Below are 144,179 nucleotides of genomic sequence, written 5' to 3'. Positions count from 1 at the left end.
AAGTAGAGTTTGTTTACACATTTTGTTCTCTCATGGTTCAAGAGATTCCTTCTTCATGAAACACTCTAGAAGGAAACATTAGGAAAAAAAGTATTCAATGGAATTCTTTCAGACTAAAGCTGCACATTACTTACAATTATCTTCTATTTGATAGCTGTATCGTTAATTTGAGTTTGTTCAGCCATTTATTCACTCATGTCTCCTGTGTTCATGGGCGTTCAGTTAATGGCTCCTGTTAACAATGACAGCACAATATATTATGTTTGTATGTGGTTAGAATTAGACATTGTAGAAAAAAAATCTATGATTATTTAGGAACTGCAAACCTCAGTTGGAAGAAAATTCTCCCATCAGATTGGCCTGTAAGCAAGCCTCTAGTGTTGTTTTAGAAACATTGGAATGGCACTGATGGAGGAGGGTTATCTGTCTATTGTGTTATTTTCATTGGTCAATAAAGAGACTGCCTTGGCCCTTTGATAGGACAGAAAATTAGGTAGGCGGAGTAAACAGAATAGAATGCTGGGAAGAGAAGGAAGCAGATGCCATGGAGCCAGCCACCAGGTCAGACATGCTGAATCTTTCCCAGTAAGCCACACCTCGTGGTGTGATACAGATTATTAGAAATGGGTTAATCAAGATGTGAGAGTTAGCCAGTAACTAACTCTGTAGAGGTAATGGGCCAGGCAGTATTTAAATGAATACAACTTATGTGTTATTATTTCTGGGGCTAAGCTAGCCATGCGGGAGCTGGGCAGGATGAAAAGCAGGCCTGCCCGCAGCCCCTCACTACATGGCACAATTTCTTTTATAACATTGAGGAAGGAAGTGGAAAATATTTCATTTGAAACAGGAACAGGGAATGTGTTGCAGAAGCAGAAATTTTATGTAGATTTAGACAGAATAAAACTTATTCAAGCTAATCTATGAATCAGTCCTCCTACTTCCCTCTGCACTCTGCTACTCACTTCTGATGTCCTTTTCTGGCCACTCCTACTCTCATGTCTTTTCTTCTGTTTGTTCCTCTCCTCCTTGCCTGCCTTCTTACTAAACTTCAGCTTCCTCATTTCCTCTCTCTTCTTCCCTCACACTCTCTTGCAAATCCTTTCTTCCATCACTTTCTTTAGTTCCCAGGGTTCTTACTACATTATGCAAGCTGTTTCTGCTTTATGTGCATAATTGTAATGGCTACATTGTATTGAAAAGACAGCACACAAATCTATCACATTCCCCCAGCAGTCTCTTGCTACCTTTCTTGGGCTTCAGAACATACATAGCATGTATATTTTGAGGTGAGTATTCATCAGTTAATTATTTTCCGTATTATGGCAGTCATGGGTCCATGCTTTACATGTCACACACTTCAGAAAAGCTTCACTGACCACGGCTGAGAGAATCACTAACATATTAGTACTAGTATAGAGACAGTGTTAGTATATGAAAGCCAACGGCAGATTTCCTCATAGTACTGTTGACCTTTGAACATAACTGTGTTACAATTTTTAAAACTATTGAAATATGCTTTAATTTTAAAGCATGATTAGCTCAGTAAAATGTATTGAGGATCTCATGTGGGTGTGGCATGTACAATTTTTCTCCTCTACATGCTGGACCATTAAACTGGCTTGGTTTTGTACATATCTTGTACAGAAACACATAGCAGTTTATGTGTGTAATGACCATGCAATGTCTATAGGTAACCATATTACAGAATCCTCCCCTATGAAAGTACCATAAGTACTTTCATTCTTTCAACCCACTCTTCATTGATGTTCCTTGTGCCTCGTGGGCAGAATATACAGGGGTAGAGACGTGGGGTATGCGGGAGTATTCATATAGAAATTCTGTCTGTGGACAAACACTTACACAGTTGTCTATCCTCAGCAGTGAACAGTCATGGACTCTCTGCATTCAGTGATGGCTGCTGGGAGATGGGATTCATTTTATTTGCATGTGTAGGTGTTGATTGGTTGCCTTTGCCCATTCGGAGACTGTACACCTACAGGCATATGGGCAATACTATTTGGATTTCTTGAGTTATAAACAAACAGAACATGAATTTGGGAGGAAAATATGTTGCAAGGGCCAAGGAGAGGAAATTGTAAGGAAAAACTAGAGTGAGAATATGATGAAGATACATTGCTGATGTATATGAGTTCTCAAAACATATGAAAAATGTTTTTGAAATAGTATAGTATATTTAAAGTTCATTACTGTAGAACATAAAAGGTCTCCTACTCCCATGTTCTGATGAGCATCTGTTTCACTAGCAGTGTTGTCTTCATACCCTCACAAATTGATGTACTTTAAATCTGTACTGTCTCCATGAATGCTGGAGACATTCCTATCTTATGTCTTTTTTGTTCTCAAAAGAACCTGACAGTGCAACTGTTTTTGTTGAATACCCCCACACACATACTTCTCTTGGAATCTTCATTCCTATGAAGGTCCAGTTCTGGGAGAAGGATTCTCAATGCCTCTTGAGCCTTAAGGACAATTTCTTTAATCGCTTCCTAGAACTCTCATAGAAACACAGACTCTTAGGAATGTTCCTCTCACTTTCCTTCCTTTCACTCTGGCTGTCAATCTTTATTTGGAAACTCAGAGCCTCCCAAACTTCTTCCTCTCCTTTCTGTGGTTTTCTCAAATAAAGCCAGCAAGACTTTCTCTCTCTCTCTCTCTCTCTCTCTCTCTCTCTCTCTCTCTCTCTCTCTCTCTCTGTCTCTCTCTGTCTCCTTATTGCATTCCTTCTTCTCATGTATTTTTTTTGTTTTCAAGCGATACATATTTAAACTAAATCCTTTTTTTGCTTTTTAGAAGAATCATCTCCCCTTCAGCAAAAACATGAATAATGAGTATCCTAGTTTTTTTTTTAAATTAATGATCAGATTAAATAACTGAGCCTGTAATTCTTATATAGAGACCACACAGCCCATCTTTATGGGAACAGATATGAAGTGTAGGTGTGTAAAATACAAAACATATAGGAAAGAATGAACATATATTAAAAGGAAAATGTATTTGTGCCGCTGAATTCAGTGGTCTGTACTGAAAAAGCATACAAATAAATCTATAAAAGGAAAGATGAAAAGAGAAATGATTCACACACATTGCAGCTCCTAGCATCACAGAAGATCCTGCAAACTCCAATCAACAGAGTGATCCACCAGCTGTCTTAGAATGGGAGGTGAGGCACAAAGATGCCTTACCTGGTGAGTAGTACAAATACCGGAGGCTCAGCTGCTGTCACCAGCTGCATTGTTCTCCTGGTCTCCATGCTGGAGCCTTCTCAGGATCAATGACTTTCCACACAAGTTATGACAAGTTAGACAGTATGTTCAGTGTTTGTTTCGATGTGTTCACATTGTGTGAGGACTATGCTGATTTTAAAGCTTTCCTAGATTGATGGATCACTGACCATATCCAGTCTCTTTGTTTAACCTGAATTCTATACTGATTCAACCATAACACCCAAATGAAACTCTGTATTGAATATAGGGAACCTATTCATTAGATCCAAAATTGTTTCACATCGGATCCTGGTACCTAGTGTAGAGTCAGTTCTTCCCTCCATGATGGTCTCCATCACATTTGGTTCAGAGTATATCTGTATATAATACACACATCACAGTTGAAAATACTGTTTTATATTTGACCAATTCAAATATGTTTACACACCACACTTGAAGAGATATTTTTCTGGGTGATTTACAGAGGCTGTTCAGACAGATGGAGTCCAGCCCTTCATGTCCCTCTGCTTGGTTCAGGGTGACTTTGACCTGCTTTCTCACTGCTCCCTTCTGTTCATAAGGACGTCCTGCAGGGAGGCTTGTGTCTAGGTTCATGCTTATTCTCCTTAATGTACTTTTTGACAAAGCAATATTTGGTTTATCATAGACTTTCAGACTATCTATTATGAGATAGAGTGTTCTTGTAATTGTCCCCAGAGATGTTCAATAGGTCCTTGACAGAATTTGTGTATTTTATTGATACACCAGTCTTATATATATATATATATATATATATATATATATATATATATATATATATATATATATGAGATCCACTCTGGTCCCTTCCCTGGAGCATGGCAGGACCAGTGCACATAGTAATCACTGAAGGTAAATCAACATGACACACAGTGGGTTACACAGTTGCCCCAGGCTGAAAGAAGCATTCTCTAGTCTCCAATAACTGCACCTTGTACAGGAAACTTGCAAACACCGAAGGAATTTGTTATACATGTCTACCTTCCCTCTTACTCATATACACGTACAAACTCAGCATTTCTTCTTTGCCTTAAATCGCCTTGTAAAAGAGTAACAAGAAAAACCCAGCTCATTCTCAGCTTTATGGTGTATGGTCTGTGTTGAGTGTTTATCATTGAATGGATAGACCTGGAAATCCTAGACTGGGATCCTCTTCCAGAGCTGCAGTGTGAGGTGTGGGCTGGTTTCCCTGAGCAGAATGAGATCCTTTTGCATTTTCCTGTTATTTATGTTCTTTTGACCTAGGCTCAAAAAGTGAGGCTATGTTCAGGGAAGAACTGACATTCTTGGTGGTCACAGTAGCAATGACAGAATTCATATATACCTACCCTGTATCCACTTGTGAGTGAGTGCATACTTTAGCCATTTAAAAAATATTAAATAAATAAAAAAGAAAACCTACAATTTATGTGGTTGTGTCCTATAAATATTTGACACTCAAATATCCTAAGGGTCATTTATAGCATTTTGCTTCCTAGATAACAGAGTTAAATGTTTGTGGTTCAACAAGGAAGATTGGTTATTAGACAATCATGTTTACAGTTATTGAAATCACCCTAATATTAATTTTCTTCAGAAGAAAACCTCAGTCATGAGAGCAATATTTTCTGCAATTCTTCCCAAGAAACTGAGGGAAGCCACAGGCTTTCTAGTGATCGTTCCCACAGTTTTGGCATTTCAAATTGCCCCCTTGAGAAATATCAGGATGAAATCGCCCTATGCCATGTCTTAAATTTATTATATCCACACATAGTTGGCTAATACTATATTGAACCTGGTGTCTTTAGAACATGTAGAATCCTATGGTCTACTTTGGGGAGCACATGACCTCAGAGTGTTGTCACATCCAATGTCTCCTTCTTCATGAAACACATGTATCTGCCCTTGGATGTATAACCTTAGGTGCACAGAAGACATCAAAGAGGAAGAGAATCTTCTCACTATAGCTAAACACTAATAGATCTGTAAACCAGCAACTTAAACTCTTGGACTCTTCATTTAGGTAAACATATATATTATAACCTTTGTGATATAAAACTATGTTGATAATTCCTCTATCTATTCTATAAATAGGACAATGTAAAAAGTGTGCCTATAGGGCCTAAGATGACCCATAGGAAGCATCAACACGTTCTATCACTGCTTTTACCAACAATTTAGCTCAGGGGCAACAAAGACAAGACAAAAAGATGGGGTCTGTGATTTGAACATATGCCTCATGGAGAACTCAACCTGGTTATTGAACTCTTTTTGCAAACATGAATATGTAATAATATTTGTCTCCACTTCTCATTTACTTTGGAGTAGTAGCCTTCCATCCAGTGCTCTCAGTTCCCTAGTCTCCTCCCTCTGAGGATACACATTTACTTTATATTCATACAGGACATATAAGAACTGTGGTATTTAGTTCTCCATTAGCAAAGGATTTTTAAAATGTTAACCAAGGTATGTTGGAAATAAGAGGCAATCACAACAATTGCCAGTCTCAGGAATCATCCTGGCTAGACCATTTTCCAGTTATTGAGTCATTAACTAGCCCTGATGTGACTGTGAGCTGTCACAGCCATGATAGAAATTTTGGCTTTCTGTTGGTCACGACAAAGGCCTCACAGAATTGGATGGACCTGATTCTGGAAGGGCAGTGCAGAGTAGATGCAATTGCTTTGTAGTAGCAGTCTTGTCTCCTGTCTGCAACGTCCAGATGCTTTGCCTAATGGCTGTAGTTATGAATACACAGCTCCTGTCCTGCAATTTTTCCAGAACTCACAGAACACCAGCACATTCCAGGCTCAGTTATGATGTCATCAAATGTGAGGAAAAGTTCAAGAAAACCTGAGCCTGCCTTGATCAGTTCTCAGGTATCATCACAATTTCACTGAAAAAATAACATTAATTGGTTTCCAATGCTTAAATGTTCATTCCTAGTGACATCATCCTTATGATCTTAACATGTAGTGTTATAACATATGCAGACCTTGATTTAACTCTTTTTAAAATCTTTGTTGAGAGGCAGTGTAAATAAGCTGTAGAAAGGAGCCTGCGGGAAAGAAAATAGATGGGCATGTTAAAAGAAAATTCCTTTGTCCTTTTAAATTAGGGAATTATATGAGTAAAACAACAAATTAATATTAAAGAAGAAAACAAGGACATGCTATCTGTGAGTAGATTAGGGACTGTCTGCAGCTAACTGAAGATCAGTGAGTGACACTGGCTGCATTGTCCTCACAGTCTCGATGATGGAGCCTCACACATATTTATTACCAGTTCTATACCCGTGTCTGAAGTGCACATATTTTGTGAAGATGAAGGTGAGAGTGAAGGTCATCAGGGGTCCTAGGTCTTTGACCCTGCCTGATTTTCTTGTTGGATCCAACTTAAATTCCAATGCTCTCACCATGGTAAATACTGAGACTGCCCTGAGTTTAGTACCAGACTATTTTCAGAGCCTTTGGCCCTTTCAGGATCTGATCCCAGTCTCCATACAGTATCACTTCCTTCTTTTGCAATGCTTTGCGTTTTGTTCTGATCAGAGGATAACATATATTTATAAAAGTAACCCATAATAAGGCTGTGGAGATCATTCTGTCATTCCATTTCTCGCCACAAAAGAATCCCTGAAAGAAATCTATACTCCTAGCTGTCTAACTACAAAAAGATCAGTGTGGCAGCCAACACCTCTGGGATGTAAACACACTGTTATCAATGTGAAACACTGGCTACCAAGTCTAACCAGTTAGTGAGATCTAGGTTCAATGAAATATTTGTCTCAAATATACAGTGTAGGTTGATTTAGAAAAACATATCATGCCACTGCACATGGAAATATACTTATACATAAACACAAACAAACACAAACATAAAAACATTGAGAGACACATAGGAAATGATTGAGAGGGTAAGAGCAAGTGCGAAAAACATAATAAAAAATCATAGCACATCACAATGCAAAACATATTTCGGGATAAAAGTTTTTACACTTAAAGGATTACTGTAAATTATACCTGTAAAGATAATCCCTGAGTGTGACTTGGAGAGTCAGCTCAGACACAGAGAAGTCCAGCCTGTTTTTTTTTTTGAAAGTAATTTTATTAAATTATAAAAGTTTCGATTTCCGCCCCTCCTCCCACCACCCTTCCACTCCCCCCACTCCCTCTCCTCCTCCCTCTCCATCCCTAAGAGCAGTCAGTGTTTCCTGCCCTGTGGGAAGTTCAAGTTCTTCCCCCCTCCTTCCAGGTCCAGGAAGGTGAGTGTCCAGACAGACTGGATCCGCAAAATCCAGTATGTGCAGAGGAAACAAGTCCCAGTTTCATTGTCAGTGGCTTTTCAGAAAGACTCCAGGCCAGCCACATTCAGAGAATCTGGCTGGATCGCGTCTTCGTTCAATCCCAGTACAACTGGCCTTGGTGAACTCTCATTAGACCCGTCCCCTTGTATCAGTGGGTGATCGCATCCCTTGCAGTCCTTATTTCCTTTTTCATTTTCTTCATCCTTCTGCTCCTCATTTGGACCTTGGGGGTCTCCGGCCGGTGCTCCAATGTGGGTCTCCGTCTGTATCGTCATCCATCGTCGGATGAAGGTTCTCTCTGTTATTGCCTTCTTTGCTCATGTTCTCTTTCCTTTAACCCACAAACTTATGAACACCTGATTTTTGACAAGGGAGCTAAAAGTATACAATGGAAGAAGGAAAGCATCTTTAACAAATGGTGCTGGCATAACAGGATGTCAACCTGTAGAAGAATGAAAATAGATCCATATCTATCACCATGCACAAAACTCAAGTCCAAATGGATTAAAGACATCAACATCAATCTGTCCACTTTGAACCTGATAGAAGAGAAAGTGGGAAGTAGTCTACAAGATATAGGCACAGGAGACCACTTCCTAAGTAGAACCCCAGGAGCGCAGACAATAAGAGAAACAATGAATAAATGGGACCTCCTGAAACTGAGAAGCTTCTGTAAAGCAAAGGACACTGTCAGTAAGACAAAAAGGCTACCTTCGGACTGGGAGAAGATCTTCACAAACCCCTCATCAGACAAAGGTCTGATCTCCAAAATATACAAAGAACTCAAGAAACTAGACACTAAAACCCTAATTAACCCAATTAAAAAATGGGGTACTGATCTGAACAGAGAACTCACAACAGAAGAACTTCGAATGGCCAAAAGGCACTTAAGGTCATGCTCAACATCCTTAGCGATCAGGGAAATGCAAATCAAAACAACTTTGAGATATCTTCTTACACCTGTCAGAATAGCCAAACTCAAAAACACCAATGATAGCCTATGCTGGAGAGGATGTGGAATGAGGGGAACACTCATCCATTGTTGGTGGGAATGCAAACTTGTGCAGCCACTGTGGAAATCAGTGTGGCGGTTTCTCAGGAAACTGGGATTCAAACTCCCTCAGGACCCAGCAATTCCACTCTTGGGAATATACCCCAATGCACACACTGACAATCACACACACACACAGAGTCACACCTACAGTCACCAATCCAATTACCTTCCAAGTAGTCACACTTTCTGATACAATCACACATTCACACACACACACATACACACAAACACACACACACAATCACATTGTGTGCAGAGGGATTAGATTTTGTTTTTTTACTGTCTTTTGACTTGGTCACTCTGGTTGTCTTGGCCTCACTATATAGACCAAGCTGATATTGAACCGTAAGAGATTCTCTTACTACTGTCTCCCTAGTGACTGGATTAAAAGTATGCGCTAAAATTTCTAATCATCTCATGCACATTTTGCAAAAAATTGAAATTTTTTATAGAAAAATTTCTGACTATTATTTACTTCCCTCATTTATTCCAGGTCCTTCCTCTTTCTGAAACTGCCCAATTCTATAACAAGTGGAGTTTTATGGTGATTTTAGAGTTTAGGCTCATGGCTTTCATTTTCAAATAGACAATAAAAGGTTTAAAAATCAAAAATTGACAATACATTTTATCTTAGAAAAATCATTATATAATTCTTGTATTTGTCTTATATTTTAAAATGTTTTATTAATGTGCATGAAATATAGCAACAAAATTTAGGTCTGATGAGATAGCTCAGGATAAGAAACCTTTCTCCCTGAATGAGTACCTCAGTTGCATTCTCAGCACTTGACTATGAAGCTGGATGTGATGGTTTATCCTGCATTCCCACCACTGGGGAGGTGGTGACAGGAAACTCTCTGTGACTTGCCATCCCACCATTCTATCTGAACCTCTGAGCTCCAGGTTCAGTGTGAGACCCTCTCTCAACAAATAAGGTAGATGTCAACTGAGGAATACACTAAGGATCAACTTGTGACATCCACAACCATGTGCAAATATATATTGTGACTATTAGCATTTCCATTCATTCAAATACTTCCTTTCCCCAATGTTGAACTTTGTAGCTATTTAGAAGGAAGTCATGGAAGCTGTAGACCTAGAGGGACTTGCTTGTTATTCTGGGAAGCAAAAACAGGACTCTTGTGACTCATTGTATACTTGTTCCCTCTCCAAAACTTTCATCGTCCCTTACTTGTATATGGATTGTCATTCTTTCTTCAGCCACAAAATTGCATATTTCAAGTGTTTTAATGTGAGAAATGATATTTTTCGGTATATAGTTCTGATCTTTTTCTTTTTAAATTGGGCTTGTTTCTTGAATTCAAGACCTTGCTCAAGAAAAGCAAACAATATAACTATATATCAAGCCCTTCTATCTTTTAAAACATCACATTTTCCTACAGAAAATTACATTGATTATTACCGCATTCTGTTATCTAATTCTAAATCAAGCACCAGCCTCTCCAAATTCTTCATAATGCCACGACATATGACTACGTAAGACAGCAGAAAAAAATTGAAGGATCAATAATTGTACATCAATCTCAAGAAGGGGTAGTATGAAAGACAAAGGAAACCAAAAAAATGAGGGAGAGAGAGGGGAGAGAGAGAGAGAGAGAGAGAGAGAGAGAGAGAGAGAGAGAGAGACTCCAGAATCTGAACTACATGAAATCATGACATCATTATCTTCTTCTGTAAAGACCCATAGACTCTCATTTTCATGTTGAGCACCACACACCTGAATTAAAAGGTAAAGATATAAGGAGAACATGCCAATAAGAAACATGGTGTCTGCCACACACTGAAATGAGTAAGACAGGGGCTGCTGAGCTGGGTTCTCAGCCACTGGTGTTCTGAGTGTAACTTTGGCCCTTAGGCAGAAACTGGAGCTGGGCTGTGTTCAGAGACTTTATTATGGAAAGGGAGGCCCTGATACTGAAGTCAATCTCCAACTCCCATTTTTTTAGGACATCTGATTCCTGAGCTGGACTCCATGGTCAGAGGATGCTGTGGTCACCTCTGTAATGTAAACTATTAATATAGTATGAGAAAATATGCCTCTCTGAAGCAAACATGCTAACTCCAAGAAACAGATACAGACCAAACAGTGATATAACAACAGAAGTAAACCTACACAGAGACACACATACTAGGACAAACAGATATATGTATGTTTAAATCTTAAATTACTTGAAAATATTCCCTTTCAGCAAGCTACAAGTTCCCCCTCAACCACAAACTCACCTATCCTTCTGCAACCTCTGTGGAATGCTGAAACACAGCTTGCTACAATGCAGAGAGGACCAAGAGGTGAATGGCCAGGCACCCATTAGAATACCCCGCTATCTATTCCCTTCATAGTGGGGCAGATCCCCAAGCCTTTCCCCTACATGCTTCAGCATCTCTAGCCAGCCAGCAGGAGAGTTTCCTGCTGACAGGTGGCCCCAGTACCTTCCCATCTAGCAACCATGTAACACCTGAACCTGTGTTAATCTCTTGGTACAGTTCGTGGGCCACTGTACCATACAGGAGCCGAGCGAGGAAAGGGTCTGGAGATTGGAAAAAACACACAAGAAACCTGGGTTATTTGAAAGGAGATCAGCTGAATGCTATTTATTCATCCTTAGGGAAATCCTTATATACCTAGCTGCTGCACAAGGAATTCACCCCAGGTGGGTGGGAAATTGCCACACCCAAGATGGAGTAAACAATGCTCTACAGCTAATCACCAGGTGGGGCAGAGGGAGCACAGGAACAAACAGCATGTTTTAGCTGGCTGACTAGAAACTGTCCTCAAGATGAACCCCAGAAGCAGGTGTAGACCCATGGGCCCTACACAACCCTGCAAGGTACAAGTCCCAGCTGGGCCCCAAACTCACCTATCCTCCTGAAACCTCAGTAGAACTCTGAAATGCAGCCTGCCACAATACAGAGAGAACTAAGAGGTGAATGACCTGGCAGGACACCCCACTCTCTAGACCCTCCAGAGTGGGGCAAAACCCAAGGCCTCTTGCCCATCTGCATTGGCTTCTCTAGGCCAGCCATCAGGAGAGTTTCCTGTAGGTAAGCTTACCCAATACTCCCACCCTATCCATCAGACCCTGCAAGTTACAAGTCCCACCCTGCCTCCAAACTTGTCTATACTCAGGCAAACTCAGTGGAACTCTGATACACAGTCTGCTACTACACAGAGAGGAGCAAGAGGTGAGTGATCAGTCAGCCAGAGAAACATCATTTCTCTAGGCCCTCCATAATGAGGAAAAGCCACTGGACACTGCCCACCTGCCTCACCTTCTATAAACAGACAGCAGGTCATTTTCCTGCAGATAGGCAGCTCAACTACCCCCATCCAATCCATCAGACAATAAAAGATGCAAGTCCAACTCCACCCAAAAACACTCCAACCCACCTACCCCACAACATCAGAGGATGCTGAAACACAAATTGCAACTACAAAGAGAGGACCAAGAGAGGAACTTTAAAGCACAAGCTTGACAGCACAGAGTGGTCCAAAGCAAACCAGGAAAAGAGACTAAGAGAGACCCCACTGGCTCTCTGAGACACAGACATTGACAGTACAGAGCAGACAAGACGCAGACAGCCACTGCAAAGACTGGACCAAGATGCAAAGACATTGCCTGAATCAACTGAAGGAAGAGATCGGTAGGCATTAGTGCAAGAATTCTTTCAACAACCTAAAAAGCAATACTGCAACACTAGATCCCAGTGGACATACAATAGGAAGACTTGATCATCTTAGCCCAGAAGATGCAGAAGAAAATGATTTTAAATGTAACTTTATGAAGATTATGAGGACCTTTAAAGAGGAAATGAAAAACTCCCTTAATGGGATCCCAGGTCCAAGGAGAGATCCCCAGATTGTTCTCTGGACAGAGGAGAGGGTGCCTGAACCGGCCTTGGCCTATAACCATACTGATGAAGATTTTGCTTATCACCATCTTCATCCGAAGATGGATGGCGATACAGACGGAGACCCACATTGGAGCACCGGACTGAGCCCCCCATGGTCCAAATGAGGAGCAGAAGGATGAAGAAAATGAAAAAAGAAATCAGGACTGCGAGGGATGCGAGCACCCACTGATACAAGGGGACTGATATAATGAGAGTTCACCAAGGCCAGTTGGACTGGGACTGAACGAGGACGTGATCCAACCAGATTCTCTGAATGTGGCTGGCCAGGAGCCTTTCTGAAATGCCATTGACAATGACACTGGGACTTGCTACCTCTGCATATACTGGATTTTGGCGATCCAGTCTGTTTGGATTCTCACCTTCCCTGGACCTGGAGGGAGGGGGGAGGAACTTGAACTTTCCACAGGGCAGGAAGCCCTGACTGCTCTTAGGGATGGAGAGGGAGGAGGAGAAAGAGTGGGGGGAGTGGGAGGGTGGTGGGAGGAGGGGCGGAAATGTAAATGCAAGGAAATAGAAGCTTTCATCAAAAGTCTCCCAAAGGACAAAAAAAACAGGGCAGGATTGATTTAGAGCAGAATTCTACCAGAACTTCAAAGAAGAGCTAACACTTATACTCCTAAAGTGTTCCACATAATAGAAACAAAAGAAACATTGTCAACCTGTTTTTATGAAGGTACAGTTACTTAGACAGAAAACCACCAAAGACTCAAACAAAAAAGAGAATTACAGACCAAACTCACCCATGAGCATTGATGCAAAAGTATTCAATAAAATACAGGCAAAACAAATCCAAGAACACATAAAAAAATCATCCACCATTATCAAGCTGGCTTCTTCCTAGAGATGCAGTGATTGTTCAATATACAAAAATCTATCAATGCAATTGAAAGAAAAAAATATATATGATCACTTCATTAGATACTGAAAAGGTACTTGACTAAATCCAACACCCCTTCATGATAAAGGTCTTAGAAAGATCAGGGATAAAAGAAACTTATCTAAATTGAATAAAAGCAATATGCAGGAAGCCAACAAACAACATCAAATAAATGGAGAAAACCACACATTGACTCCACTAGTGTTCATTCTCTATCTATTCTACGTAGTTCCTGAAGTTCTGGCTACAGCAATAAAACAACTAAAGGAGTTCAAAGGGATTCAAGTTGGAGAGAAAAAAGTCAATCTTACATTATTTGCTGATGATATGATAGTATACATAAGTGACCCAAAAACCCTACCAGGGAACACCTACAGTTGGTGAATACATTCAGTCATGTGGCAGGATACAAGAACCATTGAAAATAAAATAAAATCAGTAGCACTCCTACATACTAATGATAAAGAAGCAGATAAAGAAATCAAAGAAACATCACCTTTCACAATAGTTACAAGTAACAAAAACTCTCTTGGGGTAACACAAACAATAGAAGTAAAAGATCTATTTGACAAGAACTTTAAGGCTTTGAAGAAAGAAGTTGGGAAAATACCAGAAAATGGAAGGATTTTCCATGTCTTGGAATGGTAGAATCAACTTAGTAAAAATGGTGATCCTACCAAAAGCAGTCTTTAGATTCCGTGTAATACCCATCAAAATCCCAACACAATTCTCCACATACCATGAAAAAAAAATAATCAACTTCATATGGAAAAACAAACAAACAAACAAAAAGCAGAATAGCTCAAGTAATCCTGTACAATAAAGGAACTTCTGGAGGCAACACCGTCCCTGACTTCAAGTTCGGTTACAGAGTGAAAAAATGAAAACAGCTTGGTATTAGCATAAAAACAGACTAACTGAATCAAATCAAAGGCCCGGATATTAATCCACACATATATAAACACCTGATTTTTGACAAAGAAGCGAATATTATACAATGGGAAAAAGAACACATCTTCAGCAAATGGTGCTGAGACAACTGTATGTCAACATGTAGAAGAATGAAAAGAAAATGTTTCTTTCAGGTTATGTCATTCATTCTACTTAAAACAAAACATCAAGCTCATTCACAATATTCCTTGATAATATTGACCTACCCTTGTACCCTTTCTCATCTGCATCTTGCTCCAAATGACCCTGTGTTCCTTGTGCTCTGTTTTGTCCTGTAATCAAACCTCAGATGAGTGATAGAAAAGAGTTTTATTCTGAGAAGAAAAATGAATCTTTTCTTTTGATGAGAAAAGTGTCCTAATTTAAGAGGGAGTAGAGACAATTCAAACACTGTATTTATTAATCAAAATGAGGACATCATGCATGAATTGGTACTTTTTATCAAAGCTTCATATATACTACACCAGAACTCACTCATTGAGCTAACTAACAGCAATAAGTGAGAAATTCTTAAATAAATGCTTAATTTTTTAATTACGCGTATATGTTTCTGTGTGGATGGTATAGTGATCACAGAGAAAAATAGAGCATTCAGGGTCTTCTGAAATCACATGTGGTTATGAGATGCCCTGAGTCTAGAGTTTACAGTCTCCAGGTCTTTAGCTTCTCCCAGATCTTATGCTGGTCTCCATAGAATCATTTGTGCCTTGTGTGATGATCTGCATTTTGCTGATATCAGAGCATATCCTAAATTTAAAAAACAATTTACTGGTGCTGCGAAAATAGCTCTGTGTTTCAGTTTTATCTATCTATCTATCTATCTATCTATCTATCTATCTATCTATCTATCTATCTATCCATCTATTTATTTTTGCCATAGCAGAACTATTGAATGGGATCTAAGCTATAAGTTCAGGTCTCCAAGACTTCAAAAAGAGCTGTATGGCAACAAAAAAGTCATTCCATCTGTGGGATGTGGAGACATAATAATCACTTGGGCTCACCAGTCCACCTGTCGAGCAAATTGTGAGATCAAGGCCATGTGAACGAAGTTGTCTTTATTAATATGATGCAGGTTCATAGATGAATGAATTACACATCACCATGTACACAAATACATATATGTGTGAGTGGGAGAGAGAGGAAGAAAACAGTTTAATAAACAAATACAAAATCACATCACACTGGAAAATAGAAATTTGAATAAACATTTAGACACTTCAAGAATTACTACACACTACACTTGTAGAGAAACCCTGAATGTGATGAGGAGAGGGAGCCCAGACACAGTGGAGTTCATTCAGTCTTTTATGCCTCTCTGAATAGGCTCTTCTGTGAAACAGAGCTCTTTGTGCTTTTAGCGCCGCCTGCTGGTCCTTAGGACCCTGCAAGTTGGTTTGTGTCTGAGGTCACAATACTATTCCCTCACTGTGTGCTTTGTAGAGTAATATACGGTTGTGTCCTCAGACCATAGACTACTCATTTCGAGGTACAGAGAGTACTTGACATTTTCTCTGGAGATGGTAAATTGACCCTTCAAGCCTCAGCATACTAAATTGAACTACTACCACCATTAATGCACGCTAACCACTCCAGCCCCATCCCTGGTGGCTGGCAGACCCAGTTAATTCAGTAATCACGGAACATGAATCTAGAGTCTACATAGGAGATTCTCAGGGACTTTCAACCCTATACTAAGTCTCCCCCAGACTATACCAGTGGCACCTCACACTGTACACCTGAAAACACAGAGAAATCTGGTCATAAAACTATCCAAGAGCTATATGATCTTTCTCATGCCCACAAAGCACACAACCTCTCATCTTTATGAATTACCTTTCAACATAATGACAAGTAAATCCAACTGAGCCTAAAGTTCCTTGATGAGCGTTCTGTTTTCAGTGGTGATCACTGAATGGGGTGGGGGGGCGTTCTTGGGAATCCAGGACACTGGTTTCCAGTGTAAGAGCTGCCAAGTCAGCAGGGCTGTTTATCATGATCAGAGGAAAACCTTATTTGCATGTCTTCCTGCTATACTAAGTCCTGGATTTGGATCCCAGTCAAAGGCATTTCTCAGAGCAGATATAAGTCATCAAAGACAATGATGACATTTATAGAAATTGACACAGTATTGTAGTTTGGTATTCACCCTTTCCTGACTAAGGATTCATTACCGTTTGTGTTGTTCTCTTTTGTGCATATGCACAGAATTTGCTTTCTTTCCATGATGTCATGTCTCCTTTGTATAAATATATAATTAAGTAGATCCATACCTACGTCTGTTTCTATACATGGGATCACCCATTCCCACTGCCCGAACTGGACATATCTTTTCCCTGGTGTGTCTCTTTTTCAGATCTCCCAAGTGATGTTTGCAAAACTCCTTGACTGTGATGGGAACAGTTGCAAATTTTGTCCCATCTGAAACAATGCTGTCCTTAGGCAACAGAAAACTTAATATTAGGCATATCTAGTTATTGTCTCTCTACCACTTTGTGGTTACTATGTAGACATAATTCTATTTTCTATTTTGTCTGCCTCCTGATTTTCTCTCATTGATTTATTTAAATTCTCTGCAATAATTTTCTTCCTTGCTTATACCAAGGAACTCATGACTGCTTTTATATTGTGTTAGCCTAGTTTTCATTTCTCCAGTCAATATAATTAGCATAACCTGGGCTTTTAATTAAGATTTAGGATGAACTTCTACTTTGTTAAGAATTTTAACATTTTTTAAAGTTTTCTTGTTCCTTTCCTACTCATCCCCTTTCTCTCAGCTCACCTCACTTTTGCTTTCCATCTTCTATGTGCCTCTAACATTGATCCTCTCTGTTTCTCACTTAAGATGTCTTCCCTTCCTAGGGTTTCCATTTTAGTTCCAAAATCTGCAAAACAGAAGCCATAACACCAAACACACATAATCTAGATTCTGAATATGGCCAAAACAGGCAGTGTGAGGGGTAGAAGGACCAGTGATTGAGGGTGTCTTTATAGGACTTCACACCTCAGTATTTCAGACAGAGGATCCAGCTGGACAGACAGTGTCACCATGGTATCAGGAAATGAACATGGGCGTGTAAAAAAAACATTTATTTTACATGAAAATGCCACCCCATTGCCACAAGACTCATTTAGAGATTGCTGATCTCATGGCCTTTGTTTCTAATTCTCTGAAGGTCCTTATTTACAAAGGTATAGCAGAAGCATGTTCCCATTGAAAGGTGTAGTGGTGCTTCATTTATAGTTTAATAAGTAAATCTTGGGTGAGAAACAAAAGAGTAAAACAGCCACACTGGCCATCCTTACACACCAGGCGGCAATAACAAACACCTGTAATCCCATTAGCTACACTAGCTTGACATAGAAACCAGGCGATAGTGGTTCACACCCTTAATCCAAGAGCTATTGAGAATTATAAAACAGAGAAGACAATTTTCAGCCTCAGTCTCATTCTTAGATTCCTAGAGCCAAGGTCACCATTTCAAACTGAAATAGAGCTAAGAGCCAGTGGCTGGATGTTTTGCTTTTCTGACATTCAGGTTTAACCCCATTATTTCTCTTTGAGTTTTAATAATCATGCTACATTTGATGACTAACTTTAGGAGTACAAATTCACCAAAAAGCTATTTGCCTGAGCCTTTTTAGCCACTAGCTAAGGTCAGACATAGGAGTAGAATACCAACTCTAGGAAATAGAACACAAATCTAGCCACATGCGTGTGGGAGAATCATTAGTGCTCCCAGTTTCCAACCTCCCGACTTAACATCTTCTCCTCCTGCCCCTGTCCTTGCTCCCACCACACAGGGCATCACATGGCTTCCTGAGATGTCCCACAACTTCCTGTGGCTCTCGCAGTCCTGAGGCCTCGAGCCTCACATGCATGCAACTTCTCTGTTGCCACCACAGCTTTCCTTGACTAATATGACCTGCGCACAACTGCTGCATGGCTTCCCTGACCAGTTTTTGTTTAATAAAATTCTGTTCAGTTTGTATTTGAGTTCTGCTTATAATTTCACAGGATTTCTGGCCCATTATTATTATACATTATAAGATTAAAGTAAACCAGGATTTTTAACACTGTAGTTCATCAGCTAAGCATATTTTTTTGCAATTTGTAAACCTCTTCTAAAATAATTGCAGATAATATCCCAATCCAGGAATTTTTTTGAGACAGAATTTCTCTCTGAAACACTCTTAGGTGTCCTAAAACTAGCTCTTGAAGACCAGATTGGCCTCAAACTTACAGAGATTTGCCTGCAACCGTTCCCTGGGCTCTGGGATTAAAGCATGTGCCACACTACCTGGCCACCCATCCAGCAATATAATAACCTTTTAGTTTCTATTATTGAATAAATTCTAGGAGGGGTATGTGATCTCCCTGGAACATATAATTCCTATTCATAATTTCTATCTGTCTTTAAAGAAGTGGATTGAGATCAGAGTCAAGACTGAGAAACTCTTAGAAATCATACAATATTTACAGACTGGTAATGAGAAGTTAACAGGAAAGATTCATACCATTCAATTGATGATCTCACAGAAACAAGTCCCAAAGATGGGAAACATGCACATAATAACATCACCAAGAATAAAAACTAAAATAAGAGGAGATAACATTCATTGGTTATTAATATCCCTTAATATAAATGGAATCAACTCATCTATAAATAGACAAAGGCTAACAGGTTTGAAAATAAAATAGAATCTATCTTTCTGTTGCAAACAAGAAACACATCTCAAACAGAAAGACAGTTGTATCTACATGATGAAATTAAAATCCTGTAAACTTCAATAATGTGTTTGAATACCTTCGTAAAGATGGGCGCTTTATTATATCCAAAACAAATTGATTACATGTCAGGAACCTGAGAAGACCAGAATAGATCCCAAGACCTACAAATTACAATGTGATTTGATAGCATTTCCAGAAAGGGACATGAAACTCAGGGACAACTTATGCAGTATGTTAGCCAAGAACCTTCTGCAGACTCCTGAAGCTCAGCTGCTATCTCTAGCCGCATTAGTTCCATGGTATAAGTACCAGAGTCTAACCAGAATCAGTGATAAAACTGATGTTCATATTTCACATGGGGATGTTAGAGAGAGTGGAAGGAATCAAGGTTAATGGTTTATCAGTCTATCCAGTCCTGCATGATCTGTTGACTCTTACCAATTTCTAAATTCTACTCTAACTGGAGAATTAACTGAAGCTCTGTTGTGAAACTAGGGACCGTAGTCTCAATGGTCTCTTAGTCTCTTCAAGATTGATCCTGGTATCCACAGCATATCCAGGTCTGCCATGTATGATGCTCTCTATCTTGTTCAGGCGAGCTCGAGAGTTGTAGAAAAATAAACATTACAGTGGAAAACAAGACTTCATAAATATTCAGATGCATTAAAAATTAATACAGACTAAGTTCCAGGAGATTACAATGGGAAAAATGTCTTTCATACACAGAGCAAGCCAAGAAACTGAGAGGCCAATAATTCCTGGACTTGTGCACCTGCTTTGATTCAACACTGAAAAGACTTGTGATAGTACTGGGGAGTCTCTATTGGCCTTTAGTATTTCCTGCTGGTCCTGAGTTTCTGTAGGAAGGTTTTATACAGTTTCACACTTGAGTTCCATCACAGTGTCTCTGGTAGAGTTCTCAGTTTGCAGTTTTGGATATTTAAGAAATCGTGGCTTTTGGGGGTGTTCCTGCAGATGGTGACCTTGGTCTTTAGAACTGAATTACAATCAGTGTTCTCATTATATCATATTATTCTCATTAACTTCAGACATTATCCTGGAGACTGGTGAACATGACAGCTGGTTAATGAGAACACAGAGACAGTGCAGGTAGGGGTGAGGGTCTGGGTGTGTGATGACTGCACCAGGTCATGTTCTGATTCCTTCACATGGACCTGGGACAGCGCCCCTGGGGAAAACCAAGATCACTATCATTCAAATATTACATGCATGATGTGCCTGGGTCTCTCTCCTGAAACTCTGAAACACTAACAGGTAGGAAAGGTCATGAGGTAGAGGAGCAGCACCAGGACAGTCATGCTTTGCTGAGAGCTCTAGTAAGAAGGAAATGGGTCTTCTCAGCCTGAGGGCTGCATTGCATTAGTGGTGGTTCCTGAGAGGGTAAAAGGAAGCCAAGGAGGTTTTGCTTTTCACTTCAGGTGACTGAGCTTTGCTTTGTGCTTCTTAGTAGAAATGGAAGTAGATACTCAGGAACATTTTCCTGGTTCTGACTGGCTTTCTAATCCCTGACAAACAAGAAGTATTTTGAGTCACACTATGCAGACATATCAGGCAAAAGATGGGAATATTTACAGTGAGTCCACATTCAGTCAATGATGGTAGAAGAAGATATCACTCACTGGATGTATTTTAATGTCACTAAAAATTCATAACTTGGATTTAGGTTGAAATTTGGGCTCATAATGGTCAGAAATCATACTTATAAAAACTTAAAATTTATTATTTAGGTGTCAGTAAAGACATTATTCTTTTCCCTCATTCAGAATATAACTTGTGATAACGAACATTAAGTACATGAGATCCCATGTGTTCATCTGGGAAAAAACACAACTGATTGACATGGATCCTGTCTTATTAGGCTCAGACTATTTACCTTCCTAATTGGTGACACCATACTTGTGCACTTTTCATTGAACACCTTTATTTACAGCAGCCTGCTTTTTTCTTTGTATTTTTATATCTCACTTTCTCTGTCCTCAGGTTGTGGCACATAAGAACCCAGGTTTTATGAATATTGCATTGTTGAGGGATGAGAAAGTTTTCAGTTCATAACACCCCAAGAAAAGTAGTATCATCCAGCCAGGCTTCAGGGTTATGTGATCTGAAGTAATAAGAAGGCAGAGTGATGACAAGACATGGAAGGAGGGCATCCTTGAACAGTGGGAACTGTTTGTCTTCTGGAGTGGATTTCAATAGATGACAATGGACTGCAGGACTTTCGCCCATGTCTTGGTAATGTAAATCACAGGGAAGGTAAATGAGGAGCTCTTACCAGCTTGCCTTGTCAGATCCTGGAGAGCATCCACCGTTTCTTGTGTATGGGTACTCTACATTTTCTGTCCCTCAGTTTGTTGTGCATAATCTGTTTTTGTGAGTGGCATTGATGGAGCTAGACCTTAGCATAGGTGAGGCAGTGTTCCTGGGAAATACTGATGGGAACCAAGACTACGAGTGCTGTGTTCTCCTTATTCACTGGGGTCTTAAGGAAGAATGGGAACCGAAATGTCTTCAGAGCTTGACTAGGGTAATGGAGGCCCTGAGCCTGAAGGCAAACCTTGAATACCAGTGTTGCTGCTCACCTGACCTCAGAGCAGGTGTCTGTAGTGATCATGTTATGGTAACCTCTGTGATGTAAACTAATTATTGATGATGAGAAAGTACGCATATCTGAAGCAAGCACACAGATACTCAGACATATACATACAGACAGGTATACAACCACAGAGACAATCCTTCCCAAAAAACAAACTTACAAGGGCAGATGGATACATGTATATTAATTTCATAGGATATTTGAAAATGTTATTTTCCCACCTTTCTCATTCATTCTACTTAAAAACAAATTACCATGCTCATTAATAATGTACTGCAATTACATTGATTCATCCCACTATCTGCTCTCCTCTTTCTCTCACTCCTTTGAATCTTCTGTTCTCTCCTACTGACATGTCTCTTCATTTGCTTTTCCCTTCTTTACTGTCTTCCTATACCAACTCTGCTTCTTTTTCTACTTATAAAGAAGTGAGATTGCAGAGTCACATCATCTTGTGTAATTCTCTGAGGAAGCCCCCAGTTTTTATAATATCTTAGTAGCACCACATTGCCATTTCCATAGCACAGTCATCCCTTCTCCTACATTCCCATAATATGGTCTCATTCTTTCTTTGGTAAATGACACTCATATCATTAGTTACAGGCAACTCATTCTTTTGGGTTTAAGATCCATTTCTGTGGCTATTGAAAATGTCAGCTTTATGCATCCTCTTCTGTCCACTTTCACTGGTCAAGGTGAGTTATCCCAAATAGAGGATGGAGGACAGAACACTGTGTGTTCATGAGGACATCACCTCTCAACTCTATGTTCCCAAAGCTATCTGTTAACCTACTAACTCAGAAGAAAAATTGAGAGAGAAAGAGGGAGAGTGATAGAGACTGTGACATAGACAAAGATAGGGAGACAGAGACAGATAAAAGGAAACAAGGAGAAACTGTAATAAATAAACACACAAAACACAACTGGAACCAGAAATTTAAATAATAATTTGGACATTCAAGGATCACTACACACTATACCTGCAGAGAAAATTCGTAAGTGTGATATGGAGAGACAATGCCAACAAAGAAGTCCAGTCTTCCATGCTTCTCTGAGCAGGATCTTCTGTGACCCAGATCTCTAAGTGCTCTCAGCGCCCCCTGCTGGTCCCGTGTTCCCCACAGCGGCGTTTTTGTCTGAGCTCACAGTAACATTCACTCACTGTGTCTCTTGTACAGTAAAACGTGGCTGTGTCCTCAGACTTCAGACTGGTCATTTCCAGGTACAGAGTGTTCTTGGCATTGTCTCTGGAGATTGTGAACCGGCCCTTCACAGCGTCGGTATAGTAGGTGCTACCACCACTTCTACTAATGGCTGCCACCAACTCCAGTCCCTTCCCTGGAGCCTGGCGGACCCAGTTCATGTCATAATTACTGAAGGTGAATCCAGAGGCTGCACAGGAGAGTTTCAGGGACTTTCCAGGCTGCACCATGCCTCCGCCAGTCTCCAACAATTGCACCTCACACTGTACACCTGTAAACACAAAGAATTAATTATAGAAAACTAACACAGGAGACTTTTTTCTCTTTCTCATGTCCACACAACACATAGCATCTCATCTTTATGAATTACCTTTTATAATAAGGACAAAGGAAACCAATATGAGCCCTAAATCCATGGTGAGTGTCCTGTGTTCAATGCTGAACCCTGACTGGGAGGACTTGGAAATTCAGGGCTTGTCTCCTGTGCCAAAGATGCAGGGTTAGGGCAGGGCTGGATTTTATGGGCACAAAGATAACTTATTTGCATATCTTCCTGATGTAACAGGCTCTGTAGTTTGACCTGTGCAGAATGCATTACTCAGCTCAGATATAAGACATCATACACACTGATGACAGTTACAGACTTTGAAGCATTAATGTAGCGCTGTGTACACATTTTCCTTGTTAGGAATTCACTACACTGTATTTAGTTCCCTTTTCACCATATGCATGAAAAATGTTGTGTTTCCACACTGTCATGACTCTTTAGGATCAATGTGAAATTTAAAAGCTCCATGCACAATGTAAGCAATGTTTAATAGTATCTTGATCGGAGATTGAAATTAACATTATAATATGATAAATTTATCCTAAAATTGTATCAACATCCAAAAACGTTTTAAGCAGAAGTAGAACCATGCATACATACAATATGACAAAACAAATTTGCCTAGATATACAAATATTACAGATGAAAATAGGAACATATTAAACATAATTTAAGTTTGTATCAATATACAAGAATCTATACCAATGTTATTTGCCTATAAATAATAGATTTTAAGTATTAACTCTATTACTCACTATTATTATTAGTGTGAGTAATCTCACACTAATCTATTATCCCATTTAATTTCTCCCCCTTTTTTTTTCAAATAGATCCCTTAGCCTACAGAATGTTTTTCCCAACCCCAAATTCTATTCTATTTATAATCAACTGCTAAATGATGCCCCTAACCATGAGAACAAACTTTGTTGGGAAAGGGGATGTTTTCTTCTAGAATTACTTCCAGCTGTCATGGAGGTGATGCTCTTTCTATAGGACCTTGTGAAAGTAAAATGATAAATAAGTTCCAAGATTACTGTCTGCTGTAATTCCAAATAATCTCCGAGTTTTCAGTAGGGTTTTTCTGAGGTTCCTATTTGAAGTTCTGGGCAGAACATTTTAAAAAACCCAAAGCAGGTCTTATAGTAGTACTATCAGCATCATGACATCATATCAACCAGGTGGAGTTGTGTGGCCCCATTTTCTTTCTTTCTATCTATCTATCTATCTATCTATCTATCTATCTATCTATCTATCTATCTTTAAATGTAATTGTTTTGATTATTTGTCCTTACAAGTCATATTCCTTTTTCTCAGTGATCCTTATTGGATAGTTATTTTTCCTTCTGTCAGCATCCAAACATCCAGGGTCTCCTGAATTTTTGAAGATATGTATTTTCCTGTAAAGACAAGAGCAGAATCCTTCCCCAAACCTTATAAAGTTTTCTTACCACCTGTATGATTGTCACCCCTGTGGATGAGCTGCCATTTCTCTCTCTCAAGAGGTTTCTCTTTTTTAAACTGAATCTTTATTAACTTTTATGGTATACACAGTTTTTCTTCTCCTGTGGAAACAAGAGCAAAACCCCTTCCCCAACACAGCACATCACCTGGTTTCCATTGTGATGTCAACACATCCTAGAAATACACTGGCTGTTTTAAATCAGAAGACTTTCTTATTAACCAACATGTCTCTGCTGCTGTTGTTCCTTTCTCATTAACATTAAGAAAATTCAATATAAATAAAGCATTATGCAATCTATTTCTGGGGGGTATTTTCCATCTTTTCTGTTTGTTTGACATATCTTTTATAGTTAGATTTAATTTTTCTACAACTGCCTGACCTGTAGGAGTGTGTATTATACCTGTAATATGCTTTATATTATAATAAGCAAAATGGTTTCATTTTCTTAGAGACATATTCTGGACCATAATCTGTCTTTATTTGTGCAGGTATATTCATGTTGGCCATAACTTTTTAATAAATTGATGGAGGAAGGTTATCTGTCTATTGTGTTACTTTCATTGGTTAATAAAGAAACTGCCTTGGCTTGATAGGTCAGAATTTAGATAGGCGGAGTAAACAGAAGAGAATGCTGGGAAGAAGGGAAGTGAGGCAGACGCCATGACTCTCCTCTTCAAGACAGCTGCAGGTTAAAATCCTACTGGTAAGCCACCACCTCGTGGTGCTACACAGATTATTAGAAATGGGTTAATCAAGATGTAAGAGTTAGCCAATAAGAGGCTGAAACTAATGGGCCAAGCAGTGTTTAAAGGAATACAGTTTCCGTGTAATTATTTTGGATAAAGCTAGCTGGGAGCCAGATGGCGGGACACAGCCCGCCGCTCCTTTTACAGAGTGGTGCACAACATGGTAAATAAATCCACTTAAAAATCTGAGAAGGCTTTAAAAAAGGGGGGAAAGAGAGTTTAACACAACTTTGGGCACCAGAAGATGCCGCAGGGCGATCGGTAATGAAAAGTCCCCAGACTATCTTACAAAAGATACAGCTTTAATAAAACAGAAGGAAAAAATTACACAGAATCTTATCCGTCTGGAATGCTGGATCCAGGCCAAGTCGAGAGGGAGTGAGAGGGTGGGGGCTTTTACCTGCCTGGTTTATAGGTAAACTTTTGCCTTAGGGTAACACGGCCCATGAAGAGGATGTGATTGGCTGAACTCCCCTATCAATATATGTGTGATTACTGAATCAATCTTTTCTGATCTCAAAGCAGTGGCCCATTGAAAACCTGAATAAATATCAATGGTATGGTGTACATATTTTAATTTTCCAAATTCTGCAATGTGGAACACCCACCCCTTTTCGTACCCTTTGTGTTAGTCTCTGCAGGTAAAGGTGCTGGGTCATAGAAAGATCAAGTAGGACATATCTTTATACTCTCCTTAGCTTGTTGCCATGTAATAGAAAACTCTTTCTTTAAACCTTTGCTATTGACATGATGTTTCTTTTGGAATTCTGAGGTCTTCAACACACTTCCTATCAATAATCGATCAATTTTAGCACTACTTTGTGCTAGGGAACCTGGCAGACCCGAATGAGAGTGGTTGTGTGTTATATATATGGGACAAAGTCTATTCCTGATTATATCTTGGACTTGTGTGAATAATGAAACCAATTCTGTGTCATTTGGTATAAATTCAGTTGTTTCAATATACAAAACTACTCTTTCTGCATATTGTGAATCTGTAACTATATTAAGTAGTTTTTTAAATATACTTTAACACCATGAGAATTGCATATAATTATGCCTTCTGGACAGCATTATAAGGGTTTTGTTCCACCTTACATATTTATTCTCATTTGTAACCTGCCTTCCCTGATTTATTTGCTTTGGTATAAAATTTATGGGCCCCAGTTATTGGAGCCTCATATACAATTTGGGAAAGAATCCAAGAAGTTCTTTTCATAAGGTTAAGTTTATTGCTTTTGGGATAATTGCTGTTAATTTCGCCCTAAATTTAGCACAAGCTCTTTGCCATGGTTCATTGCCTTCCCTTAACTTTTTTATTTCATCAGTTGTAGAAGGCACTATAATCTCTGCTTGACTTATACCTGCTATCATATGGGTGCCAGATGAAGAAGGGAGCATAAAAGAAATCCCATACTAGCTCAGAAGTGAGTATCATAGAGTGCTATTAATGTCGGGGTAGACTAACAGATCACTATCCTCTGATGGAATGAGGAACAGCAACCAAATCCTGCAGCCAGGAAAAGAGTCCAGATGTGCTTTACATTGGCATAAATAGTATAAGAGGCCACGCCCCAAGTGGGTGGTAACTTAAAAGCTACTGGTGGTAGGAATTCCTACAGCAAGAACACTTGACACTTTTCTGAATTTTACTCAATTCCCAGTGATGCTGTATGAAGGCCTCAGGAAGTTTGTAAATAAGAAGTTTCTTATTGTTGTCTTCTTCTCAGTGAATGCTATGGGGACATATTTATATTTGCAATGCTCAAATGTTTGCATCCTGAAATTTTCCCTATGATCACATTTATTACCCACTCTGCCATTCCTTTTCCCATCTTGATACCAGACAACACATGGCTGTCTTTATGCTGTCTTAGGTCAATTTTTATTTCTGCATATTTATATAGTCAGCACAATGGGGACATTTAATGCATTTTTGTAACAAAACTTTTGGATCCATCTTGCATTTGAGAAGACATTGTTTTTATTTTCCCAAATTCTCATGCTTTCTACCCGCCCACTCATTACCTTTCTCTCACTACACCCAACTTTTTCTTTCAAAACCCCTGTATTATCTTGTCTTTTTTCCCTCTTTCCCCTCACTTAAGATGTCTTTTCTTGTCTTGACTTCCATTCTAGTTCTAAGCCTAGGAAACAGAAGCCGAAACACCAAACACACAGAGTCTCAAACACACAATCTGGATTTTCTATAAGGCAGAAACTGTCCTTCCCAATCTTTGACATGTTGTGTGATATAATATTTCCAGTATCATTCAAATTCCTTCATGGTTTAGAAAACACTTATGAAAGGAGGTGGGAAGAATGGAAGAAGTAGAGCACAGAGATGGATGCTGTGAAATGCTGTCTTCTGGGCATGACATGGATATCACAATCATGGACTCATAATGGCTACTGTTTGACACAGTAAAACAATATTACACCAGTTCAGAATTATTGATAACAAAAGTGTTTTTTAAGGAGAAAACTTACAGATCACCATCCTAAACAACAGTGCTCTGAGTCGGAAGCAAGAGGGAGCTGGCACAGTTACCACTGCTTTTTAAACTATAAGAGACCTTGCCCAAGTGGGCTGGTATCTTAAAGGCTATTGACTAAAGGAGAAGAAAGTGCTCCCACAGCAGCTGTTGTCTGTATAAACCCAACTGGTTTCAATCCAGCCAAAACCATGTTATAGATAGGGTTGCTAATTACTTGTCCCTACTTCATACTGAGAGGAATTGAAAATTTATTTTTCTGCACAAGAAATATAGTCACACATTTTACAGGATATGGTTACTGGTATGTTTCCTATGTTGCTGGGTTTGAGTTCACACATGTGCAGATATGGGCAGCACTAACTGTGCTTAAATAAGTATAAGGTTGATAGGGCCCAAAGTTTGGTAGATGAGGGAGTTGTATGGAAGAATATCACACATAGGGATCCTAAAGAATAAAGAAAATTGTAAAAGCTGTATAACTGAGGCTTAAAACAGTAAATACAGAAAGCCAATTAAGGAGAACTGGTAAATATCAAATAACTTGGTAGGCAAATTTATCTGGGACCGTATTCCTATTCCTATCTAACTCAGAACCGGTGGGTTTCTTCACTTATTTCTTAAAATATCTAGTTGTAGATAATCCTATACATGTATTGTAAAGCATCTTCTCATATTTGGTTAGCTGTTACTTTACTCTAAGATGACAATATCCCATCATCAAACAGAATTAGGGGGAACGTATTCCTGCACTTCCCTTTGAGGGCTCATGGTACAATAATAGTTACTCTGGTGTTAGATTATACATATGTGTCATCTAAGTATCCTGTTTTCTTTAAAATTACCTAGAACAAAACAGAGGATATACTGAATAAAAGAGAGTTTCAAGGGCATCTCTATAAACAATTGTTATTTCTCTTTTACTCCAGAGGGAAAATTTTGCCTGCACCTATTTGTTTAACAATTTATTTAAATTAATATAGATATGTGAAGTTTTTAATTCACATTGATAGGTTCTCCAAAAAATATGTTCTGGATATTCTTGGTCAAAAGTAAAATCCTTGAGATTAGAATAGAGGTATTGGTTCTGATATGTTTTAGGTCCAACAAACTCATTATAATTTTCCCTGTTCATCCGTTTCAGGAGCAACCAAGCAAGCTGATCCTCACACTTACCAGGGAAAATATGACAGTGGAATCTTTGGGTTCAACATTGTGTTCAGTTATTCAATTCACTATTAAGTGTTCTACGGTCAGGTTTCTAAGAATGTAGTCAATGTGTTCTCCAAAGTTTCATCACATACTATTGGTGTCATTGTGTAAATTTCACAAGAAGCCTCAGCCTCATATGAAAAGATTTTTTTATTCTTTATAAATCGTGCCAAACTTATGATCCATTAACATAGAACCCACAGCCAACATGGCTTCTCTGAAGTACACTTCTGTAGCTCACACATGAGACAATAGGCTCTTCCTGTCACCAACAACAAAGAGTGTAGAAGTATAATTCCGGGAGCAACAAAAGCACCAATGAAAACACAAACTGTAAAAATTATACAACTCAGTTGTCTATGAGAAGGGCTAAGGAGAAAAGGATCAGGGACAGGAACTGATGTCTACAAGTATGTGCTTGGTTTTTGGCTGAGAATTTTGTGATCTGAGTTGCACAACATACATAGAGGAATTATTAGTTTGGACTTTAATGTGTAAGTTGATTTTTACCAAGATGCAAATGTTCAAAAATATATTCATCCAACAGTTATAGCAACTGCAAACTTTTATAAGGTTATATTAATTTAGAAGTAGGAAACTATGGATGATTAATTTTTTAAGCAAACTTTGAAAAGTAATATCAATTCAAGGAAGTTGTGGTTTATTACAAGTTTAAAAATAAAGATGATGAATTAAAGATTCACTTCAATAATTACTACACTCTATACCTGTAGAGAGAATCCCTGAATGTGATGGGGAGAGATAGCCCAGTCACAGGGGAGTTCAGTCTTTTATGCCTCTCTGGACAGGCTCTTCTGTGATCCAGAGCTATTTGTGCTTTTAGTGCCTCCTGCTGGTTCTTAGGATCCTGAAAGTTGGTTTGTGTCTGAGCTCACAATAGTATCCACAGTGTGCTTTGCAGAGTAATATATGGTTGTGTCCTCAGACCCCAGACTGCTCATTTCAAGGTACAGAGAGTTCTTGGTATTGTCACTGGAGAAGGTGAATTCACCCTTCATGGCATCAGCATAGTAAATTGAACTACTACCACAATTAAAGCATGCTAACCACTCCAGCCCCTCCCTGGTGCCTGGCAAACCCACTTAATCCAGTAATCACGGAACATGAATCTAGAGTCTGCATAGAACAGTCTCAGAGACTTTCAATACTGTAGTAAGTCTCCCCCAGACTCTACCAGTGGCAGCTCACACTGGACACCTGATAGCCCAGAGAAATCTGGTCATAATACTATCCTGGAGCCATATTTTCTTTCTCATGCCCACACAGCACACAATGTCTCATATTTATGAATTACGTTTCGACATAATTATAAGGAAATCCAACTGAGCGTAAAGTCCTTGATGAGTTTTCTGTGTTCATTGGTGATCATACTGGACATACCTTCTTCCTGGTATGTGTCTTTTTCAGATCTGCCGGTTGATGTTTGTAGAACTCCTTGACTGTGTTGGGAACAGTTGCGAATTTTGTCCCTTCTGAGACAATGATGTCCTTAGGCAACTGAAAACTTAATATAAGACATATCTAGTTATTGTCTCTCTACCACTTTGTGGTTACTATGTAAGACATATTTCTATTTTCTATTGTGTTTGTCCCATAATGTTCTCTCATTGATTTATTTAAATTTTCTGCCATTATCTTCTTCCTTGTTTATACCAGGCATCTCATGGGTGCTTTTATATTGAGTTAGCTTAGTTTTAATTTCTCCAATCAAATATAGTTAGCATAACCTGGACTTTTGATTTAGATTTAGTATGAACTTGTTCTTTGTTAAAATTTTAACATTTTTTAAAATTTTCTTGTTTCCTTCCTACTTTCTCTCAGCACACCTAATTTTTGCTTTCCATCATCTATGTGCCTCTAACATTGATCCCCTCTGTTTCTCACTTAAGATGTCTTCCCTTCCTAGGGTTTTCATTTTAGTTCCAAAATCTGCAAATCAGAAGCTATAACACCAAACACACATAATCTACATTTTGAATATGGCGAAAACAAGCAATGTGAGAGGTAAAAGCATCATTCATTGAGGGTGTCTTTATAGGACTTCACACCTATGTCTTTCAGACAGAGGATCCAACTTGAGAGACAGTGTCACTGTGGTATTAGGAAATGAGCGTGGAAATGTAAAATACATATTTTAAATGAAAATGCCAACCCATTTCCAAGCTACTCATTTATCTCATTTAGAAATTGCTGATCACATGGCCTTTGTTTCTAATTCTAAAGGTCCTTATATACATATGTAGAGCAGAAGCATGTTCCCATTGAAAGGTGTAGTGGTGTTTCATTTATAGTTTAATAAGAAAATAGTGGATGAGAAACAGAAGAGTCAAACATCCACACTGACCATCCTTACATACCAGGCAGCAATGACAAATACCTATAATCCCATTAGCCACTCTAGCTTGATATAGAAACCAGGCAATGATGGGTCACACCCTTAATCCAGAAACTATTGAGAATTATAAAATGGGGAAGACAGTTTTCATCCTAAGTTTCATTCTGAGATTCCTAGAGGCAAGATCACCATTTCAAACTAAATAGATGTAAAAGCCAGTGGCTGGGTGTTTTGCTTTTCTGGCATTCAGGTTTAACCCTAATATATCTGTCTGAGTTTTAATAATTATGCTACATTTGATGACTAACTTGAGGAGTACAAATTCACCAAAAAGCTATTTGCCTGAGACTTTTTAGCCACTAGCTAAGGCAAGACCTTAGAATACCAACTCTAGGAATTAGAACACAAATCTAGCCACGTGTGTGTGGGAGAAGCAATAGTGTGCCCAGTTTCCATCCTCCCAACTTAACATCTTCTCCTCCTGCCCCTGTCCTTGCTACCACCACACACAGCATCCACATGGCTTTCTGAGATGTTCCACAACTTCCTGAGGCTTGCAGTCCTGAGGCTTGCCCCGAGCCTCACATGCATGCATCTTCTCTGTTGCCACTGCAACTTTCCTTGACTTATGTGACCTGTGCACAACTGCAGCATGGCTTCCTTGATCAGTGTCTGTTTAATAAAATTCCATTCAGTTTGGTTTTGAGTTCTGCTTAAAAAATCCACAGTGTCTGTCCAATTGTTATTATACATTATAATATTTATGTCAAACAGGATTTTAACAAGGTAGTTTGCGGTTGAAGAGATGGCTCAGAGGTTGAGAGCACTGGTTGCTCTTCCAAAGGTCCTGAGTTCAATTCCCAGCAACCACATGGTGGCTCACAACCATCTGTAATGAGGTCTGGTGCCCTCTTCTGACCTGCAGACATCTGTGCAGATAGAATGCTGTATACATAATAAATAAATAAATCTTAAAAAAACAAAAACCAAAAAAACAAGGTAGTTCATCTGCTAAGCATAATTTTTTTTTGAAACTTGTAAACCTGTTCTAAACCTGTTCTAAACCTGTTCTAAAGTAATTGCACATAATATCCCAATCCCGGATTTTTTTTTTTTGAGATGCAGTTTCTCTCTGTAACACTCTTAGATGTCTGAGAACCAGTTCTTATAGACGAGAACTTAACCTCAACCTTACAGAGATTTGCCTGCAACTGACTCCTGAGAGCTGGGAATAAAGACATGTGACTCACAACTTGGCAATCCATCTAGGAATAGGACCTTTTAGCATCTATTATTGATGGAATTCTAGGAGAGGTATGCGATATATAATTTCTATTCATAGCATCTATCTATCTTTAAAAATGGTTTGAGAACCGACTCAAGACTGAGAAGCTCATAGAAATCATACAATATTTACATACTGGTAATGAGAAGTTAACAGAAAAGATTCATACCATTTAGTATGATAACCTTAATTTGACAAACAAAAATTCAATCCATATCAATGGGTAATGCAACTTTACAAAATGATACTGAGAGATTATCTGAAAAGATTCATATTGTTGAAATTGATAACCAAAATTGTTTAAAAAGTTATGACAACAATCTTGGAAGGCTACTTACATGAAATTCAAATAATCTCTCAGGACAAGATTCAAATAATACAATTGATAATTCAAATAATCTCTAAGGCAGTTTAATTAAAGGTGAAAAAAACTTTAATCATATGTACATGATGAGAAACAGAAAGTAATTGATTTGAGGAAATCTTTAAAATATTAACAGGTCAAGACATTCAGACCATACGAAAGACAGTGATAAAATGATTGAATTGATTGCGAAACTTGTCAGAACTGATAATCAAGGAGAGTAGGTACAGACAAAAGACAATAGTAAAGATGTGACATCACCAGTACCTCTTAGAGTGAGAGATGACTGCAAGTGTTTTCGCTACTTATCTTCTTAGTATTTCTGAAAATCCTGGAAATATTACATACCCCAAAAGACATGATAATATAACTGGGAGCCTATATGTATCAAAGATTAAAAGGATATTGGGCAAGCAGTAGTATCTTGTGACTTGCATTCATCATATGTGAGGGAGTTGGTAAAGACATGGGCTTCAAAAAATAAGGTTATTCCACATAATTGGCTTCAACTAGTCTCTGCTGTCATAGACCATGGTCTGCAGCTAAGGTAGAAGAGTTATTAGAGAGAGCAAGCAAGCTTGGACATCATTGTAAACTCAGAGGTTTTCAAGCTTCCCAAGATCAAATTGTTCTTGAGGACCCTTATAGTGATCCAGATAGTCAAGGTACATACAATGAACACATATTGTCCTTATGTCATATAGCAGCCTTGACTGGTTTGAATCATACGCAATAACCAGCAAAAAGATTTGAATAATATATTAAGGTATACGACACCCAAGAGAACTCTTTAGTGACATTTTGCAAAGATTAACTAAAGCTCTACTATTAGGTATGACGGATCCAGAATCTTGATGAGTTGTCATTGAATCTATGGCTTTAAAAAATGCTAATTCAGAATGTGATAATGATGCTTGAGTCTTTAAATATCAGATCAGCACTAATGAACAAATGGATCCAACAAAGGACAATGAGTCCTTTGACAATAAGACTGAAGCTTGAGTAGGAGAGGTTATTTCCAAAGGTATTAAGAGACATCAAAATATCAAATTCTCTAATTGTGGTCAGAATAGGCCATCTGAGAAGGAATTGTAGACAGGGGATTTCTAGAAATAATGTTTCTTGTGAGACTTACCCATATCAAAGGCCCCAACACTTTGGGTTATGCAGAAGATGTCTGAAAGGTCAACACAGGACTAATTGGTGTAGAACAAAAAGAGACAAACAAAGCAACCAGTTTTCCTGGGGAAACTCCTTGAGCATCCTCTCAGAATCTCCCAGGTCTAACATGGTCTAGTCATTCCCAGTTATTGTGGAGGACATGTATCACCAGCAAAAGTAGAAAACCCAATGCTTGTTATCTAAAACTGTACTTCTCTGAATAATAGAATAAACACGGAGGATGAATCAAAACTTAAAACAGAAAATTCAAAGTGTGTATTATTGCAGACTTGTATAAATTATCAAAGACCAAAAGTGAGTGTCTGAATGAATACCATTATAATTGAAGGATTATAAGACACAGGGACAGGTGTGACTTTTATTACAGCAGAATCATTGCAACTGAATTAGCCTTTATAGAAGACAGAGATTCAATTCATAGGAATTGGAACCCTGTCTCATAAAAAACAAACCGTAAGATCGGTTGAGTGCATGGGGCCAAAAGCAATGGTTGAATTCATATGTGGCTAATATAGATATGAATCTATGGGGTTGGGATCTGTTACAACAATGGAATACCCAGATATACATCCCCATATTCTGACAAACATAACTCATGAAATCCTTAAGTAACTCATGTTTATGGGAAGATTATAAGACACAGGGGCAGATGTGATTTTAATTACAACAGAATCATGACATCTGAATTAGCCTTTAAGAAGGTAGAGATTGAATTGTTAGGAATTGGATTCCTATCTCACATAAAACAAACCATGAGATCAGTTGAATACATGGGGCCAGAAGAAAAGATTGAGTTTATATGTGGTTAATATAGATATGAAGTCTATGGGGTTGTGATCTATTGCAACAATGGAATACCCAGATAAACATCCCCACAGTCTCACAAACATAACTCATAAAATCATTAAGTAACGCATGTTTCTGAGAAAAATATTGTAAATTGCTATAAAAATAGCAACCAATAATTCAGGCTCTACAAAAGCATGCATACACACACACACACAAACACAAACACACAGACACACATAAACACACACACAAAGAGCCAACTGACAAACATTCAGAGATATTAATGCCTCTACCTTTAAAATGGTTATCTAAGGAACCTATATGGGTTAATCAACGGCCATTATCAAAAGAGAAACTGCAGGCTTTAGTAAAGCTGGTACAGGAGCAACTAGATGCTCAGCAAATTGAAGAATCAAAAATCCTTTGAAATTTTTCTGTATTTCCTGTTAAAAAGAATTCTGGACAATGGAGAATGGTAACAGATCTGAGAGCCTGTTGATAATGTGATTCAGTCAGTGGGTTCTCTACTATCTGGTATTCCTTTGTTTTTCCTATTGCCTAAAGGGTGGCCTCTTATGATTACTGATTTATAGGAGGGTTTCTTCAGTACAACTTTATAAGAAATAAATGTTTGCCTCTTCATTACCTACTTATAATAATTCTCAGCCCACTAAAAGATATTAATGGTAGATTCTTCTACAGGGAATGTTAAATAACCTCACCCTGTGCCAATATTTCATAAGTCAGTAGTTAGAAATGATACATCTGATATTTGTCTTTCTGGGTTTGGGTTGCCTCACTCAATATGATATTTTTTAGATCTGTTCATTTTCCTGCAAATTTCAAGATGTTATTAATTGTTTTGCTGTGTAATATTCCATCATGTAAGTGTATCATATCTTTATGCATTCTTTAGTAGTGGAGCATCTCTTCATATGATGACAAAGTTTTCTCATTCTGTAGGCTAATGTTTTGTTGTTTTGACAATGTTATTTGCTTTATGGAAGATTTTAAGTTTCAGGAAATCCTATTTATTAATTGTTTCTCTAAATATCTTTGCTACTGGGTTTATATTTAGGTAGTGGTTTCCTGTGCCAATGCATTCAAGTATACTTCCCACTTTTTTACTATGATATTCAGTGTGGTTGGCTTTATGTTGAGGTTTTTTATCCATTTGTTCCTGAGTTTTGTACATGGTGATAGGTATGGATTTATTATGCCAGCATCATATGTTGAATATACTTTCTATTTTCCATTTTGTGATTTTTAATTCTTTAAAAAAGCACAAGTCTGTTGGTATGTCGATTGATAACAGGGTCTTGGATTTGGTTCCCTTGGTCCTCCTGTAAGTTTTTATGCCAATATCAGACTGTACCTCTTTAGTAGAATTTGAAGTCAGTGTTTATGATGTCTCCTGATATTCCATTATTGTACAGGATTGTTTTGGTTATCCTGCTTTTTTAATTTTTTTTTTAATTTAACATATGAGTTGAGTTTTACTCTTTTTTTTCAAAGTTTATTAAATTATGAACGTTTCCATTTCCGCCCCTCCTCCCAACACCCTCTTACTCCCCCCTCCCTCTCCATCCCAAAGAGCAGTCAGGGCTTCCAGCCCTGTGGGAAGTTCAAGCTCCTCCCCCCTCCCTCCAGGTCCAGGAAGGTGAGTATCCAAACAGACTGGATCCCAAAAATCCAGTATATGCAGAGGAAACAAGGTCCGTGAAAAGAAATTGCTGGGATTTTGATAGGCATTGCATTGAATCTGTAGATTGTTTTTGGTAAGATTGCCATTTTTGTTATGTATGCTAAGTCTACCCACCATAGACCATGAAAGATCTTTCTATTTTCTTATATCTTCTTCAATCTTTCCTTCAAAGAATCAAAGTTCTTGTCAAACAGACCTTTTACTTGTTTTGTTAGAATTACTCTAAAATACTTTATATTATCCATGGCTATTGTGAAGGGTGATATTTCTCTGATTTCTTTCTCAGCCCATATTTATCTGTATATAGAGGACTACTGATTTTTTTGAATTAATCTTGTATCCTGCTATATTACTGAAGGTGTTTATGTATGGTGTTAGTTAATTGGTAAAATTGGGGAGTCACAAATAAATATCATATCATCAGAAAATAGTGAGAATTTGACTTCTTTTCTGATTTGCATCCCCTTTATCTTTTTTTGTTGTCTTATTACTCTAGATATATCCTCAAGTGTTATAATGAATAGATATGGAGAGAGTGTACAATCTTGTCTTGTTTCTGATTTCAGTGGGATCACTTTGAGTTTCTCTTCACTTTAGTTTGTTGTTGGCTGTTGGATTGCTGAGGATTGCCTTTATTATGTTTGGGAATGTCCCTTGTATCCCTGATCTTTCCAAGACCTTTATAATGAAGGATGTCATATTTTGTCAGTGTTTTTTCGGCATATGATGAGATTATCATGTTTTATTTTTCATTTTGTTAATATGATAGTTTACATTGACAGATTTTTATATGTTGAATAATCCCTTGCAAATTTGGGATAAAACCTACTTGGTCAGGGTGGATAATTTTTGTGATATGTTCTTGGATTCATTTTGAAAGTATCTTATAAAATAAATAATGCTAATTGCATTGAGGTATAACCAACATATTTTCTTTTATTATTTTTATTTTTTATTTATTTTTGGGAGGTGGACTAGTCCAACAGTCTCCAGATATCTTTATAACATCTACACATAAATTAAATAGTCATAATTACATGCATGCATATGTGTTAAGATCTTATGGCATAATAACGAAGTTGGAAGGCTTTCTTTGTGGATACTCTCTTTCAATCACTGTTGCAAGGAGAAGGCCAAGCAGCTTGTTTGTCCTGGCCTCCTGGCTAGCTTAGCCCTGAAATAATTACACAGAAACTGTATTAATTAAGTTAGATAATTAGGATTGGCTTATAGTTCAGAGGTTTCATGGCAGGAAACATGGCAACATGCAGGTAGATATGGTGTTGGAGAGGTCGCTGAGAGTTCTACAACTGGATCCAGAGGCGGTAGGAAAAGATCGTGAACCATTAGGCCTGGCTTGAGCTTCTGAAACCTCAAAGCCCACCACACCCCAGTGACTCACTTCCTCCAACAAAAGCCACCCCTCCCAATGCTGTCATTCCCTATGGGCCTATAGGAGCCATTTTTATTCAAACAACTACAGGAACACAGTGATAAAATGGATGCTGGTGGCATACTGCTATGCCTATAGAGTAGTACATACCCACCCTCATCAGAGGAGATTCATATGGGAATAAACAGAGACAACTGGACAATGTGCAGAGAGTGAGAGACTTTGGGGCACTTGGTTATAAAAGGGATGTCTTCAACAAACCCCTTTTCTCAAGGCTCAGGGCTTTATATAGAAGAGATACAAAGTTTGTCAGAGCCAGAGGTGTTAGGTGACTCCAGGAAACAGCATCTTCTGGACACAAAAGAAGAGACGTATAAATGAACTCAGAGATTGGCAGCACCCATGAAACCTGCATAGGTGTAAACCACACACAATCCTAGAGCACCGAGGAGAAGTGGACACTGTCCTACCCCTAAACAAGAATTGCAATTAATACCTACTAAGAAAAGGTAAATCAAATTTTTTTCTAAAGGAGTGTCTCTATCATGGTGGTTTGAACAAGAATGGCCCCATAGACTCATATGTTTGAATGCTTAGTCATCACAGAGTGACACTATTTGAGAAGGATTAGGAGGTGTGACATGATTGCATTAAATATGCTGCTGAGGGGTGGGCTTTGAGTTTGGCTGAGAATTGTAATTGTGGGAATCTTCTAAGGGCTTACCACTAGATCAGCCTAAAGCCCCAAGAGCCTCCCACTGACCCTCAAGTTTCTTAACCTTGAATTGAAGAGGTTGGGGAAATCCCATTACTCTCCAGGAGCAGTTGGTGAGTTCTACACGTAAAGGACACGGTAACTAAACAGTAACCCCTGTTTTTATCTTGATCCTGGTCCCCATCCTGGGTTCCAAATTCTCCATCCCAAAGTATACTTTCTTAGTCTGCCTGAAGGCTAATCTGAAAAGCTCCAGTTGGGAGACCTCAACCAGGCAATGTGAAATGCATACCTCCTCCCACTTCTATCTCCTCCCTTCCCACCACCCTCCCTCCCCCTCCTTCTCAGTCCAAAGTACAGTCAGGGTTCCCTACCCTATGGGAAGTTCAAGGTCCTGTCAGCTCCCCGCAGGTCCAGGAAGGTGTGCATCCAAACAAACAAGGCTCCTACAAAGCCCGTCCATGCAGTAGAATCAAAGCCCAGCACCACTGTCCTTGGCTTCTCAGTCAGCCTCCACCATCAGCCACATTCAGAGTGTCCAGTTTGACCACATATTCTATCAGTCCCTTTCCAACTGGCCTTAAATAAACTATCTACTTTCATTTGACATACCAATCCCAGTTTCTACTCTCTCTCCCCCTCCCATTCTTTCCAATTACTCCCCTACAGCACCCCCATCAACTGCTCAGAGAATTTATGGCACATTTATTTGGGAAAGTTCTAAGACCCTCCCCACTATATCTAGACTGATCAGGCTACCCATACAAAGAGAACAGTTTTTCAAAAAGCCAGTATGAGATGTTGGAATTAATCCTGATGTCACAGACATTAGGCCCATAGTCTATGCCAGCCATACAACTGTCACATTGAAGGGAATAATTTGAACCTATGCTGGTTCCTTTCCAGTATAATTAGAGTTGGTGTACACCCATTAGCACAGATAAATTGTTTTAGTGGTTAGACCCATCATGGTCTTGACCTCTTTGCTTTTATTCTCACTCCTCCCATTCTTCAACTCTACCTTGGTGGTGTGGAAGGTCTTTCTGTTATTGTGCATCTTTCATTGGTTAATGAATAAAGAAACTGCCCTGGCCGTTTGATAGGGTAGAACTTATGTAGGCGGAGAAGGTGAAAATAAGTTCTGGGGGAAAGAAACCAGAGTCAGGAATATGCCATGGATCTACAACCAGAGTAAGACATGAAACAGAGTAAGGCTCCTGAAACTTAGCCTGTAAGCCACTACCATTTGGTGATACACAGATTAATAGAAATGGGTTAAACTAAAATGTAAGAGTTAGCCAATAAGAAGTTAGACCTAAGGGGCCATGCAGTGATTTAATTAATAATGTTTCTGTGTGGTTATTTCAGGGCTAAGCTAGCCGGGTAACTGGGATGAACATCAAACCTCTGCCTACACTTTGGAAGCTCAACCCAAGGCTCTGCTCGAGGTCTCTGCCTCTGTTTCTTTTAGTTGCTTGATGAAGGCTCTATGGTAATATTTCAGATAATCATCAGTTTGACTACAGGAAAAACCAGTTTGGGCACCCGCTCCTCTATTGCTTAGGGTCTTACTTGGTCTCATTGTTATGGATTCATGGGTATTTCTCTAGTGCCAGGTTTCTTGCTAGCCTTATAATGACTCCCTCAATCAAAATATCTCTTTCATTGCTCCCATCTCTTTCCTTCCTCAATCTCATCTATCCTGTTCCATCAAGTTCTTTGCTTCCTCCCATTCTCCCTTCCTCTTCTTTCACTCTCCATTTCCTCCCACCCCTATCCTCCTAATTTTGTTAGGCATTCTTGTCTTTTTTCCCATTTCTAGGTGGATCTATGTATTTTTTTCTTAAACACCACAAAACTCTAAATGGGAACCCATTTAACTGATAAATACCGTCAGTAAAGTTGTCAGGATACAACATCAACTCAAAAAAAATTCGTAAACCTCCTATATACACATTATAAAGAAGCGAAGAAAGAAATCAGAGAAACTTCATGCTTTACAATAGCCACAATTGTCATAAAATATATTGGCTTAAAACTAACCAAAAAGTAAAAAACCCATTTGACAAGAATTTTAAGTCCTTGATATTAGAAATTGAAGAAGAGATTAGAAAATGGAAAGTTCTTCATGGTCTTTGATAGGTAGGAGCAACATAATAAAAACTTCAATCATACTAAATAAATCTATAGATTCAATGCAATCCTCATCAAAATTCCAAAACAATTCTTCATAGACCTTGAATTAACAGTAATCAACTTCATATGAAAAGACAAAAATCCCAGGATAGACAAAATAAACCTGTACAATAAGGAAACTTGTGGATGCATCACAATCCTGGATATCAAGTTCTATTATAGAGATACAGTAATAAAAAGGGTTTGGTATTGGGATAAAAGCAGACAGGTTGAATAATTGAATCCAATCAAAGATCTGGGTATTAATCCACACACCTATGAACTCCTGATTTTTGACAATGAAGGTAAAAATTATACAATGAAAGAAGGAAAGCACATTCAACAAATGGTGCTGTCATAACTGGATGTCAACATGTAGAAGAATAAAAATATTTCCTTATCTATCACCATGCACAAAACTCAAGTCCAAATGGATTAAAGACCTCAATAAAATCAGTCCACAATAAGCCTGATAGAAGAGAAATTGGAAGTAACATTTAATGCATGGGCAGCAGAGACCACTTCCTAAATGTAATATAAATCGCACAGACAATGAGAGCAACAATCAATAAATGGGACTCCCTGAAACTGAAAAACATCTGTAAAGCAAAGGACACAGTTAATAAGACAAAAAGGAAGCCCACTGAAGGTGAAAATTTCTTCATCAACCCCATATCAGACAGATGACTGATCTGCACATCAGACAGAGGACTGATCTACAAAAATATACAAATAACTCAAGAAATTAGAAATCAAAATTCCAAATAACCAATTTAAAAATGGTATACAGAACTAAACAGATAGTTCTCAACAGAAAAATTTCAAATGACTGAAACTGACTTAAGGAAATGTTTAATATCCTTTGCCTTCTGGGAAATGAAAATCAAAACAACTCTAATTTACCATCTATGCCATTTAGAATGGGTAAGATAAAAAATGCCTTTTATAGCTTATGCTGGAAAACTAGAGACCTTTGTAGGTGTGAGTTTGAGTCTGGGACCAGTGAGGGAGTAGGCATGGGCCAGGACCTTTGTGGGTTCAGACATGAATCTGGGACCTCTGATAATGTAGACCAGAGCCCAAGGTTTGTACAGGACTGTGCCCAAGTCAGGGACCTTCATGGGATCAGGCTCAGAACAGAAACATTTGTGGAAACAGGCCTAAGCCAGTGGCATACGCTGGAGCAGGACTGAGACTGCAAAATCCATAGGAGCAGGTACAAGGGGGCAACCACTGAGGGTATAGGCCAGAACTAGAGATCACTGCAGGTCTGTGTGCAAGACTGGGACATCAGAGTGTTTAGGTTTTCCCGAACCAGGACCTCTGTGGGTCCAGACATGAATTTGTTACCTCCAAGGGAGTAGACACAAATCAGAGACCTCTGGGGTCCAGGGTGAGTCTGGGAACTCCAAGGGAATAGGCCAAAACCAGAGAACTCTGTAGGTCCGGGCACAAATCTAGAACCCCGGAGGGAGTAGGGATGAGCCAGGACATCTATGAGAGCAGGCAAAGGGGCACCCTCATCAGAATGAGACTCAAGGAAGCAATCTCTGTGAGAACATGCCCAAGCTACACCTGTTATTGCAGAGTGAATACCAGGAATGTTGAGCAATCTCCAGGAACAGGGAGGAAACCATGGGGTGACTGGAACCATACCCTGGTTGTACCACGATGAGCAGCCACCTCAGCCTTGGCACCTGGAAGATTGATCATCAGAGACAAGACAACCCAACTACATCAATCAGAGGAAAAGAGAGGTAGACAAGGTAAGAACACACGCAACATCACAAAGAGCAACTAGTAAAAACTAGTGGCCCTATAACCGCAAGATTTCAAAAACCAAATGTAGATAGTGCAAAAGAGAATGACCTCAAAATAACTTTAGGAGAATGTGTGAGGTCCTTAAAAATGAAATTAAAAATTGCCTCAGTGGAGGACAAGACAAAAAAAATGGGAAGACATCAACAAATCCCTTAAAGAAAACCAAGAAAAAATTATCAAGCATATGAAAGAAACTTTTCAAGACTTGAAAATTAAACTAGAGACAATAAAGAAAACACAAGCCAAGGGAATTATAGAAACAGGAATAATAAGAAACTGACCAGAACCACAAATGAAACATAAACAGCAGAGTACAAGAGGTGGAAGAGAGAATCTCAAGCACTGGAGATACAACTGAGGAAACAGACTAAGAGGTTAAAGAAAATATTAAATCTAATAGAAAGCTTATACAAATTATCCAGGAAACATGTGTCACCATGAAAAGAACAAACCTAAGAATGATAGATATAGGAGAAAGAAGTCCAACTTAAAAGCACAGAAAATATATTTAACAAAATCATAGAAAACTTTCCCAACCTAAAGAGAGACAAGCCTATGAAGATCTAAGAAACTTTCAGAACACCAAATAGACTGGATCAAAAATAATTCCTCTTGCTACATAATAATCAAAAGACAAAACATACAGAACAAAGAAAGAATATTAATAGTTTCATTGGAAAAAGGCCAAGTATCATATACATCCAGACCTATCAGAATTACACCTGACTCCTCAATGACAGCAATAAAAGCCATAAAGTCCTGGTCAAGTATTATGCAGATATTAAGAGACAATGAATGCCAACATAGGCTACTATACCCAGCAAAACTTTCAATCATCATAGAAGGACATACGAGATATTCTGTGACAGAACCAGATTTAACTAATACTTAGCCACAAACAGAACCCTACAAAAGTACTAGAAGGAAAACATCAACCCAAGGAAGTTGACTACATCCACAAAAACACAGAAAATAGATGATCTCACAGAAACAAGTCCCAAAGAAGAGAAACACACATATAATAACATCACCAAGAATAAAAACTTAAATAAGAGGAGATAGCAATCATTGGTAATTAATACCCCTTAAAATAAATTGACTCAACTCTCCTATAAAGAGACACCGCTCTTAGGGCTGGAGAGGGAGGAGGAAAGGGAGTGGGGGGAGTGGGAGGGTTTTGGGAGGAGGGGCAGATATGGTAACTTTTATAAACAAAAAAAAGAGACAAAGGTAACAGGTTTGATTACAAAATAGAATCCATCTTTCTGTGGCAAACAAGAAACACATGTCAGAAATCAGTACTGCGAGGGATGCGATCACCCACTGATACAAGGGGACTGATCTAATGAGAGTTTACCAAGGCTAGTTGGACTGGGACTGAACGAGGACGCAATCCAACCAGATTCTCTGAATGTGGCCGGATTCTCTGAATGTGGCTGGCCCGGAGTCTTTCTGAAAAACCATTGACAATGGCACTGGGACTTGTTTCCTCTGCATATACTGGATTTTGCGGATCCAGTCTGTCTGGACACTCACCTTCCTGGACCTGGAGGGAGGCGGGAGGAACTTGAACTTCCTACTGGGCAGGAAACCCTGACTGCTCTTAGGGATGGAGAGGGAGGAGGAGAGGGAGTGGGGGGAGTGGGAGGGTAGTAGGAGGAGGGGCAGAAATGGAAACTTTTATAATTTAATAAAATTACAAAAAAAAGAATTAGACTACTTAGGATAGGATAATCATTGAATCATTTATCACATGTTTCTTGCTTGATATTGTTTATGCTGATTGTAATTCTAACTTTTACACTTCATTTTTGTTCTTATTGTATATAATTTTGTATTAGGCTTAGAACTCTCCTATTTAAACAAAAGAGGGATGTGCTGTAGGAAATCTTTCAGCAAGAAACCTTTAAATTTTCTGTCCATTTGGGAGTGGCCTCTTATTCTATAAGTGCCAATGTAAAGTGTGTGCTCTTTCTTTCACTTCTGGCTGCTGGATTTGGTTGCTGTTCCTCATTCCAGCAAAGGACTGTGATCTGTGAGTCTACCCCTAAATAAATTATGCTTTATTATACTCAAAAAAAAAGAAACACATGTCAAACAGATAAACAGTTGTGTCTACATGATGAAATTAAAATCCTGTAAATTTTAATAATGTGTTTAAACACCTTGGTAGAGATAGGATACTTTATTTTATCCAAAAACAAATTGATTACACACCAGGAGCCTGAGAAGACCAGAATACATTCCAAGACCTACAATTTACAATGTGACTTGACAGCATTTTCAGAAAGGGACATGAAACTCAGGGACAACTTAAAGAGTGTGTTTGCCAAAATCCTCCTGCAGACTCCTGAAGCTCAGCTGCTATCTCTAGCTGCATTAGTTCCATGGTCTGAGTACCAGAATCAATGATGAAACTGATGTTCACTACTTGAGGATAATAGAGTGTGTAAAGGAAATCAAGGATAATGGTTTATAAGTCTATTCTGTCCTGCATGATCTGTTGGCTCTTATCAAAATCCTAAATTCTGCTCTAGCTGGAGAATTAACTGAAGCTCTGTTGTGAAACTAGGGACCGTAGTCTCAATGGTCTATTAGTTTCTTCAAGATAGATCCTGGTACCCACAGCATATCCAGGTATGCTGCGTATGATGCTCTCTATCTTGTTCAGATGAGCTTGAAAGTTGTGTAGAAAAATAAATATTGTAGTGGAAAACAGAACTTCATAAATATGCAGATGCAATAAAAGTTAATACAGACTAAGTTCTAGAAGATTAGAATGGAAAAATGTCTTTCATACCCAGAGCAAGCCAACCATTCCTGGGCTTGTTCACTTACTTTGATTTAGCACTGTGAAAAGACTTGTGATAAAACTGGTAAGTCTCTCTTGGCCCTTAGTATTGGCCCTTAGTATTGCCTGATGGTCCTGAGGTTTCTGTAGGAAGGTTTTATACAGTTTCACACTTGAGTTCCATAACTATATCTCTAGTACAGTAATATATTGCTGTGTTCTCAGCTTTCAGTTATACAGATACAAGAAAATTTGGCTCTTGAGGTTGTTCCTGCTGATGGTAACCTTGGTCTATAGAATTGAGTTACAATCAGTGTTTTCATTATATCATATTATTCCCATTAACTCCAGACCCTTTCCTGAAGTCTGTTGGGCCCAGTACATGAGCTAGTTAATGAGAACACAGAAACAGTGCAGGTAGGAGAAAGGGTCTGGGTGTGTGATGGCTGTGCCAGGCCAGGTTCTAATTCCTTCACATGGACCATGGACAGTGCCCCTGGGGAAAACAATATCAACATCATTCAAATATTACATACATGATGTACCTGGTTCTCTCTCCTGAAACTCTGAAACACTTACAGTTTGGAAAGGTCATGAGGTAGAGGAGCAGCACCAGGACAGTCATGCTTTGCTGAAAGCTCTAGTAAGAAGGAGATGGGTCTTCTCAGCAAAGCCTAGGCTTTCATCCTTAGCCTGAGGGCTGTATTGCATTTGGAAAGGTTTCTGAGAGGGAAAAAAGGAAAGCCAAAATGGTTTCCCTTTCACTTTCAGGTGACTGACTTTTGCTTTGTGCTTCTTCGTAGAAATGGAAATGGATACTCAGGAACATTTTCCTGCTTCTGATTGGATTTATAATCCCTGACAAAAAGGAAATATTTTGGGTCACACTGTACAGACCTGTCAGGCAAAAGATGGGAATTTTTACGGTGAGTCCACATTCAATCAATGATGGTAGAACAAGGTATCACTTACTCGATGTATTCTGTAAAGGATCAATTTACAGCCAGGAAGTGGTGGTACATGCCTTTAATCCCAGCACTTGGGAGACAGAGGCAGGCAGATCTCTGTTAGATTGAAGTCAGCGTGGTGCACAAGAGATAGTTCCAGGACAGGCTCCAAATCTACAGAAAAACCCTATCTCAAGTACACAAAAACAAAAACAAAAAATACCCAAAAGGATCAATTTACTGAGCATAGATTTCGAGAATATTGGGGTATTGAGGATAAATCAAAACAAACAAAGAAAACAGAAGTAAGAGAACAAGGAGAAGTATGGAAACTGCACCCTCAGCCGATGACTCCTATTCTCATTCTGGACTCCATTATCTTTCCATGACCACTGTGTAGTTGAACCACAGATTGTGCTGGAGTCTCACTACTTATGTTCAACACCACACACCTGAATGAAAAGAAAAATAAGAGCAGACTGCACATATGAGTAATAGTGTCTGTCACACATCTAGAAGACAGAGACATGTCCTCTTGAGCTGTGTTCTCTGCCTTTGACACTTTGGGAATCACTGGGATCTAAAGGAAGAATGGGAACAGGAACATCTTCACAGGCTTGCTCTGGGTAATGGAAGGCAAACCTTGAATCCCAGTATTGCTGCTGACCTGCCTTCAGACCAGGTTTCTGTGGTGACCATGTTATGGTAACCTCTGTAATATAAACTATTTATAGATGATGAGAAAGTATGCATCACTAATGCAAGATACACAGATACTCAGACATATACACACAGAAAGATATACAACAACAGAGACAATTCTTCCCCAAAAACACACTTACAAGGGCAGATAGATACATGTATATTAACTTTATATGATATTTGAGAATATTCTTTTCCCAACTTTGTCATTCATTCTACTTAAAAACAAACAACCATGTTCATTAATAATATACTGTGATTACATTGATTCATCCCACTACCCTCTCTCCTCTTTCTCTCACTCCTTTGGACCTTCTGTCTTCTCCTACTGTCATGTCTCTTCTTTTCCCTTCTCCCTTCTTTACTGTCTTCCTATACCAGCTCTGCTTCTTTTTCTGCTTATCAAGAAGTGAGATAGCAGAGTCAAATCATCTTGTGTAATTCTATGAGGAAGTCCCCAGTTTTTATAATGTCTTAGTAGGACCACACTGTCATTTCCACAGCACAGGCATCCCTTCTCCTCCATTCCCATAATATGATCTCATTCTTTCTTTCGTAAATGGCACTCATATCATTAGTTACAGGCAACTCATTCTTTTGGGTTCAAGATCCATTTCTGTGGTTATTAAAAATGTCAGCTTTATGCAACCTCTTCTGTCCACTTTAACTGGTCAAGGTGAATCATCTCAAACAGCGGGTTGAGGACAGAACACTGTGTGCTCAAGAGGACATCACCTCTAAACTCTGGGTTCCCAAAGCTATCTGTTAACCTTCTGACTAAGAAGAAAAATTGAGAGAGAAAGAGGGAGAGTGATAGAGACTGTGACACAGACAGAGATAGGGAGACAGAGAGGGATAAAGGGAAACAAGGTTAAAACTGTAATAAATAGACACACAACACAACTGGAACCAGAAGTTTAAATGATAATTTGGACATTCAAGGATCACTACACGCTATACCCGTAGAGAAAATTCCTAAGTGTGATATGGAGAGGCAGTGCAGACACAGAGAAGTCCAGTCCTCCATGTTTCTCTGAGCAGGCTCTTCTGTGACCCAGATCTCTAAGTGCTCTCAGCGCCCCCTGCTGGTCCTGTGTTCCCCACAGTGGTATTTTTGTCTGAGCTCACAGTAGCATTCACTCACTGTGTCTCTTGTACAGTAATACATGGCTGTGTCCTCAGACTTCAGACTGCTCATTTCCAGGTACAGAGTATTCTTGGCATTGTCTCTGGAGATTGTGAACCGGCCCACAGCGTCAGTATAGTAGATGCTACCACCACTTGGACTAATCTCTGCGATCCACTCCAGGCCCTTCCCTGGAGCCTGGCGGACCCAGCTCATGTAATTACTACTAAAGGTGAATCCAGAGGCTGCACAGGAGAGTTTCAGGGATTTTCCAGGCTGCACTAAGCCCCCGCCAGACTCCAGCAATTGCACCTCACACTGAACACCTGTAAACACAAAGAATTCTGGTTAGAAAACTTACACAAAAGACATTTTTTTTCTTTCTCATGTCCACACAACACACAGCGTTTCATCTTTTTAAGTTACCTTTTAAAATAAGGACAAAGGAAACCATTATAAGCCATAAGTCCATGGTGATTGTCCTGTCTTCAATGCTGAACCCTGACTGGGAGGACTTGGAAATCCAGGGCTTGTCTCCTCCGCCAGAGCTGCAGGGTCAAGGCAGGGCTAGATTTAATGGGCACAAAGAAAACTCATTTGCATATCTTTCTTCCATAACAGGCTCTGAAGTTGAACCAGGGCAGAAGGCAGTACTCAGAGCAGATATAAGTCATCATTCACACTACTGACAGTTATAGAAACTGAAGCATTAATGTAGCTCTGTGTACACATTTTCCTTGTTAGGGACTCACGACACTATTTAGTTCTCTTTTCACAATATGCATGGAAAATGTTTTTGTTGCTGTCTGTCTTCCTCTCAGTTATTGCTGGGGGGACATATTTATATTTACAGCAATAAATTGTTTGAAGACTGAAATTATTCCTATGATCACTTTTTACTACCCACTCTGCCTTTCCCTTTCCCATCTGGATACCAGGCAACACATGCCTGTCTTCATGTCTTAGGTCAATTTTTATTTCTGCATATTTATATAATTAGCACAATGTGGACATCTAATGCATTTTTGTAACAAAATACAAAACTTTTGAATCAATTTCGTATTTTCAGAAGACATTCTTTTTATTTTCCCAAATTGTCGTGCTTTCTACCCATGCAGTCCTTTTCTTTCATTACACCCAACTTTTCCTTTCAAAATCTCTGTGCCTCTTACCCTTCACTTAAAATGTCTTTTCCTGTATTGACTTCCATTCTAGTTCTAAACCTACAAAACCTACAGAATCTCAAACACACAATCTGAATTCTCTCCATAATGCAGAAACTGTCGTTCCCAATCTTCAATATGGTGTATGATATAAGATTTCCAGTATCATTCAAGCTCCTCCAAGGCTCAGACACTACTGATGAAGAGGATGTGGGAAGAATGTGAGGAGTGGAGCACAGGGAGGGGTGCTGTGAAATGTTGTCTTCTGGACATTTCATGGATATTACAATCCTGTATTCATAATGGCTGCTGTTTTCTTTAAGAACCCAAATAGGTTCAAACCAGCCAAAACCATGGTATAGATAGCACTGATAATTCTTTGGCCCTATTTCTTGCTGAGAGGAGTTGGAAATTTCTTTTTCTGGACAAGGGATATAGTCACTCTCTTTTGAGGGTATGATCCCTGGTATATTTCCTATGTTGTAGTGCTTGGGTTCACACACATGCAGATATGGACAACACTAACTAAACTTAAATAAGATTGGTAGTGCTTCATGTTTGGAAGATGAGAAGGAGCTGGTTGGAAAATATCACATGTCAGGATCCCAAAAAAATAAAGAAAAATAGTAAAAGCTGTATAACTGAGGCTCAGAACGATAAATTCAGAAAGCCAATTAAGGAACACTGGTAAATATCCAGTAACTTGGTAGGCAACTTTATCTGGTACCATCTTTCCATTCAACTAAGAACTGGTGGGGTCCTTCACTTATTTCTAAAAAATGCATTACAGATAATCATATACATGATTTATAAAATATCTTTCCACATTTGGTTAGCTGTTGCTGTTCTCTATGGTGACAATATCTCACCAACAATCAGAATTAGGGGGAAAATATTTCATTCTTGCTCTACCCTTTCAGGGCTCATGCTGCAGGAACAGTTATTCTGGTGTTAGATTATACATATGTGTCTTCTAGGTAGCCCCCTTTCTTTAAAATTATAAAAGAATGAATCAGAGGACATACAGAAGAGAAAAGAATTTCAAGGGCATCTCTATAAACATTTGCTGCTTCTTTTCTCCCTTCCAAGTACTAACCAGGCCCGGGCCTACTTAGCTTCTGAGATAAGACGAGTTTGGGTGCATTAAGGGTGATATAACCATAAACTTTCTGCTTCTTTTCTACAATGGAGGGAAAACTTTGACTGTGTCTATTATTTTAATAATTTATTTACCATAATATGAATATGTGAAGCCTTATCATCTATATTGGTAAGGTCTCCAAAAAAGGTCTGAGTATTCTTGGTCAAAAGACCATAATGGGGACACAAACTGAAATAGCTTACCAGAGCTAATGGTAGCTCACCAATTCTATCCAGACACAGAAGGAACCAGCATAGGTACAAACTAGGCTCTCTGAAAGTGGGTGAGAGTTGTATGACTGGAGCAGACTGCGGGACCACTGGCAGTGTCACTTGCATTGATCTCTACCACCTATACGGACATTTTGGAGACCTATTCTTGATGTGAAATTCCCTTGTTCATGTTCTGAATACTATTGTTTAATAAAGAAACTGCCTGGTGCATTTTTTAGGGCAAAATGGAGGTTTGTGGGAAAAACTAAACTGAACACTGGGAGGAAGAAGGCAGACTCAAGAGTACCATATAGCTGCTGCTGGGGACAGACAAGCCAGAAACTTAACAGTAAGGCACATCAATGTGGTGATTCACAGATTAGCAAAAGTGGGTTAAATAAAGATGTAATGGCTATTCAATAAAGAGCTAGAGCTAATAGGTCAAGAAATGATTTAATTAATACAGTTTTGTGTGAATATTTCAGTTCTGGCATCTGGGAACAAACAAGTAACCTCCAACAACAGATTGGCCCACCAAAGTGGCTGACTATATTCACACAAAAGCCTGAAAAGGGCTTGGAAACGAGTTCTAGACACACCACAAAAACAAAGTTTAGTTCCATTTTTTTGGGGGGGGGCTGGCAGCTCGCACTGTCATACAGTTCTCTTCAGAGAAAAACCCCTGGTTCAGCTCTAGCAACAACAATAACAACAAAATCAACAACAACAACAACAACATCAACACACAAACACATAAAGAGAGAGAGTTTGAAACAGTGGCTTTCTTTGTTGTGTTTAAGTATAAATTCTGACCCTTTAAGAGGGAGCATTTACATGGTGTTTGTGAACAGAGTACTAAAACTTGCTGAATGCAAACACAGACCTGCTGCAACCCAAAACCGGATCTGTGGAATAGAGAATGGCTCTCAGAGGCAATGAACAGACCTCTGACATGTTGGGCTGGTTGGAGTCAAAAGACAAAGCAGACTTAGTTGCTGCTGACTATTTAAAAGCTCTCCAGAGGCCGGGTGGTGGTGGTGCACACCTTTAATCCCAGCACTCGGGAGGCAGAGGCAGGCGAATCTCTGTGAGTTCGAGGCCAGCCTGGTCTACAAGAGCTAGTTCCAGGACAGGCACCATAAACTACAGAGAAACCCTGTCTCAAAATAAATAAATAAATAAATAAATAAATAAATAAATAAAGCTCTCCAGGACAGAAAACAATAAAAGATACACAACAGGACAGATATACACATAAAAGGACTCTAAATAGGACACAGTGTGCTTAAAAAATATACATAGGCTTGGGAGAGAGAAGAAAATGAGTATAGAGGGTTATAAGTGGAAGTAATTGTTTATAAAAAATAAAGCAAATTCTTTAAAGAGGCAGAGTACTGGTAGTCATTGGTTAAAGGAGTAAAGGCACTAAAACAAATATTAAAAGTAATAGAGTAAAAACAAATAAAAATGAAATATATACAAAGAGTCTAGATTATGTATAGTATTGTCTTTTCTTTGAATTTTTTGATGGTGAAGGAACTAAGAACAGAGAGACATTTGATTGTATGGACTGCTAAGATAAACCAACGTAAAGGTATCTTGACTTCAAAATTTGGGTGTAAGGATTTGTTGCTTTGGATAGGAGGTTCTGTTTTTGTTTCCACAGAGGATTGGCATGGGAGAATTGTCTGTATGCTGTCAGTCATGTTTTAAATAAACACTGACTGGCCAGGCAGGAAGTATAGGCAGGAAAATCAGACAGGAAATAGAAATGATGCAATGAAAACAGGAGAATTCTGGGAAAGAGGAAGTTGATTCCTCCCACTCCTGCCCAGATCACCGAAGCATCAGGGTGTGTGATCTGCCAGCTGAAAAATGTACCGTGCCATATGGCAAAAGTAGATAAGAATAATGGGTTAATGCAAGCTACAAGAGCAAATACGTAGTCAAAGCTAATTTGCCAATCAGTTTTATAACTTATAGAGATCTCTGTGTGATTTTTCTGTGGGGCTTGCCAGCTGTGGGTTACCGGGTGGGACAGAAACCCCAACAAAAAGACCCCATTCATGTTACAGAGAAGGAAAACCTATGGATTAAATCCAGACTAGTATGATCTGATGGACAAAAACGTCTGAAAGGTTGCTATAAACACCCCCTAAGATTGCTTAGCCCAAGAAAAAGCAGGAAGAAGTTTAATGAGAACTACACACAAATTCTCTTAAATGATTATTTGTATATATTTGTTTACATTAAAAGGGGTATCTGATATAGAGATTAATACTTTGCATTGGTATTGATCTTGGTCTACTGATATAAATTTAAGGTCAACTTTGCTATGTGTGAAATGCTGATTAAGGTATTGTATATTCAGTTCATTTAAAATGCAATGTATAATTAAAAAATATAGGTTAATAGAGAGCTGTCTATAATAGTCAAATTTGTAGTCATAACAGGTTATCTAGATATATAGAGATGTATTTTAGATAGGTTATCTTCAAACCTTTCAAACACCTATGGAATATAGCATTTAAACTTATGACTTTTGATGAAAGTGAGATCCATCTGCTCCTGGCAGCATCAATTACTTCAAGACAATGATGTGCATCAAAGAGACTCCTTATGGAATTTGTTAGCCATTTGAACAAGAATCTGCTTTTGCCTCGACTGCTTAAGTAGACTTGTAGGACCAAAAAAAAAAAAAGATTGCTGATTTTGATAAAAGAAGGTAAGACAGTCCTTCAGGTTGTCTGCTTTATGAAAGAGTCTTCAAGACGTTCTGCAGAACACAGAAAAAAGTGACTGACAAACTGCCAAAATAGACAGAACTGTCCTTGAAATTTCCTGCTTCATGAAAAAGTCTGCTGGATACTTTGGGACTGTGGGCTGAAGATTGGATGCCCAAGTGATACAGAAGAACTTTGGGTGACTGTTCAGGTAGCAAAATAGCTCATCAATTCTAGGGTTTGGGAAGTTGTTTACAACACACTTCCTGCTTGCTTAGATAATATTATATCCTTCTGGCATCTTTGATGGAGTTAAAGAATAGGTAGTTATAGTTTTCCTTATGATTAAAGTTAAAATAGATATAAATATTATAAGTATAATTCTTGCTTGATACCTGTTTTCTTATGTGTATCTTTTTCTGTGTAAAAGTTAAAACCTTCCTTTTTATTTAAACAGAAAAGTGGAGGTGATGTGGGAGACTCCTCTGTTTGCTATGATTACAATTTAGTTAGAAACTGCCTAAGGCCTGCGCAGGGCAGAATAAATGTAGGTAGAGAAAACTAAACTGCTAGGAAAAGAAGACTGAGTCAAAGACACAATGTAGCCACTACCAGGCACAGACAAGGCAGAAATTTCGTGGTAAGCCACACCCACAGTAGTAATGCACAGGTTAATAGAAATGGGTTGAATTAAGATAACAGCTTATCAGTAAGAAGTTAGAGCTAATAGGCCAAACAGTGATTTAATTAATACAGTTTCTGTGTGATTATTTTGGTTCTGTGCAGCCAGAAACAAAAAAAAAAATGAACTCCAACAACTCATTCTCTATGGATGGATACCTTACTCACCTTTGATATAAAGCCTTGGACCTTCTTCAATGAAATATAACTTACCTACTCCAAGGAGAGGATACTGGTAAGGTGGGGGATAAGTGGATGGAATCGGAGGAAGGGAGGGAATGTGAACTGGGATTGGTATGTAAAATGTAACAAGATAGTTTGCTTTTCTTTTTTAAAAAGAAAAAAGAAAACCTATTCTAAATGTGGTTGTGTCCTATAAGTAGTCAACACTAAAACATCCTAAGGCTCATTCATCTATAGTTCCTATATAACAGAATTATATGGGTTTGCAGTTCAGCAAGGAAACCTGATTCTTGGATAATCATGTTTACAATTATTGAAAATACCATAATATTTTCCTTCAAGTATGGGAGCTTCATTTTCTGTCACTGTTCTCTAGAAATTGAGGAAGACCACAGTCTTTCCTATGTTCATTCCCACAGTTTTGGCATTTCAAATTTCCCCATTGAGAAATACCAGGATGAAAGTTTCCTATGCTATTGTAACATGAGGGGGCCTGCTTGTTGGGGTTTCTGTCCCGCCTGGTACCCTACAGCCGGCATACCCCAAAGAGAAAAATCACACACAGGACTCCTTAAGATTATAAACTGATTGGCCCTTAGCTCTGGCTACTTATTAGCTCTAATAACATATATTACCCCATTATTCTTATCTACATTAGCCATATGGCTTGGTACCTTTTTCAGCTGTCAGTGCACTTGTTGCTTCTTCGGTGGCCTGGGCAGGAATGGCAGAGGGAGCTTCCTGCTTCCCAGAATTCTCCCATTCTCATTGCTCCACCTCTACTTCCTGTCTGGTTTTCCCACCTATACTTCCTGCCTAGCCAATTAGCATTTATTTAAAATACACGATTGACATAATACAGATAATTCTCGCACAACATGCTATGACTTATATTTATTTTATCCTCACACAGTTGGCTAACATTACATTGAACCTCATGATTTAAGATTATGTAGAATTCTATGGTGTACATTGGATATCACATAACATCAGAGAGTGGCCACATCAGCAGTCTCCTACTTCATCATATATATGCATCTATCCTCAGATGTATGATCTTACTTGTACAAAAGACACCAAGGAGGAAGGAAAACTTCACAATGTAGTTAATCACTAACAGATATGTAAACCCAAAACATAAACTCTTTGACTCTTCATTTAGGTTAAGCATATATTTTATATTCTTTTGTGACATGAAACTATGTTGATTATTCCTCTATCTACTCTACTAATAGGACCATGGGAAAAGTGAGTCTGAGGGGGTTGAGATGACCCGTAAGAAGGATCAACACATTCTAGCACTGCTTTTTTTTTATCATTTTTTACTTTTTATTAAAAATTTCCACCTCCTCCCATTTCCTTCCCTCTTTCTCCTTCCTCTCCCTCACTATCTCCAGTCCAAAGAGCAGTCAGGGTTCCCTGCCCCATGGGAAATCCAATGTCCTCCCCCCTCCATCCAGGTCTAGGAAAGTGAGCATCTAAACAGACTAGGCTCCCACAAAGCCAGTACATGCAGTAGAATCAAAACCCAGTGCCATTGTCCTTGGCTTCTCATTCAGTCCTCATTGTCAGTCACATTCAGAGATTCTGGTTTAATCACATGCTCTATCACTCCCAGTCCAGCTGGCCTTGGTGAGCTCCCATTAGATCAGACCCACCATCACAGTGGGTGGGCACACTGCTAATGGTCCTGACTTCCTTGCTCATGTTCTTCCTCCTTCTGATCCTCATGTGGACCTTGGGAGCTCAGTCTAGTGCTCCAATGTGGGTCTCTCTCTCTACCTCCATCCATCGCCATATTAAAGTTCTATGGTGATATGCAAGATATTCATCAGTGTGGCTATAGGATAGGGCAAGTTCAGGCACCCTCTCCTCTGCTGCCCAAGGAATAATCTGGGGACCTCTCCTTGGACACATGGGAACCCCTCAAGAGTCAAATCTCTTGCCAACCCTAATAGGGCTCCCATAATTAAGATATCTACTTCCCTGCTCCCATATATACCCTTCCTCCATCCGAAACAACACATTCCCCCAAGCTCTTCCCATCCTCCCCTTCTCCCTTCTCTCTCCACCTCTCCCCTTACCCCCACCCCAACTCCAACCCCAAGTTCCCAATTTTTGTCTGGCAATCTGGTCTACTTTCAATATCCAGGAGGATAACTGTATGTTTTTCCTTGGGTTCACCTTCTTATTTAGCTTCTCTAGGATCCCGAATTATAGGCTCAATGTTCTTTATTTATGGCTTGGGAAAGTCTTCTTCTATAATTTTGTTGAATATATTTTCTGGGCCTTTGAGCTGTAATTCTTCTCCTTCTTCCATCCCTATATTCTTAGGTTTGGTCTTTTTATTGTGTCCCAGATTTCCTGGAAGTTTTGTCATGAGAATTTGTTGGATTTGCCATTTTCTTTGATCAGTGCCTTTATTTTCTCTATAGTGTCTGCAGCATCTGAGATTCTTTCTTCTATCTCTTGTATTCTCTTGGTTATGCTTGTCTCTCTAGTCTCTGTTCATTTACCTAGATTTTCCATATCCAGCTGGCCCTCGGTTTGGTTTTCTTCATTGCCTCTATTTCAATTTTCAAGTCTTGAAATGTTTCCATTATCCATTTGATTGTTTTATCTTGGTTTCCTAGGGTATCTTTTAGGGATTTATTCATTTGTTCAAATTGCTTGTTATTTTAATCATCCATTTCTTTATGGGAGTTTTTCACATCATGTAAGGGACTCTATCACTTTCATAATGTCCATTTTTTCTACTTATTCTGGATTAGGGTGTTCAAGTCTTTCTGTTGTATGTTTGCTGAGTTCTAGTGTTATTATGTTTTTCAGATTGTTGGGAGAATTCTTGCATTGGCACCTGCCCATGTCTTCCTTCAGATGCTCTCCGATGGATCTTCTGGTACAGGATCAGGACCTCACAGACAAAAGGCCTAGTTTGCTGCTTCAGGCTTAGTGAAACAAAGGAGTTCCCACCCGGTTGCACTCACCACCCTGTCCTAGCCCCAAAACAGGCTAAACTGGGGGATATTTTGGCCCCTAACAAGAGAAGGGGTGCCTGTGAGCAAGCTGGGATGGGATAGGAAGAGAGAGGCAGTAGCTTTGGAGAGAAGCCCTTGCAGGATGATCAGAAAGTTTAGGGGTTTGAGGAATGTCTGTGCTCCCTCTCACAGGCTTCTGCCATCCATCAGGAACACACTCACCCCTCCAATGGATCTTCTGGTACAGAATCAGGGCCTCTTGCTATTCAGGGACCTCGCTCACAAATTCTAGCACTGCTTGCATCAACAATTCAGCTCAGCGGCAACAGAGCCAAGACAAAATAATAATAATAATAATAATAATAATAATAATAATAATAATAATAGTAATAATGTTTGTGATGAGACTAGCAAACCTGATTAATGGACTCTTTTTTGGAAACATGAATATTTAGTAATATTTGACTTCTCTTTTCATTTATTTTGGAGTAGAAGAAGTCTTCCATACAGTGCTCTTGGATCCTTCAGTGTCTTCCCTCTGAGGATTCATATCTACTTCATGATCATACAGGAAGTATTTGAACTGTGGGGTTTCCAGGTTCTGGCTATGACAAACAATGCTGCTATGAACATAGTTGAGCACATGTCCTTGTGGTACTATTGAGCATCATTTAAATATATAGTAGAAATATTTACTACAGATAACACATAGGAATAATATTCATATTGATCAGAGAAAAATGGGGTAATAAAAATGGATGCAAGTGTGTATTTGTATGTGTTTTCTTGCATACATGTGTATGCATGATATAACAAAACCTTACAGAAAGCAAGAAATTCTGATTTTTCAACACTTTATGGACTTACTTTAAGCTTATTCAGAGGAGAAATGTATAACAGGAATGATTTAAGTGTAATGATAAAATTATAACACAGTAGTAACAATAGTTCAATGATTCTTATGTATTTACTGACATATGGAAACATCAATTTATACACAGTATACTTAGTTTTGCTTCTATGTTATTAAGTTAGTTAATATATGTAACATGAGGGCCTACTTGTTGGGGTTTCTGTCCTGCTCAGTTTCTACAGTCATTTAGCCCCCCAAAAATCACACAGAGATTCTGCATTAGTTATAGACTGATAGGCCCATTAGCTCAGGCTTCTTATTAACTCTTATAACTTATATTAACACATTATTCTTATCAATGTTAGCTACAGGACTCAGTATCTTTTTCTGTGGGGCAGGCCACATCTTCCTTCTTCCTTGTCTGGGCAGGACTGTGGCAGAATGGAATTTCTCCTTCCCAGAATTCTCTTGTTCTCCTTGACCTGCCTCTACTTACTGTCTGCGGTCTCGCCTATACTTTTTGCCTTGTTACTGACCAATCAGTGTTTATTTAAAACATAATTAACAGAATACAGAATTGTTCCCCACCAAATATAGACAGATGAATGTCGGGTCTATTGGTGAATAGATATATGATAAATAGATGGTAGGTAGGTTGATGGATGACTATATTAATAAATATTTGTATTTGGTAGATACATAGTTGAATCATAGATGTCAATTATATGTGATGAATGTGTGAATAGATGATATTTGTATAAATCATAGACTTGTGAATCTTTTCTTCCTTATCATGATGTGTTTTGTGGAGTCATGCTCAACTTTTTGTTCATATTTCTCTTAAGAAATTGGGTGCACATATAAATTATTTTACTGAAATATTTGCTTGAAACTTAACAAACTTTGTAATGTCAGTAAGTAATCACATCTCAAGCATCAGCGGCACACATGACTGAACACTCCAATGCATCTGTATTTGCACAAATTTTGTAAAGTTTATCCTATCTCACAGACCTTGAACACAGCCATTACCTGCAAATATATTCTGTGTGAACAGTTCCCAGAAGATATGAGAAAAAAAACTAGAGACAATACCCTGTATTTTCTCTATGTCTGTTCTGAATTTGATTCCTTGGGTTTGTTGTCTGCTGATTGTGCCCTTCTAGTCATGAGTTCTTCTGAATGAAGTTTTGTGCCTGGGCTCACACAGAAGTTCCCTCACTGTGCATCTTTCTCAGCAATACATAGCAGTGTCCTCAGTGGTCACAGAGTATAGTTTCAGGAAGAATTGTTTCTCAGATGTTTCACTAATTATGAACCATCTGTTCTTGTAGGAAGGACTTTAACTGGTACCACAACCACCAACCACTGCTTACATTACTCACCCACCCTAGGCCCTTTCTTGGAGCTGTCAAATCCAGGCCCAGGCTGGTGATGGAGTAACCACTGGCAACGTAGCTAAGAGAAAATGAGTGTAAGAGCTTACCCAGTCTAGATCTTGTCTCCTGAAGCTTCACCTGGGACAACACACCTGAGTATAAGAAAATATAGCCACTATCAATTAACTGTTGTTAAAACCTCTTTACTGACATATATATAAAATAGTAACACTCACCTTGGGGTGTTGTCACCAGCCACAGAAGAAGACCCAATAGCTTCACTGATAGACAACACTCCTTTTTGCACTGATGTCAGGAATGTGTGTAAAACAGCTATGAGATCCCACAGCCCAGGAAAGGATATAACAGAACTAGAAGATAAATTTCCATTCAGAAAGCCAGCCTTTTTTTATAAGTCAGGGGGTGAAAATTGACTTCCCACATTCCTTTCAAGAAAAAAATAACTGTCTCAACATTATTGATGCATGAGTCTAGAAAAGAGCATGTGGTCTTTAGTGCTACTATAAAGTAACACTTTAGTGTTACTATACATTTATGACTGTATTTATCTTCCTCTTTAAAGATGCACAATCTGGCAGTTAGTCTGAATATGCTCTAGGGCAGTGCCCAGGATTCTCTTGCAGTTTTGATATTACTAATTTGACTGACACCTACAGTATTACAGATTTTTTCACATTAAAAATCATAACATGTGTTCATATTTCCCTTAGTGCTTCTTTTTATAGGAGGTCCAGACCCACCCTGCTCCAAGTTCACTGAGTGATGCTGGTGAAAGTAGAGAGACTCTAAAAATCCTATACCACCTCTATAAAGGAACCAATTCATTCTTTATACAGTGACCTAGCTCACAGCCTACACAGGGCATGTGTGTGACAACATGATGGGAGGAAGTTTATGATGGGCCAACTGCAAGGACTCAGCGTGAGGAATCTGAGATCACCTACAGAGCCCCGTGTATCTGCAGAAGTGATTTCCTTACCATCATACATTCCTGCTTCACTATTGGAGAGCTTGACTTGGAGTCAAGTCTAAACAATGCCTTCTCCAGTGAATACTGGTTTTCACTCTACTTCTCAGGGTTTCAACAGAAGTACCAAGCTTCAGATTGTGATTGGTGGTATAGAGAATGGAACGCACTAGAGTCCAGGAAAAGCATTGAAAGACAGCAAAGGAATTCACTATTCACATCATATTGAATTTACTACACTTTGCTTCAACCAATCACCCATTACCGGTTCTGGGTACCACTCATGACATATTGTATTAGGGTTCACACTGATGTCCTCTCTTTGTCTCTCTGTCTCTGTCTGTCTCTGTCTCTGTCTCTGTCTCTCTCTCTCTCTCTCTCTTTCTCTCTCCAAACAAATATATGGTTATGTACTCCTTCTTCACAAAAATCAACTATGGAATAATAAACTGTTACTTCATTATGTATGTTGAGATGAATATGTGACTCAGGACAGGTGGGATCTAGTCCAAGTTTCAAGCATCACTTTTGTTCCATATGTCAAGGCTCCCATCCCATTTCCTCAAGTTTGGCAAACAGTCACTAATAGAGATGAAGCTTGAGTACTCATACTCCTTACCTTTAAATGAACTTCAAGAGCTGAGCATTATTTCTTGCTTTCTGTCAGGGATGGGAGTTTACTCATAAGGAAAGACCCAAGGCTCCTCAAACAAAACAAATTATGGACGTTAACTCTAGTTTCCTACTGGAAATCGATAAAAGATGATATTGATGAAGACAGTTTGAGGAATCAAGTTGAAGATGGCCTAATTTACAGGAATGCATCCATAGCTGATACTCTAAACCCTCAGATTTTGGGAGGTTACAGTTCTTAGAGAAGAACCTCCTACAGTCATCTTGATAACTAGACATATTGGAAAACATATTCTAAATATTTATGTTTAAAAACATAGTTAGTGCTGATCTCAGCCTTTATTGGATAAGCTTGTTTTGCAGTAGAAAAATGCTTAATTTTGAGACACATAACTTTTCAAATTGCTTAGAATAAGAGAATGTGCTCCGGTCTAGTGGGTATCTATGTCACCTCCTCCATGACAAAAGAATACCTCAGTAGACAGGGTAGAGAACATGTAAGACCCAGAGAATGAGGAGTAGTGCTATGCTGTTGAACTCCATGACAATGTGAGCAGATCAACAGATCCTTATTTTCATCACATTTGAGTTGACAAATGTTATCTCTTTGCTTTGAATACCCACTTGATCTTCTCCAGTGAGAACAATCAGAAGGATCCAAGAATGTGATGGAGGATAGCTCACAATGCACAAGCCTTTCCCTGAATCCTACATGTGCCACAAGCTAGGACAACTTGTTGTCCGGGGTTTTCTGTCCTGCCCAGTTCCCGCAGTTTTTAATTCACAAAGAAATTGCAGATGTCTACATTAACTATAAACTAATTTTCCTAGTAGCTCAGATGTTTTATTAACTGTTATAATTTATATTAGCCCATTATTCATTTCATGTCTATGTTAGCCACATGATTTCGTACCTTATTTGGTGAGACAGTCACATCTTGCTTCTTCTGTGGTTGGGTCACATCTGCATATTAGGACTTCCTTCTTCCCTGAATTTTCCTGTTCTCATTGACCCACCTCTACTTTCTGTCTGGTTGTCCCACCTATACTCCCTGACTAGCTACTTGCCAATTAGCATGTATTTAAAATATAATTGACAGGATACAGATCATTGTACCACAGCACTTCCCTTCTTTTAAAAAAAAAAAAAACAAAACTCTGAATTTAATAAACTTTATTTAGCTTTTTTCTAGACCATTATCCAAAACAACTTGTAACCAACATTCTAAACAAAGGAATATATTCATAGTACATTTTTTGGGAAATGTGGGCATAGTTTTCCAGGCTACTTAGTGCTGGTTGAGGGCACTGATAATCTTATGGGGACCTAAAGAAAATTTAAAATTATGATCAAGTCCTGACTGTAGTGTCTTGTGAGGCTTAATCATCTCAGGCAGCAGTCTTGAATCTGCTCTCGATGTAAAACTCAGACATCTGGGCCATCTGTTCCTACCAGTGTTTTCTCAGTTGTTGTTTCTTGATCAAATCTGGTTTTCTTAACTCAGAATGAATCCAGAGCCTCTCATTTCCTGGGAAAACAAAAACAAAACCTCTTCTCCAAAGTAACATGCTTTTTGACTTCAATTTTGAAGTCAGGGTATTTTCAAAATAGCTGTCATGGATTAATTCAGCAGCATTTATAAACAAATATCTTTTAGCAGCTATTGCTCCTTCCTCAGCATTCAAACAATTCATGAACATAACAACATACAGTATCCAGAATCTCTGTGTATTTTTCATCTTTACATGGCTTTATTTTAACCTCTATTTCTTGTATCTTTATTTTTTTAATTTTTTGCTTTTTGAGACAGGGTTTCTCTGTGTATCATTGGCTGTCCTGCAACTTCTTCTGTAGACCAAGATGTCCTTGAACTCACAGAGATCTGCCTGTCTTTGCCTCCCAAGTGCTGAGATTAAAGGTTTGTGCTGCCATACCTTAAACTCACAGAGGTCTGCCTGAGTCTGTATCCAAGTGTTGGGATTAAAGGTGTGTGCCACCACATCCAACTACTCTTTTTTTATTTTAAGGAATTTAAGCATTTTCTTTTCTCTCCCAAGCCTGCACATATTTTTATACACACTGTAATTCATTTAGAGCTTTTCTTTGTCTTTGAATCTATCTTTACTGTATGTCTCTTTTTTTCTGACCACATGCATCTTTAATTTACTAAGCAATATAGAGAGGATTAAAGCTTTGACCGCTAGATCCAGATCATTCCGTAGTTTTCTGAGATTACAGCTTCATGGCAGAGGCACTGGCTATAGCCACATTTAATGCCACAGCTCGATGCAGTTTTAAGGTCCTTGCCATCAAGACAACTGCAGCAGTGTGTTCAAAAACCACACTCAAATGCTCTGTAGCTGGACCTCCTGTCTAAAAAAGCCAGAGTTAGCACAGACAGGACTGCCCAGAGAGCCAGCATTTTAAAACAGTGTGGCTTTCTTCCAGCTATGGCTGAAAACCAAAAAGCATGCAGTCAGCTTTTCATCAAAATCACTTCAGTATTTCGTTGTAGGACCTCTTAAAACAGCTGCAAAGTTTTACACCTAAAGCACTCTTAAATGAGAGGCCTTGCCTCTAACAAGCAGAGTCCACTAGAGAAAGTACTGCTATCAATAAGCCATGCTTGACTCTATTATTTTATGTCTGGAATTACTTCCCAAGCTCTCTCAGTCTTTATGTGGATGCAGTTGTCCACATGTTGGGCATGTCTGAGATTTTCTGTACTGCCTGGTCCCCCCAGTCTTTAAGTTCTCCCAAAAGTTCACACATAGGCCTACATTAGTTATTAACTGATTGGCCTAGTAGTTCAAACTTCTTATTTACTAAATCTTATGACTTACATTAGCCCATTATTCTTTCATATCTATGTTAGTCACGTGGTTTGGTACCTTATTTGGCAAGGCAGTCACTACTTGCTTCTTCTGTGGCTGAGTCATGATTGCAGACTAGAACTTCTTTCTTCCCAAAATTTTCCTGTTCTCTTTGATCCACCTCTATTTCTTGTCTGGTTGCCCTGCCTATATTCCCTGCCTTGCTAAAGGCCAATGAGCATTTTTTAAAATGTGATTGACAGGATACAGACCATTGTCCCACAGCAACATCTGATATTCAGATTAAGGATCTGAGACTCAGATATCAATACAGAGATCACAATAGTTATTTGCAAGTGAATCTGTGTAACTGAGAACTCTGTGTAGGAAACAATGGAGAGAAACATTTATCTACATGAAGAAATTAAAATCCTGTAAATTTTTAAAATATGTTTAAATACCTTGGTAGAGGTAGGGTATTTTATTTTGTCCAAAAACAAATTGATTACACACTAGTAATCTGAGAAGCCCAGAATAGATTCTAAGAACTACAAACTACATTTTGATTTAACGGCATTTTCAGAAAGGGATGTGAGGCTCAGGGACACCTTAAGCAGTGTGTTAGCTAGAAACTTCCTACAGGCTCCTTAACCTTAGCTACTATTTCTAGCTGCATTACTTCCATGGTCTGAGTACCAGAGCATAGCCAGGATCAATGATGAAATTGATGTTCATGTTTATGTGAAAATGATGGAGGGAGTGGAGGAAATCAAGGTTAAATACCAGGGTATTCCTACATGATCTGTTGAATCTTAATGAAATCCTAAATTCTGCTCTAACTGTAGAATTAGCTGAAGCTCTGTTGTGAATCTAGGGACCCCACTCCCAATAATCCTTGAGTCTCTTCAAGATTGATCTTGGTGCACACAGCACAGCCAGGTCTACCCTGTGTTAAGCTGTCTATCTTGTTCAGATGAGATTGAAAATTATATAGAAAAATAAATATTATAGTAGAAAACAGGACTTCAAAAATATTCCGATGTATTAAAGATTAGTACAGACTAAAGCATAGACAACTGCAATGAGAAACATGACTCCGATGCACATAGCAAGCCAAGAAACAGAGAAGCCATTCCTTCTTGGGCTTGTGCAGCTGCTTTGATTCAGTACTCTGAAATGATTAGTGCTAGTGTGGGGGAGTCTCTGTTGGCCCTTAGTACCACTTGCTCATCCCAAGTTCTCTGGAGGAAGGTTGTGTACTGGTTCACATAAGAGTTCCATCACTGTGTCTCTGGTAGAGTAATATACGGCTGTGTCCTCTGTTTTCAGACTGTTCTGTTTTAAGGAAACTTGGCACTAGAGATGTCCCTGCTAATGGTGACTTAGTATTTGAGAACTGAATTATAATCAGTGTTTTATAATCAGTGAATTATAATCACCAGGACAGTCATTCTCTGCTGGAGGCTCCATTGGGAAGGAGATGGGGCTTCTCAGATAGGCCTTGGCTTTCATTCAGAGCATGAGGCTTATTTGAATTAGGAGAAGTTCCTGAGAACATAAAAGGATGCACAGGGGGTTTCCATTTCCTACAGGTGACTGACATTTGCCTCCTGTTTCTTAGTAAAAATAGAAATGGATACTCAGGAACATTTTCCTTGTTCTGGCTGGGTTTCCTATCCCTTACAAACAAGAAATATTTTGAGTTACACTGTGCAGAGCTTCCAGGCAAAAGATGGAAATGTTTACAGTGAGTCCACATATAATCAGTGATGGTAGAATGGGGTATCACTTACTCGATGCATTTGAATGTCTCTAAAAATTCGTGAAGTGGATTGATGGAATTGGGGCTCCTAGTGATCATTCTTTTGGTTGCAGTGGAGTAAACTTATTCTTATCCCTCATCTAGAAGATAACTTGTGATTACTAACATTTAGTATGTGTGATCTCATGTGTTCATTGAAAAAATCACAGTGACTGACTTGGGTCCTATCTTAATAGTCTCAGACTATTTAACTTTATAATTAGGGACACCAGTTTGTTTTTCCATTTATATTTTTATATCTGTCACTTTCTATGTCCTAGGTTGTATCACTTAAGAACCAAAGTTTTATGATTGCAATGTTGAGGGATGAGAAAGCCAACAGTTCATAATACCCCATGATAAGAAATAGCATCTAGCCAGTCTTGAGGGTTATGTGATCTGAAGTAATAAAAAGACAGAGAAACATATGTGATGACAAGACATGGAAGCCGGGTATACTTGAACAGTGGGAACTGCTTGCTTGTGGTAAGGATAACCATAGAGGACAAGGGACTGGAGGGCTTTGTCCCCTGCCTTAGTAATGTAAATCACCAGGGACGGGAAATGAGCTGTAACCAACCTGCCCTTTCATATCCCAAAGAATATTCACCATTTTCTTTATTGGTATCCCACATTTTATGTCCCTCAATTTGTTGTGCACAATATATTTACTATGGGTGACAGTGGTGGAGCTAGAACTTAACATAGGTGAGGCAGTCATCCTTGTAAATACTGATGGGGAACCAACACTATGAGTGCTGTATTTTCCTTATTCATGATGTTCAGAAAGTTAGAAGAGTATTTTTCAGATATGTTTAGTATGTCTCATCTTGGGTTTGTCTGATATTCTCATTGTGGTTACAAAAAAGAGGAAGGAATATCTGCTAAATAGAGACATATTTCTGATACTACATTTGGGAACTTGGTATAGGTCAACTTATAATTCACATATTTTTGACTTTGTCTATTGCAGACATAGTTTGCTTCTGTATTCTGTACTCCACTGATCCCTGGGTTTTTGTTTCTGTGAATCTGTCTAGAAGGAACTCACTAAGCAAAAGTCATTTGCAAAGGGAATGAGTTGATGGTAAAGTCACACATTATTTATAATTATCTTCTGTTTGAGAGATGGATTCTCATTCTTAAGTGTTTCAACAGTCATATTTTTTCTCATGTCATGAACAAATGGCACTCATTTAATGGGCCACATTATTATGACTATACCAGCCTGTCCATTTTTGTTTGGTTAGAATTTCATCAACATAATAAAGACAGAGTCATCAGGGAACAAAGAATCTCAGGCAGAAAATATGCTCTCAACATATTGGTTTGTAGGCAAGATTATGGGAGTCATTTTATTGATTAATGAGTGATTTGGGAAGGAACATGATGATATTAAACATGCCATCAATGAAATGGTTTTCCTGATTTGTATAAGAAAGCAAGCTGAGAAAACATGGAGAGAAAGCTGGTAAGCAGAGTCTATGCTTTCTGATTCGGTCCCCACCTTCACATTCCTACATTGATTTAATGTCCTGATTTTCCTCATGGTGTGTTTTAAGAGTTAACATGACAGAAACCCTTTCATTTACATGTTGTTCATAGTGTTGATCACATTAATAGATCACAAGGTAAGACAATAGAAAATTCTTCTCGTAAAAGTAGTGAAGGAGGGGACATGTCCAACAGCAAACTTAGCCACACACAGAGTCCCCCTTCCAGATACAGCTACACATTTCAACGTACCCAGACACAGAGAGAAGGAGAGTCCCACTTCCAGATATAGTCCCATACCCATCTTATATAACCATACTCAGAAAAACTCTCACATTCACTGATAGAGGGAATGACATTTTCTTTTTTGATAGGGTCATCTGGGTGGCCTAGACTTTGTATATAGACCAAGATATGGGAGATTTGATGTGGAAGAATTGTCTGTATTCTGTCAATCATGTTTTGAATAAACGCTGATTGGCCAGGCAGGAGGTGTAGGTAGAAAAACCAGACAGGAAGTGGAAATAGCATAAGGAGAGCAGGCAAATTCTGGGGAGGAGGAAGTCGATTCCTCCCACTCCTACCCAGATCACCGAAGCAGCAGGATGTGATCTGCCAGCTGAAAAAGGTACTGAGCCACATGGCTAACATAGATAAAAAAAATGGGTTAATCAAGATATGAGCGTTAGCTAATAAGTAGCCTGACCTAATGGACCAATCAGCATTATAACTTATAAAGATCTCTTGTGTGATTTTACTTTGGGACTAAACAGCTGGGAGGTGGGACAGAATACAAAACCCAAATAACAAGCAGGCCCCACTCATGTTACAGAGATTTTCTTGCTTTTGTCGCCCTATTGAATGGTTTAAGAATATATTGCCATGCCCAACCAACAAATGCATTGTTATCAATAATTAATGAATTTATTTTCTTGGAAATCTTTCAACACAATATATTTTGATAATTATTTACTTTTTCTGTTCTTTTGCATGTCCTACACACTTCCCCATTTACAGAATTCCATAATGGTCAGTTTTAAGGGTTATTTAGGAGGACATATAAGGGTTTGGACTCAAGGCACTCAGTTTTATATAGACAGTTAATGGTTTAAAAATCCACAATTGGCAATACATTTTATCTTTTAAAAATTATTATACACTAAATATATTTGCTTTTGCATATTTTAATTCTTTTATCAACGTATAGTTATAATATCCAGGGTTTAAGTGTTGGCTCAGTGATACTATGCTTCCCTCCTAGTATTAGTATTTTAGCTCGAGTCACAACACATAGATTAGAAACTGGGTGTAATAGTTTATCCTATATTCCCAGCACTGGAGGTGATGAGACTGGAGGGTCTCTAAGACCCACCATTCCAAGAATCCCTCTGCACATTGTGCTCCAGATTAGAGATCCTGTCTGAAAAATAAGATAGAAATCAACTAAACACACTCAATAAACACATTTAGTCTGAACTCTATCCACCAGACACCTGTGCAAACCATACAAAGTGCACACACAGTCTAGTCAGGTAGCATTTCCAGCAGTCCAAACATTATCTTTACCCTGCATGGGATCCATGCTCTGTATTATTTAGAACTGTGTCATGGATGCTGAAGACCTTGAATGACCTGCTTGCTATAGAAGCCAAGAGATGAATTCCTGTAGACTTGCTTCTTCTTCCCAACTTCCCAACTCCACTTCCTATTCTGGGGACTTCCATTCCTTTTCCAGCCATGAGAGTGGCTCATTTAAGTCTCTGAAAGTGAGAAATGATATTTTTCATGTGTTTAATTTCTATTTTAAAGTGGGTTTGATTCTTAAATTTAAGACATTTCACATGGTCAGAAAGTACCCTTCCATAGAGCTATAAGCCAAGCTCAATCTTTTAAAACATAACATTTTACTATAGAAAATAATTTTTGATGACTGCATTTTTGACTATTAAATAAACACCAGGAACCACAAATTATTCTTCCTTGATGCCCAGGAATTAAAACTGATTTTGTAAAGGATCAATCTTCTGAGCATGGATCTTGAGAATGTTGGGGCAGGGAGGATAAATCAAACCAAACAAAGAAAACAGAAGGAAGAAGAGAAAGAGAATTAGAGGGAAATTTCACCCTCTTCTGGTGACTCCTATTCTGAGTCTGGACTCCATGACCTTTTCAAAAATACTGTATAGTTAAACCACAGCATGTGCTGGAATCCCACTACTCATGATCAACACTACACACTTGAATGACAAGTTAAAAATAAGAGCAGACTTCATATATGAGTAACAATGTCTCCCGCAGACTGTAAATAGGAAGACAAGGCCTGTTGAGCTGTGTTTTCTGCCTCTGGTGTTTTGAGATTCACCTGGATCTTAAAGAATAGAGCAAGTTTCTGTGGTCAGATGATGCTGTCGTAACCTCTATAATGTAAACTATATATTGATGATGAGAAAGTATTCATTTCTGAAGCCAGCACTCAGACTCACAGACATATGCACACAGACAGATACACAACAACAAAGACAATCCTTTCCACAAACACACTCACAAGGGCAGATGGCTATATGTATATAAGCATCCTATGCTATTTGAAAATTTTCTTTTCCCACCTATGTCATTCATTCTGTTTAAAAACAAATCACCATGCTCACTTGTGATAAAGTGAATTCACTGATTTATCCCAATTCTATCTCTCCTCTTTCTCTCTCTCCTTTGACCCTTCTGTCCTCTCCTACTCTCATGTCTCTTCTTTTCTCTCCTCCTTTCTTTTATCACTTACTGCACCAATTGTGTTTCTTTTGTCTACTCTTCCAGGAGTGAGATTGAAGGGTCACAGCATCTTGTGTAATTTTCTGAGGAACCCCCAGAATTAGGTAGGACCACATTCTCATTTCCATAGCACAGGCATCCCTTCTCCTCCATTCCCATAACACTTGGTCTTCTTCTTTCCTTGGGTAAATGCATTCATACCTTTGGTTACAGGCAACTAATTCTTTTGGGTTTAGATCCATTTCTGTGGTTGTTAAAAATGTTAGCTTTACACTACCTCTTCTGCTCATATGCCCTGGTCAAGGTAAAGCATCCCAATCAGAATGTGGAGGGCAGAACAATGTGTGCTATGAGGACATCACCTCTCAACTCTGGGTCCCCAGTGCTATCTGTTAACTTTCTGACTCAGAACTTAAAGAAGTGAGAGAAAAGAGCTTTTCTTGGAAACAAAAAATTAAACTATTCTCTTGGATGACGGAAACCATAACCTTTAACAGGGTGAGCAGTCAACAACAGTATTTATTATTCAATATGAGAAATATAATGATTAAAAATTACCATTTGAATCAAGGTTGCATATAAACTACACAAGAATCAGACCATTGGGCAAAATCACAGAATTGGATGAAAACTTTTTAAAATACACTGTTTTAATTAGAAGTGTATGCTTCTTTGTGGATAGTGTAGTGCTCATGGAGACAAACAGAAGGCAAAGAGTCCCCCAGACTCACATATGGTTCTGATCTAACTGCATCTTCTAGGGTTCCAATCATCTTTGGCTTCTTCAGGAACTGATGCAGGTCAAAAGACAGGATCACTTGAGCTCAGTGTGATGATCTGAATTTTGTTCAGGTGAAAGACATCTTACATTTTAAAAGCAACTATAATGGGGATGTGAACTCAGAATTCCCAGAACTCAGAACTCAGAATCCATAGCTAAAAAGAATGGAAAGAAAGAAAGAAAGAAAGAAAGAAAGAAAGAAAGACAGACAGACAGACAGACAGACAGACAGACAGACAGACAGACAGAAAGAAAGAAAGAAAGAAAGGGATGTGACAGTCAACCGTCAACAAAGTATCCCATATAGGGATTGTGAAGATTGAACAATCACTGGTAATTACTGGAAAATCAGACTATTCAGTCATTGAGATCCAAGGCCAGTGATAAAATTTGTGTCTAAACAAGTGTTGCAGATTGTTTGAGAAAGGCTTTATATATCACCACATACACACACACACACACACACACACACACACACACACACACACACACACACACGGAGAGTAATGAGAGAAAAAGAGTGAGAGCGAGAGAGATTGAAACAGACACAGGGAGACAGAGAGATAAAGGGTAACAGGGAAAAACACTATAATAAATCAGCACACACAACACAACAGAAAACAGAAATTTGAATAAACATTTGGACCTTCAAAGATTACTACACACTATATCTGTAGAGAAAAACCCTAAGTGTGATATGGAGAGGCAGTGCAGACAGAAATGTCCAGCCTTCTCTGCTTCTCTAAGAAGGCTCTACTGTGACCTGCTGTATGATATAAAATTTCCAACACCATTCAAATTCTCCCAAAGTTCAGAGAGGACTGATGAAGGGGAGGGCAGAAGAATGTAAGGAGTGTAGCACAGACAGGAGTGCTGTGAAATGCTGTCTTCTGGACATGACATGGATATCACAATCATGGACTCATAATGGCTGCTGTTGTCTGTATAACCCCACCTGGGTTTAAGCCAGCCAAATCCTGTTAATACAGGGCTGATAATTCCTTGTCCCTCTTCTCACTGAGGAGCAGTTGGAAATATGTTTATCTGGACAAGGTATATAGTCACTCTTTTTTGAGGTTATAGTCACTTGTTTGTTTCCTATGTTGCAGTGCTTGGGTTCACATATGGGCATCACTAACTGTGCTTAAGTAAGTATAGGGTTGGTAGGGACGCATGTTTGGAAGGTGTGGGAGGAGCTACGGGGAAAACATCACCCATAGGGATCCTAAACAGAAAGATTAAAGAAAATCTGTTAAAGCTGTATAGCTGAAGCTTAAAACAAAAATTCAGAAAGCAAATGATTTAGGAACATTGGTAAATATCAAATAACTTGGTATGCAACTTTATGTGGGATCATCTTTCCATCCAGCTAAGAATGAATGTAGTCCTTCACTTCAAAAACATCTATTTTCAGATAATTCTATACATGGTTTGTACAATATCTTCCCACATTCAGTTAGTTCTTACTTTACCCTAAGGTGACAATATCCCATCATCAATCAGTATTAGGAGAAAAACATATCACTCTTGCCCTACCCTTTGAGGACTCATGCTGCAGGAGCAGATATTCTCATGTTAGATTACATATATGTGTCTTCTAGGTATCCCCTTTTATTTAAAATTATCTAGAATGAATCACAGGACATACTGAATAAAAGAGAATTTCAAGGTCATGTCTATAAAAATTGTTACTTCTTTTCTACTCTAAAGGAAAAACTTAGCCTTTGCCTATATGTTTAATAATTTATTTACCTTAATGTGAATAAGGTAATTCATATTGGTAGGATCCCCATAAAGAGTTTTGGATATTCTTGGTCTACAGTAAAAACCTGGGATTAGAATAGAGATGTTGGTTCTGATATATTTTAAGTCCCACAAACTCATTAAAATTTTACCCTATTCATACACTTCAGGAGAAGCCATGTAAGCTGATCCTCACACTGACCCTGGATAATATGACACTGGAACTTTTGAGTTCAACATAGTATGGAATTATTTAATTCACAGTTATGTGTTCTTCTGTCAGGATTCTAAAAATGTAGTCAATGTGATCTCCAAAGCTTCATCAAACACTATTGGTGTCACTGCTTAAATTTCAGGAAAGCCCTCAGTCTCAGGTGAAAAGATTCTCTTTTCCTTTTTAAATCTGCCCCAAGTCTATGATCCATTAATATGGAACCCACAGCCAAAACGGCTTCTTGGAAGACACTTGTCTAACTCACACATGAGACACCTGCTCTTCATGTCACCAACAACAGAGAGTGCAGAGGAGTAATTTTGGGAGCAACAAAAGCACCAAAAACTGTGAAAATCATAGAACTCAGTTGTCTATGGGAAGGACTGAAGAGAGATGGACCAGGAACTGGAGCTGATGTCTGCTGGGATGTACATATTTGTGGCTGAGAAATGTGTGGTCTGAGTTACAAATGTGCCTATAGAGGAATCATTTCCTTGGATTGTGAAATGCAAACTAATTTTTACCAAAGTGCTAATGTTTAAAACTAAAATTTTGCAACAATTATAACAACTGTACACTTTTATAAGGTCCTATTAGTTTAAAAGTAAAAAAAAAAACTCTGATGGTTCATTTTCTGAAGAAATTTTGGAAATTAGCATCAATTCAGGGCAGTTGTGGTTTCTCTATCACAAGTTTAGAAATAAAGAGGATGAATGAAAGATTATTCAAAATTTCTAAACTGTATTACAAAATTGGCAATCAGCAAATTTTGCAATTTCATACCCCTGATTTATACATATATATATATATATGTGTGTGTGTGTGTGTGTGTGTGTGTGTGTGTGTGTGAGTATACACATATATATGTGTGTGCATGTATATTTTTATAAATATATGTATATGTGATGAAATGTATATAAGGAATATATAAAATTAATGTGCTGGTTTGTCTAACAAGAAGCAATTAGCCATCTTTGAGGATTATGGGGGAACCCAGATGTATTAGTGTCTAATTTAAAAGAAAGATTAATAGGCTATGACAAGTAAAGTGTACTCTGGAAGATTTCCTTGTGTAAAAGAAGAAAAAAACAAAGATTATGGCATCAAGCAGGTATAAATGAAGCATATTCCAGAACTTCCTAGTTTCTTAAGTTACCATCTTTCTTTATGGGAGTACCTGTTGGTCCTCCATATCCCATGCTTGCTGCGGGAGCTACTTTTGCTCCTTCAGCCAATAGCCTTTAAGATACCAGCACACTTTGGCATGGTCCCTTTTGTTTTCAAAAGCAGCAGTAGCTGTGTGCTTGCTCTCTTTCTTCCAGTTCTGCTTCCAGCTACTAGACTCCCTTCCTGATCACTCAGAGTGCTGTTGTCTGGGATGGTAATCTGTAAGTGTTTTCTCTTAAAATAAATAACCATCTTATTAATCATAATTCCAAACTGGTGTGTGATTGCCTGTGACTTATGCCTTCATCTGGTGCCCAACCTTGGGTTTTAGAACCCACCCCCATCCCCGGCTCTGCTGCCTGCCACCAGCTTGGCTTGGCTTGAGCCATCCCTCAGCTGTTGCCTGTGCATGGAGCCAACAGTTCAATATAGACTATCGCACAGTGCCTTTTCTTGCTGCAATTCTTTATATTTTCTCTTTACATGCCTTGGATTGGCTTAAGTCCCCACACATCCTATTAATTGCCTCCACATGTGGATTTAACTCCCAGGCTCCACAGGCCCAGACAGTAACTGCCTGCCTGGTTTGCTCTTTTCTAAGTGGTCTTTAAATCCCCCTTGCAGTGCAGCACTTAAGCAGTGCAAGTCAGAGTGCAAGGGGTTGTTGAATGCTGCAACCCCTTGAGGCAACTCTTTGTCACATGGAGGCATATCCAGCTTCCAGGTTGCTGTTCTCTACCTCTGGATTCTGGGTTTCGGATTCCATGTATAGGATTGATTTAATTACATTTACTTTATTGAGCAACTCTATTTTTCCCAGTTTTTTTTCAAAGTTTATTAAATTATGAAAGTTTCCATTTCCGCCCCTCCTCCCAAAACCCTCCCACTCCCCCCTCCCTCTCCTCCTCCCCCTCCATCCCCAAGAGGAGTCAGGGCCTCCAGCCCTGTGGGAAGTCCAAGTTCCTCCCCCCTCCCTCCAGGTCCAGGAAGGTGAGCATCCAAACAGACTGTATCCCAAAAATCCAGTATATGCAGAGGAAACAAGTCCCAGGGTCACCGTCAATGGCCCCCCAGAAAGGCTCCGGGCCAGCCACATTCAGAGAATCCGGCCACATTCAGAAAATCTGGCTGGATCACATGCTCGTTCAGTCCCAGTCCAACTGGCCTTGGTGAACTCTCATTAGATCAGTCCCCTTGGATCAGTGGGTGATCACACCCCTCGCAGTCCTGAGTTTGTTTTTTTTTTCATGTTCTTCCTCCTTCTGCTCCTCATCTGGACCATGGGGGGCTCAGTCCAGTGCTCCAATGTGGGTCTCCATCTGTATCACCATTCATCGTCAGATGAAGGATCCATGGTGGTAATCAAAATCTTCATCAGTATGGTTATAGGCCAAGGCCGGTTCAGGCACCCTCTCCTCTGTCCAGAGAACAATCTGGGGATCTCTCCTTGGACCTGGGATCACATTTATAATCAAGTCTCTTGTAAAACCTAAAATGACTCCCTTAGTTGAGATATAAACTTCCCTGCTCCCAGAACCATCCTTCCTCCCTCCCTCCATCTCAGTCCCCCGAGCTTTCCCCATTCCTCCCTTACTCCCTTCTCTCTAACCCTCTCCCCTTCCAGCAACCCTCCCCCCCATGCACCCGAGGTTACCTGGGACTCTTGTCTATTTCCAATCTCCATGGGGATAACTACATGATTTTCTTCAGGTTCACCTTCTTATTTAGCTTCTCTAGGATCACGAATAATAGGCTCAAAGACCTTTAATTATGGCTAGAATCCACTTATGAGTGAATACATACCATATTCCTCTTTTTGGGTCTGACTTACCTCACTCAGTAAAGCGTTTTCTATGTCCATCCATTCGCATGCAAAATTCAAGTTGTGATTGTTTTTTACCACTGAGTAAAACTCTAGTGTATATATGTTCCACACCTTTTTTAACCATTCTTCTATTGAGGGGCACCTAGGTTGATTCCAGGTTCTGGCTATTAAAAATAGTGCTGCTATGAACATAGTTGAACAAATGCTTTTATGGTGTGATATAGCATCTCTTGGGTATATTCCCAAGAGTGGAATTGCTGGGTCTTGAGGGAGGCTGACTCCCAGTTTCCTGAGAAACCGCCACACTGATTTCCACACTGGCTGCACAAGTTTGCATTCCCACCAACAATGGATGAGAGTTCCCCTCTCTCTGCATCCTCTCCAGCATAGGCTATCATTGGTGTTTTTGACTTTAGCTAATCTGACCGGTGTAAAATGGTATCTCATAGTTGTTTTGAATTGCATTTCCCTGATCGCTAAGGATGTTGAGAATGACCTTAAGTGTCTTTTGGCCATTCGGAGTTCTTCTGCTGAGAATTCTCTGTTCAGATCAGCACCCCATATTTTAATTGGGTTGATTAGAGTTTTATTGTCTAATTTCTTGAGTTCTTTGTATATTTTGGAGATCAGGCCTTTATCTGATGAGGGGTTGGTGAAGATCTTCTCCCAGTCAGAAGGTAGCCTTTTTGTGTTACTGACAGTGTCCTTTGCTTTACAGAAGCTTCTCAGTTTCACAGGTGGTAACTAATATTTTTTTGTATCTGTGGAAGTTTGCTTTGTTTCCGATTATGTGGTCAATTTTTGAGAAGGTTCCATGAGCTGCAGAGAAGAAGGTATATTCTTTCCTTTTTGGGTGGAATGTTCTATAGATATCTGTTAAGTCCATTTGATTCATTACCTCTAGTAATTCTCTTATTTCTCTGTTGAGTTTCTGTTTGATTGACCTGTCCATTGGTGAGAGAGGTTTCTTGAAGTCTACTATTAGTGTGTGTGGTTTGATGACTGCCTTGATTTCTAAAGTTTTTCTTTTACATAAGTGGGTGCTTTTATATTAGGGGCATAAATATTCAGGATTGAGACTTCCTCCTGATGAATTGTTCCTGTTATGAGTATGAAATGTCCATCTCCATCTCTTTTGATTGATTTTAGCTTGAAGTCAATTTTGTTAGATATTAGAATGGCCACACCTGCTTGTTTCTTAGGTCCATTTGCTTGAAAAACCTTTTCCCAACCTTTTACTCTGATTAGATGTCTATCTTTGTGTTTGAGGTTTGTTTCTTGTAAACAGCAGAATGTTGGATCCTGTTTTCATATCCAATCTCTAAGTCTGTGCCTTTTTATAGGTGAGTTGAGTCCATAAATATTTTTTTTAATTTTATTAAATTATAAAAAGTTTCCATTTACGCCCCTCCTCCCAACGCCCTCCCACTCCCCCCTCCCTCTCCTCCTCCCTCTTCGTCCCCTAGGGAAGTCAGGGTCTCCTGCCCTGTGGGAAGTCCAAGTTCCTCCCCCCTCCCTCCAGGTCCAGGAAGGTGAGCATCCAAACAGACTGGATCCCAAAAATCCAGTATATGCAGAGGAAACCAGTCCCAGTGTCATTGTCAATGGCTTCTCGGAAAGACTGCAGGCCAGCCACATTCAGAAAATCCGGCCACATTCAGAGAATCTGGTTGGATCACATGCTCGTTCAGTCACGGTCCATGTGGCCTTGGTAAACTCTCATTAGATCCGACCCCTTGTATCAGTGGGTGATAGTATCCCTCGCAGTCCATCGTCATTTTCTTCCTCCTTTTGCTCCTCGTTTGGATCTTGGGGGGCTCAGTTCGGTGCTCCAACACGGGCCTCCATCTGTATCGTCATCCAACGCCAGATGAGGGATCTATGGTGATAAGCAAAATATTCATCAGTATGGTCCCGGGCCAAGGCCGGTTCAGGCACCCCCTCCTCTGTCCAGAGAACAATCTGGGGATCTCTCCTTGGACCTGGGATCCCATATATAATCAAGTTTCCTGTAAACTCTAATATGACTCCCTTAGTTGAAATATATTCAACAAGGTAACCTTGGGTGCATGGGGGGGTGGGAGGGTTGATGGAAGGGGAGAGGGTTAGAGAGAAGGGAGTAGGGGAGGAATGGAGAAAGCTCGGTTGACCGGGATGGGGGGAAGGGAGGAAGGATGAATGTGGGATCAGGGAAGAATATATTTCAATTAAGGGAGTCATATTAGAGTTTACAGGAAACTTGATTATATATGGAATCCCAGGTCCAAGGAGAGATCCCCAGATTGTTCTCTGGACAGAGGAGGGGGTGCCTGAACCGGCCTTGGCCCGTGACCATACTGATGAATATTTTGCTTATCACCATAGAGTCCATAAATATTAAGTGATATTAATGACCAGTAGTTGTTGATTCCGGTTATGACTTTTTTTTGTGTGTGTGTGTGTGTGTAGTAGAGTTTGTGTGTTTCTCTTCTTTGAGTTGTGGTTGTGAAGGGTCACTAGATGTCTGGGTTATTGTAGGCAGTGATGGCAATGTTGGATTCCTTGGGTTGTGATTTTCCTTCTATTACTTTCTGTAAGGCTGGATTTGTGGCTACGAATTGTTTAAATTTATTTTTATCCTGGAATATTTTGTTTTCTCCGTTGATAGTGAACGATAGCTTGGCTGGGTATAGTAGTCTGGGATTGCATCCATGGTCTCTTACTTTCTGCAGTACCTCTATCCAGGATCTTCTGGCTTTCGTGGTTTCCATAGAGAAGTCCGGTGTAAGCCTGATAGGTTTACCTTTATAAGTTACTTGACCTTTTTCCTTTGCAGCTCTTAATATTCTTTCTTTAATCTGTATGTTTTGTGTTTTGATTATTATATGGCGAGGGGATGTTTTTTTCTGATCCAGTCTATTCGGTGTTCTGTATGCTTCTTGCACCTTCATAGGAATATCGTTCTTTAGATTGGGAAAGTTTTCTTCTATAATTTTGTTGAATATATTTTCTGGGCCTTTGATCTGCCATTCTTCTCCTTCTTCAATCCCTATGATTCTTAGATTTGGTTTTTTATTGTGTCCCACAATTCCTGAATGTTTTGTGATGAGAATTTGTTGGATTTGCTGTTTTCTTTGGTAAGAGTGTTTAATTTCTCTATGGTGTCCTCAGAGTCTGAGATTCTTTCTTATATCTCTTGTATTCTGTAGGTTACGCTTGTTTCTGAAGTCTCTGTTCATTTACCTAGATTTTCCATAGCCAGCTGGCCCTCGGTTTGTGATTTCTTCATTGTCTCCATTTCAGTTTTCAAATCTTGAACTGTTTCCATTACCTGTTTGATTGTTTTTTCTTGGTTTCCCAGAATTTCATTTACGGATTTACTCATTTCTTCAAACATTTTGGTATATTTCTCTTCCATTTCTTTACTCATTTCCTCAATCTTTTTGTTATAATTATCTTCCATTTCTTTACGGTAGGTTTTCACCTCCTGTTTAAGTTCCTCTATTATTTTCATAAAGATTCACTTAGAGTCTATTTCTTCTATTTCTTCTGGAGTAGGGTGTTCAATTCTTCTCGTTTCGTGCTCCCTGGATTCTGGAGATGTCATGTTGCCTTTCAGGTTGTTGGAGGAATTCTTGCATTGGTGCCTGCCCATCTCCACTTCTCTGGGTGAAACTCCTCAGCAATCTCTGGATAGAACTCCTCAGCACTCTCTGGATAGAGCTCTTCAGCACTGCAGCTGGGATAGCTGGCCTTCCCAGGGCCCAGGGGACCAGAGTGCAGCGGCAGTGGGGGTCAGGAGTGGTCCGGTGAAACAGGGAAGACCCTGCCACAGAAGCTGAGGGGGGAGGGGCTGTGCTCTCTTCCCGAGCTGGCCGCCCAAGCTAGTACCCACTCACCTCTCCGGGTAGATCTCCTCGGCACTGCTACAGGGTTAGCTGGTTTTCTCAGGGCCCAGGAGACAAGAGTGCAGGGCAGTGGGGGCAGGGGGTGGTTCGGTGAAACAGGGAAGACCCTGCCACAGAAACTGAGGGGGGAGGGGCTGTGCTCTCTTCCCAGGCTGGCCACCCAGGCTAGTACCTACTCACCTCTCCGGGTAGAACTCCTCGGCACTGCTACAGGGGTAGCTAGTCTTCCCAGGTCCCAGGAGACAAGAGTGCAGGGCAGTGGGGGCAGGGAGGGGTCCAGTGAAGCAGGGAAGACCCTGACGCAGAAGCTGAGGGGGTGAGGGGTTGTGCTCTCTTCCCGGGCTGGCTGCCCAGGCTAGCACCCACTCACTCACCTCTCCGGGTAGAACTCCTCAGCCTATTTCCCAGTTTTTAACAAATACTAAGGTGGACACTGAAACAGGATCACATTTCTGTTACCTTTGCATTGGTTCTAGTAATGACTCAGCAACATTGCCACCTGCTGGATAACAGGTAATATGGTAGTTTTCATTTCCTTTGCAACTTCTACTGCTTTCTTTTCTAATACAATGGATTATATCATGTGAGGTTTATATGACTATGGGGATACCTCAATTTACTGGTTACTAGGATTCAGTTTTCTTCTCCATATTCTATCATTAAGGAAGAATATGACACTCCTAAGAATGATACAATCTTTATGGACTAATAATGAACATCTAATTGAAAGGATTAAAATTATTGAAAATCAGAGGTTATCTTAATAAGTGGATACTAAGATAGTCAAAATTGACTCCATATCCAAGGGTACTAGGAACTTATCTGAAAAGATTCATACTGTTGAATTTGATGTTCAGAAGTTATCCCAAAATTTTGAAAAACTAACAGACAGAATGTACCTCCAGGATGGCAATTTACATGATATCCAAGATAAGTTCAAGGAGGACATGTTATCTTTGAAGGGAAACGTTAAAACCTTGGAATCACAGGTGCAGAATGGGGACCAAAATTGATACCTTAGTGAAATTACTAGAAACATATGCATGTCAGGAGATTCGGGCTTTAAGAGAGACAATGATAAAAAGACTTGAAATGATTGAGGAAATTATTGGAGCTGGTGAACAGAGTAAGAAGACAGCACAAGGAGGGGCTACAATGTCACCACTGTCTGTCAGAACTGGTTTACCCAGTGTTTTAGTGTCATACCCTGCAATATACTCTGACAAAGCGTCAATTTCTAAGGTCTCAATGAGAGACAAAGAAGCTAGATGGACGCCAATAGCAATGAATGATCTAAAAGAAATTAAGCAAGCTGTCATTAATTATGGCTTGCACTCTACATTTGTTATGGAAATGATAAGGACTTGGGCTTCAAATGTCAGACCTACCCACCATGATTTCTCTCACTTAGTGTCCACAGTATTGGATGATGGACCTTCCTTGATGTTTGGAATTTATTTCAGAGAAGAATCCAAACATATGGAACAGCAAGGAAGAGCAAAAGTTGTGGCGGTTTCCCAAGATCAAATTCTTGGCATAGGAGCATATGCTGATCCACGGATCCAAGCTCTTTATGATGAAGCAGTATTGTCCCTATGCCACAAAGCAACCTTGAATGCTTGGGATAGGATACAAGAACTAGGGAAAGGGAAAAATCATATACCAGGGTTAGGTAGGGACAGAGAGAACCCTATACTGACTTTTGCAAAGATTAATTTAGGCTCTGCAAATAGTAGTAACAGACTCAGAAGCTTTACAAATAATTCTTAAATCTCTGGCTTTTGAAAATGCAAACTTCGAATGTAAAAAGATAATTGGGCCTTTAAGGTCTAGATCAGCACCTATGGATGAATGGATTCAGCATATGATGAATGTTGAGACATTCGACTATAATGATGCATCTTGGGTAGGAGAAGCGATTTCCAAAGCAATGAGGAGACATCAACCTGCCAAATGTTTCAATTGTGGTATAGTAGGACATCTGAAAAGGGATTGCATGCAAGGAATTTCTAGGAATAATATATCCTCTGGGAAGGACAAAAATAGGAGACCTCAGCTTTCAGGTATATGTAGGAAGTGTGGTAAAGGCCGACATTGGACCAATGAATGCAGGTCAACAACAGACAGACAAGGCAACCTGATACCATCGGGAAACCCTTTGAGGGGCCTCCCGCAGGCCTGCAAGCCAAAAGTGGCCCAGTCATTCCCAGTTACAGTGGAGAATGTGTCTCACCAAGAAAATATAAAAAATCCAGTGCTTCCTGTACAAAGCAATCGTAGTCTAAGTGATGGGTTAAATGCGGAGGATGAGTCAAAAAATCCAGTAGGACAGAGTAAATGGATATTTTGGAAGACTTCTATTAATGATCAAAGATCAAAGTTAAGAGTCTGTATAAATGGCATCCTTATTGAAGGCTTATTAGACATGGGTGTGGATGTAATTATCATTACTCCAGAAACTTGGCATGTAAATTGGCCTCTTCAAGAGGTAGATGTTCAGTTCCTGGGAATTGGAACTCTATCTCATGTAAAACAAAGCACAAGATAGGTTGAATGCATAGGGCCTGAAGGGAAAATAGGTAGACTAAGGCCATAATATAATCAATATTGCAATAAATTTATGGGGCTGTGACCTGCTACAGCAATGGAATACCCAGATAAACATTTTTGTAGTCCCAGGAACTCATTATTCTGGGAAGGATATAATGAGGTATTAAGGAAAATGGTCACCAGTCATTCAGACAGTACAAGAAAATGCAGCAACTAGCAAACATTTAGAGGTACCAACAGTCCTAACTTTAAAATGGTTAACTGAAAAGCCAATGTGGATCAAGCAGTGGCCTCTAGCTAGAGATAAACTACAGGTTTCAGAATAGCTGATACAAGAACAACTTGATGCTCATGGTATTGAAGAATCAACCAGCCCTTGGAATTCTCCTGTGTTTGTTGTAAAAATGAAATCTGGTAAAATGGAGAATGGTGATAGATCTAATAGATATCAATAAGGTAATTCAACGTATGGGTCCTCTACAATCTGGAATTCCTCTGCCTTCTTTATTATCAAAAAGATGGCCTCTTAATAGTTATTGATTTGAAAGATTGTTTTTTCGTTGTACCTTTACAAGAAAAGGATAGAAAAATTTGTCTTCACAGGGCCTACTTATAATAATTCTCAGCCTACTTGGAGATATCACTGGACTCTCCTTACACAGGGGAGGCTCAATAGTACCACATTGTGCCAATATTTTGTAAGTCAGCCATTGGAAATAATTCGTAAGCAATTTCCTAAATCTATAATTTACCATTACATGGATGACATATTGTTATCTGATTCAAATATCTGATTCAAATAAGGACACTTTAGAAAGGATGTTTGAAGAAGTAGATTTCTTGCCTTAATGGGGATTACAAGTTGCTCCAGAAAAGATTGAAAGAGGAGATTCTGTTAATTCCCAAGTTACAGAATAGATTTACAGAAAATTATAATACAAAAGGCACAAATTAGGAGAGACTGGTTATGGAGTCTTAATGACTTTCAAAAATGCAGTTTTGAAATGGTGGTTTCCTGGCCCATGCTGCCAGCACAAAGTCTGACTCTTTAAGGAAGTCTGGCAGTTGAGCATTTAAATGGTGTTTGTGAACAGAGTACTAGAACTTGCTTAATGCCAAAATAGCCCTGCTACAACCTGAAACTGGATCTGCTTCATAGAGAATGGCTCTCAGAGGCAATGAACAGATCTCTGGCATGTTGGACTGGTTGGAGACAAAACCCAAAGCAGCCTTAGTTGCTACTTAACATTTTAAAAGCTCCCCAGAACAGAAAATGATAAAAGATATACAATAAGAGAGACTCAAATATAAAAGGTCTCTAAATAAGACACAGTGTGTTTTAAAAATGCACATAAATTTAGTAGAGAGAAGGAAAAGTGTATAGAGAGTTACAAATGGAAATAATGGTTTATAAAAAAATAAAACAAAGTCTTTAAAGAAGCAGAGTACAAACAGTCATAGATTAAAGAAGTAAAGGTAATAAAATAAATATATAAAAAAGTAAGAGAGTAAAAACAAATAAGCCACATAAAGATGGAATATACACAGAGAGTCTGGATTAATTATCTCATTGTGTTTTCTTTGAATTTTTTGACAGTAAAGGAACTAAGAACAGAGAGAGAATTTGTTGTATGGGCTGTTAAGATAAATCAACATAAAGGTTTCTTGACTTCAAAATTTGGGTCTAAGTATTTGTTGATTTGAAAAAGAGGTTCTGCTTTTGTTTCCACAAAAGATGAAAACCTGTGGATTAATTCCAGACTCATGTGGTTTGATTAACCAAGACCCCCAAAAGGTCACTATGAACACCCTCTAAGATTTCTTCACTCAACCAAAAGCAGTAAGCAGTTTAGTGATAACAACACACAAATTCCTTAAAAGAATGTTTATAAATTCTTGAATTCTTGTTTACATTTAAAGGGGGATATAATACAGAAATGAATGTGTTCCATTGGTATAGATCTTAGTCTATTGATATAAATTTAGTGTCAATTTTGTGATATGTGTATTTCTGATTAAGGCATTTTGTATGCAGTTTGTTTAAAATGTAATGTATAATTAAGAAATAGAGTTTAGTAAAGAGTCATCTGTAATAATCAAGCTTGTTGTCATGATAGTTAGGTTTTCTAGATATATAGAGATTAATTTTAGTAAGATAGCTAATCTTCAAACTTTTCAAAGACCTATTGAGTATGACATTTTAAATATTTTAAGAACTGAGGACTTTTCATGACATTATGACACATATGTTCCTGGCAGCATTAATTATTTGAAAAGGAAGATGGGCATAGAAGCGGCTCCTCATGGAGTTTGTTAGCCATTTGGTCAAGAATCTGCTTTTGCCTGGACTGCTTATCTGAACTTGCAGAACAAACAGAAAAATTATTGCTGAAGTCTAATAACGAAGATGAGATGATCCTTCAGGTTGTCTATTTCAAGAAAGAGTCTGCAAGACATTCTGCAGGACACAGAAAAAAAAGTTACAGACAAAATGCCTATAGAGACAGAATTGTCTTTAAAATTTCCAGCTTCATGTACTATTCTGCTGGATACTATGCACCTGTGGGCTAAAGATTGGATGCCCCAAATGTACAGAAGAACTTTGGGTGAACTTCTAAGTAGTAACACGTCTCTGTCAATTCTAGAGTTTTGGAAGTTGCTTACAGTGCACTTCCTGTTACTTAGATAATATTATATTCTTCTGGACTCTTTGTTGGAGTTGAAGAATAGATAGTCTAGTTTCCCCTAGTTATGGTTAAAGATGATATAGATATAAATATTATATCTGTAATTCTTGCTTAATACTTTATATGCATTTTTCTATGTTTTAGTTAAAACCTTCCTTTTATTTAAACAGAAAAGTGGAGGTGACTTGGGAGTCCCCTCTGTCTGCTGTGATTACCATTGGGTTAATAAAGAAACTGCCTAGGGCCTGCACAGGTTGGAATAAAGGTAGGAGGGAAAAGCAAACTGAATGCTGGGAGAAAGAAGATTGAGTCAAGAGTCACCATGTAGCCACCCTTGGGAATAGACAAGGCAGAACCTTGGTAGTAAGCCACTGCACGTGGCAATACACAGATTAATAGAAATGAATTAAATTAAGATGTAAGAACTAGTCAGTAATAATCTTGAGCTAATAGTCTAAGCAGTGATTTAGTTAATACAGTTTTGTGTGATTATTTTGGTTCTGGGTAGCCATCAATAAACAAATTGCCTCAAAAAGTACATTCTCTATGGATGGATATGTTGCTCAGCCTACGTATAGTAGATAGTGTCTTAGACCTTCCCCAAGGCAATGTAACTTAGCCTCTCTAAGGAGTGGATGGGTATGGGGTGGGAGGGTAAGTTTAGGTATTGGAAGGAGGGGAGGGAGTGGTAACTGGGAATGGTATATAAAATGTAAAAAGATAATTTCCTTTACTTATTTAAAAAATAAATAAAATGAAAACCTACTCTTAATGTGGTTGTGTCCTGTAAATATTCAAAACTCAAACATTCCAAGGCTCATTCATATATGATTCTTATATAACAGAGTTATATGTTTGCAATTCAACAAGGTAGCCTGATTCAGATAAACATGTTTACAATTATTGAAAGCATCATAATAAGCCAAGAGTGGTGGTGCACACCTTTAATGCAGCCCTCAGGAGGCCGAGGCCGGCAGATCTTTGTGAGGCCCACCTGGTCTACAAGAGGTAGTTCCAGGACAGGCTCCAAAGCTACAGAGAAACAAACAAACAAACAAACAAAAACCAAACAAACAAAGAAAGAAGCATAATATTATTTTTCTTCAGAAGAATATCTGAGGCATAGTAGCATCATTTTCAGTAACTCTTCTTTTCAAAATGAGGAAGGCCACATACTTTCCTGTGTTCCTTCCTACACTTTTAGCATTTCAAATTGCCCTGTTGAGAAATATCAAAGTGAAATTGTCCCAGGCCATGTCTTAAATTTATTATATCCTCACATAGTTTGCTAACACAGTATTGAACCTGGTGTTTTCACACCATGCAGAGTTCTATGGTGCACCTTGTGGATCACATGGCCTCATATTATGGCCACATCCGGAGTCTCCTTTATCACCTTCATGCATATGTCCTCAGATGTACAACCTTACATGCACAGAAGACACCAAGGAGGAAGGAAATCTTCACAAAATATTTAATCGCTAACAGATCTGTAAACCACAACATAAACTTTGACTATTCTTTGTTACCTTTTGTGACATGAAACTGTGTTGATGATTCCTCTATCTACTCCACAAATAGAACCATGTGAGAAGTGAGTCTGAGTCTACTCCACAAATAGAACCATGTAATAAGCGAGTCTAAGGGGCTGAGATGACCTATAGGAAGCATCAACACAGTCTAGTACTGCTTTCGCCAACAACCTAGCTCAGAGCCAAGACAAATATATGGGGTCTGTGATGAGACAACTCAGATTGATTATTGAACTCTTTTTGGAAACACAGATATTTAGAAATAGTTGACTTCTTTTTTCATTTACTTTGGAGTATCAGGCTTGCATCCAGTGCTCTCAGTTCTCTCAGTGTCCTCCTTCTGAAGATTCAAATCTACTTCATGAACTCACAGGGAGTATATGAACAGGTACTGGCTAAAACAAACAAAGCTGCTATGAACATAGTTGAGCACATATCCTTGTGGCACGATTGAGCATCTTTTGAATATATACCCAAGAGTGGTATTTCTGGGTCTTGAGGAAGGTTGTTTTCTAATTTTCTAAAAAATCACCATATTGACATCCAAAGGGGCTGTACCAGCATGCCCTCTCACCAGCAATGCAGGAGTGTTCCCTTTACCCCACAAGATCTCCAGCATAAATTATCATCGGTGTTTTTGATTTTGGCCATTATTACAGGTGTAAGATGGAATCTCAGAGTTGTTTTGATTTGTATTTCTCTGATAACTGAGGATGATGAGCATTATATGCCCCTCAGCTGAAGAATGGTTAAGGAAAATGTGGTACATTTAAACAATGCAGCAGAATAAAATGATGACATCTTGAAGTCTGCAGGCAAATGGATGGATCCAGAAAACATTATATTGAGTGAGGTTACCCTTACCAACAAAGACAATTATCATATGTACTCACTCATAAGTGTTTTTTAAACATAAAGCAAAGGAAATCAGCCCACAAACCACAATACCAGAAAACCTAGACAACAATGAGAACCCTAAGAGAGACATACATGGATCTAATCTACATGGGATGTAGTAAAAGGCAAGATCTCCTAAGAAAATTGGGAGCATGAGAACCCTGGGAACTGGTTGAATGAGAAGGTAGAAGAAGCAAGGGTTCAAAGAAAAATGTGTAGTTCAATAAAATCAGTATTATAAAGAGAAAAGAACTGTGGTGTTTAGTTCTTTGAATAAATCCATTAACAAAGGTTTTATAAAGAGTTAACCAAGGTCTGATGGAAATAAGAGGCAATCACTACAATGGCCAGTCTCAGGCATCAGTCCAGCCTTTTATGTATTGCTGGACAGGTCTTACCTGGTCCAGTGTGCTCTCTCCGCCCCCTGCTGGTCATAAGCTCCCTGCAGGGAGGTTTTGTGTCTGAGTTCACAGTAACTTTGCATCACTGTGAATACGGTACAGTAATACATAGCTGTGTCCTCAAGCCTCAGACTGCTCATTTCCAGGTACACAGTGTTCTTGGCATTGTCTCTGGAGATGGTGAATCGGCCTTTCACGGCATCAGCATATTCAATGTCACTACTATCACCACTAATATCTGCTACCCATTCCAAGCCTTTCCCTGGAGCCTGGCGGATCCAGCTCATGTAATAATCACTGAAGGTGAATCCAGAGGCAGTACAGGAGATTTTCAAGGACTTTCCAGGCTGCACTAAGCCTCCTCCAGACTCCACCAGCTGCACCTCACACTGGCCACCTGGAAACACAGAGAATGCTGGTCAGAAGACTGTTACTGAAGCTATTTTTTTCTTATGTCCACACAACACACAGACAGCATCTCCTCTCCATTAATCACCACTTAAAATAACAGCAAGTAAAAGCCAAAGAAGCCACAAGTCCATGGTAAGTGATCTTTGCTCAGTGCTGATCATTGAATGGGAGGACCTGGGAATCCAGGACTGGGCTCCTCTGCCAGAGATGCAGGGTCAGGGCAGGGCTGGTTTTCATGGGCACAGAGAAGCCTTATTTGCATGTCTTCCTCCTGTAGCAAGCTCTGAAGTTGGACCCTTAGGGGAAGGCAGATATAAGGCATCAAAGACCATGATGACAGTTACAGAGACTGACATAGTAAAGAACCTGTGTGTGACCTTTTCCTTGCTAAGGATTCACCACACTTCACGTAGTTCTCTTTCTTGTAGGTGCTCAGAACATGCTGTGTTTCCACACTGTTGTGTCTCCTTAGTATATCTATGTAATTTAAAAGAGCCACAGATTGTTGTGTTTCTTTATAGGAGCTCTGTCTTTCCCAGTCTCTGGACTAGACATGGCTTCTCCATAATGTGGATCTTGGACAGGGTCGTATCTGCCTGGAGAGGTTAGCAGAACTCCTTCCTTGTGTCAGGAGCACCTTGGAATTTTCTGAATTTTACATATTTATGAGATCATGATGTGCTCAGGCCATAAAAGGTTACAAATGAAACAACCATTGTTGCTACTGCTCTGCTTTTGCTCATGGCGTTGAACACATCAGTAGATAACAGATGGGGACAATTTAAAACTGTAAATTGTTCTAATGAAAAATGAATGGTTGGATGTGGGGAAGTCTACACAACTGCTACCACAGTCACACACATACAGTTACACTTTTAAATACAGCCATACACCATCACACAGATACACACACACACCATCATCATCATCATCATCTACATTCACATGTAGAAACATGTACTTGCAGCAGAGGGACTGAATTTCTTTCTTCCTGTGTTTTGACACGATCACTCTGGTTGGAGTGAACTCACTATGTAGACCAAGCTGATGTTGAACCACGAGAGATTTTCTTGCTCCTGTTTCCCTGACAACTGGGTTTAAAGTGTGAACTACATTTTCTTGACCATCTCATATAGAATTTGTAAAAATTTGAAGCATTTTTAATAGAAAGATTTCTTACCATTATTTCCCTCCTTCTTATGTCCTTCCTCTTTCCCAACTTGTCCAGTTCCATAGCTGGCAGAGTTTTACAGTGATTAAGGGGTTAGCCTCATGGCTTTCATTTTCATATATATAATAAACGGTTTAAAAATTAATAATTGACAATATATTTTATCTTAGAAAACTCATCTTATAATACATGTATTTGTTATAGTTTTAAATGTTTTTATTAGTGTTTATAATGTATAGCAACAAAATACGGGACTGATGAGATAGCTCAGGGGTAAGGAGAAGGAGCCTGCCTCCCTGTATGAGTACCTCAGTTGTGTTCTCAGCACTTCACTATGAAGCTGAGTGTGATGGTTTATCCTTTATTCCCAGCACTGGGAAGATGAGAACAGGAAACTCTCTGGGACTTTCCATCCCATCATTCTATCTGAACCTCAGGGCTCCAGGTTCAGGGTGAGACCCTCTCTCAACAAATAAGGTAGATGTCAACTCAGGAATACACCCAGGATCAATTTCTGACAATCATGTGCAAACATACATTGTGACGATTAGTGTTTCCAATCATTCAAACATTTACTTTCCCCTATGTTGAACTTTGTAGCTGTTTAGAAGCAAGTCATGGTAGCTGTAGACCTAGACTGACTTGTTTGTTATTGCGGGAAGCAAGAACAGGACTCTTGTGACTCAGTGTAAACTTTTCCTTCTCCAAAACTTTCAACTGTCCTTCTGACAATAGCCATTGCCATTCCTTTTCCAGTCAAAAGATTACGTATTTTAACTTTATTAATGTGAGAAATGGTATTTGTTCTGTATGGAGTTCTGGTCTTTTTTTTTTTAAATTGGGCGAAGTTCTTGAATTTAAGACTTTGCGCATAAAAAACAAGCACTATAACCCAGAGCTATAGATCTAGCCCATCTATCTTTTAAAATATCACATTTCACATTTTCCTACAGAAAATTGCAATTTTATTACAGAATTGGGTTATCCAATTATAAAACAAACATCAGCCTCCCCAAGTTCTTCTTGATGTCTTGCACTTATGCCTGTATGCAAGAGCGAAGAAAATTGTAGGATCAATGTTCTGTGCATCAATCTCCAGAAGGTAGGGTATGAAGGAGAAAGGAAAATGAAGAAGAGAGAGAGAGAGAGAGAGAGAGAGAGAGAGAGAGAGAGAGAGAGAAAGAGAGAGAGACTTCATTCCCAGTTTGTGGCTTCTATCCAGAATCTGGACTACATGAAATGATAACATTGTTATCTACTGTAAAGATTCATAGCATTTGCTAAAATCTTATTATTCAGGTTGAAGAACACACACATCAATTATTGTGTCAATGAGCAAAATGGTATCTGCCACACACTGAAATGAGGAAGGCAGGGGCTGCTGAGCTGGGTTCTCAGTCACTGGTGTTCTGAATGTAACTTTGGCCCTTAGGCAGGAAGTGGAGCTGGACTGTGTTTAGAGCCTTTATAACTGAAAGGAAGATCCTGACCCTGAAATCAAACTCCAAATCCCAGTTTCCCAGGATACCTGACACCTGAGCAGGACTCTGTGAGCACAGGATGCTGTGGTAACCTCTGCAAGATAAACTATGAACTTAGTATGAGAAAATATGCCTCTGTAAAGCAAACGTGGTAACTCCAAGACATAGATACAGACAAACCAACATATAACAACAGAGATAAACCTACACAAAAACACATGCGCTGAAAAAATAAATATATTTATGCTAACATCTTAAGTTATTTGAAAATATTGCTTTTCAGCCTATGTCATTTATTCTACTTAAAAACAAAACATCAAGCTCATTCACAATATACCTTGATAATATTGATGTATCCTAGTACCCTTTCTCATTTGATCTCACTCCAGGTGGCCCTTTGTTCCCTGAGCTCTGTGTTGTCCTGTGGAATCAAACCTCAATGAGTGATAGAAAAGAGTTGTTTCTGAGATGAAAAATGAGTCTGTTTTGTTGATGAGAAAAAATATTCTAACCTTTAACAGGGAGTAGGGACAATTCAAACATAGTATTTATTAATGAAAATGAGGAATGCATAATTGAAATGGTACTTTTTGAATCAAAGTTTCATTTACATTAAACCAGAACTCTCCCATTAAGCTAACTCCCAGAAATGAATGAGAAACTTTTAAATAAATGATTTATTTTTAATTGTGTAAATATGCTTATGTATGGATGCTGTTATGATCATGGAGAAATGTAGAGGTCACAGGGTCCTCAAAACTTACATGTGGTTATGAGATACCCTGAGTCTAGGATTTACAGTCTCTAGGTTCTTCAGCTTCTCAGAGATCTTATGCCGATCATCACAGAATCACTTCTGCCTTGTGTGATGATCTGCATTTTGTTGATATCAGAGTGTATCCTAAATTTAAAAAACAACGTTAATGGAGCTGTGAAAATAGCTCTGCGCTTTAGGTTCTCGCCATAGCAGGACCATTGACAGGGATCTAAACTCTGATTACAGGTCCCCAAGACTGCAAGAAGAGCTGCGTGTCAGCAAACAAGTTATCCTTTCTGTGGAATGTGCAGACAGAATAATCACTGGGGCTCACTGGTCCACCAGTCTAGTCATCTGTGAGATCCAGGCCAGGTGATAGAAGTTGTCTTTATAAATGTGATGCAGGTTGATAGATGAATGAATCATATATCAACATGTACACAAATACTCACATACACAGAGGGGGGAGAGGGAGAGAGGGAGAAAGAGGGGAAGAAAACAGTTTAATAAATAAATTCCAAAACACACATATCACACTAGAAAACAGCAATTTGAATAAACATTTACAAACTTGAAATCACCACACACTCAACTCGTAGAGAGAATCCCTGAATGTGATATGGAGAGGGAGCCCAGAAACAGAGGAGTCCAGACTTTTATGCCTCTTTGAAAAGACTCTTCTGTGAACCAGAGCTCTGTGAGTGTTAGCACCCCCTGCTGGTCCTTAGGATCCTGCAGTGAGGTTTCTGTTTGAACTCCCAGTAGTATTCAATCATTGTGTGCTTTGCAGAGTGATTAATGGCTGTGTTCTCCGACCTCAGATTTCTCATTTCAGGTACAGTGTGTCCTAGGCATTGTCTCTGGACAGGATGATTTGGCCCTTCATGGCATCAGCATAGTCGATTGAACTACTATTACCATTAATGCATGTAAATCACTCCAGCCCCATCCTTGGGGCATGGTCGACCCAGTTAATCCACTAGTCACTGAAGGTGAATCTAGGGTCTGCATAGGAGAGTCTCAGGAACTTTCAAGGCTGTACTAAATCTACCCCAGGCTCCACCAGTGACACCTCACACTGGACACCTGAAAGCAAAGAGAAATCTGGTGATGAAACTGTCCAGGAGGCATTTATTTTGTTCTCAACGTCACACAACATGCAACAACTCATTTCTATGAATTATCTTTTAACATAATGACAAAGAAAAACCAATGTAAGTGCTCTGTGTTCAGTGGTGATCACTGAATTGGAGGACTTGGGAATCTAGGACTAGTGTCCTCTGTCAGTAGAGCTTCAGGGTCAGCAGGCCTAATTTTCATGGTCACAGAAAAGCCTTATTTGCATGTCTCCCTGCTGTACTAAATCCTGGAGTTGGATCTCAGGCGAAGACATTTCTCAGAGCAGATAAAAGTCATCAAAGACAATGATGACATGTATAGAAATTGACACAGTATTGTGATTTGGTATTCACCCTTTCCTGGTTAAGGATTCATTGCCCTTTGTTTTGCTCTCCTTTGTGCATATGAACAAAATTTGCTTTCTTTCCATGATGTCATGTCTCCTTTGTATAAATGTACAATTAAGTAAATTTACTCATGTCTGTGTGACAGGAGTTCAGTCTGTACCTCTGTGTGGTCTGGACATGGCTTGTCCCTGGTGTGTCTTCTGGATAGGGTCTGACCCACCAGGTAATGTTTGCAGAACTCCATGACTGTGATGGGAACAGTTTGGAATATTCTGAATTTTCTCACTTCTGTGACAATGCTGTCCTTAGGCAACAGGACATTTACAAATAAGACATGTCTTGTCACTGTCTCTTTACCACATTGTGGTTAGTATGTAGACATATTTCTGTTTTCATCAAACATTTATCCTCCTCCTGATATATTATATAACAATGTCCATCCAAGTGCAACAAAGGACAATGACCAGTGATCAATGCAGCAAACTCATTAAGTGAGCATAACTCTTGTAAATAAAAATGCCCCATGTTCCCTAAAATAATCATATGAGGCAATCATGAAAGCGGCTTGGGAGAATGGAATGGGTGTGATGGAGGTAGGGTGGATATGGAAGCAGGGAAGTAAATATCTTAATTAAGGGGGCCATTTTAGGGTTTGCAAGAGACTTGACTCTAGAGGGGTTCCCAGGTCCAAGGAGAGGTCCCCAGATTTTTCCTTGGGCAACAGAGGAGAGGGTGCCTGAACTGGCCTTGTCCCATAGCCATATTGATGAATATCTTGAATATTATCATAGAACCTTCATCTGGCGATGGATGGAGATAGAGACAGAGACCCACGTTGGAGCACTGGACTTAGCTCCCAAGGTCCAAATGAGGAGCAGAAGGAGGGAGAACATGAACAAGGAAGTCAGGACCACGAGGGGTGCGTCCACCCACTGGGACTGATCTAATGGGAACTCACCAAGGCCTGCTGGACTGGGACTGATGGAGAATGTGATCAAACTGGACACTCTGAATGTGGCCTGCAATGAGGGCTGACTGAGAAACCAAGGACAATGACACTGTTGATTCTACTGCATGTACTGACTTTGTGAGAGCCTGGTTTGCTTGGATGCTCACCTTTATAGACCTGGATGGAAGGGGGAGGACCTTGGATTTCCCAAGGGGCAGGGAACCCTGACTGCTTTTAGGACTGGAGAGCAAGGAGGATGTGGGGAGGGGGAGGGAAAAGGGAGGCAGGGAGGAGGTGGAAATTCTTAATAAATAAAAAAATTAAGTCAAAGATTGTGATACATTCAGAAGTTCCTTGATTGTATAGAGTTTTAAGATTGTTTACACTATCCAGAGTTTTTATCTCTTTTTTTATGAAGTTGAGCATTGTTATTTCCAGAACTATAAAGAATTTTTCTATAATTTTAATGGACATTTGCATGGAATCTGTAGATTGCTTTCAGTGAGATTGTCATTTTTACTATGTTTCTTCTACATTCCCAAGAGAATAAGAGATCTGTCCATTTTCTAATATCTTAATTTTTTTCCTAAAGATTTAAGGTTCTTATCATACAGGTTTTTCCATTTGTGTGGTTAGAGTTACTCAAAAATATTTTGTGGTATTCATGTCTATTGTAAAGCATGATGTCTCTCATTTATTATATGTGCAAAAGAGGTACATTTTGGATTGTGTTCAGGCTCTGGCTACGATTAAGTAATTCTTCTGTAAACATAGCTGAGCAGATGTCCTTATGTTTTGGTTGAGCATCTTTTATATATTTGGCCAAAAGGTGTACTACTGAATTTTAAGGTGGATAGTTGCCTAATTTTTTAAAAAATTGCCATACTATAATCCAAGATCAGCTGTGCCAGATTGCACTTCCAGAAGTGGAGTTTTCTTTTTGTCCAAATTCTCTTAGGCATAAGTTGTTACCACTATTTTAAATTTTGGTCATTTTTAAAATTTATTTTATTATTATTTTATGTTCATTGGTTTGAGGGTTAGATGCCCTGGTACTGAAGCTAAAGACAGTTGTGAGCTGCCATGTGGGTGATGGGAATTGAACTCAGGACCTCTGGAAGAGCAGCCAGTGCTCTTAACCACTGAGCCATCTCTCCAGCCCCAATATTGGTCATTTGTACAGAGATAAGATGAAATCTCAGAGTTTTGATTTGCACTTATCTAATGGCTTAAGGATATTATGTTTAAGCAGGAAGTGAGCATCTTTTGGTCATTTTAAGCTCACCTATTGAGAGTTTTTAGTTTAGGTCTATAACATATATTTTTATTAGATTATTCTTTTGGTGACTATTCTCCTAAATCCTTTGTATGTTTTTGGAGTGGATTAAGTGGTTAGTAAAGTTATTGCCCCATCCTATAGACTATATTGTGTCTTGTTGATTATATCTTTTGCTATGCAGAAGCTTCTTAGTTCAAGGGACCTCATTTATTAATTGCTTCTCCCAATGTCTGTGCCACTGAGATTGTGTTTGAATTGTGCCAAAGTGTACTTTTAATTTTTCTTCTATGAGGTTCAGTTTTGTTAGATTTATGTTGAGGTCTTGATTCATTTAAACCTGAGTTTGTGCATGGAGATAGATATAGATCTATTTTCATTCCTCTACATGTTGATATTTAATTAGGCCAGCATCATTAGTTAATATGCTTTCCTTTTTCCATTTTCCTAACAGCTAGACAGACTTGCAATTTAAGTGAAAGATAGCTTACACACTTTTAATTAAATATATGAAAATTCCAAGAATAAGAAAATAAAAATGTAGGTTCCAAAAAATAAAAATGTAGAAATAAAGAAATATTAAGTTATAATTCTAGGAGAAAGAGAACAGACTTTCAGCAGCAGTCTCAGCAGATCAAGGATCAGTCATTCACAGTGAGCTATTTTCTCGTATGCTTGGGAAGCCTCCATCTGCTTAGGCCATTTCATTTTACAACTGGCTGTTTTATTTACAAGGCCAGAGCTACTCCCTGCAACTTGAGAGTAGTGTCCTGGCCATCCTTGATAAATGACAGATGAGAACTGAGTTAACCATTAGGAGACAGAGATATGTGACCTCTGGGTTAGGCACTGTCTCTGTTATGGAAAACTGGCAACACCAAAGGAGAGGCATGGGGCTTCAGTATACGCTTGGGGGTACCAGGAGACAGTGGACAAATACAATGATTTAATTAATGAGCTCTGATAATGGAGGTTGTAATGTATGGCAGTCAGTATCTGAGTTTTACCTTTAGAAAGTGTAAAAAGCTTTCCCCTATCTTCTAAGTTCTCAGCCTAAGAAACTGTTAATCCTAATTCGTTAAACTTCTAGTATTACTAGTAGTCCCTTTTCTAACTAATTGTTAAAGACATCTTGTTATGGATTTGCTGCAGGTTCCCACAAACCAAGGTGGCTGGTCCCATGGGCATCCCCGGCAACTAGCTATGTGGGCAGTGGGTGGGAAAGGGGCCGACAGATAGGCACACCATGCAGATGGGTTTGCTATAAGCTGCTGGGGTCCCAAGTAGGTACTGGCCAGAAGACCATGCAGATGGTCTTCATGTTACTGCAGCCAGCAGGCAAGAGAGACAGATAAACATATCATACAAAATAAAGTTAGACATTTATTAGATGGGGTATGGAGAGGAAGGAAAAAGTAGAGAAGTGGGGAGAGATCAAGGGAGAGAAAAAGAGAGAGAGAGAAAGGCCACCCCTCTGAGAGAGGGGACAGGAAGAGAGAGAGTTGGGGTCTAAGACTGCAGGCAGGAAGGGAGTGGGCGTGACTTGTCTCTTAAAGAGACAAAACAATCATAACACATCTGTTTTCTTGCAATTATTGACTTTCGCTGTAATCTCCTCTGAAACATATTTCATGATGGCTGCCTAGTTACCCATTGAAATTAGAACTCACTCCCCTCTTTAGGGTCTCCACTGACTAACCCAAGGGTCACAGCCAAGGTTGTAAAAATTCCTTTGCCCAGACCTAATGCTCAATGCCCCTGCTATAAAAAGTAGGATCAAAAACTGGCCTTTTGCCATAGCCTAACAAAGACCATCTTTGGCTGTGGTCTCAGGTAGGTGATAAGCTTCTGTGCCCCATGGTGTTTACTTTTTATATTTTATTTTTATTTTCAAGTTTGCTTCTGCTTTTCCTAGGATCTGGTTTCTGGAAGTTTGCTTCTGGTTTATTAGATTCGGTGGTGTTCTCATCTTTGCACGACCTCCCTAGACCCAACATATACAATGGTTAAAGCCTTAGTTATAATATTCTTAAGGGAGACCTTAAAATTCATGAAGGGAAAGAAAAAAAAGAAAAAGAAAAAATTCTTGGAGGGAGCAGGGAGCCAGTTTCCAGTGGAGAGCTTGTAGAAGCTCCCAGACAGGTAATCAAGCAGGTAAACTATAGATCAATGGGTAAAGTATATAATAATAAGCAAGTAGAGTATATAATCAAGATTAAGCTATGGCGAGTGTGTGTATTAAATAAAAAACTTATTCTACAGTAGTTTTATGAGAAAACAAAATGCCTTTTATAGTTACACCTTCCCAGTTTTCCCAGTTAAGATATGAAACTCTTAATTTAAAACAGTAAGCCTGTCTAATACAAAAGAGCAGGATGAAATTTTGGAGAGAGTATAACAGATTATTGATGATAATCAATGTTTCTTATCCTAAGCAATAGATTAATTGATAATTTTAAGACTGATTCTTGGACAATTATGTTTCCTCAATTCAAAGGCCAGAATAATAATCTTTTCCCGAATGATCATTGCTGCAATTCACACAATTATATTTTGTTATGTTATAGCTAAAGACCCCTTAAAGGATGTTATGCTAAAATTTACGAATGGCTCTCCCAATGGAAGAACTGCATATATGGTTAATAATAAAAAAAAATTATAAAGTGTGATATGGCTCCTTGAAAACAACTTATAAAAGTCGCAGACAGATCTGACATGGCACTGAGGTGACCTTTGCTAAGGCAAGGTAAAGAGCCCTTGCGATAAATTATAAAAAAGAAAACGGACATATATATGTGTGTGTGTGTGTGTGTGTGTGTGTGTGTGTGTGTATACATACATATATATATATATATATATATATATATATATTTGGGGTAGAGAATGTGTTTGTGCTTTTTTTCACAGAAAAAAAAATAAGGTTGAACCTCATGACCTCACAGCAGCAAACACTCCATAGAGGAGTTTAAAAAAAGAGTTGGAGAAAAATCCTTGATCCAGTCTTCCCTGTTCCCACAGAAAGCAGTGCCTGATCACAGGACCTGCTACTGCCTTCAGAGATCCTGGACAAAGAGACCCTGCTGAGATAAATGCTAAGACATGATTCCTGATTCAGGTAGCTGAATCCTGCTCACCTCACCCAGGAACACCACCCGCCAAAAGAAACAGATGTGGAGCTGCTTCCAGACTTGGGACAGAGACCCAAAGGCCCTGCTGAGATGACCTGACCACAGTAACTACAATTTTCTGCAGTTTAAATCCTGTTTGCTTTGGAGCTGAAATACAGACTGAACTAACTGTAATTCATTTACTCACTTGTAAGGCTGCACTTCGGGTTCTGAAGAGAGCGCATGTACCACCCCCTGCATGCACATGCATGGGTCGCCCACCATCTATGTCACCAGCGTCTGACGCTGAAGACCCCGTATGCAGGCGCAGGGTGTAGCATAGCCTGTCATCAGTTTCTGACGTGGGCACATCTTTCCCCTCGAGCGCATGTGCTGGAGAGCCTTTAAAAGCTAAACAAGCCATTCCCATACTCTCTTCTTCCCCTTCTGTCCACACCGTTTCACCGAGCTTGTCCGCCCAATCTTCTTAATAAGCTTTTACACGTGGGTTTTTTTTCATGTATCGTGTTCTCTCCTCATTTCAGCAGGACATTTTATTTGGTGCCAGACTCGAGAGATTCACCTGCTTCCATTTTGGGGCCAGAATTTCTGGCCCCAGGCCTCTATCCTGGGGCGGGACCTGCCCCGAAACCTGGGACTGGAATCGCAACCAGGGATTTTCTCAACAACGACCCATGTGTTCCATCTGCCTGAGTGAGTCCTCCTCCGAACAACACTGGCTTCTAATTGTGAGTGTTCCCTTTTCTGCCAGCTTAATCATTTCTCTGAACCCGAGTAAGTGCCGTTGTTCTCCTGGAAACCCTCTGGTGTTCCAGAGATTGGGGGACTGCTCCTAACCATGGGTCTTCAAGGCTTCAGTTGTTCCCTTCACTGGCATTCAATTGGCTTGCTTCCTTTTGTTGAGCTCCTGTTTGGAACAGCACGCTCAGCGGCCAGCCCACATGCAGCTGAAGACGTGGGGTCCTTCAGATCGTCCTCTTTTTCTTTTTTTCATTTCTTTTCTTTTATTCTCTTGTCATAACTGCTGCCCGGAGCAGCCCTGGCCTCTTTGGTTTCTGTGTCATCTGACCAGATCCAGTTAGGCCTTACCACCTCACCCGTGGACAGAGGACACTCTTCCACGTGTCTTGGGTGATTCATGTCGATATGCATCTCGCCTAAACTAAACGGGATCTCATTGTAGGCCTTGAGGTGCTGCTGTTTCATGGGTGTTAATGGCCTTGACCATGGGGTGCAAGCCTTCCAATCCTATCAATCCAGCCTCCCTGCTGGGATGCCTTTTAGAGGTCCTACAGCCTCTGGCTTTAATACCTTACTTACAGACCTCCACACTTATCCATCGTTGTTTAATAAAATGGCCTCAATATACCTTAGACGGAAATTATAAATGGCTGGCTAATGGCACCTTTAATCCCGATATTTTATGGGAGTTAACGAATTACTGCCAGCGCACAGGCAAATGGAAAGAAATTCCTTACATTCAAGCATTTTTCTGTGTAAGCTCTAAGGCTGACCCCTCTATCCTTGATCACTGTTTGCCTGCACACAAGTTTCTGGCTATGCCATCTACTCCTGAAGAACCCCCTACTTCTGCTATGGACCCAGCTAACGAACCTCTGCCTTTTCGACCTTGGGAAGCTATCCCTCTTCCCTCAGCTTCTATCCCTGCCTCTACAGCTCCTTCAGCTGACTCACCACCCTTAGCCCCCTGCCCTTCCCCACGTTCTAGGTCTAGCACCTTCCTTTACTCCTCCTCTCACATGTTCGTGTGCCACCATGGAACCTAATCCTAACTAAGCAAAGGCTGCTACAGTCCTTCCTTTGTGAGAGGTAGCAGGCATAGATGGATTGGTTAGGGTACACATTCCGTTTTCTCTCTCAGAGCTCTCCCATATAGAAAAGTTACTGGGTTCCTATACGTCTAATCCTACCACTTTTATAAAATAATTCCAATATCTTACTCAATCTTATAATCTCACTTTCCATGACATCTTCATGATTCTATCTAATAACCTACTTCCTGAGGAGCGCAGACCAGTTTGGGAGCAGGCCAGACAGCATGCAGACGAGATCCACCAGACTCTTGCCTCCCACCCTCCTGGGGCAGAAGTGGTCCGTGGTCCGAGAGCAAGAACCGCACTGGGACTACAACAGTCTGAGTGGGATTTTGGCCAGAAACCAGTTTTTGACTTGCCTCCTGGCAGGCCTGCTTAAGGCTGCCCTTAAGCCAGTAAATTATGCTAAACTCTCAGAGAATATTCAGGATACAAAAGAAAATCCTTCCTCATTTTTGGAATACCTCACAAAGGCTTTGTTACAGTTTACCAATTTAGATCCAGAAACTATGGAAGGCAGGAAGTTACTGATGACACACTTCTTTAATCAGTTTTACTCTGACATTAGAGTCAAACTTAGGTGTTTGGAGAAAGGCCCCTTGACTCCGCAGGCAGAAGTCCTAGAGGTGGCTTTTAAGGTTTACCATGTGAGAAACGACAAAGCCTGCAATCAATGTCACGTGGTAGCCATGGCCTCCCGACCCGCCCAGGCAACAGACGGCCCAATCCGTGCTGTCCTTGCTGCTCCCCCATCCCCCGGGGCAGGAGAACAACCAGATCTGTGTTTCAAATGTGGTAAAACGGGTCACTGGGCCTGAGGATGCCCTAATCCTCATCTTAGTCCTAGAAGAACTTGTCCAAGGTGTCACAGGGAAGGTCACTGGTCAGTAGATTGTCCTCATGCACATAGTGGCTTGGAGGCAATGGACCCAGAAAATTCCCAAGTTGATCTGTTGGGCTTGGCCCTGAATGAATGAGGCTGCCCGGGCTCCTGGAACCCGACCACTACTGTCGTCTGTTATAGTGAGCCACGGTGATTATTATGGTATAGGGACGGCCCATCTCCTTTCTCTTGGACACTGGAGGCACTTACTGGGTACTGAGGGAATTCTGGGGGCCTACCTCTCCTTCTAGTTTCCCTATTGTCAGGGCAGGGGGACAGCCTTACTTATCTCAGCAGACCCCACCACTTAATTGTATGTTTAGGGGCATTTATCTCACTCATTCATTTTTAGTTATGCCAACCTGTCCAGTATCTCTCATGGGAAGGGATTTTCTAACAAAGGTAGGAGCCTCCATTTCTTTTGCTCATCCCATTCACCTTACCTCAAGCATGCCAGTAGCTCTACTCCTCCTTCTCCTAGCTCTCCAACCTTCCAACACTAATGCGTCTTTTCCTCTACCAGTCTCCCAGGTAGACCCCCAAGTCTGGGACACGCAAAACCCCTCTGTTGCTAAACACCATTCCCCTGTTGTTATTCAATTACAGGATCCTACCAAATATAGGACCCAAGCACAGTACCCTCTCTCTTTCCAGAACCTTAAAGAACTTAAGCCTATTATTTCTTACTTTTTAAATTTTCTGTCCAAAAGGGGCTATAGAGTCTCACCCTCTAAGGCTCAACAGTATAGCACTCAGGTCGTTTATTTGGAATTAACTATAACTTCAACCCAAAAGGGTATCACTCTAGACAGAAAAATAATTAATTCACTCTCTTGCCGCTCCTTCCACCAAAGAAGAGGTTTTATTGTTCCTCAGAGTGGCTGGCTTCCTATGTTCCTGGATCTCCTCTTTTTCTCTCCTTGCCTGCCCCCTATATAAAGCAGCTCTCAGCTCTCTGTATGAGCCTCTTCTCCATCCTGTTACCAAACCCTTCCAGAGACTCCAGCAGGCCCTTATCCAGGTTCTAGCTCTTCATCTTCTGGATTTAACTCGCCCTTTTTCTCTTAATGTAGCAGAGAAGGAGGGATATGATCTTGAGTTCTTAGATCATCAACTGGTACCTTCTTTTGCACCTGTAGCATACCTGTCAAAGAAGATGGACCTCACCACTCGGGGCTGGGCACCCTGCATAAGTGCCTTGGCGGCTGCTGAGCTTCTTATTCATGAGTCAAAGAAACTTCTCTCACCATAATCTGTCCCACCTCTTAACTTACAAAGGCTTACAAACCCTACCCCCTTCCCGAGTTCTTTCCCTCAAGGTGGCACTGGTAGAAGATGCCACACTCACTTTTCAATGCTGCACACCCCTTAATATCTCAAATCTCCTCGTCAACCTAATGTTAATGATTCCTCATCTCACTCCTGCATTGAGATCCTAGAGGATCTACTGCCCCACCCCTCACATATACAGGAAGGCAAACTGTCCTAGGCCACTTATACTTGGTATACAGATGATAGCTCCTTTTTATGTGATGGGGCCTGTAGAGCAGGCTATCAGATATGTGATATCTGATATCATAGTATCAGATACTGAGATAGTGGAGGCACAGGCACTCCCTACCCATACCACTAATCAATAGGCTGAGCTGATAGCTCTCACCCGTGCCTTTCAGTTAGCGAAAGGGGCAATCTTTAAATGTTTACACAGACTCTAAATATACCTTTCATATCCTCCTGTCCCACACGGCTATCTGGAAGGAACGTGGGCTTCTTATGACAAAATGGGAATCCATAACTAACTCAGGTTACATTATGGAACTGTTAAAAACCTCCCATCTCCCCAAAGCTGTAGAAATTAATCACTGGTAGTCTCATCAGACTGACAGTTCCATTATTTCCAAGGGAAATAATCAGGCTGACCGAGCAGCTAAAACAGTAACATTCCAAAACCCAAACCTACCTCAATCACCTCAGGGGGTTCATACAGTACTGCTAACATTCTCACAGACACCCCCTGACACCCAACAGATTCTGTCATACCTACATCAGCTCTTTCATTCTAATAACAATGCTCTACTTCATTTTGTTAAGGCTCACCTCCAACCCATCCCTGAGGACATAAAGTTCTTAAAAGCCATCACGGCATCCTGTCAAATCTGCCAAAAGTCAGATTCCAAGACCAAATACCATTGCTTCCCTTTTCCTACCCACCAGACAAGGGGCTCCCTTCCAGGAACTGACTGGCAGCTGAATTTTACTCATATGCCCACAGTCAAAAGAGTTAAATATCTCCTGGTTTTGGTGGATAAAATGTCTGGGTTGTTTTGGTGGGTTGAAGCATTTCCCAGCACTAAAAGGGCCCAGACAGTCTCTGATGTTCTTCTCTGAGACATCATCCCCCGGTTTGGAATCCCAACCTCTCTTCAGTCAGATAATGGCCCTAAGTTTACTTCCCAGATTTCCCAAAACTTGTCTAAGGCTCTTAACATTCCATGGCATTTTCATATCCCATACCACCCTCAGTCTTCAGGGAAGGTAGAACGAACTAACCACTCCTTAAAAAATGTTCTTGTTAAAATGTCACAGGAACTTCACCTTGACTGGGTAAAACTCTTGCCTCTGGCCCTCCTTAGGCTTAGGGCCCTTCCCAAAAACTCTCTTTTCATCTCACCCTTCGAACTCATGTATGGGCAGCCAGTTTAAACCCCTGGCCTCTCACCTAAAACCTCTCTTCTTCCTGATCACCTGCTTACTCCCCTACTGTCTCACCTGCGCTCTTTACTATGGGATTTTACTGACCACTCATTACCTCAACCATGTGCTCACCCATGCCCACCACCGATTAAAACAGGAGATCAGGTATTATTTTCTCCCCCAGGCCAATGTTCCTCACCCTTTTCTCTTAAATGGCAGGGTCCCTTCAGAGTAATTCTCTTAACTCCCACAGCTGCCAAGCTTGAGGGAATTCCTCACTGGGTTCAATTATCACATCTTAAACTGTTTACTCTTCAAGCTCAAGGTGACCCCTCATACACAGTAACTCAGACAGGAACCTGTTCCCTTAGGTTCCAGAGGACACCAAGTTCAGCTTCCCTTACTCCAGTTCAAGGAAAATAAAGGTCCCATCCTTATTCAACTCTCTTGTGCCTATATACTCTTCCTTCTCCCTTTTCTATATGCAACTTCTTCGTAAACCTTCAATGTCATGCTTAAATTTCCAAATAACCACTCAGCTGTTATTACAGGAACCGTCATCAAACAGAGCTGAAGGTACAAGGACTGTCAAAAGCTCAGGTGGTAAACAAACCTTAACAAGTTCCTTAACATTACAGGTTCATCACTGACTGCAGCAGTGTCTCCTGGAGGTTGAGGTAATGCCATGATACACTCCATTGTCATAATCATACACCGTTAATATATTCAAAATTAATTTCCTTTTAAGACATTTTTCATAAGCTCTAGGGAGCCAGTTTGACCCACCTGAATGGACCAAACTCATGCGGAATAAGTATCATTTAATTTTTTGTCATTCCTGGTCTTGGGAACACCTAAACCACCCCCCTCCATCCATCATTTAATTCTTTCTCTGTCATTCCTGGTCTTGGGAACTCCTAACCCCCTATCTTAAACCTCCCCTTTATTAATCTAATTTTTTTTCCTCCCTAAACATAATTTTTGCCTTTCCAGCATCTTACGAAGTCCAAGCCATCAGATGGCACAGTTCTTCAAAGCGTGAAAAAATGCAGTCTTAATCAGCCACCCCAGGACATGAGCAAACAGGACATAATCAGACAGGACACATCGGACATCCCAAAGCCCTTGACGCCCACAAAGTCAACAGGAAACAGTTATGAGAGACCTGGCTGCGCCCCCATTTCTTACCCATTAAGATCCTTAACACCCCCAAATTTTTATGATAAACAGAAGTGTGAAATATAATTCCTTTAGCCACCCATAATGCTGTACTTCCGGGTTCTGAAGTCAGCGCACATACCCCACCCCCATGTTAGCCCACCATCTATGTCACCAGAGTCTGATGCAGAAGCCCCCGTAGGCAGGCTCAGGGCGTAGTGTCGCCTGTCATCAGCCTCTGACGTGGACATGTCTTTCCCCTCCTGTGTATGAGCTGGAGAGCCTTTAAAAGCTAAATGTGCCATTCCCATGCTCTCTTCTTCCCCTTCTGTCCACACCGTTTCACCGAGCTCGTCCGCACAATCTTCTTAATAAACTGATTCAAGTGGGTTCGTTCGTGTCTCATGTTCTCTCTTCATTTCTGCAGGACATTTTACTAACCCCTCTTCACTTAAGAAGGTGGTAGACTAAGGGTTCAACTACTTCTCAGAAACTGAAACTGGTATTTGGTACCAGCAATGTCACTGTACTCTTACCAAAATTGACCTAATGCTATTTCTAACTGCTTATAGATGTTGAGAAAAGCTTGACACACACTGTAAATGTTTGGGTTTAATGCATATGTTAAGAATTTTAGATTTTGATCCCTTTGTGTTACCTTAAAAGAGGAATGTTGTTTCTATTCTGATCACACTGAAATAGTTAAAGACAGTTTTGCTAAGTTCAGGGAAGGATTAGAGAGTAGAAGAAATCAGAGAGAGCAAGAGGAGGGATGGTTTAAAAACTGACTTTCCACCTCCCCTGGGTCATCACCCTCTTACTCTCCTTTTTCGGACCCGTTTTAGGATTTTTATTATTTATGGCTTTTGGACCATGGCCCTTAATAGGCTCACTAAATTTATTCACCAAGAGGTGTTCTCTCTGGCATAAAAGCCCATTCAAGTCCAATATCACCGGCTTGATCTGGCTGATTGAGAGCATCAGCAAGGGGTACAAGGCAAAGCCCTGCAAAGGGAGGATCATACATTCTGTCTCTGGGTTTCCTGAGGAACATGTCTGATTGCACAGAAGTTGATGTCCAGAGGTATTGACATGAAAACCTAGACCCTTTCCTCCCCAAAAAGACAACTGTAACTTAAAAAAAAGATTTTCTCCACCAAGTTGGAAAGAAATTTTTCTCAAAAATTAGACATGGGAGGATCAGGCCTTTGTCCTCCCCCACTTCCACTGGTTAATGCCTGCTCATCTACTAGATGACCTTTAACTCATCTCATTCTAATACTTTTATAAAAATTAAAGGAGGATATGCCAGAAGAAAAGACCTGTATTTTTGTTATAGCTATCTTAAGTTCACAAGTTTAGTAAGCTATTCAGAAGGCTCTTTAGGGCAAGTTCCAGGCCTAGGAAATAACCCAGTATCTTCTTATCTCCCTGTGAGACCTGCATACCCTAGGATTCAGAAGTAATTAACATTCCCTTTGTTAGTTAACAGTCACTGACAATCAGTATCTCCTTAATCTCTTTCTGTCAGGTAGTGATGCCTCCAGACCTGACATTCCCCCTGCCTATTTGCTATACAAATAAATGCTCCTGAGAAAAATAAAGTTAGCAGCTCAATCAGAAATGCAGATTTGCTGTCCATTTCTTGCTTCTCTTACCCTTCATTCCTATATCTTCCAGGTTACCAGGAACCCCGATTTGTTTCCCGCTGCTCAGGACACCATCATACATCCCTACTTCACTACTTGACAGTTTGACTTGGGGTCAAGTCTAAACAAAGCTTCTCATGGTTTCAACATAAACACCATCTTCAGATTGTGACTGGTAGTGAGAAGACCCCTGCCTGCCCGTCTGTCCTGGCAGCAACCACCCGTCTGCTTGGGGGAATTTCCATTGTGACTATAGTCCAAACCAAGTCAAGCTGTTCCCAGGCCAGCATAATCACTCTGAGGCCAGATGGGCCCCTGATGATTAAAAAAAAAAAAAGAAAAAAAAAAAAAACAGGATATCTGTGGTCAGAGACCTGGAGGTCAGCCTTCAGCCGTCAGGAAGACAAAAGGGAGCAGGAAGCCCAGAATGTGCTGAAATGAGCCTTAACTGATTCCCATGCATTCCCCTGACCTGACCACATCGTCTTATCTGAAATAACAACTGAGAATGCATCTGATTCTGTAAGCCCGCTTCTTGCTATATAATCATCCCCGAACTTAGCCCGGGACGCTCAGTCACCCGAAGGCTGTAGTGTCTACGGGCGCCCCTGTGAACGATAAAAAGTACCTCTTGCTTTTGCATCCAGTGCATACTGGTCTTGGTTCTTGGGCATCGGGGTCCCCGAGGGAAAGACACCCAAATCAAGGGTCTTTCAGTAGTATAGGAAACACAATAGCCAAGCACTAGAGTCCAGGAAAAGCATTGGAGGACAGGAAAGAAATTCACTCCATATATCAGAATATAAGGAATGGTTTATTAAATATACTACCCTTTGCTTAAAGCAATCACCCATTACTGGTCCTGGGAACCAGTCATGGAGTATTGTATCAAGACTCACAGTGATGGCCCCTCTTTTTATTTTTTTTAACCAAAATATTATACAGTCAGGTCCTCCATATTTACAAAATTCAATTATTGGATAAACTGATTCTTTATTATGTGTGTATGGAGATGAAGATGTGGCTCAGGAGAGGTAGAATATAGTCCAAGTTTCAAGTATCACCTTTTACTCAAGTTTGGCTAACAATCCCTAACAGAGATGAAACTTGGTGATAAGAATGCTCATATTCCTTACCTTTCAATGAACTTCATGGCTTGGACAATATTTCTTTCTCTGTGTCAGGAACAGAAGGTTATTCATAAAGAAAAGCCCCAGGTTCCTCAAACAAAACAAGTTATTTACATTGCCTCTAGTTTCCAGAAATACATAAAAAATGATATGGCTGAAGGCATCATTACACACAATTTGAAGAATAAAGCTGAAGGTAGCATAATTTACAGTAATGAATCTATGACTGATACTCTAAACCATTACGCTTGGAGAGGTCATAGTTCTTAGAGAAGAACCTACTACAGTTATTTTGTTGACTGGACATATTGGTAAATATATTCTAAATATTTATGTCTGAACACATAGTTAGTGCTGATCTCAGCCTTTGTTAGCTAAGCTATGCAGTGGAGTAAGGCTTAATTCTGAGATACAAAACATTTCACATTCCAGTGAATGTGCTCTGGTCTATTTGGCATCTATATCAACTCCTCCATGCCAAAATAATACCTCAGTAGAGAGTGTGGAGAACATGTAAGACCCAGAGAATGGGGAGGAGTGCTATGCTGTTGAATTCCATGACAATGCTTGCAGACCAACAGCAGATCCTTATTTTGATCACATTTGAATTGACAAATGTTATCTCTTTGCTTTGAATACACACTTGGTGTTCTCCAGTGAGATTAATCCAGAAGGTTCTGAGAATGTGATGGAAGATAGCCCACAACACACAACCCTTTCCCTGAATCCTACAGGAGCCACAAGCTGGGGCATCTGATATTCAGATCAAGAATCTGTGACTCAGATATCACTGCAGAGACTACAAAACTTATTTGCAAGTGAATCAGTGTAAGTAAGTACTGGGAGGATGAAACCATGCATCTAGAAATGCATCTACATAATGAAATTAAAATCCTGTAAGCTTTTAAAATGTGTTTAAATACCTTGGTAGGGATAGGGTACTTTATTTTGGCCTTAAACCACATTGATAACACACCAGGAATCTGACAAAACCAGAATAGACCCTAGGACATAGAAACTACATTGTGATTTGACAGCATTTCCAGAAATGGACTCGAGGCTCAGGGACATCTTGAGGAGTGTGTTAGCCAGGAACCTCTTGTAGGCTCCTGAACCTCAGCTGCTGTCTCTAGTTGCATTTTTTCTATGGTCTGAGTACCAGAGCATAGCCAGTGTCAATGATGAAACTGATGTTCATGTTTTATGTGAGGATGATGTAGAGAGTGGAGGAAATCAAGGTTTATAGGTCCTACCAGTGTATTCCAGCATGCTCTGTTGGCTCTTACCAAAATCCTAAATTCTGTTCTAACTGGAGAATAAAATGAAGCTCTGCTGTGAATCAGAAGACCCCAAGCGCTCCAAATGATCCTTGAGACTCTTCCAGATTCAATCTGGTGCCCGTTGCCCAGTAGGACTGTCCTATGTGATGCTATCTATCTTGTTCAGATGAGACTGTAAATTTCATAGAAAAATAAACATTACAGTGGAAAACAGGACTTTGAAAATATTCAGATGCGTTATAGATTAGTACTGACTAATTCTAGAAGAGTGCAATGAGAAACACGACTTTGAAGCACAGAGCAAGCCAAGGAACCGAGAAGCCAACTCTTCATGGGATTGTGCATCTGCTGTGTTTCAGCACACTGAAATGTCTTGTGTTAGTGCCGGGAAGTCTCAGTTGACCCTTTGTACCCCCTGCTGGCTCTGAATCTCTGTAGGAAGGTTTTGTGCAGGTTCACACCAGAGTTTCATTACTGTCTCTCTGGTAGAGTAATATCCGGCTGTGTCTCCAATTTGCAGACTGTTCAGTTTTAAGGAAACTTGGTTGTTGGAGGTGTCCATGCCGATGGTGACTTAGGATTTGAGAACTGAATTATAATCAGTGTATTCATTATACCATATTATTCCCATTAACTCCAGACCCTATCCTGGAGGCTGGTGGACCCTGTGTATATGACAGTTGACTAATGAGAACACAGAGACTGTGAAGGTGAGAGACAGGGTCTGGTCTGTGATGGCTGCACCAGGTCATGTCCTGACTCCTTCACCTGGACCTGGACCTGGGACAGGTCACCTGGGACAAGCAACATCATCATTAGTCATATATTCCATACATGGTGTTCCTGAGTCTCTCTCCTTAAACCCTGAAACACTTACAGGTTGGAAAGGTCATGAGGCAGAGGAGCAGAACCAGGACAACCATGCTTCTTTCGAGGCTCTAGGCTTCTCAGCTAGGCCTTGGCTTTCTTCCTAATCCTGAGGCTTCTTTGAAATGGGAAAGGTTCCTGAGAGTGTAAAAGGAAGCACAGGAGGTTTCCATTTCCCCTTCAGAAGACTGACATTTGTTTTCTGCTTCTTAGTAGAAATAGAAATGGATACTCAGGAACATTTTCCTGTTCTGGCTAGGTTTCCAAACACTGACAAACAGGAAATACTTTGAATCACAATGTGCAGATCTACCAGGCAAAAGATGGAAAATGTTTAGGATGAGTCCACATTCAATCAATGATGGCAGAATGAGGTATCACATACTCGATGTATTTGAATGTCTCTGAAAATTCAAAATAAGTTGGATTTTGAATGAAATTGGGGCTCATAGTGATCAGAAATCATACTTATAAAAACTTAGAATATATCCTTTTGGTGTCAGTAGAGGCATCTTATTTTTATTCCTCAACTAGAAGATAACTTGTGATTACTAACATTTAGTATGTATGATCTTATGTGTTCATTGGGAAAAAACACAAGTGACTGAATTGGATATAATCTTATTAGGCTCAGACTATTTACCTTTCTAATTAGGGACACCATACCTGGACACTTTTCCTTGAACATCTCTATTTACGTCAGTCCTTTTTTATCATTGTATTTTTATATTTCTTTTTCGCTGTCCTCAGGTTGCAGCACATAAGAACCCAGGTTTTATGATTGTCATAATGTCAATGGATGAGAAAGCCTGAAGTTCATAATACCTAATGAAAAGAAGCAGCATCCAGCAAGGCTTGAGGGTTATGTGATCTGAATTAATAAAAAGACAGAGAAACCTATGTGATAACAAGACATGGAAGCAGGTATTATTGAACAGTGGGAACTGCTTGCCTTGTGGTGAGGATAACCATAGAGGACAAAGGACCGCAGGGCTTTGTCCCATGCCTTTGTAATGTAAATCACCAGGAAAGGGAAATGAGGAGCTGTAACCAACCAGCCCTGTTAGATCCCAAAAAGTATCCACCACTTCTTCTATTAGAATCCCACATTTTATGTTTCTCAACTTGTTGTGCACAATATATTTACTGTGAGTGGCAATGGGGGAGCTAGAACTTAACACAGGTGAGACAGTCATCCTTGCAAATACTGATGGGGCACAAACACTATGAGTGCTGTGTTCTCCTTATTCATGATGTTCAGTAAGTTAAAAGAATATTTTTCAGACATGTTTAGTATGTCTCATCTTGGGTTTGTCTGATCTTCTCATTGTGGTTACAAAAATCAGGGAAGGAATATCAGAGAAATAAAGGCACATTTCTGATACTACATTTGGGAACTTGGTATAGGTCAACTTATTATTCACATATACTTGACATTGTCTACTGCAGAGAGAGTCTGCATCTGTATTCTATACTCTCTTGATTTCTTGGTTTGTGTTTCTGTGAATCTGTCTAGAAGGAATTCACTAAGCAAAAGTCATTTGCAAAAGAAATGAGTTGATGGTAAAGGAAATCACTAAGCAAAAGTCATTGCAAAGGGAATGAGTTGATGGTAAAGTCACACATTATTTACAACTATCTTCTACTTGTGAGGTGGGTCCTTATTCTTAAGTGTTTCAACAGTCTTTTTGAACTCTCTGCAACCTCAGCCACACATTCCAACATACACAGACAGAGGCACACAAAGAGAATGAGATTCCTACTTCCAGATACAGTCAGAAACACTCTCACATTCACTGGTAGAAGGAATGACTTTTTTCATTTTTTCACAGGGTCATCTAGGTGACAGGGACTTTCTATATAGACCAAGCTATGAGAGATTTTCTTGCTTCTGTTTCTCTGTTGAATGCATGAAGACTATATTTCACCGTGCCCTACCATCAAATGCACTGTTGTCATTAATTAAAGAATTCATTACCTTGAAAAACTTTCAATACAATATATTCTGATAATTATTTAAATTCTCTCTTCTTTTGCAGACCCTTCCCATTTTATTGTTTCCAGATTTCCATAATGATCAGTATTAAGGGTTATTTATAAGGACATATAAGGGTTTGGACTCAAGTCATTCATTTTTATATAGATAGTTAATGGTTTAAAAGTCCATAATTGGCAATACATTTTCTCTTTTAAAAATTATTTTACAATACATGTATTTCACTTACATATTACAATTCTTTCATCCATGTATAGTGATAATATCCAGGGCTCAAGAGTTTGCTCAGTGGTAAGATGCCTGCCATTCAGTATTAGTATCTTAGCTTGATTCACAATACTTAGCTTAGAAGCTGGGTGTGATGGTTTATCCTATATTCCCAGCACTGGAGGGGGTTGTGACTGGAGGTTCTCTAAAACTTGCCATCCCAAGAATCTCTCTGTACATTTGTGCTCCAGGTTTACTGTGAGATCATGTCTCAAAAATAAGATAGATATGAACCAATAAACAGACTCAATCTATACTCTAGACTTCAGACATATGTGCAGATCATACACAATGCACACACAGTCTAAACAGTTAGGTTTTCAAGCCGTCCAAACATTGTCCTTACCGTGCATGGGATTCATGGTCTATAACTATTTAGAACTGTGTCATGGAAGTTACAGACCTTGGATGAACTGCGTGCTATGGAAGTCAAGAGAAAACTCCTGTATACTTGTTTCTTCTCCACAACTTCACAACTGCACTTTCTATCCTGGGAATGTCCATTACTTTTCCAGCCATGAGAGTGGCTTATTTAAGTCTCTGAAAGTGAGAAATGATATTTGTCTAAGTGCTCAATTCCTATTTTTAGGAGAGTTTGGTTCTTAAACTTAAGGCATTTCACATGATCATAAAGCACTCTACTGCAGAGCTACAATCCTAGATCAGTCTTTTATAACATCACAGTATTCTGCAGAAAATATTTTTTGAAGACTGCATTTTTGCACTACTACCATATACACTAGGAATCTTAAAATTTATTTTCCTTGATGCCCAGCACTTATAACTGATTCTGTAAGGATCAATTTACTGAGCATGGATCTCACGAATGTTGGGGTATTGAGGATAAATCAAACCAAACAAAGAAAACAGAAGAAAGAGGACAAGGAGAAGTAGAGAGAAACTTCTCCCTCAGCTGGTGACTCCTATTCTGAGTCAGGACTCCTTGACCTTTTCAAGACTACTGTGTAGTTGAACTACAGCATATGCTAGTATCTCACTACTTATGTTCAACATCACACACCTGAATAAAAATGTTTAAATGAGAGCAGACTTCACATGAGTAACAGTGTGTGTCACAGACTGTAAAGTAAAGTCAGGGTCTGTTGAGCATCATATGTCAGCACAAACACACACACACACACACAGAATAGTTTGAGAGAAAGTGTGAGAGAGAGAGAAAACGAAGAAGAGTGAGAGACAGAGTGAGACACTGAGAGAAACAGGTAGACAAAAAGCCTTAAAAGGAAACAAGTAGAAACACTGTAATAAGTAAATACACACAACCAAACAGGAAAAAGAAATTGAAAAACTAAATATTTGGACATTCAAGGTTTACTACACACAATACCTGTAGAGAAAATCCCTAAGTGTGATATGGAGAGGCAGTGCAGACACAGAAATCCAGTCTTTCATGCTTTTCTGAGCAGGCTTTTCTGTGCCCCTGATCTCTAAGTGCTCTCAGCGCCCCCTGCTGGTCCCGTGTTCCCCACAGAGGTGTTTTTGTCTGAGCTCACAGTAGCATTCATTCACTGTGCCTCTTGCACAGTAATAAATGGCTGTGTCCTCAGACTTCAAACTGCTCATTTCCAGGTACAGAGTGTTCTTGGCATTGTCTCTGGAGATTGTGAACCGGTCCTTCACAGTGTCGGCATAGTAGGTGCTACTACCACCATAATTAATAGATGCGACCCACTCCAGCCCCTTGCCTGGAGCCTGGCGGACCCAGCTCATGTAATAACCACTGAAGGTGAATCCAGAGGCTGCACAGGAGAGTTTCAGGGACTTTCCAGGCTGCACTAAGCCTCCCCCAGACTCCAGCAACTGCACTTCACACTGGAAACCTGTAAACACAAAGAATTCTGGTTAGAAAATTGACACAGAAGAATGTTTTTTCTTTCTCACATCCACACAACAGAAAACATCTCATATTTTTTAATTACCTTTTAAAATAAGGACAAAAAAAACCAATATGAGTCCTAAATCCATGGTAAGTGTCCTGTGTTCAGTGCTGACCCCTGACTGGGAGGACTTGGGAATCCAAGGCTTGTCTCCTCTGCCAGAGCTGCAGGGTTAGGGCAAGGTGGTTTTTATGGTCTAAAGAAGCTTTATTTGCATATCTTCCTGCCATAGCATACTCTGTAATTGGATCTGGGCAGAAGGCAGCAGTCAGAGCAGATATAAGACACTATATATACAGGTGAGAGTTATAGAAAATGAAGCATTAATTTAGCTCTCCATAAACTTTTTCCTCGTTAGGGATTCACTACACTGTATTTAGCTCCCTTTTCCCTTTTCAGCATATGCATGGAAAATGTTGTGTTTCCACATTGTCATTTCTCTTTAGGATCAATGTGAAGTTTAAAAGCTTCACACACAGCTGTGTATCTAGACATTAGCTCTGTCTGTCCCTCTGTCTCTGCTGTAAATGGATTCTTCCTGAGGTGAATCATCATAGAATCACTTGAAACTTTTCTGAATTTTAATCTGTTCTGAGCAGTGCTGTCATATGCCCCAACAAATTTTGCAAATGATACATTATTTGTTCTGTCTGTCTCCCTCTCAGTGATTGCCATGGAGACATATTTGTATTTACATCACTTACTTGTTTGCATCCTGAAATTCTCCCTATGATGACTTTGTATCCCCCACTCTGCCTTTCCCACCCCAATACCAGGCAACACATGGCAAGCTTCATGTTGTCTTAGGTCCCTTTTATTTCTCCATATATATATATATATATATATATATATATATATATATATATATATATATATATATCATAATGTGAGCATTTAATAAGTGTTTATAACCAAACACAAAACTTTTTCATCAATTTTGTATTTTCAGAAGGCTTTGTTTTTATCCTCAAATTCTCATGCTTTGCTTTCTAACCACTCAGTCCCTTTTTATCACTACACCCAATATTTTCTTTGAAAACCCTGTTTTACCCTGCACATTTTATGTCTTGTCCTTCACTTAAGATTTCTTTAACACCAAATAGGGCCAAATCAGGCTAAAACCTGGAAGAAAGGGCCGAAAATTCCTTGGTCCTACTTCTTACTGTGGAGCATTTGAAAATACATTTTTTTAGACAAGGAATATAGTCACTCTTTTTTTAGGATATGGTCACTGGTATGTTTCTTACGTTTCAGTCCCTGGGTTTACATACATGCAGATATGGGCATCATTAACTGTTCTTAAGTAAGTATAACATTGGGAGGGACCCATATTTGGAAGATGTGGGAGGAGCTGGGTGGAAAACATCCCATGTAGGGATCCTAAACAGAAAGAATAAAGAAAATTAGTAAAAACTGTATAGCTGAGGCTTAAAACAAAAATTCAGAAAGCAAATGATTAAAGAATATTGGTAAATATCAAATAACTTGGTAGGCAACTTTATCAGGGACCATGTTCCCATCCAGCTAAGAACTGGTGGGGTCCTTCAATTATGTATAAAAAATTAATTTGCAGATAATCCTATACATGATTTGTAAAATATCTTTTCACATTTAATTAGCTGTTACTTTAACCTAAGGTGACAATATTCCATTATCAATCAGAATTAGGGGGGAAACATATCATTCTTGCCCCATTCTTTCAGGTCTCCTGAACAGTTATTCTGGTGTTAGATTATACATATGTATCATCTAGGTATCCCCTTTTCTTTAAAATTATCTATAACAAATCAGAGGACATACTGAAGAGAAGAGAAATTCAAGGGCATTTCTATAAACATTTGTTACTTCTTTTCTACTCCAGAGGAAAAATTTTACCTGTCCTATTTGTTTAATAATTTATTTACCTTAATGTGAATATGTGAAGCCTTTTAACTCATATTGATAGGCTCTCCATAGAATATCTCTGGATATTCTTGGTCAAAAGTAAAAACCTGGGATTAGAATAGAGGTATTGGTTCTGATATATTTTAGGTTCAATAAACTCATTAAAATTTTATCCTATCCATCCATTTCAGGAGCAGCCATGCATCTGATCCTCACACTGACCCTGGAAAATATGACAGTGACACCTTTGAGTTCAACATAGTGTGGAGTTGTTCAATTCACGGTTATGTGATATTCTGTCTGGATTCTAAGAATGTAGTCAATGTGGTCTCCAACGCTTCAGCACGCACTATTGATGTCACTGCCTGAATTTCAGGAGAAGCCTCAGCCTCGGATAAAAAGATTCTTGTTTCCTTTTTAAACCTACCCCAAGTCTATGATGCATTAACATCAAGCCCACAGCCAACATGTCTTCACAGAAGACACTTCTCTAGCTCTCACATGAGGACACTGCTCTTCATGTCACCAACAACAAAAAGTACAGAGGAGTATTTCTGGGAGCAAAAAAAGCACCAACAAAAGCACAAACTGTGAAAACCATAGAATTCAGTTGTCTATGGGAAGGACTGAAGAGAGATCGACCAGGGACTGGAGCTCTTGTCTGCTGGGATGTGTGTATTTGTGTCTGAGAAATTTGTGGTCTGAGTTGCACAATATGCCTATAAAGGAATCATTAGTTTGGTTTTCGAAGTGCAAGCTAATTTTTACCAAAATGCTAATGTTCAAAAAGAGAATCTTGCAACAATTATAACAAATGTACACTTTTATAGAGTTCTCTTATTTTAACAGTAAAAAACTGTGATGGTCCATTTTGTAAAGTTAATTTGTAACTTAACATCTCTTCAGAGCAGTTGTGGTTTCTTTTTTACAAGTTTAGAAATAAAGAGAATAAAAGAATGATTATTCAAAATTCTTAAACTATCTTACAAAATCAGCAATCAGCAATTTTCCCAATTTCATACTCTTGATGAAATATATATATATATATATATATATATATATATATATATGATGAACTATATATGCGGAATTTATAAAATTAATGTGCTGATTTGTCTGACAATGAGCAATTAGACATCTTAGAGGTTTGTGTGGGAACACACATGATTAGTGTGTAATAAAATAAGAAGATTAATAGGCCATAACAAGTAAAGGATACTCTAGAAGATTTCCTTCTGTAAAAGAAAAAAATCAAAAGTTAGGGCATCAAACAGTTATAAATGAAGCATATTCCAAAACTTCCTAGTTTCTGACATGACCATCTCTGGTATTGAGAGTTCCAGTTGGTCCTCAGCATCCCTTGCTGGTTTGAGTAGAGAGGTTTCTGTCCAAACTCACACTGGAGTTCTCTCACTGTGTCTCTGGCATAGTAATACACGGCTATGTTCGAGGTTTGCAGATGATTCACTCTTATGAAAACACAGCTCTTGGAGGTGTAGTGATATTTTATTTGTTGTCTAACAAATAAAGCTTCCTGAAGACCAGAGTTCAGAGCTATGTCACTAGATAGTCATAGATGTCAAGTATTGGTGGTATAAATCTTTAATCCCAGTACTAGGAAGCAAGAAATGGATGGATCTCTGTGAGTAAAATGCTACCCTGGGATACAAGAGATTGAATCTGTGTAAATCAGAAATGGAATTTACACAAAGGGGATCCCAGCATCTGGGATAATATGCCTTTAATCCCAGCACGAGGGTGGCAGAAACTGTTTTGACAGCCTGGGCAGAGAGAGGAATATAAGACAGGAGGAGACAAGAGCTCTGATCCAGTCTCAGGTTTCAGTCTGAGAGGCAGTCTGAGGTTTTGGAGAGACAGCATTCAGTTATAGGCTTTGTAGAGACAGGATCTTCCACATTTGTTCTGAACATTGGTAGAGATGAGAACTCTCTAGTGACTGAACACACTACTTTTCTGATCCTTCAGATTTTGCCCCTGGTAGCTGATTTAGGATTTTTATCATTAAGAACAATTAGAATTCTTTCTCTTTATTTTTTTCTTTTTGGTTTTTCGAGACAGGGTTTCTCTGTAGTTTTGGACCCTGTGCAGGAACTATCTCTTGTAGACCAGGCTGGCCTCGAACTCACAGAGATCCACCTTCTTCTGCCTCCCTAGTGCTGGGATTGAAAGCATGCACCACCACCACCCTGCACAATTAGAGTTCTTGCTATAGAAGGTGTCCCTGCTGATGTTGACTTGGGATTTGAGAGCGGAATTATAATTTGTGCTTCCTTCACTCCAGATTCTTCACATCCCCTGCAGACACTTTCTTGGAGCTTGGCAGACCCAGCTTGCATCATGACATGATAATGAGTGTCTACAGAGAGTTCAGGTGAGGGACAGGGTCTGTGAGGGCTGTACTAGACCAGTTCCTTACTCCTTCAGCTGTGCCTGAGACAGGGAACCTGGGAACAGGCACAATCATCATGATACATGCATCCCACAGGTGACATGCTTGGGTCTCTTTTCTGAAACCTTGAAACACTTACAGCAAGGAAATGTCTCCAGGCAGAGGAACAGCACCAGGACAACCATGCCCTACTGGAGGCCTTAGTGAGAAGAAGATAGGGCTTCTCATTTAGGCCTGGATATTTTGTCTGAGCATGAGGGCTGCTTTGCATTGTGTGAGATTCCTGAGAGGATAAAAGGAAGCACAGGGCATGGTTTACACTTTTTCCTCAGGTTTCTTAGAATTACCCTTGTGTCTTAGAGGACCTAATGAGAGAAAATGAGTTTTTCTGAAACTGACATTTTTCTGGCACTGGATTTTCACTTCGTATAAATAGGAAATCGTATGATTCACACTGCACACCTTGGATGGAAAGGATTAAGTGACTCCACATTCCTGCTGTGCAGACAACAGAGGATGCCACATACTCAGTGCATATGCCTGTAAATCCCAGCAGAGTGTTTAGATGGAATTTAGTGATAAGATGCACATCAAGCTCTTCATGATGTGAAATCAGGATTAAGGAACTACTTAAAACCATTTCTGTTGTCATTGCAGTTAATTTTTTTTATCACTCACCTTGAAAATCCAATTTGTGAGACTGAAACTCACAAACATTTAGTGCATTGATTTTAATTTTTTATCTAAGAGGATATTCACTGGATTGATTTTCATTCACATAAGTGGTCTCAGAGACACCACACCTGGATATTTCCTAGTTCCTGTCTTCTGTCTGTCTGTGTCTCTGTTACTATGTACTTTTGCATTTCCTTCCTTGTCTCTTTACCACTTAAAGCACATTGCAAAAGCAGGTTCCTAAATATGATTGTTGTATTTGTGAGGAATGGATTGTCAACTCTTCATGATACCTCATAAAAAGCAGTACCATAAAACCAGTCTTCAGGGTTATGTTACCTGGAGCAATAAAAGGACAGAGAACCCTAAGTGATGACAAGAAGAAAAGGAGGACATGCTTGAACAATGGGAACTATTTGTCTTGTGGTGAAGATCACCATAGCAAAAAGGGATTCAGGGCTTTTCTACATGCCTTTGTACTGTAAATCATCAGAGGATATCAAAGAATAGCTCAAAACAATCTGTTTAATAAATCCCAGAGAATAGCCACCAATTCTTTCACTTTGGACACTGCATATGTTGTGTCCCTTAATTCTCTAGGCATATTCTTTACTGTAAGAAGCTGTGGTAGAGACAGGTCTTACCACTGGGGAGCTGGCAATCCTGTTCTACCTCTGATGAACATCCACCCCAATAAGTGCTTTGTCAACCTCGTTCAGGATGCACTGTTTTTTAGAACACTTTAGACATTATGCTAAGTTTGTCTCATGTTTGCTTTGCCCAATTTTTTATTGTCCTTTTTGAAACTTGAGAAAAATTACAAAAATAATTGCCTATTTCATACAATTTTGGATTACTAGTATGTGACCACTGAATCAAGATTCTTTTCTATGGTTGCATCAGACAGAGTTTGTGTCCACATTTTATTTTCTCATGCTTTTAACGGTTTCCTTCTCCATGAAACTTTCTAAGAAGGAGTCACTAAGAAAAACCATAGTCTACAATGGAAATGCCTTCAAGGTAAATCTGCACATTACTCAGAATTATCTTCTATTCGATAGTTGCCACCTTATACTAGAGTTTGTTCAGTCATTTATTCAGTCATGTCTAGTGGACTCATAGATGTTCAGTTAATGGTTCCTGTTACAATGAAAGTACAATATTTTATATTCATATGACAATTAGAAATTTCTCAACGTAAAAAAAAAACTATGATTATCTGGGCACACAAACCTCTGTTTGAAGAATATGCACCTACCAGATTGGCCTGTTGGCAAGCCTCGAGTGGCATTTTAACAACATTAGAATGTCCTGATTTCCTTTATAATTTTGAGGAAGGAACTGGAAAATATTTCCTTTGATAGAGGAAAGGGGAATTTACTGCAGAAGCAGGAATTTATGAAGATTTAGATAGAATAGAACTTATTCTGGCTAATCTATGAATCAGTCATTCCTACTACCCTCTCTCCTCTGCTACTCACTTCTGAGGATCCTTTCAGGACACTCCTACTCTCATGTCTCTTTTCTTTCTTTCCTTCCTCCCCTCCCTCCCTGCCTCCATGCTAAACTTCTGTTTCCTCATTTCCTCTCTTCTCTTCCCTCTCACTCTCTCCAACTTCCTCTCTTCCATTCTTCCTTACATTCTGTTTTTTTTTCTGATTATATACAGCATGTTGTTTCTGTTACATGTGCATAATTGTGATGACTACACCATATCTAAAAGGCAGCAGTCAACTCTATCGCACTTCTCCAGCAGTCTCTGGATACTTTTCTTGGTCTTTAGCACATACATAATGCTTGTTTTGGGGTGAGTATTCAGAGTCACTTATGTTCAATATTAGGGCAGTCATGGGTCCATGCTTTACATGTCACACACTTCAGAATGGCTTCACTGACCAAGGCTGAGAGAAGTATATATTAGGATATATTCCTTGGCAAAACACCAATAGCAGATTTCGTCATAGTACTGTGACCTTTGAACTGTTGGTTTTTGAACATTTCTGTGTTCTAGTTTTTTAGAAATATTGAAATATGTTTTTGCTGTGGGAACTTCTTCAGTCAATAGCCATTGAGATACCAGCTCATTGGGGTATGGTCTCTTCCTCTGTAAAATCAGCAGCAGCCACATTGGAGCCATGTCTTGAGTTAAACAAGATAGGTTGACTATATTGGGCCAGAAGGTCAAATAGGAAAGTTAATGCCATATGTACCTGATGTTGCAATAAACTTATGGGGCTGTGACCTGATACAGTAGTGGAATACCCAGATTAACATTCCTGCAGTCCCAGGAACTCATAATTCTGGAAAGGATATAATAAGGTACTATGAATGAAGGTCACCAACCATTCAGGCTGTACAAGAACATAAAGCAACTAACAAACCTTTAAAGGTACCAACAATTCTACCTTTAAAATGGCTAAATGAGAAGCTAATATGGGTTAAGCAATGGCCTCTAGCTGAAGATAAATTGCAGGCATTAGAACAATTGGTACAGGAGCAATTAAATGCTCAACATATTCAGGAGTCAACTAGCTCTTGGAATTCTCCTGTGTTTGTTGTAAAAAAGAAATCTGGCAAATGGAGAATGATGACAGATCTAAGGGCTGTCAACAAGGTAATTCAATTTCTGGGCCCTCTACAGTCTGGAATTCCTCTGCCTTCTCTGTTACACAAAGAATGGCCTCTTATAGTTATTGACTTGACGGATTGCTTCGTCACTATACCTTTACAAGAAAAAGATAAAGAAAAATTTGCCTTCACAATGCCTACTTATAATAACTCTCCACCTACTAGGATATACCAATGGACTATCCTCCCACATGGAATGCTCAATAACCCCAGCCTTTGTCAATACTTTATACGTAAGCCATTGGAAATAATATGTAAGCAATTTCAAAAATCTATAATTTACCATTACATGGATGACATTTTGCTATCCGAATCAAATATAGATACTTTTGAAAGCATGTTTGAGGAAGTAAAGATAATTTTGCCTAAATGGGGATTACAAATTGCTACTGAAGAGATTCAAAGACACAATTCTGTTAAATACCTAGGTTACAGAATAGGTTTACAGAAAATTAGGACTCAAAAGGCACAAATTAGGAGAGACTGGTTATGGACTCTTAATGACTTTCAATGTTTGTTAGGAGACATTTTCAGCCTATGAGTGGCTGTTGGGATAACACCTGATCTAATGATTTCTTTAAGCAAAACCTTAGATGGTGACAAAGATTTGAATAGATTCACATAATTAATAGCCAAAGCAGAAAAGGAACTGATGATAGTTGAGGAAAAATTACAGGAGGCACATGTGGATAGGGTGGATCCAAATCTTAATTTTATTCTAGTCATATTGCCTTCGAGAATTTCTCCTACAGGAATTTTAATGCAGAGAAAAGATACTATTTTAAATTGGATCTTTTTACCACACAATCAAAGTAAAAAATAAAAACTTATGTAGAAAAGATCTCTGAATTAATTAGAAAAGGTAATCTGAGACTTCATCAACTAGCAGGTATAGACACAGCAGAAATTATAGTGCCTTTTAATACTGATTAAATAAAAAAGTTATGGGAAGACAATGAATAATGGCAAAGGACTTGCACTAATTTTTTGGGAGAAATTAATAGCAACTATTCCAAAAGTGTTAGGGTTAACCTTATAAAGAGAAATTTTTGTATTTTTTCTCATATTGTGAAATGAAACTATGTTGATGATTCCTCTATCTACTCCACAAATAGAACCATGTGAGAAGTGGGTGTTGGGGGGTTGAGATCACTCTTAGGAAGCATCAACACATTCTAGGACTGCTTTCTCTGAAAATTCAGCTTAGGTGCAACAGAGCCAAGACAAATAGATGGGATCTATGATGAGGCAATCCAGCTTGATTATTGAACTCTTTTTGGAAACACAGATATTTAGTAATATTTGACTTCTCTTTTCATTTACTTTGGAGTAGCAGGCTTCCATCCACTGCTCTTAGTTCTCTCAGTCTCCTCCTTCTGAAGATTCACATGTACTTCATGATCATACAGGGAGTATATGAACAGTGGGGCTTCCAGGTACTGGCTATAACAAACAATGCTGCTATGAACATAGTTGAGCACATGTCCTTTTGATATGATTGAGCAAGAGTGGTATTTCTGGGTCTTGAGGAAGGTTGTTTTCTAATTTTCTGAGAAATCACCACACTGATATACAAAGGAACTGGACCAGCATGCACTCTCACCAGCAATGCAGGAGTGTTCCCTTTACACCATAAGCTCTCTAGCATAAATTATCATTGGTGTTTTTGATCATGGCCATTATTACAGGTGTAAGATGGAATCTCAGACTTGTTTTGATTTGTATTTCTCTGATAACTAATGATGATGAGCATTACATGCCCCTCAACTGAAGAAAGGATAAGGAAAATGTGGTACATTTAAACATTGGAGGGCTACACAGCAGAAGAAAATGAGGTCATCTTGAAGTTTGTAGGAAAATGGATGGAGCTAAAAAATATATATTGAGTGAGGTTACCCAGACCCACAAAGACAATTATCATATGTACTCACTCACAAATGTTTTTTAAACATAAAACAAAGGAAACCAGCCTACAAACCACAATACCAGAGAACCTAGACAACAATGAGGACAATAAAAGAGATATACATCGATCTAATCTACATGAGATGTAGAAAAAGACAAGATCTCCTGAGAAAATTGGGAACATGAGAACCCTGGGAGATAGATGGTTGAAGGGGAAGGGAGAGGAATTAAGGGGATCAAAGAAAAATATGTAACTCAATGAAATCAATATTATAAAGAGAAAAGAACTATGGTGTTTTGTTCTCTAAATAAATCCATTAACAAAGGTTTTCAAAAGAGTTAACCAAGGTCTGAAGGAAATAAGAGGCAATCAGTACAATGGCCTGTCTCAGGCATCAGCCTGACTGGACCATTTTCCAGTAATTGAGTCATTAACTATCCCTGCTGTGACTGTGAGCTGTCATAGCAATGATAGAAGCCTTGGCTTCCTGTTGGTCAGGAACAAAGCCCTCAGAGAATTGTATGGACCTGATGCTGGAACGGCAGTGCAGAGTGATAAAATTGCTTTGTAGGAGCAGTCTTGTTTCTTTCTGCAACTTTCAGATGCTTTACCTAATAGCTCAACTTAGCAATACCAACCTCCTTTCCCGCCATTTCCCAGAACACCAGAGACTCACAGAACACCAGAGAATCCCAGCCTCAGTTATGACAACATCAAAGGTGAGAAAAGTTCAAGACAATCTGAGCATGCCTTGATCAATTCTCAGGTGTCATCACATTTTCACTGAAAAAAATAACATTCTGGTTTCCAAAATTTATATGTTCTTTCATAGTGACACTATCCGTATGAACCTAACATGCAGTTAGGAATTATCAGACCTTGGTTAACTCTTTTTAAAACCTTTGTTGAGAGGCAGTGTAAATAAGTTGCAGGAAGGAGCCTGCAGTAAAGAAAATGAATGGGCATGTAAAAAGAATATTCCCTAGGCCATTTAAATTAGGGATTTACATGAGAAAAATCAACAAATTAATATTAAAGAAGAAAACAAAGGACATGTTTTCTGTGAGTAGATTAGGGACTGCCTACAGCTAACTGGAGATCAGTGAGTGACACTGGCTGCATTGTCCTCACAGTCTCGATGATGGAGCCTCACACACATTTTATTACCAGTTCTACACCTGTGTCTCATGTGCACATATTTTGTGAGGATGAAGGTGAGAGTGAAGACCATTAGGGGTCTTAGATTTCCTTGTTGGATCCAACTTAAATTCCAGTACTCTCACCATGGTAAATGCTGAGACTGCCCTGAGTCTATTACCAGACTATTTCCAGAGCCTCTGGTCCTTTCAGGATCTGATTCCAGTTCCCATACAGAATCACTTCCTCCTTTTGCCATGTTTTACATTTTGTTCTTATCAGAGGATAACATATATTGATAAAAATAACCCATAGTAAGTCTGTGGAGATCATTCTGTCATTCCATTTCTTTTTTTTAGTCTTTTTTTAAAATTATGTATACAATGTATGTCTGCAGGCCAGAAGAGGGCACCAGACCTCATGACAGATGGTTGTGAGCCACCATGTAGTTGCCAGGAATTGAGGAGCAGGCAATGCTCTTAACCGCTGAGTCATCTCTCCAGCCCACATCATTGCATTTCTTGCCAAAAAAGAATCCCTGATGGAATCTATACTCCTTGTTGTCCAACTACAAAAAGATCAGTGTGGCAGTCAACACATATGGGATGTAGAGACACTGTTATCAATGTGGACACTGGTCAATAAGTATAGCCAGTTGGTGAGATCTGCAACCAATGAAATATTTGTCTGATTGAGAGAAAAATTTCATATCACTGAGTATGGAATTATACTTATACATAAACACTAACTAACACACACAGGCATAAAAACGCAGAAAGACACACTGATGGGCACAGTCAAACATCCCAAAAAACACAAGCAGATATGTGTGTGTGGGGGGGTGGGTGCTGCGTGAGTATCTTCCGCTGCTTCAGCCAATAGTCACTGAAGCATGAGCCCACAGTGCTGTGGGAGCGCCTTCCACTCCATCAGCCAATAGCCGCTGAAATACCAGCCCACTGGGGCGTGGTATATTTCTCTTTTAAAAAGAGCCACAGAGCTCAGCTCGGGCCTCTTGGTCCCAGCTCCTGCTCCCAGCTCCTGCTCCAGCAACTAGGCTCCCTTCCTGATGGTTTATGGTGTATGTAAGTTTTACCCCCCAAGATAAATTACCCCTTAAAACATAACTGGTGTGGGATTGATTTGCCGTTATTTGGTGCCCAGCATTTGGTTTAAGAACCACCCCATTCCCCCACCCCCAGCTTAGCCTCTAGCTTGGCTACCTGCTGCCAGCTTGGCTTGGCCTGCTTGGCTTGGCATGAGCCCTCCCTCAGCCATAACCTCCATGCCTCCCAGGATACACAAGTATGGACAGTCTCTGCCGGCCTACTTTGCCCTGTTCTGCACCGATTTTTAAATTTTTCCTTGCAACGTGAGTCAAAGAGCTCACAGCACAAGCTCCCTTTGAAGTTCCAGCAAGCTGTCTGAAACCCCTGCCATCCGCCATAACTGATTGGGAGTGCTGCAAGCTGCTTGACCCTTAATCCCAGCACAGGGACACGGGGCCCAAAGCGCTAGGCCTCTTTAGCAACAGTGCAGTGGCTGTGTCATGACCCTCTGCATCGGGTTGAACAGAGCGGCAAGGCAGGAGAGCCCGGCTGGGGTAGGCCAGGCTGTCTTGTTTATTGACCACTAGAAGCTCTCTGACCTTTTGTGATCTGTGAATTTAACCTCTGGATTTGAGTGTATATATTCTAGAGTTTACTTCCTGAATCAACGCCATTGCCACATGGATTCAGGTGCGCCCCACCTCCTACTGGCAGGCAATGGTCATTACAGGTAAGATTTTTCTTTTCGGTTGAAAATACATACATACATACAGACAGACAGACAGACAGACAGACAGACAGACAGACAAGTACAATTTCTTTTGATTGAAAATGTCAGAAAATATTACTATCCAAAAGTTCAATGGTTCTTTTAATTGCTCTATGGAGGATATTCTGAAGGATGTCTCTGATATTCCTCTTACTTTGTTATTCCTGGGATCTGTTGCCTTTCTGGTGTTTGACGATTTTATAAGAAAGATACAGTCCTTACAGACTGAATCTACAATGTTGAGGGCAGAGATTAAAACCTTAAGAACAATTCAGACTGATACCAACCTCCTAAAAAAGGGTTTGGAGATTTCAAGGAGGAAACTAGATCAGAGTTTGGAGTTTTCAAGGAGGAGACTAGATCAGAGTTTGGAGTTTTCAAGCAGGAGACTAGATCAGAGTTTGGAGTCCTCAAGGAGGAGACTAGATCGTTGTCTTGATATGACTCAGTTGACTGATCAAAATATCAAGAAGGTACAGTCTGATATTGCTTCTTTAGAAGGGAGCTTCACTTCTCTGGAGGAGGGGACAACCAAAATGTCTCGTAACCACCAGTCCATGACTGTAAGTGCTGAAACATTAGTTGAGAGGATTATAACCATTGAATGTGAAAATCGAACTTTATCAAAAGGGTATGAAAGATTAATTGAAAGGATTTCCATACAAGAAGGCACAGTACATGCCATGAGGATTATGTCCAAGGAGGATATGGTATCTCTAACGGACAAGCTCCACGCCTTAGAATTATCAATGAAGGCGATTGTGTCCAAGGAGGAAATGGTTTCTCTGACAGACAAGCTCCATGCCTTAAAATCGTTAATGAAGGCTTTGGAGCATAATACTGGACAGGAGATTCAGGACTTACAGAAGGCAATGGTGAGCAGACTTACTAAGATTGAGGAAATCATAGACTTTGATGAACAGGAGCAAAAGGTAGAAAGGCAACATTCACCTCAAAAAACTCTCAGTCTGCATAGAGTTATACCTGCCTTTCCAGTAATAACATCAGAAAAGATAACCGGCTCCAAAATCCCTAAGGTCATTAAAAAACATACATGGGAGCCTATACGTATGAATGATCTGAAAGAATTTAAACAAGTAATTGTGAATTATGGACTACATTCATCCTTTGTTAGGGAGATGTTAAAATCCTAGGCTCTGAGCAGCAGGGCCACCCCTCAAGATTGAAACAAGCTCACGTCAGCTGTCCTAGAGAACGGACCTTTATGGCATTTCAAATGCCTATTCAAACAAGATGCCAGACTTTCACAACAACAAGAATCAGCGAAAGGAATTGAGGTTTCCCTAGATCAAATTCTAGGGGAAGGACTTTACTCTGATCCTCAGGAACAAGCTCTTTATGATGAAAACATTTTATCCATATGTGCAACAGCAGCTCTAAGGGCCTGGGAAAGGGTTCAAGACTCAGGTCAGAGAGTAGAATCGTATATCAGGGTCAAACAAGGTCAGAAAGAACCCTTTAGTGACTTTTTACAATGACTAACTAAGACTGTACAAATAGGGATACCTGATCCAGAAGCAAAAAATATAGTAATTGAGTCTTTGGCTTATGAGAATGCCAATGTAGAATGCAAAAGGATCCTGGGGCCTTTAAAGCTCAGATCAGCGCCTTTGGATAAATGGTTTTTACATACAATGAATGTTGATACATTTGATTATGGCAATGAAACATGGGTACAAGATGCAATTTCCAAAGGTAAAAGGAGACATCAGATTTCAAAATGCTTTCATTGTGGCAAAATGGGACACATGAAAAGAGACTGCAGACAATGGAATTCCAGGAATAATGCCTCTTCTAGGAATAACAGGAATAGGAGGACTCAGCCTTCAGGTTTATGTAGGAGATGTGGAAAGGGCAGGCATTGGACGAATGAGTGTAGGTCAACAAGAGATAAACAGGGCAACCTGTTGACATCGGGAAACTCAATAGGGGGCCTCTCGAAGGCCCCCATGGCAAATGTGGTCCAGTCATTTCTGATCACTGCAGAGAACATGCCTCTTCAGGGAAATTAGAATGCCCCATGCCTGCTGTTAAAAGCAATAATGGCCTGAAGGATGAGTTAAATGTGGTGAATGAATCAAGAAATCTAAGAGGACAAAGTAAACGAATATTCTGGCAGACTTCTATAAATGAACAAAGACCACAGCTAAGAGTGTGTGTAAATGGCAAATTTATTACTGGCTTACTGGACACAGGTGCGAATGTAAGTATTATTACTCCAGAATCTTGGCATCTGCATTGGCCTCTTCAGGAGGTAGATAGTCAGTTCTTAGGAATTGGAACCCTATCTCGAGTAAGACAAAGCACGAGATGAGTCAATTGTATAGGTCCAGACAGACAAATAGGAAAACTAAGGCCATATGTAGCAAATATTGCAGTGAATTTATGGGGCCGTGACCTATTCCAGCAATGGAATACCCAAATTAACATTCCTGCTGCTTCCAGAGCCTACATTTCTAAGGACAATATTACAAGACATTACAGATGGCGGAAACCAGTCATTAGAGCTATACAAGAACACAACACAATTGATGGCCCTTAAAAGGTACCAACAGCCATGCCTCTACAATGGTTGACTGAGAAACCAATATGGACTAAACAGTGGCCTTTAGCTGAGGAAAAGTTCCAGGCTTTAGAACAGCTGGTACAAGAGCAATTAGATGCTGGACATATAGAAGAATCTACCAGCCCTTGGAACTCTCCTGTATTTGTTGTTAAGAAAAAATCTGGTAAATGGAGAATGGTGACAGATCTTAAAGCTATCAACAAGGTTATTCAACCTATGGGCCCTCTGCAAACTGGAATTCCTCTGCCCTCCCTGTTACCAAAGGGATAGCCTCTTATAGTTATTGATCTGAAAGATTGTTTCTTCACTATACCATTACAAGAAAAAGATAGAGAAAAGTTTGCCTTCACAGTGCCTACCTATAATAACTCTCAACCTGCAAGGAGGTACCAGTGGACCATCCTCCCACAGGGAATGTTAAACTCTCCCACCCTGTGCCAATATTTTGTAAGCCAACCATTGAAAATTATATGCAAACAATTTCCTAAGTCCATAATATACCACTATATGGATGATATCCTGATATCTGATCAAAACAAAGACACCTTAGGAAGGCTGTTTGAAGAAGTAAAAATAGTATTACCTAAATGGGGATTGCAAATTGCTCCTGAAAAAATTCAGAGAGGAGATTCTGTTAATTATTTAGGTTATAAAACAGGCTTACAAACAATTAAGACTCAAAAGGCACAAATTAGGAGAGACTGGTTACGAACTCTTAATGACTTTCAAAGATTATGAGGAGATATTTCCAGTCTATGACCAGCTGTTGGGATAACACCTGATCTAATAATTCATTTAAACAAAACCTTAGATGGTGACAAAGATTTGAATAGTCCCAGAGAGTTAAACAGCTGAAGCAGAAAAGGAGCTGACGATGGTTGAGGAAAAATTACAGGAGGCACATGTAGATAGGGTGGATTCAAATCTTAGTTGCATTCTAGTCATATTGCCTTCCAGAATTTCTCCTATGGGAATTTTAATGCAGAGGGAAGATACTATTTTAGAATGGATCTTTTTACCACACAAACCAAGTAAAAAATTAAAAACTTATGTGGAAAAAGTCTTCGAATTGATTATAAAAGGAAAATTGAGACTTCGTCAATTAGCAGGTATAGACGCAGCAGAAATTATAGTACCTTTTACTGCTGATGAGATAAAAAAGTTGTGGGAAGACAATGAATCATGGCAAAGAGCTTGTGCTAATTTTTTGGGAGAAATCAATAACAATTACCCAAAAAGAAAGAGACTTATCTTTATAAAGAGAACTTCTTGGATCCTCCCTCGAATTGTCCGTGATGCTCCAATAACTGGAGCCCATACATTTTATACTGATGCTAATAAATCAGGGAAAGCAGGTTACAAATCAGAAGAATTGAGTAAAGTAGAAAACGTCCTTATGATTCTGTCCAGAAGGCAGAATTATATGCCATCCTTATGGTGCTTAGGGATTTTAAAGAACCTCTTAATATAATTACTGACTCACAATATGCAGAAAGAGTTATTTTGCATATTGAAACTGCTGAATTTATACCTGGTGATACAGAACTGACCTCACTGTTTATCCAGGTACAAGACATGATCAGAAACAGGCTCTGCCCTATGTATATAATGCATATTCGATCCCATACGAGTCTGCCAGGTCCTCTAGCACAAGGTAATGCAGTTATTGATCAATTATTGATTGGTAGTGTGCTGCAGGCATCTGAATTTCTTAAAAAACATCACGTCAATAGCAAAGGCTTGAAAAAAGAATTTTCTATTACATGGCAACAAGCTAAGGAGATTGTAAAGAAATGCCCTACTTGCACTTTTTATAACCAAACACCATTGCCTGCAGGGACTAATCCAAAGGGTATTAAAAGGAATGAAATTTGGCAGATGGATGTGTTTCACTTTCCAGAATTTGGCAAATTAAAATATGTACATCACACCATTGACACTCAGGTTTCCAATGGGCAACTGCTTTAAGCTCAGAAAAAGCTGATTGAGTAATCACTCATTTATTAGAAGTTATGACCATCATGGGTATACCTACACAGATAAAGACAGATAATGGTCCAGCTTATGTTTCTAGGAAAACGACATGATTTTTTGCTTATTATAATATTAAGCATGTTACAGGTATACCATACAATCCTACAGGTCAAGCAATTATAGAAAGATCAAATCGAACTATAAAAGATATGTTGAACAAACAGAAAGGGGTGGAAAATACCTCCGGGAAGAGGTTACATAATGCTTTATTAACCTTGAATTTTCTCAGTGCTAATGAGAAAGGGACAACGGCTGCAGAAAGACATTGGATATTGGAAAAGTCTGCTGGATTAAATCATGCAATTTATTTCAAGGATGTTCTGACCTCACAGTGGAAGGCAGGAGATGTGCTGCCTTGGGGAAGGGGTTTTGCTCTTGTTTCCACAGGAGAAGAAAAATTGTGTATACCATCAAAATTAATAAAGGTTAGATCTGAAGAGAAGAAACCTCTTGGAACGGAGAAATGACAGCATCTACAATGATGATGACCATACAGATGGTAAGAAAAACATAAAATGGGGGCAGGATTCTGTACTTGTCTCCACAGGAAAACACTCGTCTTTGAAAAATTCAAAGGACCCTGGATGTTTGAATACTGACAGATGGAAAAATAACTACCCAATATGGATTATCAAGAAAACTGAATAGGTTCTGTGAGTATGAAGCTCTGGAATATACTAAATCATATTTCTGAATTTCTAGAGCTGGTTTTGGAGTTGGACTCTTGGCTCGGTCCCTCTCTAATTCCAAGCCTGTTGTTAGGAGAAAAACCCAGAGTTTCTGGAGTTTCTGTCTTATGTCAAGAGCCATGATATGAGACAGAAAGAAATATGAGTTTAGAAAACATCTTTGCTTTTCTTCATATCTATCATACTTTTCATTGAATATGTCTATCATACCTTTCATTGAATATGTTTGTATATGTCTATATAATTAATGTTGAAGTTTTGCATAATGAACAATGAGTTCTTTCTGCACTGACATTTGAAGTTTTCAGGAAGAAGATGGGACCCCCCATAACAACAACTCCACTCGGTTGATATGATGTCATGATACTGATAGTGCTACTACAAGTCCTGTTTTGGGTATCAGCTACACAGATGATTCCAACTTGGTTAGCTGAAATGGTGCACATCTTGTACAACATTCTGGCCAGACCTCCAGAAAATACTCAGAGACTGTTTGCAATTTTAAAAGACATTGACCTTGAAATTTAACCATCATTTTAGTTTCTCAGGATCCTCCAGAAAGAACCATACCCCCATGACAGCTGGAAGTAATTCTAGAGGACGATGTCCCCTCTCTCAGCAAAGTTTGTCCTCAGGTTTAGGAACAATATTTAGGGATTGATTATAATTACTATACGGTTGAGAGTTGGGAAAGGAATTTTATAGGCTCAGGGATCTTTTGAAAAAAAAAGGGGGATAATTGGATAGATAATAATGGTATTTGTGAGTTATTGTTTATAGATAATTACATCAGCATATATTGAATATTGTATGTAAGCATGCTTCTACCTGTTTAAAACATTTTTATGTATTGATAAATATTGTATTGATATATGTATACCATATTGCAGTGTACATTTCTACCTCTGATTCAGATACTCATATATTGTTTATGTATTGATATTTATTGTTTATATTTGGAGGCCATTGTCCTCATTTATTGCACAGTTGTTTATTCTCTTAGTCTTTAAGTTAGATACATGTTAAGAATTGTAGATCAATAGTCATCTATGTCTGTCATATTTATGGTTAGACTAATCAGGGTCTTTAGATACATAGAGATTATATAATAATAGTCTTCAACCTCTTCGAAGAGCTGTAGAAAATGGCATTTAATTTAATCTTAGAGTTCTGTGTAGTGAGACACAATCACTCCTGGCAACACTGACCTATTCTTGAGAGATTGTTGAGCACCAAAGACACTCCACTTGGAGCTTGTCTTCTTGACAAAACTGGCCTCTGGGTAAGGAACTGCTCATACCTCAACTACTGACAAATACACGGTATCTGGAAATGGATAAACAGAACTGTCAAATTTTGCCAAGACAGGGTAAGACGGTTTTTAAAAGTCTCTTGCCTGTTAAAATCCAGAAATGGATAAAATCTGGAAATGGATAAGCAGAACTGTTATATCTTGCCAAGACAGGGTAAGATGGTTTTGAAAAATCTCTTGTCTGTTAAAAGTAATCTGTCAGTTATTCTCGGCCTAAGTCAAAGTTGGTTGCTTCAACGCTGAAAACAGGTCTTTGGTGATTGCCCAGGTAGCCAGTTGTCTCTGTGATCTGTTGCATGTTTTGGAAGTTCTTTGATTGCACTTCCTAATTTCTCAGGTAACATTATTTCCCTTCTCAGATCTTCTATGGGGTTGAAGACTAGATAAATGTAGCTATTTTCCTCTCATGACTTGGCCAAGTTATTTATTATACAAGACTTTATCTAGTTAGAATAAGATATTTGTACTTATTGTATATAATTGTGTAGGTTTGTACTTACTGTATATAATTCCGTAGTAGGCTTAGAACTCTCTTACTTAAACAAAAGGAGGAGGTGCTGTGGGAGTATCTTCTGCTACTTCAGCCAATAGTCACTGAAGCACGAGCCCACGGTGCTGTGGGAGCGCCTTCCACTCAGTCAGCCAATAGCTGCTGAAATACCAGCCCACTGGGGCATGGTATATTTCTCTTTTAAAAAGAGCCACAGAGCTTGTCTCGGACCTCTTGATTCCGGTGCTTGGTCCCAGCTCCTGCTCCCGGCTCCTGCTCCAGCAACGAGGCTCCCTTTCTGACAGTTTATGGTGTCTGTAAGTTTTACCCCCCAAAATAAATAACCCCTTAAAACATAACTAGTGTGGGATTGATTCGCCGTTGTGTGTGTGTGTGTGTGTGTGTGTGTGTGTGTGTGTGTGTGTGTGTAGAAAGAGAGAGAGAGAGAGAAAGAAGGAAAGAAAGAGAGAGAGAGAGAGAAAGAAGGAAAGAAAGAGAGAGAGAGCGAGAGAGAGAGAGAGAGAGAGGGAGGGAGGGAGGGAAGGAGGGAGAGAAGAAATAAATGAAGGGACTGAGAGAGTAAAAGCAAGTGAGACAAACATAAAAAATCATAGCACATCACAATGGAAAACGTATACCAGAATAAAAGTTTTTGCACTTAAAGGATTACTGTAAATTATACCTGTAAAGAGAATCCCTGGGTGTGATTAGCAGAGTCAGCCCAGACACAGAGGAGTCCAGCCTTTTATGAATCTCTGGATAGGCTCTTGCCTGACCCAGATCTCTGGGTGCTCTCTGTGCCCCCAGGCTGGTCATAAGCGCCCTACAGGGAGGTTTGTGTCTGATCTCACAGTAACTTTGCATCACTGTGCATCTGGTGCAGTAATACATGGCTGTGTCCTCAGGCCTCAGACTGCTCATTTCCAAGTACAGGGTGTTCTTGGCATTGTCTCTGGAGATGGTGAATCGGCCTTTCACGGTATCAGCGTAGTCGATGTAGCTACTTCCACCACTAATATCTGCAACTCATTCCAGCCCTTTCCCTGGAGCCTGGCGGACCCAGTACATGTGGTAATCACTGAAGGTGAATCCACAGGCTGCACAGGAGAGTTTTAAGTACTTTCCAGGCTCCTCCGGACTCCACCAGCTGCACCTCACACTGGCCACCTGAAAACACAGAGAATGCTGGTCAGAAGACTGTCACTAAAGTTATTTTTCTTTCTCATGTCCACACAACACACAGACAGCATCTCCTCTAAATTAATTACCACTTAAAATAACAGCAAGGAAAAGCCAAATAAGCCACAAGTCCATGGCAAGTGATTTGTGTTCAGTGCTGATCACTGAATATGAGGACCTGGAAATCCAGGACTGGGCTCCTCTCCAAAGCTGCAGAATCAGGGCAGGGGTGATTTTCATGGGCACAGAGAAGCCTTATTTGCATGTCTTCCTGTTGTAGCAAGCTCTGGAGTTGGGCCCTTGTGGGAACACAGTGCTCAGAGTAGATATAAGGTACCAAAGACAATGACGGCAGTTACAGAGACTGCTATAGTAAGGAAAATCTATGTGTATCTTTTCCTTACTAAGGATTCACCACACTTCACTTAGTTCTCTTTCACACAGGTGCTCAGAACATGCTGTGTTTCCACACTGTTGTATCTCCTTAGTACATATATGTAATTTAAAAAGCCACAAGCTGTTGTGTTTCTATATAGGAGCCCTGTCTTTTCCAGTCTCTGGACTAGACATGGCTTCTCCATAATGTGAATCTTGGACAGGGTCATGCCTTCCAGGAGAGGTTAGCAGAACTCCTTCCTTGTGTCAGGAGCACCTTGGAATTTTCTGAATTTTACATATTTATGAGACAATGCTGTGCTCAGGCCATAAAAGACTACAAATGAAACAACCTCTGTGGCTGTGTTCTGCTTTTGGTCACGGTGCTGACCACGTCAACAGATTACAGACAGGGACCATTAGAAATTTTTCCGATGAAAGGATATATGAAGGGATGGTGAACCTCTGCACAAGTTCAGTTACCATTGTACACACACAGTTATACTTTTTGATTCAGTCATACACCCCAACACACACACTGACAATCAAACAGAGTCATGCTTATAGACACAGTCACCAATCCAATTACCTTCCAAGTAGTCATAATTTCTGATACAATCACACATCCAACCACTCACACATACACACACACATACACATGTAGAAACACATTTGCAGGCAGAAGGATTAAATTTCTTTCTTACTGTCTTTTTACAGGGTCACTCTGGTTGTCTTGGACTCACTACATAGACCAAGATGATATTGAATCATGAGAGATTCTCTGACTACTGTCTCCCTAGTGACTGGATTAAAAGTATGCACTACAATTTCTAATCATCTCATGCACATTTTATAAAAATTTGAAATATTTTTTATAGAAAAATTTCTGATTATTATTTACTTTCCTCATTTCTTCCAGGTACTTCTTCTTTCTCACATGTCCCAACTATTTAACAAGTGGAGTTTTATGGTGATTTTAGGAGTTAGGCTCATTGCTTTCATTTTCAATTAGACAATAAATGGTTTAAAAATCAATGATTGAAAATACATTTTATCTTAGAAAAATAATTATACAATGCTTGTATTTGTCTTATAGTTAAAAATGTTTTATTAATGTGCACAAAATATAGTAACAAAATTCAGGACTGCGGAGATTCCTCAGGGCTAAGAAGCCTGCCTCCCTGTATGAGTACTTCAGTTGCATTCTCAGCTCTTGACTATGAAGCTGGGTGTGATGGTTTAACCTCCACTCACAGCACTGGGAAGGTGGTGACAGAAAACTCCCTGGGACTTGCCATCCCACCATTCTATCTGAACCTCTGAGCTCCAGGTTCAGTGTGAGACCCTCTCTCAACAAAAAAGGTAGATGTCAACTGAGGAATACACTCAGGATCAACTTGTGAAATTCCCTAACATGTGCAAACATACACTGTGACAATTAACATTTTCATTCATTCAAATATTTCCTTTCCTTCATGTTGAACTTTGTAGCTATTTAGAAGCAAGTCATAGAAGTTGTAGACGTAGGCCTACTTGCTTGGTATTCTGGGAACAAAGAAAAGGACTCTTGAAACTCATTGTATACTTGTTCCCTCTTCAAAACTTTCATCATCCCTTACTTATATAGGGATTGTCATTTTTTTCTCCAGACACAAAATTGCATATCTTAAGTGTATTAATGTGAGAAATGATATTTTTCTGTATACAGTTCTGATCTTTTTCTTTTTAAGTTTGGATTGTTTCTTGAATTTAAGTCCTTGCACATGGAAAGTAAACAATGTAACCAAGAGCTATATATCAAGCCCTCCTATCTTTTAAAACATCACATTTCCTACAGAAAATTACATTTATTATTACAGCATTTTGTTATCTAATTCTAAAACAAGCATCAGCCTCCCCACATTCTTCATGATGCCACCACTTATGACTGTATGTAAGACAGCAGAAAATATGTGGGATCAATAATTGTGCATAAATCTCAAGAAGGCATGGTATGAAAGACAGAGTAAAATACCTAGGCTTCAAAACTGAAGTCAAAAGGTATGTTACTTTGGAGAGGAGATTTTGCTTTTGTTTCCACAGAAAATGAGAGACTTTGGATTCATTCTGAATTAAGAAAAATTATGTTCGATAAAGGAAGACGACCTGAGAAATCTCCGATAGGAGCAGATGGCCCAGATGACAGAGTTCTTCATCCAGAACAGGTTCAAGACTGCTGCCTGAGATGATCAAGACTCACAGGATATTCCAGTCAGAACTTGATATTAACTTTAAATTTTCTTTAGGTCCCCATAAGATCATCAGCACACCCAACCAGCAGGAAGTAGCCTGGAATACTACGCCGACATTCCCAAAAAATGGACTATGGATATTTTCCTTTGTTTTTTTTTTGTTTGTTTTTTTTAAAAGAAGGGGAAGTGGTGCGGGAGAATTATCTGTATTCTGTCAATCATGTATTTTAATAAAACGCTGATTGGCCAGGCAGAAAGTATAGATGGGTCAACCAGGCAGGAAGTAGAGGCGGAGCAATGAGAATAGGCGAAGGCTAGGGAGGAGGAAACTCCCTCAGCCATTCCCGCCCAGACCACTGAAGAGGCAGCATGTGAGCTGACAGCTGAAAAAGGTACCAAGCCATATGGCTAACATAGATCCGAATAATGGGTTAAGAGAAGTCATAAGGATTAATAAGTAGCCTGACCTAATGGGCCAATCAGTTTATAATCTTATGGAGTCCCTTGTGTGATTTTTATTGGGGCTTGCTGGCTGTGGGGTACTGGGTGGGAACAGATACTCCAACAAGCCGGCCTTCATGCTACATATGGCACCCACATGGATAAGTGAATCCACAGAAAGCCTGAGAAAGTTTGGGAAAGAATAGAGTAAAGCATGTTTTCTTGGTAGCAGCAATTTCTCGGTTCTACTCTGCTTGCTAGAGACAAGCAAGCACTCTGATCTAAGAGAGGCTTCCTGATTCAGCTTTATCTGCAAAAGCCTGCAGCTTATTAAATGTCCTGCCACGAAACACTTAAATATTGTTGATGAAAAGCTGAACGCATGCTTTTCAGCTTTCACCCATAGCAGGAAAAAAGTTGCGCTGTTTTAAAATGCCAGCTTTCTGGGCCGTCCTGCTAGGGCAAACTCTGACTCTTTCAGGCAGGCAGTCTGACTGAGTGTGGTCTGTGAGCAGAATGTTGCAGCTTGCTTGCTGGCATGGACCGTGAAACATCATAGAGTTGTCACAATAAAAATGACTACAGCCGATATTTCAACCATGAAGCTGGAAAGCTAAGGAATGGGCTAGATCTAGCCATCAAAGCCAGGGCTTTAATCCTCTCCTTAAAGACTCACGTCTTTATTTCTCAGAAAAAGAGAGATATACAGTAAAGAGAGATTCAAAGATGAAGGAAACCTCTAAATGTTTTACAGTGTGTTAAAAATATATTCAGGATAAAAGTTAAAGCTCTTAAAGTAAAAGGAAAGAGAGTAGTTGGATGTGGTGGTACACACCTTTAATCCCAATGCCTGGGAGACAGAGGTACTTTGACCTCTGTGATTTCAAGGGGCAGAGGTGGACTAAACTCTGTGACTTCAAGGTGTGGTATCACACATCTTTAATTTCAATGCCTGGGAGGCAGAGACAGACAGATCTCCGAGTTCAAGGTGGGGTAGCACACACCTTTAATCCTAGCATTGGGAAGGCAGAGACAAGTGGATCTCTGTGAATTCAAGTACAACCTGGTCTACAGAGTTACTCCAGGACAAAGATATACAGAGAAACTGTCTCAAAAAGTAAAATTAAAAATAAAAGAAATAGAGGTTAAAATAAAGCCGCATAAAGATGGAAAATACACAGAGAATCTTGATGTTATATGCTATTATGCTCTCTTTGAATTGTTTGAATGCTGAGGAAGGAGCAACAGCTGCTAAAAGACTTTTGTTTATAAATACTGCTGAACTAATCCAAGATAGATATGTTGAAAATACCTTGACTTCAAAATTTGTATCTAAGGTTATGATGCTTTGGAAAAGTTTTTCCTTTGTTTTCACAGAGGATGAGACACTGTGGATTGCTTCTACCCCAATATGGTGTGATAGACTCTGTACCCCTGAAAGGTTGCTATGAACACCCTCAAGAAATTACTTTGCTCAACTGCTGACTGAGATGAATCTAGCACACAGTTTATACCATGAAAGGCCTGATTAACAGTGCCCCTATACAGCAGGAAGAAGTTTGGAGAGAAATAACTACACCGATATTCCCAACTATTGCTTATAAATGTTCTTTTACATTTAAAGCAGGAAATGATATAGATATGAATAATTTGCATTGGTATGGATTTTAAGTTCAATTTTGTTATATGTATATATATTTCTGATCTTGATTGAGGTATTGTGACTGTGTAGTTCATTTAAAAATGCAATGTATAATTAAAAATATAGGTTGTTAATGGATAATCATCGATAATAGTCAAGCTTGTAGTAATGTTAGTTTGCTTTTTTAGATGTGCATAGATATATTTCAGATAGGCATTCTTCATATCTTTCAAAGACTACAGAACATGGCATTTAATGTTTTAATAACTTAGGACTTTTCATGACAATGCGACACGTCTGCTCCTAGCAGCACCAATCTACTTCAAGAGGAAGATGGGCATTGAAGAGGCTTCTTATGGAGTTGGTTAGCCATTTGGGCAAGAAACTGCTCTTGCCTGGACTGTTGTATAAATTGGACACAGAGAACCCGCAGAGAGAGGACTGTTGAATTTGCATAAAGGTGAGATGATCTTTCAGGGTTCCTGATTCATGAAAGAGTCTGTGATGTCTCAGCAATAGCAGGACATAGCAGATAGTGTCTGAACTGTCTTTGAATTTTCCTGCTTCATGGAAATGTTTGCTGGAAACTATGGGCCTGAAGGCTGAAGATGGATGCCCCAACGGGACAGAGAAACTTTGGGTGACTATCCAGAAAGCAAGATATCTCTGTCATTTCTGTAGTTTTGGAAGTTGCTTACTTCTTGTTTACTTATGTAATATTATATACTTCTGGAGTCTTTGATAGAGTTGAAGAATGGTTAGTTACAGTTATAGTTTTCCTTAGTTATGAAAGAAGATAAAATTGATATAAATATTGTAACTGTAATTCTTACTTGATAACTGTTTTGTTATATGTAATTTTACTATGTTAAAGTGAAAGCCTTTCTTTTTTGTTTAAATAGAAAAAGGGGAAATGATGTAGGTGGGCCTTCTGTTTTGTGTTATTTTCATTGGTTAATAAAAAGACTGCTTTGACCCTTTGATAGGCCAGAAAATTAGGTAGGTGAAATAAACAGAACAGAATGGTGGGATGAGGGCAATGAGGCAGATGCCAAAGAACCATCCACTAGGTCAGACATGCTGAATATTTTCCGGTAAGCCATCACCTCTTGGTACTACACAGAATATTAGAAATGGGTTAATCAAGATGTGAGAGTTAGTCAGTAACTAACTCTCCAGAGATAATGGGCCAGGCAGTGTTTAAATGAATACAATTTGTGTGTTATTTTTTCTAGCCATGCGAGAGTCAGGCGGGATGAAAAACAGGCCTGCCCGCAGCTCCTCACTACACCAAAGAAATGAGAATGAGAGAGAGAAAGGAAGAAACTTCATTTTCATCATTGGCTTTTATCCAGAATCTGGGCTACATGAAATGATGACTTCATTATCTTCTGTAAAGACCAATAGCACTGGTTGGAATCTCATTTTCAGGTTGAACACCACACACCTGAATTAAAAGGTAAAGATAAGAGTGGACTGTGCCAATAAGCAACATGGCGTCTGCCACACACTGAAATGAGTAAAACAGGGGCTGGTGATCTGGGTTCTCAGACACTGATATTCTGAATGTAACTTTGTCCCTTTGTCAGAAACTGGAGATGGGTTGTGTTTAGAGACTTTATTATGGGAAGGGAGGCCCTGATAATGAAGTCCAACTCCTACTCCCAGTTGTTCAGGACACCTGATGCCTGAGCTGGGCTCTATGGTCAGAGGATGCTGTGATCACCTCTGTAATGTAAACAACTTATATACTATGAGAAAATATGCCTCTCTGAAGCAAACATGTTAACTCCAAGATATAGACACAGAACAAACAGAGGTAACCCTACACAGAGACAAATACTAGGACAAACAGATATATGTATATTAAAATCTTAAATTACTTGACAAAAATTCCTTTTCAGCAAGCTACAAGTTCCACCTCTCCCTCTAACTCACCTATCCTCCTGCAACCTCAGTGGAACTCTGAAACACAGTTTGCTACAATACAGAGAGAATCAAGAGGTGAATGACCAGCCACCCAATTAGAATACCCCACTCTCTATGCCTGTGATAGTGGGTCAGAACCCCAAGCCTCTCCCTTACATGCCTCAGCATCTCTAGCCAGCCAACAGGAGAGTTTCCTGCCTCCAGGAGGCCCCAATACCTCCCCATTTACCAACCCTGCAAGATACAAGTCCCACCTGGGCTCCAAACTCACCTGTCCTCCTGAAACCACAGTGAAACTCTGAAATGCAGCATGCCACAATACAGAGAGGATCAAGAAGTGAATGACCAGCCACCTGGCAGGATACCCCACTCTCTAGATCCTCCAGAGTAGGGCAAAACCCCAGGCCTCTCCCCCATCTGCCTTGGATTCTCTAGGCCAGCCATTAGGAGAGTTTCCTGTAGGTAGGCTCCTCCAGTACCCCTATCCTATTCATCAGATCCTCCAAGTTACAAGTCCCACCCTGCCACGAAACTTGCCTGTACTCTGGCAAACTCAGTGGAACTCTGACACATAGCCTGTTACCACACAGAGAGGACTGATCAGTAAGCCAGAGAGACAACATTTCTATAGGCCCTCCATAATAGGGAAAAGCCACTGGACATTACCCCACCTGCCTCACCTTCTATAGCCAGAGAGAAGGTAGTTTCCTGCAGATAGGCAGCTCAAATACCCCATCCTATCCAACAGACAATAAAAGATACAAGTTCAGCTTCACTCACAAACACTCCAACCCACCTACCCCAAAACATCACAGGATGCTTAAACGGAAGATGTAACTACACAGAGAGAACCATGAGAAGAACTCTAAAGTACAAGCTGTGACAGCACAGAATGTCCAAAAGCAAACCAGAAAAGCAGACTTAGAGAGACCCCAGTGACTCTCTGAGACACAGACATTGACAGTACAGACCAGAAAAGACCCAGATAGCCACTGCAAGGAATGGACAACGATGTAAAGACATGCCCACATCAACTGAAGGAAGAGATTGGTAGGCATTAATGCAAAAATTTGTACAAAAACCTAAAAAGCAACACTGTAACACCAGAACCCAGGGGACATACAATAGGAAGACTTGATCATCTTAACCGAGAAGATGTAGAAGAACATTATTTTAAATGTAACATTATGACGATTATGGGGACCTTTAAAAAGGAAATGAAAACCTCCTTTAATAAAATGCAGGAACAGACACACAGAAAATGGAAGAAATTAATAAATTACTCAAAGAATCACAAGAAAACCAAGAAAAAACAATGAAAGAGGTAAACAGTTCAAGATTTGAAGACTGAAATACAGACAATAAAGAAAACACAAACAGAGGGAATTCAGGATAAGAAAAATCTGAAATGATCAGAAACTACAGAGGAAAGTGTAACAAACACAATAGAAGAGTTGAAAGACAGAATCTCAATTGTTGAAGACACTATAGAGAAAATCGATTCATAGGTTAAATAAGACATTAAATCCAAGAAACTCTTATCACAAACCATCCAAGAAATCTGGGACACCATGAAAAGATCAAATCAAGAATAATAGGGATAGAGGAAGGAAAAGAACATCAACTCAAAGGTACAGACAATATATTTAACAAAATCATAGAAATAAACATTCTCCAATTAAAGAAGGATATTCCTTTGAAGGTACAAGAAGATTACAAAACACCAAATAGACTGGAACATAAAAACCCTCCCCTCGCCATATAATAATTACAATGCAAAACATATAGAATATAAAAGAATATTAAGAGCTGCAAAGAAAAAGGTCAATTATCATATAAAGGTAGAGCTATCAGAATTACACCCAACTTTTCAGTGGAAATCATGAAAACCAGAATGTTCTGGGCAAATGTGCTGCAGATACTAAAAGACCACGAATGCAAGCCCAGACTACTCTATTCAGCAAAATTTCCAATCACAGTCAGTGGAGAAAACAAATATTCTATGACAAAACCGGATTTAAAAAAATACTTGTTCACAAAACCAGCCCTATAGAAAGTACTAGAAGGAAAACCCCAACCAAGGAAGCTAACTGCACACACAAAAACAAACATAGGAACAGAAAACCTCCCACAGCAAAATACAGGGAGGGAAATACACACTATGACCAAAAAATAGCAGGAATTCACAACCACTGTTCATTAATATTGATTAATATCAATGAAGTCATTTCTCCTATAAAAAGATACAGGCTAAGAGAATGAATATGAAAACAAGGTCCAGCCTTTTTTTGTATCCAAGAAACACACTTAAACCTCAAAGACAGACTTAGCGTCAAGTGTTGGGAAAAGATTTTCAAATCAAATGAACCTAAGAAAAACGTGAGTGTAGCTATCCTAATATCTTACAAAATTTATTTTAAACTGAAGTCAATTTGAAGAGATGGAGAAGGACACTTCATACTCATAATAGAAACAATCCATTAAAATAAAGTTTCAATCCTGAACATCTTTGCCC

At 39.4% G+C, this 144,179-nt stretch overlaps 4 pseudogenes across 4 annotated transcripts; all 4 read right to left on the bottom strand.

Annotated features, from left to right (window-relative positions):
• Positions 1-22,802: 22,802 nt before the first annotated feature.
• LOC148120416 (immunoglobulin heavy variable 3-23 pseudogene) lies at positions 22,803-23,413 on the bottom strand (annotated as a pseudogene). Its single transcript, XR_015739314.1, has 2 exons — positions 23,285-23,413; positions 22,803-23,185 (listed from the first exon to the last, which is right to left on the bottom strand). The product of XR_015739314.1 is annotated as an immunoglobulin heavy variable 3-23 pseudogene (transcript).
• A 25,041-nt stretch (positions 23,414-48,454) lies between these two features.
• On the bottom strand, positions 48,455-49,046 carry LOC148120415 (Ig heavy chain V region 5A pseudogene; annotated as a pseudogene). Its single transcript, XR_015739313.1, has 2 exons — positions 48,935-49,046; positions 48,455-48,834 (listed from the first exon to the last, which is right to left on the bottom strand). The product of XR_015739313.1 is annotated as an Ig heavy chain V region 5A pseudogene (transcript).
• Positions 49,047-84,866: 35,820 nt separating this feature from the next.
• LOC148120413 (immunoglobulin heavy variable 3-11 pseudogene) lies at positions 84,867-135,286 on the bottom strand (annotated as a pseudogene). The gene is made up of 3 exons (XR_015739312.1): positions 135,136-135,286; positions 87,999-88,398; positions 84,867-84,942 (listed from the first exon to the last, which is right to left on the bottom strand). The product of XR_015739312.1 is annotated as an immunoglobulin heavy variable 3-11 pseudogene (transcript).
• On the bottom strand, positions 113,858-114,447 carry LOC148120414 (immunoglobulin heavy variable 3-23 pseudogene; annotated as a pseudogene). Its single transcript, XR_015739273.1, has 2 exons — positions 114,340-114,447; positions 113,858-114,240 (listed from the first exon to the last, which is right to left on the bottom strand). The product of XR_015739273.1 is annotated as an immunoglobulin heavy variable 3-23 pseudogene (transcript).
• Positions 135,287-144,179: the final 8,893 nt, after the last annotated feature.

The sequence above is a fragment of the Myodes glareolus genome, chromosome 11 (assembly GCF_982192425.1).
Source record: "Myodes glareolus chromosome 11, mMyoGla1.1, whole genome shotgun sequence".
Classification (NCBI taxonomy): Eukaryota; Metazoa; Chordata; class Mammalia; order Rodentia; family Cricetidae; genus Myodes; species Myodes glareolus.
This window is presented reverse-complemented; position numbering and strand designations above follow the sequence as displayed.